The sequence below is a fragment of the Lepus europaeus genome, chromosome 2, assembly GCF_033115175.1.
Source record: "Lepus europaeus isolate LE1 chromosome 2, mLepTim1.pri, whole genome shotgun sequence".
NCBI lineage: Eukaryota > Metazoa > Chordata > Mammalia > Lagomorpha > Leporidae > Lepus > Lepus europaeus.
In genome coordinates this window covers 120,171,959-120,282,491 of record NC_084828.1, presented here as the reverse complement: position 1 = coordinate 120,282,491, position 110,533 = coordinate 120,171,959, and the positions used below count along the sequence as shown (strand labels likewise).

At 39.9% G+C, this 110,533-nt stretch overlaps 1 protein-coding gene and 1 non-coding gene across 3 annotated transcripts; both read right to left on the bottom strand.

Annotated features, from left to right (window-relative positions):
* Positions 1–24,775: 24,775 nt before the first annotated feature.
* On the bottom strand, positions 24,776–88,033 carry KPNA4 (karyopherin subunit alpha 4). 2 transcript variants are annotated; one of them, XM_062212353.1, is made up of 17 exons: positions 78,153–78,303; positions 60,915–60,959; positions 59,287–59,376; positions 59,158–59,187; positions 59,019–59,071; positions 55,052–55,147; positions 54,567–54,652; positions 51,718–51,804; positions 49,085–49,254; positions 48,610–48,654; positions 46,046–46,177; positions 42,123–42,251; positions 40,646–40,750; positions 34,019–34,090; positions 32,759–32,921; positions 29,906–30,000; positions 24,776–27,154 (listed from the first exon to the last, which is right to left on the bottom strand). In XM_062212353.1, the coding sequence occupies exons 1-17, from the start codon at positions 78,165–78,167 to the stop codon at positions 27,056–27,058; spliced, it is 1,512 nt and encodes a 503-aa protein (XP_062068337.1). In that variant the 5' UTR covers positions 78,168–78,303; the 3' UTR covers positions 24,776–27,055. The 2 variants fall into 2 exon arrangements, with proteins under 2 accessions (XP_062068337.1, XP_062068327.1); XM_062212343.1 differs by lacking the exon at positions 78,153–78,303 and adding an exon at positions 87,825–88,033 and having other exon boundaries at positions 24,777–27,154.
* On the bottom strand, positions 41,567–41,902 carry LOC133753048 (small Cajal body-specific RNA 7). Its single transcript, XR_009865022.1, has one exon. It is a non-coding gene; the product is annotated as a small Cajal body-specific RNA 7 (non-coding RNA).
* Positions 88,034–110,533: the final 22,500 nt, after the last annotated feature.

The window sequence follows — 110,533 nt, the reverse complement described above, 5'->3', positions numbered from 1 at the left end:
AGGTAGAGGATTACCCTGTTGAGCCACGGCGCCAGCCAGAAAATAAAACTATTTTTTAAAAAGTAAAGGTAATAAAATTTGGAGATGGAAGAGGGACAGATAGATGAAGAAAAGAAGTGAAGTGTTATTACTCTTGTCAGGGAGTTAAGAAAAAATATTGAAGACTAATAGAACAAGAAATGGTGGTTTCACTGCATAATCTAAGGTATAAATGTAAACAATAGAAAAATTATAAAATAGTTTATCTATGAAATGGGCGGGAAGAATAGAAGTGGGAGGAAACAGTAGTGAGCTAAATCCTTGTCTTTTGTATCATAGATAGTATATACTATGCAAAATTCAAAAATCAAAGTGAGAAAACAATTTATGTGATTTAAAATTTTAGCTATAACCCCATTATCAGTAAAAAATAGTTGTCTCTGGGGAATATACATGGGAAAGAGAAGAAGAATGTGATGTTTCATTAAAAATCCTTTTGTAGGGGCTGGAGTTGTGGTTCAGTAGGTTGTTGCCACCTGTGATGCTGAAATCCCATACGGGAGCGCCCGTTAACATCCATGCAGCTCCACTTTGTATTCAGCTCCCTGCTAATGTGCCTGGGAAAGCGGAGGAGGATAATCCAAATGCTTTGACCCCTCCCAACCATGTGGTTGACCTGGATGGTGTTCCTGGCTCCTGGTTTTTGTGTGGCCCAGACCTGGCTGTTGATGTAGGGAGTGAACCAGCAAATGGAAGATCTCTCTCCCTCTCCATCTGTCCCTCTCCCTCTCCCTTTCCTTCCCCCTTCTCCCCCCCACCCCCCGCCTCTCGCCCCCGTTACTCAGACTTCCAAAGATCAAATAAATCTTTTTTAAAATCCTTTTTTACAGGCCGGCGCCGTGGCTCAATAGGCTAATCCTCCGCCTTGCGGCGCCGGCACACCGGGTTCTAGTCCCGGTGGGGGCACCGATCCTGTCCCGGTTGCCCCTCTTCCAGGCCAGCTCTCTGCTGTGGCCAGGGAGTGCAGTGGAGGATGGCCCAAGTGCTTGGGCCCTGCACCCCATGGGAGACCAGGAGAAGCACCTGGCTCCCGCCATCGGAACAGCGCGGTGCACCCGCTGCAGCGCGCCTACCGCGGCTGCCATTGGAGAGTGAACCAACGGCAAAAGGAAGACCTTTCTCTCTGTCTCCCTCTACTGTCCACTCTGCCTGTCAAAAAAAAAATCCTTTTTTACTAATTTTTTGGAAAAATTAACAGGCTAAATACAAAAACGTCTATCATGTGACACATTTCAAAATACTGTTCTGTAAAGCCTTTAATACTGCCACCTTGTGGCAGCACAACCAAAACTTCATGTAAAAATCATGTATTTCATGAGGCTCAAAAAATTTTTTTTATATGCAAACGTGTTTTGATTTGTTATTAGTTCCAACAGATGGGAAGAGTTGTGTGAAAACACATATCATTGTGTAATTCCAAAACAATATTTTTGTAAACATTGGTACTGGAAGTATTTGAAATTTATAACAAATTAAAATCTATACCAATCATCTACAAAATTGGCAAAGGAAAACGGTTGAAGTCATGAGTGGGTTTTTTATAAGTGGTAGATATAGAGTATATTTTCACATTGTGTTGAACTGAAAGCTTTTTTTTTTTTTTTAGATTTAAAAGTATTTATTAGAATCAAGGACCTCCAGCCAGAGTGGCATGGAGGGGGGGTTCCACCCCAAAGGGGACTGGTGGCAGTCCTTTTTAAATACAATTTAAGTACAACTTTGAAGGAAAAAAAAAAAAACTTGCCAATCGGATTGGAATTCAGTTACCAGGAGGGCACAAAAGCGTCAAAAGACCTCACTTACAATTCTCCGACCTGTCTAGCCTCCTAAGGGTGCAAGCTCAGGAAGAGCTCCCTTGCTATTCTCATGGTAAATTTGGAGAGGCCAAAGGAAGGATGGCAGCCTATTTGTTCTTGCTAAAGATAAAGTTTTGGGGAAGGAAGCAAATATTTTACACCCCAAATTCCATTGGAATTCCCTGACTATCTATTAACCCATCTGACTTCTCACATTGCCTCCTCCCGGATGGAAGCCCTAACATCTGTTAGGGGGAACTGGGCGATGATCACTCTCGCTGCTTCATGCAGAAAAGGGGTGTCTTTGGGAAGTGTCTAAACCATTAGCAAGTTTTTTTCATGGAGAGGCAAATACAAACTGACAAAAAGGGCTTGCAAATAATCAGGTGGGTTTAAGGCCTTGTCAGTTATGAGGCTCAGACCTATCTATATCTCTTTACATGTGGCACATCATAAGGGAGGCACCCTGTTGACTTCCATTACCTAGCAGGCCTGGGAGGAGAGCTGGCTTGAAAAGAAGGTAGGTGGCATTTCTAAAAGGAAGACATTTATTAGTTAATATACAGTTCTGCCTGCAATGGACAACTGAAAGTTTTAATTGAAAATTTTTAAAGTTGCCTTATTTTTCTCATAATAAAATTAATTTCCAAAACCAATGAAAATGGCTACATCTCAAAGAATATTTCAGCAGCTAAATTATTTTAGCCTTAAGCTATCATTTAATGCTTTTGCAGAATACATTTTAAAGGGTATTTTTTCTGACTTATTTTCAGCTATACACTAACTGTGTAATTTTTCCCTGATTCTTCAAGCATGCCTAATCCAATCGGAGGTATCATACAGAAAATATTATTTCTGGGTTGCTGTTGATGAAAACATAGATTGAAAAATGTAACCATAATTGCAGGATGGAATGGGGACTTTTAAAGTAAGAAGTTGGAAACCACCCTATCATTATAGTTTACATAAATTTCCAGGCAGCATTAAGAGAAAGAGGTAGTGTAGGAGGAATGTAGGAGAATGAAGGACTTGTTGGGGATGAGACAGGAAGGAAGACTGGAGAATTTCTAGGCTATCTCAATTTAATTTCAGTAAATTTATTCTGCTCCCACATAAAAGTTGTACTCCACTCCCTAACCTACTGCCTTGCATTATTTCTTTTTGACTGTTCCTAAGCACCCCAAAAAAGCATGAGGCTTTTTTGTTATATATTAACGTAAGCCATCGCAAAACACACCGAACACTGGAGTAAGGGAAAGGGTTTATTGGGGAACACCCTACAGACCGGAGTGAAGGGGCGGTGAAGGGAAAAGAGAAGGAGACTATAAGAGAGAGAGACAGAGAGGAGGGAGAAGAGAGACGAGAGGAGGAGAGAAGCCAAGAGAGGCCAAGAGATCGCAGGGGAGAAGGACCAAGAGAGCACAACAGGCCCTTTTAAAACTTTGCCTGAGGGTGGGCAGGGAAGCAGGAGCAGCGAATCCCATTAGGATGGGGGTGGAGCCTGGCTCAGGTAGCTGGGCAATGCCGCCACCTGGCTAAAACTGTGAGGCTCAAAATTTAACAGTATTTTCTTAAACATCATCTGAGGAAAGTCTCCCTCCAGCCCAGTTTTTCAGAAACAAGTTTCCATAGATAATCCAATATAATTTATTTTATTCTTCTAGAAATATCTTAAGCACACTCAAGCAAATGTGTGTAATGTATATTCTTTTTAAAATGCATACATTAGGGATCAGCATTATGGCATAGTGGGTAAAGCCGCCACCTGCGATGCTGACATCCCACGTGGACACTGGTTCAAGTCCTGGCTGCTCCACTTCTCATGCAGATCCCTGCTGATGGGTAAAGCAGTGGAGGATGGCCCCTTCTCCCTCTCTCTCTCTGTAACTCTGACTTTCAAATCAATCAGTCTTTTTTTTTAAAGTATGTTAAAATACCACATACATTTATATATTTTATTTTTCATTTTTTAAAACAAGATTTATTTTATTTTCAAAATCAAAGTTACAGACAGAAGGGGAGAGACAGAGAAAGAGACATCTTCCATTTGCTGGTTTACTCCCCAGATAGCTGCAATGGCCAGTGATAGGCCAGGCTAAAGCCAGAAGCCTGGAGCTTCATCTGTGTCTCCTATGTGGCAGGCACACAAGTACTTCGGCTGTCTTCTGCTACTTTCCCAGGCACATTAGCAGGGAGCTGTATCAGAAGTGGAACAGCAGGGTCTGGAACTGGCACCCATATGGGATGCTGGCATGGTAGGCAGAGGCTTACCCTGCCACAGCACAACATTGGTCCCCTTTTTTTGAAAGGCAAAGTTACAGGGCAGGGGAGAGAGAGAGAGAAAGAGAATGATTATTTTTAAGCACAGATGAAGGAACAGTCTTTTTGAAAGTCAGAGTTACACAGAGATAGAGAGATAGAGGAGAGGCAGAGAGAGAGATCGTCCATCTGCTGGTTCACTCCCCAAATGGTCCCAACAGCTAGAGCTAGGCCAATCCGAAGCCAGGAGCCAGGAGCTTCTTCCAGGTCTCCTACGTGGGTTCAGGGGCTCAAGCACTTGGGCCGTCTTCCACTTCCTTTGCAGGTGCATTAGCAAGGAACTAGATTGGAAATTGAGCAGGGAGGTTTTGAATTGGTGTCCATATGGAATGCTGGCATCAACAGGTGGTGGTTTTACCTGCTACACCACAATACTAGTCCCCATATGTTTCAGTTTTTTAAAGAACATTCTGAAGGGCTTTTTTTCAATCAAAAATCATCTTTATCTTTAAAGTTGGTGTAAAATAAGCCACTATATAGATGTTGATTGATTTAACCAGCTCCTTATTGATGTTTAGTTGGTCTTTTGAGTTTCCAATGATACTGCAATGAATAATTGTTTAAAGATTTATTTATTTATTTGAAAGTCAAAGTTACACAGAGAAAGGAGAGGCAGAAAGAGAGAGAGAGGTCTTCCATCTGATGGTTCACTCCCCAATTGGCCGCAACAGCTGGAGCTGCACCAATCTGAAGCCAGGAGCCAGGAGCTTCTTCCTGGTCTCCCATGTGGGTGCAGGAGCCCAAGGACTTGGGCCATATTCCACTGCTTTCCCAGGCCATAGCAGAGAGCTGGATCGGAATTGGAGCAGCTGGGTCTCAAACCTGCGCCCATATGGGATGCCGGCGCTTCAGGCCAGGGCGTTAATCCGCTGCGCCACAGTGCCAGCCCCTATAATGAATAATTTTTTGTGTGTGCTATTTCAAACATTTTACTAAAGGCAAATGTATAATTTGCATAGATTTTTGTCAAATGCACCTCCACTGAGTTTGTACCAATCTGCACTGCAAACAGCATAATATGAGAGTTCTGTGTTCCCACACCAATGACAAACATTTTGATATCCAGATTCTTTTGATCTTTAGCCATCGAAGAGACCACAAATGAGTTCCTACAGTTTTGAGTTTCACTTGTTACCGGGCTGGGGAGAAGGTTGAGTATTACTTGTATATGTTTGAGAGCTTGTGTTAGTTTGCCAGTGCTGCTGTAACTAAGTGCCACAAACTAGGTAGCTTGAATAACCGAAAGTTATTGTTCTAATTCTGGAATCTAGAAGGTGTGAGATCAAGGTATTGGCAGGGCTTGCTCCTTGTGCACTTGTAAGGAAGGGCCTGCTTCATGCCTCTCCCTGGCTTGTGATGGGCAGTCAGCAATGCCCAGCATTCCTTGACTTGTTAAGCATTACTCTGATTACTGCTCTCATCTTCACATGGCAGTCTCTCTCAATCTCTCTCGCTCTCCGTGTGTGTGTGTGTGTGTGTTCAAACTGCCCCTTTTAAAAAAGTCCCTATTGGCTGGCGCCATGGCTCACTTGGCTAATCCTCCACCTGTGGTGCCAGCACCCCAGGTTCTAGTCCCGGTTGGGGCGCCAGATTCTGTCCCGGTTGCTCCTCTTCCAGTCCAGCTCTCTGCTGTGGCCCGGGAAGGCAGCAGAGGATGGCCCAGGTGCTTGGGTCCCTGCACCCGCATGGTAGACTGGGAGGAAGTACCCGGCTCCTGGCTTCAGATTGGCACAGCATGGGCCGTAGTGGCCATTAGGGGAGTGAACCAACGGAAGGAAGACCTTTAGCTCTCTCTTTCACTGTCCATAACTCTACCTGTCCAAAAAAAAAAAAAGTCCCTATTGGCTAGTGCTATGGTGTAGTAGGCTAAGCTTCTGCCTGTGGTGCTGGCTTCCCAAATGGGCACCGGTTTTAGTACCGGCTGCTCCTCTTAGGATCCAGCTCTCTGCTATGGCCTGGGAAAGCAGTGGAGGATGGTCCAACTGCTTGGGATTCTGCACCCATGTGGTAGACCTGGAGAAAGCTCCTGGCTCCTGGCTTCAGATTGACCCAGCTCTGGCCATTGAGGTCATTTGGGGGTGAAATCAGTGGAAGGAGGATCTCTCTCTCTCTCAGTCTCTCCCTCTCTGTAACTCTACCTCTTAAATAAATAAATTTTAAAAAATCTTTAAATAAAAAGTCCATACTGATCTTTGATTACCTCTCTAAATACACTATCTCCAAGAACGACCATGAAGTACATGAAGTGGGTAGGACTACAACATATCAATTTTAAGGGAACACAATTCAATCCATAAGAAAGCTACTCATATTTTCTTAAACTGCCTATTCACATAATTTTCCATTTAGCCTTTTAAAATTGATTTATAGAAATGTCTCAGATATTAAAAGAACTGGACATTTGTCTATAATGATTAGAAATATTCTTGGGCCTGGCACTATGGCATAGTTGGTAAAGCTGCCACCCACAATGCTAGCATCCCATATGGGTGCCAGTTCATATGGAGAGTGAACCAGTGGGTGGAAGATCTCTCTCTCTCTCCCTCTCTCTCTCTCTGGCTCTGCCTTTCAAATAAGTAAGATAAATCTTTTTAAAAAAGTCTTCTTTTCCCTTTGCTTAAGATGTCCCCACACAGATTTTAAAAGATCTATTTATTTATTTGAAAGGCAGAGTCACAGAGAGGTGCTCCATCCACTAGTTCATTCCCTAAATACTCAAATACCCAAACAGCTGGGGCTGGGCAGGGAGGCAAGAAATCCATCTGTATCTCCCATGTGGGTGGCAGGAGCCCAAGTACTTGGATCATCAGCTGCTGCTTGCCAAGCACATTAGCAGGAAGCTAGATCAGAAATGGAGTATCCAGGACTCAAAACCAGCACTTTGTATAGGATTTAGCCTTCACAGGTGGCAGCTTAATCCACTGCACCACAATGTTTGCCGCACCTGCAGTGATAATCTTCTTATTGATGGCTTGTGAATTTTTCTACATACCCCAAAAGATCATCTACACTTTGCCCTTATAATTCTTCCATGGCTTTACACTAGTACTTTTATATATTAGTTTTTAAAAAACATATTTATTTATATCACACACATGTGCCACACACACACACACATACACACGTACCGATCTCCCACCCACTGTTTCACTCAAGTAATTGCAACAGCAAGAGGTGAGCCAGGTTGAAGCCAGGAGTTGGGAACTCAGTTTGGGTCTCCCACATAGGTGGCAGGAACACCTGAGCCACCACCTGCTGCCTGCTGTGACGCACATTAGCAGGAAGCTGGAATCAGAAGCAGAGCTGGGACTTGAACTCAAGTACTCCAATATGGGATTCAGGCATCCCAAGTGGTATCTTCACTGCCGCACTAACCAGCTACCCACTTCCTTTTTGTTTTTTCTGAAGTGTCACATTTATATTTTTATTAAATATTTTAAAAATTTCTATTTATTTACCTAAGAGGAAGAGAGGGAGAGAGTGAGATGAGAAAACAGTGAGGGGACAGAGATAGAGATGATAGATAACACACCCCAATTTTCTGATCCAGTCCCCAAATGACCACTAATGGCCAAGAGTGAGCTGTGCCAAAGCTGACACTGGAAACACAATCCAGGCCTCCCACATAGTGGCAGAAACACAATTACTTGTGCCATGCTGGCTGTCTCCAAGTACTACCCTGATAAGACACTAGAGTTGGGAGCCAGAGACAGGAATCAAATGGAGGCTTTCTGATGTGGGATGCGGGTGTCTTAACCTGCAACTTTTTAAAAAAAATTTTTTATTTATTTGAGAGGTAGAGTAATAGACAAAGAGAAAGGTCTTCCATCCGCTAGTTCACTCCCCAAATGGCTGCAATGGCCAGAGCTGGGCCAACTTGAAGCCAGGAGCCAGGAGCTTCCTCCGGGTCTCCCACAAAGGTGCAATGGCCCAAGCAGTTGGGCCATCTTCCAATGCTTTTCCAGGCCATAAGCAGAGAGCTGGATTGAAAGAGGAGCAGCTGGGACTACAATCAGCTGGTTCTGCAGGTGTAGGCTTAACCTGCTACTCCACAGTGCCAGCCCCTTACCCTCATCTGAATCACTAGGCAATCGCCCACTCTTATTTCATTTTTCTTTCTTTTTTTTTTTTAAGTCAGAGAGAGAGAGAGAGAGAGTCATTCATTTGCTGGTTCACCTCACAAATGCCTGTAATAGCCAGAGTTAGTACAGGGTTAAGCTTATGACTATAAAATAAACAAAATATGTCATTCTAAAAATTAAAAGAAAAATAAGAAAGGAAGGAGTAGGGAGGGTGGGAATATGAACAGGAAGGAAGGTAGAGTGGGAAGAATCACTATGCTCCTAAATCTGTATCTATAAAATACATTAAATTTGTCCATCTTATATAACTATTTTTAAAAAAGATTTATTTGAAAGCCAGTGGACAGTGGCAGAGAGAGTGAAATCCATTTGCTGGCTCACTTCCCAAATGCCCAGAGTAGCCAAAGCTAGGTCAGGGCAAAGTCAGGAGTCCAGAATTCCACTTGGGTCTCCCATGTGGGTGACAGGGTCCTCATCTACTGCCTCCCTGGCACATTAGTAGGAAGTTGGACTGGAGTGCAGAATAGTTGGGACTCTAACCTGGCACTCTGACATGGAATGGGGGCATCCCAAGAGGCAGCTTAATTCCCTATGTCACATCTTCCCCCTTTGTAGTTTTATTCATTTGGATTTTCCCTGCTATGAGGTGTGAAGTGTGACGCCAACTTTCTTTCCAGATACATACTCAGTTTTCCATGATTAATTATTGAGTATTTCATCTTTCCTTAGTTATTTGAGATGCCATCTTTATGATATACTATGTTCCTATTTGGATTTGGGTCTATTTATTCTTGGATTTTAAAAAAAGATTTATTTATTTATTTTAAAGTCAGAGTTAGAGAGAGAGAGAACTTCATCCCCTGGTTCACTCCCCAAACAACACTAATGGCTGGAGCTGGGCCAGGGAGCCTTCTTCTGGGTCCCCTCAGGTTTGCAGGGGCCCAAACACTTGGGCCATCTTGTACTGATTTCCCAGGCCGTAGCAGAGAGCTGGATCAGAAGTGGATCAGATGGGACTTGAACTGGCACCCATATGGGTTGCCAGCACTGCAGGTAGCAGCTTTACCTGCTATGCCAGAGCCGGCCCCTATTCATGGATTTAAAAAAAGTTGTTTTAGTGAACTATTTTACTAATGAATGAATTCTAGACTATTCTAACTATTAGTAACTTACATCATTAAACGTAACAAAACTTTTCCTTTTCGGAATTTTTACAAATATTCCTATTTACATATTTTTTCATATATTTATTTTGGGGCGGAGGGAGGGAGGGAGAGAGAGAGAGAGAGAAAGAGAGAGAAACATCCCCTCATCCATTGGCCTATTCTCCCAAATGACCACAACTGGGGCTGAGGCTAGGAACTCAATCCAGGTCTCTTCAAGGGGTGACAGGAACCCAACTACCTGAGTCACCACTGCTGCCTCCCAGTCTGCTTTAGTATGGAGCTGCGATCTGGGACATGAACCCAGGCCCCAGGCATTCCAATGTGGCATGCAGTCATTTTGTTTGTTTGTTTTTGTTTTTTATGTTTATTTTCATCTACTTGAAAAGCAAAGAGAAAGAGAGAGAGAAAAGGGGGAGGGAGGGAGGAAGGGATATATATATATATATAGAGAGAGAGAGAAAACATGATCTTCCATTTGCTTGTTCACCTCTCAAATGTCCACAACAGCCAGGCTGGGATAGGTTGAAGGCAAGAGTTAAGAACTTCATCCAGGTCTCCCACATGGGTGACAAGGGCCCAAACACTAACAGGATGCATTAGAAATGGAGTATCTGGGACTTGAACTGGCACTCTGATATCAGATGCAGGCTTCCCAAGTGTTGGCTTAACCCACTACGCCAAATACCTGCCTCAATATTTTTTCTTCAGAGAGATAAACTCTGAGGGCAGGCATAGCAGGTCAAATTGCTTCCTGCAACATCAGCATCCCATATGGGTGCTGGTTCAAGTCCCGGCTGCTCCACTTCTGATCCAGCTCCCTACAAATGGCCTGAGAAAAGCAGCAGAAATGGTCCAAGTGCTTGGGTCTCTGCCACCCATGTGGGAAGCATGGAAGAAGCTCCTGGTTCCTGGCTTCTGCTTGGCTTAGCGTTGGCCATTGCAGTCATCTGAGGAGTGAACCAGCAGATGGAAGATTTCTCTGTCTCTTCTCTGTGACTCTGCCTTAAAAAAAATAAAAGATAAACTTTAGGGGTGGCATTTGGTACAGGGGTTAAGATTCTGCTTGGGATGCCTGCATCTCCTATTATGGTGCCCATGTTTGAATCTGAGCCCCACTTCTGATTCCAGCTTCCTACTAATGCCCACTTTGGGAGGCAATAACAGATGATGGCTCACGTACTTTGGTCTCTGCCACCCACGTGTGAGGGCTGGATATAAGGTCCTGGCTCCTGGTTTAGCCTGGTCTGGACCTGGCTGTTTTGGGCATTTGGGAAGTGAACCATCAGATTGAAGATCTCTTTCTGCCTTTCAAAGAGTGAGGGAAAAAAGGTCAAGCTGGAGAGAACTGTCTTCTTAAAAAAATCTGTATAACTTTTAATTCCAATCTCTATTTGTGTTCAAAAGGATTTAAGAAAAAAATCAGGTTACAATGTACTTACAGTGAACATTACCCCTTTAAAAATATAGTTCTATGTATTTTGACAGATAAATACCATTCTGTAATTACAGCAATCAAAATATAGCACTTTTCCAACATCTCACCCTCAAATTTTCCTTGGGCTCCTTTATTGTAAGTTTCTTCTTTCCCTAGTACGTGGTAACCACTAATCAGTTTGCTTTATACTTTTGCCTAGATTGTCAAATAAAATTATGGAGTGTGAAGTCTTTTAATCTGGCTCCTTTAACAACAAATTCACCCATGTTGTTTCTTTTTATTGGTAAGTAATAATCCATTATCTAGATTTTCCAGTCTATCTGCCAACTGAAGGATTTCTGTTTCTAGTTTGGAGTGATTATGAATTATGCAGCTATAAACATTCACAAACAGGTTTTCACTTATTTGAGTGAATATGTAGGATGGGATTGCTGGTTGTAGGGTAAATTACATGCTTAACTTTGTAAGAAACTGCAAAACTGTTTTGCACAATGGACCATTTTGCAACCTGCCAAGAATGAGAATTCCAATTGCTATGCTGTGCAGCTTTATCAGCACTTGGTGTTGTTAAAAAAACAAAAAACAAACAAACAAAAAAACCCCAGAAAAGCAAAAAAGCCTTTCTAAAACAGGTGTGGTATTATCTCATAGCTTTTATTTTTGTCTCAGGATTAATGATGAATCTTTTCATGTTTACCATCCACTTACCTGTCATAAAGTGCCTGTGCCAATGTTTGCTCATTTTAAAAATGTTTCTTAATAGGCTGGCGCTGCGGCTCACTTGGCTAATCCTCTGCCTGTGACGCCGGCACCCAGGGTTCTAGTCCTGGGGCACTGGATTCTGCCTTTTCTTCCAGTTCAACTCTCTGCTGTGGCCCAGGAAGGCAGTGGAGGATGGCCCAAGTGCTTGGGCCCTGCACCCACATGGGAGACCAGGAGGAAGCACTTGGCTACTGGCTTCGGATTGGCACAGCGCACTGGCCATAGCAACCATTTGGGAGGTGAACCAACAGAAAAGGAAGACCTTTCTCTCTCTCTCTCTCTTTCACTAACTCTGCCTGTCCAAAAAAAAAAAAAAGTTTCTTAATAATTGATTTTTCCCCCTTTGAACATTTAAAGTTTTCTTCGCCCTAATCTGGTACATTATAAGTTTCATTCCTTGGATAAATTTCTACTGTAAATACATTTTCATATCTTCTATGGGATACACATATTGCTGTGGAAGTGGCTTTTTGGTGCTGCTCTGAAGCAGCTGCCATGTCAAGAGAGTATGGACTGAAAGCACAGTAGTGGTGCTGATTTCTGAGGGTCACTGGACAACTGGAACCCAGAATTGCCTTCCTGCCATAATAGTCTTGTGGTCTCATTCCAGTGCTATTGATAAAAGGCAATACTGTGCCAGCTGGGAAAGGAAAAATGTTTACTTGGTTGAGCTCTTGCATAATTCCTGCTACAGTCTAGTAATGTATGAATCTTAATTGTGATGTTCAGTGTGCTCTAAAAAATGCATGGAATTCTATGAGTGCTTTCAATAAAGAAATTTTATGAAGTTACAAAGCCAGTGCAGTTGCAACAGACAAGAGTGGTGTAAGTGTGAGAAATGGCTAGAGCAGGAAGAGGCCAGATAATGGAAGGCTTTGGCACTTTTATCTTAAATTTAAGATTCTGTCTTAAAATGAAATACTTCTGAATACTAATTAAATATCTGCATTAAGGATTTGTTAATTTTTGAAGATGGTAATAGTACTATAGTTAGGCTAAAAAACCCAGTATTTTTAGATACATAATGAAATGTCTAGGATTTGCTTGAAAATAATCCAAGTGAGATACAAAAGATGGACGGTCAATGGGTGAGTCAAGTTTGATGATGCATGAATGACTGAAATTGGGTGATGTGTACAAGAGGTCTTAACTTTGTACATCCTTAAAATTTTCAATGATTTAACTAAAAGAAAAAAAAGTTTGTTTTTTTTTTCTTATAGTAGTGAGAAGATATGAGGAGTAAAATCAAGGATGTTGGAGGGCTGCATTGTGGCACGTGCATCCCATTTCGGTGCTGGTTCGTGTCCTGGCTGCTCCACTTCTGATCCAGCTTTTTGCTAATGTACATGGGAAAAGCAGCAGAAGACGGCCCAAGTTTTTAGGTCCCTGCCACCCATGTAAGAGACCCAAATGAAGCTCCTGGTTCCTATCTTTTTTTTTTTTTTTGACAGGCAGAGTGGACAGTGAGAAAGAGACAGAGAGAAAGGTCTTCCTTGTCCATTGGGTCACCCCTCAATGGCCGCTGCGGCCAGCGCGCTGTGGCTGGCGCACTGCACTGATGTGAAGCCAGGAGCCAGGTGCTTCTTCTGGTCTCCCATGCAGGTGCAGGGCCCAAGCACTTGGGCCATCCTCCACTGCACTCCTGGGACAGAATCCGATGCCCCGACCAGGACTAGAACTCGGGGTGCCGGTGCCGCAGGCAGAGGATTAGCCTATTGAGCCACAGCGCCAGCCCTAGTTCCTATCTTTAAGCCTGGCTCAGACCTGGCCATTGGGAACCATTTAGTGAAGTGAACCAGTGGATGGGAGGCCTCTCTGTCTCTTCTCCCTAAGTCTGGCTTAAAAATGAGTAAAGCTTAAAAATGTTATTACAACTGGATTTGAGTTTATAAAGATCAATCTGGTTTCAATACAGAGATCAGATTAAAAGATCAGGATGATGATGGGAGATCATTTTTACAGGCTTTTGAAAGGAAGATGGTCAGGCTAAAAAGATAGAAATGAAAGTAAACGGATGAAAGAGCTATCCTGGAGAACTTTGCTGAGGGGGAGGTGACAGTGAGATAGAAACAGGAAAGAGGAACATGTCTGAGGATAGAAGAAGACCACATGCTTAGTCTTGGACAAGTTTAGTCGTTGCCTTTGAGACGAGTGGAAATTTCAAGGAAGCAGTATGATTTCAGTGAAAGCCAATACTCAACTGGCAATCGGTGGCATGTCATAGATGATCATTCAATTGTGGCCATTTTATTTATGCATAGAATATAGGAAGTTTAGTGTGACAAGAAAATCTTGGGCTGAGAATTTAAAAAGAGATGCTGGTGAGGATGTGGGGAAAAAGGGACACTAACCCACTGTTGGTGGGAATGTAAACTGGTAAAGCCACTATGGAAGTCAGTTTGGAGATTCCTCAGAAACCTGAATATAACCCTACCATACAACACAGCCATCCCACTCCTTGGAATTTACCCAAAGGAAATTAAATTGGAAATAAAAGAGCTGTCTGCTCCTCAATGTTTATTGCAGCTCAATTCACAATAGTTAATACATGGAATCAACCTAAATGCCCATCAACAGAAGACTGGATAAAGAAATTATGGGATATGTACTCTATAGAATACTATACAGCAGCCAAAAACAATGAAATCCAGTCATGTGCAACAAAATGGAGGAATCTGGAAAACATCATGCTGAGTGAAATAAGTCCCAAAGGGACAAATATCATATGTTCTCCCTGATCGGTGACAACTAACTGAGCACCAAATAGGACACCTGTTGAAGTGAAATGGACACGATGAGAAACAATGACTTGATCAGCCCTTGTCCTGTCGAGGAACAACTTACTACTTTATTCCTTTTAGTATTTTTTTTGTTCTACTTAACACCATTGAACTCTTTAATTAACACACAATTATTCTTAGGTGTTTAAATTTAGCTGAAAAGTGATCCCTGATAAATATAAGAGTGGGAATAAGAGAGGGAGGAGATGTACAGTTTGGCACATGCTCAATTGGACTTGCCCCAAACGGTAGAGTTAGAAACGTGCCAGGGGATTCCAATTCAATCCCATCAAGGTGGCATGTACCAATGCCATCTCACTAGTCAAAGTGATCAGTTTCAGTTCACAATTGATCATAATGATAGGATTAAGAGTCAAAGGGATCACATAAACAAGACTAGTGTCTGCTAATATTAACTGATAGAATTAAAAAGGAGAGAACAATCCAACATGGGAAGCGTGATACACAGCAGACTCATAGAATGGCAGGTGTCCTAAACAGCACTCTGGCCTCAGAATCAGCCCTTAAGGCATTCAGATCTGGCTAAAAAGCCCATGAGAGTATTTCAGGTATGGAAAGCCAAGACACTGTGGCAAAAGAAAAAAAAAATGACCTAAATGAAAGATCTCTGAGTGAGATCCCAGCGGAAAGAACGGGCCATCAAAGAAGGAGGTAACTTTTTCTGAAGGGAGTTTGACAATGGCCTTGTCTAAATAAGATCAGAGTTGGAGAATTCAAAAGGCTTCATTGGCTTGGCAGCTCATGACAAGAGCCTAGGGTGATTACTGATGTCATAAATAAGAGTGTCAATTGTTAACTCAACAACAGGAGCCACTGTGCACTTACTCCCCATGTAGGACCTCTGTCCTTAATGTGTTGTACTATGTGAATTAACAGCATAACTAGTACTCAAACAGTACTTTACACTTTGTGTTTCTGTGTGGGTGCAAACTGTTGAAATCTTAGTATATACGAAATTGATCTTCTGTATATAGATAATTAAAAATGAATCTTGATGTGAATGGGATGGGAGAGGGAGCGGGAGATGGGATGGTTGCAGGTGGGAGGGAGGTTATGAGGGGAAAAGCCGCTTTAATCCAAAAGTTGTACTTTGGAAATTTATATTTATTAAATAAAAGTTAAAAAAAAAACTGAGGGCATGCTAGAAAAGAGACAAATTGCTTGATACGGATCTGGAGAGGGACAAAGGGAGGTGGTAGTGGTCAGAGGAAAGATGAAGTGGTATGAAAAACTAGCAGCTGTAAAATGTCTAATGTTTCTAAGTGTCAAAAGCTGCCCACCCAATTTTGTAACATACAAGTACCGGTGACTTAAACAGCTCTATGATGTTATGGGGCAGATGAGATTGGAATAGGTTGAGTTCTTGGGATTTGAGCAACTGGAGCAAGTAAACTTACTGTAAGAAAGTTGACTGTTTCAACAGGGGAGTTTTAAGCTTTCAGAACACGGGAAAAATTTTTGAGCATGTTTAAATGTTAACAGGTAGGATCACACTGAAGGAGAATAGTTAACTCATAACTTGAGATTGGATTTCCGAACAATGGGAATGCTTTAGTTATAGAGAAAGATATCTCCTCTAGAACAGAAAGGAATGGATAAGTGACTCCTTAAATGGGTTCCTAAGCTGAAATGAGCTGACCAAATTTCATATAACTAATTTCTCTTTGCCACTCCCACCAACGAAATCAGAAAGTTCATCTGCTAAAGCTAGTGTTAAATTTTATTTGGCTTTGTAACCGTGTCTTGTTTACTGTTTAGCCCAATGAGGGTTCTTGAAATCTTTAGCCCTTGTCTAGACTGTTGAGGAACAACTTACTATTTTATTCCTTTTTTAAAAAAAAATGTAGAAATAAATAAAGCTTCTGTTGTTATTTGCAGCAAACTTTAAAGGAATTTCCATATATGCTATAAATATTTATCATCTACCTAGGATTATTCTATTGTGCTTTACTTAAAATTAACTCATTGAATAACAGTACAATAACCCAGAGAGAGGTACTTTTATCAGTTTCCATTTTTAAATGAAGAAATAAAGCACAAGGAAATAAAATAACTTCATAATGTCCCAAGGAGTTAAGCAGTGAAACTAAGATCTGAAGGTAGATAATCTATCAAAAGGGCCACTTTATGAATTCATACCTAAGGCCTCTAAACAACCAATAGTCAAAGAATGGATAAACACCATGATATAAAAACTGGTTAGAATGGGACTGGCTAAAACAGAGGACAGTGTTCCTTGTGTTTGCTTGTAGTTATTTCCAGCAAGGAAAAACTGTGAACTGCTATTCTGGAAGAAGCAAACTCATGTAATTATTTGGTTATTTTAACCAACACTGTAACATCAATAAACCAAAGCACTCTGATTTTTTTTTTTCTCACTATTGTTGCCTTACCAATTCAGCAATCACTTAATCTTCATGGTTTGGAAATTTCCTTTGTAAAAACACTTATTATAATTGAAAGTTATTTCAATAAATGGCATTTTTTTGTACATAGTTTTTTTTTTTTTTTTCAAATGATTTATTAGAGACAGAGATAGAGGCCTTCCATTCGCTGCCTCACTCCCCAAATGGCTGCAATGATCGAGGTTGGGCCAGGCTGAAGCCAGGAGCCAGGAGCTTCTTTTGGGTCTCCCATGTGGATGCAGGGGCCCAAGTACCTGGGCCATCTTCCACTGTTTTTGCAGGCCACAGCAGTGAATTAGAAGTGGAGCATCTGGGTATTGAACAGGTGCCCATATGGGATGCCAGCATCATAAGCAGAGGCTTAGCCCACTATGCCACAGCACCAGTCCCTCTAGTTTTATTTTGTTTGTAACATGTGACACGAGCTCCTTCCGCAGTCTTTTTGATCTTTGTTAAATGAAGTAGCAGATTCTCAAGAATACGCACAGGACTGTTCCCAGTGTCCCTGTTCCCAAGCTCCTGGGCCATCCTCTGCTGTTTTCTTAGGCACAACAGCAAGGAGCTGAATCTGAAGTGCAGCAGCTGGGACTCAAACTGGTGTCCAGATAGGATGCTGGTGCTGCAGGCGGGGGCTTTAACCTGCTGAGCCACAGTGCCAGCCCCAAATGGCATATTAAAAAAAAAAAAAAGTTGTCATTGTCAATAGTATTAGATGCTATTAGCTTACTTTTGCTTGGATGAAGGGTTTTAAAAAAATACAAGCAAAATGTGTATCATGAAAAAGCTTCATGGATTTCAATTTTTTCCACTAAAGTATATTTGTCTTACTTACACTTTCTATGAAATTTATGAAATACCATTACATGTAAAACTGTCACCTGAAACACACGACGGTAGGCATTGTGGCACAGCAGGTTGAGGTGCTGCCTGAGATGCCGGCATCTCATATGAACACCAATTTGAGTCCCAGCTGTCCCTCTTATGATCTGGCTCCTTGCTAACGCACCAGGTAAAGTAGTGGAATATGGCCAAATGTCTGGGCCCTCACCATCCATGTGGGAGACTTGGATGGAGTTCTATTCTCCTGGCTTTGGCCTGGCCCAGTCCTGGCTGTTGCAGGCCTTTGGGAGTGAACCAACAGATCTTTTTTCCCTCTCTGTAACTCTGCCTTTCAAGTAAATAAATAAGCCTTAAAGACACACACACACACACACACACCCACGAGGATCTGCTGCATCTGTCACTGCATCCCCATCTGTCACTGAGTAAAATATATAAAGTGAGGAAAAGAAAATGAACACTCATCTGGAAAAGGACAAATTCTCTTCTTTTCCTGTAGAAAATCTCAGATGCAATGAGCCAAATTAAAAAATTCCAAAGTGAAATAAGATTTTTAGGGGTAGTCACTATAATCAATAATCTAATCTGAGAAGTTGCATTATTATCACATTTATTGAGTGCTCACAGAACTCAAGGCACCTTCATGGTGTTTACAGAGCTTTGCTGATATGCTGATCTTGCCCTGAAGGAGCTTACAGTCTAGTGTTAGATGAGATGAGTGCGCAAACATTAAAGATAAAAAAAATTACCATACATGTGAATCACATACCACAAAACCAGGGTTAATCGTGATGCAAACATACTAAGAGCGCTCTGGATGTATTCCTTTCCAAAGATAGTTATTTTACTTAAGAGATGTGGAGGCGTTGGCACTACGGCATAGTGCACAAAGCCACCACTTGCAGTGCGTGGCATCCCATATGGGCGCTGGTTTGAGACCCAGCTGCTCCAGCTCTCTGCTATGGCCTGGGAAGGCAGAAGATGGCCCAAGTCCTTGGGCCCCTGCAGCCATGCAGGAGATTGGAAAGAAACTCCCGGCTCCTGCCTTCAGTTCAGGATAGCTCCAGCTGTTGCAGCCATCTGAGGAGTGAACCAGTGGATGGAAGACCTCTCTCTGTAACTCTGCCTTTCAAATAATTTTTTTCAAAAAAAGAGAGGTATGGAATACTTCCTATCACTGCCTCTTTACTTACTTGCTGCAGTTGGGTAGAACTGCAAAGCGAATGTGTGTGGATAACAGAGACTTTCTAATACTTTTTCAAAGCATCTCTGATCGTATGTTTACTTATACTGAAGTTATTTAGGTAATTTAACAGCTTAGGCAGTCCTGATACAAAGGAAAAATAACCCAAACCAAAGTTCTCCCTATTGGGTTCTATGCAAAGCTTAAAGTGAGAATTGCCACTATGCTACACACCAACGCACTGGATATTAACACAGACACGGTAGACCTGTGAGCTACACAAGTGGGTGCATCTCCAACATTCTGCTGGGACCCACCAGATCTGTGGCAGAATACACCTGTTTCTGGAGGTAATACATTGGCAAGTACAAAAGGAAATGCTTGGAGGTAGAAAACACCTGCAACTGATGTTTTACACTCGAGTTGGACAGGTGGATAATCCCACAGGAGACAGAGTTAAGGGCACCTTCTCAACCTTTACCCTATTGAGTCAAAATACATGTGCAGCTGGTCATCTGCAAACACATTTAACTTGGCTGTTTTCCAACTTTTATGCCCATTCTTTCTTCTCCCTAATTGCTCTTGCTAAAACTTTCAGCACTATACTGAGTGGTAAAAGTGGACATACTTGTTTCAGATTTGAAGGGAAGTGCTTTTTGTTTTTCCCCACTCAGTGTGATACTGGTTGCTGGTTTTCTTCTATAGCTTTCTTTCCATAGAAGAGATGATCATACGGTTGTCCTTCATACTACTGATGTGATTTGTTGCTGATTTGTATATGGTGAATCCTTGCATTTCTGGGATAAATCTCACTTGATCATGATGTATGACCTATGATCTTTTGATGTGATTCTGAATTAACTTGCTAGTATTTTTTGAGAATCGGTAGGTTTGTGGTTTTCATACTGTGCCTTTGGTTTTACCATTAAAGTAATGCTGGCCCGAGTTTGTCAGCATTCCATCCTGTTCAATATTTTGTAATAGTTTGAGTACAGATTTCCTCTTCACAAGTTTTATAAAATTCAGTAGGAAAGCCGTCAGTTTCTACTTTTCCTTGATGGAAAACTTACTGCTTCTATCTCAGTGCCAAGTCCAGACTGTCTGCATCATCTTGAATGGTGGTGATAGAGGAAGAAAAAGCCTTAGATCCACGTTGACCTCACAGTAAATACAGCAAGTAGGTCCCCCCGCCCCCGCCCGCCCAACATAGACCCACCCTGCCTTGTTAGCCACATGATTTGGAAGAGACCAGTTCATCAGCCCAAGCACTCTCCCCACTATCTCAACAGCTCAGCCTTAGCCCCAATCCCTCCCAGGATTTTTAGCACTACCCCAAGCTCCCCCACTATCTTGGCAGTTCAGCTTTAGCTCAGACCCCAATTCCCTTCCCACCATTATGTACTATATAAGCACTTGTCTCAAAGTGAAGATGTTCTCTTTGCTGTGTGTTCATGGGCAACTTCACCCTGGAGCGAGACCCCCTCAGGCTTATCTTCAAGTAAACTTGGTCTGGCCATGGTTTCATGCTTTGCATCCTCTTACAATATGAGTCCAGGTTATTCATCCCTCTGAGGCTTTGCAGTTCAGCAGTACATGATTCTTCAGTTTCTTATGATTCTTTTTATTTCAATAGTGTCGATTGTAGCTGGCGCCGCGGCTCACTAGGCTAATCCTCCGCCTTGCGGCGCCGGCACACCGGGTTCTAGTCCCGGTCCAGGCACCGATCCTGTCCCGGTTGCCCCTCTTCCAGGCCAGCTCTCTGTTGTGGCCAGGGAGTGCAGTGGAGGATGGCCCAAGTCCTTGGGCCCTGCACTCCATGGGAGACCAGAAGCACCTGGCTCCTGCCATCGGATCAGTGCGGTGCGCCGGCTGCAGCACGCCTACCGCAGCGGCCATTGGAGGGTGAACCAACGGCAAAAGGAAGACCTTTCTCTGTCTCTCTCACTGTCCACTCTGTCAAAAAAAAAAAAAAAAAGTGTCGATTGTAATGTCTCCTTTTTATCTCTAATAATTTTGAGTTTTGTTAGTCTGGCTAATTTACCCATTTTATCTTCTCAAACTTTGTTTCATTGGTTTTTAGTTTTAATTTCATGTTTCTGCTCTGATCCTTATTACTTTTTGCTTTTTTTTCTGACTTTGGATTTGGTTTGCTACTTTTTTTTTTAAAAGATTTATTTGAAAGTTACACAGAGGAGAGGAGAGGCAGAGGGAGAGAGGTCTTCCATCTGATGGTTCACTCCCTAATTGGCCACAACAGCTGGAGCTGTGCCAATTGGAAGCCAGGAACCAGGAGCCTCTTCCTGGTCTCCCACGTGGGTGCAGGGTCCCAGGCCACAACAGAGAGCTGGATTGGAAGTGGAGTAGCTGGGTCTCAAACCAGTGCCCATTGGGATGCCGGCACTTGAGGCCAGGACATTAACCCACTGCATCACAGCACCAGCCCCCGTTACTGTTTTTCTAAGTCTTTAAGATGCATCATTAGATCTTTGAGTTTTTCTTTTTAACGGAAGCACATAATGCTATAAACTTCCTTCTTAATACTGCTTTTGCTGTACCCCATTGCTGCAAATAGTTTTCTGAACTTTAAACTTTTGTCAAACCAATGGCAATGGTTAAGCATGTTGTACTACCATAGTTTTCATGATCTGTGATTACTTTAAAACTTATTATATATAGGTGAAATGGTCATTTTTCTATTCAATTATTATTTATAGCTGTTGTCTATACTCTGGGGTCTTTTTACTTGTTAAACTTATTTGCTGAGGCCGGCGCCGTGGCTCAACAGGCTAATCCTCCACCTTGCAGCACCGGCACACCGGGTTCTAGTCCCGGTCGGGACGCCGGATTCTGTCCTGGTCGCCCCTCTTCCAGGCCAGCTCTCTGCTATGGCCCGGGAGGTGCAGTGGAGGATGGCCCAAGTGCTTGGGCCCTGCACTCCATGGGAGACCAGCATAAGCACCTGGCTCCTGCCTTCAGATCAGCGTGGTGCGCCGGACGCAGCACGCCGGCCGTGGCAGCCATTGGAGGGTGAACCAACAGCAAAAGGAAGACCTTTCTTTCTGTCTCTCTATCTCACTGTCCATTCTGCCTGTCAAAATAAATAAATAAATAAATAAATAAATTAAATTAAAAAAAACTTATTCGCTGATATATTAAGCCTTTTTTTTTTAACAAAAAACTGTAATGTAAATTTAAAATATTATCTCAAAAGCTAAAAAAAAGACAGAAAAGGAAGGAGGGTGGAAAAGAGGGAGAGGGAGGGAATATCATTATGTTAGAACTGCACCAACAAATTGCAGATTACAAAGGATAAGATAGGACAGAGAATTACCTAAAAGGTAAGTAACTGGATTGAGAGCGCTACCAAAGCACGTAGATTTACGCAGATCAGACATTTCTATAAGTTGTTTCAAATTAGGAGTTAAAACAGGCTACAAGGAATCTTGGGTAAAATCAGAGGAGTAACCATTGTCAAGGAATCCATTAACTACAGATAGGAGGTAAAAATGGTCATGAGAGGTAGGATTCATGCTTCAAGTGCACAGAAAAGCTAAGTGGAAACATTACAAAATTTCTTCATAAATAAAACTGAAGAACTGATAGTCTAGACAAGCTAAATAATCTCGAGTAGGTAGCATATTTAGAGCTACAGAAGTCACAAATTTTGCCAAGGAAAGAGAGATATTGAGGCAAAGAGAATGTAAGTGATAAGAAAGCACTGTAGTCTAATGGTGGGAGGCAGATCACAAAGTGTTTGTAGGAACATTCACCCTTCTTAACATTCAGTGGCTTAGGAGGAACGAGAGGGGTGGAATGGCTAAAAATTCAGTGGCTCCTATACACAAAGCAGTAGCTGTTAAGTCAATTTCTCAAACAAACTGAAGAAAGCATCCTGGAAGAGGCTTTTTGAGCCAACCAAAGAACCTGGATTTACAATGAACAGTCAAAACTGATGGGATTGCTAGATTGTTAGGGGAGTAAATGTAAGTTTTACCTTCCTTGTACATGACTGATGTGCTAGTTAATATGAAATATGATGCTACTGTCCAGAGTTGCTTCTGATCATACTGAAATACGGGTTCTACAAATCATTTTTCTCACCTGTATTTGTAGGATTTTTTTTTTTCTTTAGATGTTCAGAGTACTAAGTTGTGAGGCATAGATTTGCTGTTTGGGATAATACTGGATCAGACAAATTTTGGACCAAATTTGGGAAATTTCCCCCCTCCTGTCATATTACTGGCTGACATTGAATTTTGGCAATATGAATAAAGTAATCAATAAATTTTAAAAAAAGGTACAATAGAACTGCTTTTGATTAAACTTAAGAATAAGCTTGCACCACACTGAGATGATCACTTCCAAATTGCTACAGTTTAAAGTAGTGATACCTCTTGTGGTAGGCAAACTCTTAAAGATGATTCCTAAGATTCTCTGGTATATACACCCAGCATAGTAAATATGACACAGAAAAACCCTGTGACTGGACTAAAACACAGGGAGGAGAAGGGAATCCACAGGTTTATCCACTGGTTCACTCTCCACCTGCCTGCACAGTTAGTTATGGGATAGGCTGAAACCAGCAGCTCAGAACTCAGTCCTCATCTCCCACTTGGGTGGCAGGAAGTCAAGTCCTTAGGTCCTCACCTGTTGCCTCCAGGGTACACATTCTAGGAAACTGCAATTGGAAGCAGAGCAGCTAACACTCAAACCCAGACACTCTAAGATGCAGGCTTCCTAAGTGGCTTGAGTCAAATACTTATCCAAATAAACTTATTCCTAAATTCCATTTACTTTTTGAATTACCCATGTATTACTATGTAGAACTGTACTAATCAGTTACTGAATAATGATTTTAATGTTAGCAAGTAATTAAACTTTATGTGTAATTTTCTCTTTGCAATTGTAGCGGATCTCTTTATGAAGAATATAGTGAAATAAAAAAGGCAACAGTAAATCTAGTTCTTAAAAAAATATAAATATATGCACTTCTCATTCTCATCATCACTACAGTATCCTCTACCCTTTCCCCAAATAAGAAATTTGAAATGTACAATTAGGATTCCAAAAGGAAGATCCCAACAGATGTGATTCATATGCATATTTTTCATAATATGCATTTTCTACGAACCTGCCCATCCTTTCTATGAATAATTTCAAAATTTTCTTGCTCCAAAATAAACTTACCTTTTAATTCCATTTTCCATTAATTTTCTCAAGTAGCCTCATGCAGCAATTAGTGTTTAAAGGCAAAACTTAGCTTAATTTCTACAGCTTTTTTTCTTGAGAACTGAATGGAGAGTAGAAAAAGAATACCTCCTAAGTTACAATAAAGTCATTTTATCATGTAGTTGTACATTTTAAGAAATGAACAAAGCCTCTCAACCTATGAATTGAAGCCAAGGCAAGCCTAAACTAAACCATCCTCCAGAGCTCCCAAATTCTTTCAGATACTAAGCCTTCTGACACACTTCTAATACAACATTCTTATTTTAAAGCATGTGAGAAGGGCACCATACTCAACAAAAGTCCTAAGATGAAAAAAAAAATCAAGGACACAGGCTTATTATTCCATTCCCACCCCAACACCTACCCCTACCATCAGAGTAATGATTTGTTAAAAATAAATCCATTACCTAGACGGAGAATTTAAAAAGTTGTGTTTAAACCAGGTAATTTTGGTGAACTGTTAACTGTATTGAAACAATCTCAGACACACAAAAGCCTTTCCCAGGATTCTATTAGAAAATTTATGTCCCCATACAAGATCACAGGAAAAATATTTAGACCATCAGGTAGTCCTTATACTCAGAAATTATTATCATAATATCACCCTACCTATTTTATAAAAAAGGATATTCTATAAAAATCATTTGGCCTAGCAAAAAACTCAGTGACTGATTTTGAACCAGATTTTTCTTTACTAAAAAGAAGAATTATGTAAAGTAATGTTGCATTTATCTTCTAGGAACTAAAGTCTTCTATATAAACCACCCTTTGTATATAACCTATCATCTGGAAACATGTTGAAGTTAGGTTAATAGACAAAATACAGCTCATGTTCTTTCTCTCAGTGTATTTTTCTGGGAAAGTGAAGGAAGGTTAAAATCTTGGCTTTGACAAACAGAAAGCAGAAGCATAGACTGTGTCAACTGAACAAATTCAGTGGGCCAAAATATTAGTATGTACATACTGAAATTACAGAATGAGATTTCTTGTTTTGTTGGCCCTAGGTAAAGAGCTTAAGAAAGACAACAAGCTAATTAATTCACTGAGTTATAGTCTAATTTAAAGATTAACATTTAAAAAATCCACACACCACACACACACATCCCATGTAAAACATTGCTTTAAGTTTTAATGTTTATTTCCCCAAGACAGCCTAGCCTGCAGTCTACTTGGATAAATTTTACAAGCTAGTTTTCTGCTGCTTCTAGTTTTAAACTTTAACCATGTTTCTGATGACAAGGAATGCTGCAAAAATACTCTAGTTCAACAAAGAGTTATGATCACAAAATAATTTTTATCCATTCTACAGTGTTTCAGAATTACCAGTTGATTTTTAAACACAAAGTAGATATAGATGCTAATGGTGGCTAATCTGGTATGTTTCTTATAGCAAACTGTTGTTCATGCAACACTTGTGCTCAAAGGGGAAGGCACAGGATTTCCTACAATGAGCCACCTTATAAAGAGTTCTTTTTGTACAAATTAATTTATGTCACATTTAATTTAGTGTGCATAACCTCAAAACTGAGGCATTATTCCAATTTATAAAAACCACTTGCATAACTTTTATGCAAGTTTTAAAAATACAAAGTTTTCTCTCTAAAGTGGCTCAAAATAGATTGTTCATGGCTGCCTACATCTAAGATAAAAAGATTCTAAAACAATTGAACAGATTAGGCATATTATTAAAGGTGTTCAAACCATTACTTGATTTGTACATCTACTCAAACCTCTTCATCGGTCTTTATTCAGCAGTACATATGCACCAAATTCCATTTTAGAAGTTTCCATATCATTTTCATAGAAAACAAAGTTTGAAAACAAGTAACATTTAAACACAGCACGGTATTCTACCACAACTGAAACTTTTTTCTTCTTCTTCTTTACAGGACTCAACAAAATCTAAAAATGAACTATGCTGTAGATTTACTTCATGCAAAGATCTTTATGTTATCTCTGAAAATGAAAAGGATGGCCTTTTAAGCACATTTTACTGTTTTTTATACTATTATGGTAACTTGTGTACTGCAACACAGTCTATTTTGAGGGAAATTTATGATTTTTTTTCATGCAAAAATCTACACAAATTAGTTTTGATGATATGGAAAGCTTTTCATAGCATCAAACATTCATCTGGTGCAAATGCACAGGGAAACCTTCCTGAAGTTTTCTGACTTGAGAAGCAACTAAAAAAAAAGCCATATTAGGTAAAGTAAATTAAAAAAAAAAAAAAAAAGAGGGTGGGATGGGGAAAGGGAAAAGAGGAAACTAGAAAACACAGGCTGCAGAGTAAACCAATGTCTGCTGCTAAACCGGTCTTTGTTTTCATGTCCAGTGTACAATAACACTTATGATCTCACTCTGATGATTTACTAGGTTTGTTATCAGCCCCCCTGAAGGCGAATCAAGCTTGCATGCGTTCACATACAGCACCACAACCACACTCTCGTACACAGTCACTCCAGGACTAGGAGTCTGCTTCATGAGTGAAGAGCCCTAGATTTGAAAGATGAACCTGGCTCTTTATCACTGAGCCAGACATTCATTCAACATTGTCCACTCACACACTGCTTCATAGCAAGGCCTGGGCTCATGTTCCTTTGACTTATATGGGCATTCTTTTCTCTTTTATGCTTACAAGGCTTGAAGATGACAATACTGCACTTTCCCCTCAATTGATATAGAGTTAAGTCAATGTTCCTTTCTCAGGCACTGAAGATCTGTGACCTGTAGCCCTTTTTACTTTGAACAACCTATATAAGCATCCATGTAAAGTTTTCATTACATTTGCCACTCATTCTCACTCGCACCCACTCGCCATCTAGACCTCATTTGGGCATTTTCTGTGATTCCAAATGAAATCTTCACATTTTCTTTCCCGATTTAATGCAGCAGCAGATCCCATGAGCCAAGCTTGATGGATCAAACCTTTTTATATATATGTATATATATATATATATCTCAGTGCTGCATTGTACCTAACTTCCACAATATCTTTCTAAAACTGGAACCCTTCTGTTGGTACATTGGCAGATGAATTGAAACCAAATGTTCCACCTTGGATCGCCTCTGGAACAAGGCTAGGATCTTCATCAATCTAAGGGGAAAAAGAAAAGAATGTGATTAGTTTTAATGTATGTAGTAAACTGTAGTATAGCATTATTCTCACTATCCTTAAAAAAAGTTGTAGAGAGATAACTGCCAATCTTGTCCTACCATTTTTTAGAAAGGTGATACACTTTGCAAAGGTTTTTTCTTAAGGGACACTACAATGAGAAGAAACAATAAACAGAATGGCTATCTTCTAATATAATCAAATAGTAGAAATAGATTGGGAGATGGCCCTAGGTCTCAAATCAAGACATATATATTAGTACTCACTATTATTTCCCTTATACCAAGCAAGTTAAGTTGATGACATTTAAAAAATTAACACCACTACTTTTGGGAAGTAAGCATAAACAATCTGGCCAACTTATAAATAATAATTGGAAATGAATGGTATCTGGCTTCAAGATAATAACAGTTTTGCTAATTAACCAACAATATACAACATACATGCTTTATATCTAAACACTCTTGAAATTCATGAAGTTACAAACCTACAGTGTGGTCCCTATAACCAAGAACATCATCTGAATTACTCTTCTCACAATGTAAGAAAGAACAAAAACTTCCTGGCCTTGGGGTGAGCATTTGGCACAGCAACTAAGAGACCAGTATCCTGTTAATGTGCACTGTGAAAGGCGGTAGTACACCTACTTGGGTCTGTTCTACCAATATGGGAGGAGCTGTACTGACTCTAGGCTTCCTGGCTTTGGCCTAGCCTAGCTCTGCCTATTGTGAGCATTTAGGGAGAGAATCAGCAGATGGAGATCTGTCTTCTGTCTCTGTCTTCCAAATAAATAAAAAATTTTTAAACAAAAAGAAATCATAAGGTCTTCTCATTTTGTTAAGTCACATAACTGCAAATTAGGACTTGAAAAATTTCAACTTAAAGAAATGTGATTAAAGTTTTCTTAGGAGTAGGCACTGTTAAGCAGAAGGATGCCTGTATCATATATTGCAGTGCCTGCATTAGAGTCCCAGCTCTGCTCAGACCCAGCTTCCTGCTAATATGCATTCAAGGAAGCAGCAGGCAATGGCTCAATGGTCCCTGAAACCCACATGGGAGACTTGGGTGGATTTTTGGGCTCCTGGCTCTAGCCTAATCAAGCCCCAGCTGTTGTAGATATTTAGGGAGTGAACCAGGAGAGAGGAAGATCTCTTTTTATCTGTCTGTTGCTTTGCCTTTCAAATAAATAAAAGTTTAAAAAGAAACTACTCTTAAGAGAATGTTCCTTTTCTGGATTTTATTTCTGATAACTTCCATTATATTCTAAATAGGCCTTAGCTTGGACATCTAAAAATAGTCTATAATTTTTTTAAAAATTTATTTATTTATTTTTGAAAGGCAGAGTTACAGAGAGGGAGAGATAGAAACAGATCTTCCATCTATTGGTTCATAACCCAAATAGCCTCAATGGCTGGGGCTGGCTAGGCCAAAGCCAGGAGCTTATTCCAGGTCTCTCTCTTGGGTGCAGGGGTCTAAGCACTTGAGCCATCTTCCACTGCTTTTCTGTGTGCATTAGCAGGGAACAGGATCAAAGTGCAGCAGTAGGGACATGAACTGGCACCCATATGGGATGCCAGTGTTGCAGGCTGTGGCTTTACCCACTGCAACCCAACACTGGCCCCTATAATTTTCTTTTGTGGCATTTTCCTTATAGGTTCATGTTCAAACCATTCATGCTTAACAAAATAATGATTAATAACATAATTTTACTATTTTGATATTGAGGAAGAGTATATAATATAAGAGTCATTCTTTGAAGAGGTGAGAAAATATTTCAAGAAATCCACTGTTGGCTCTATTTAGTCATTATATTTTTCTAAGAGGCAACTGTTTTTAGTTTTCCGAAGAGGTAATAATAAATTTCAACTACTATATACTGACAATCTGAAAATATTTTTATATGCTATATTTTATATTATAAAGTACCTTTCTCTTATCTGATAATCAGTAACAGTTTCATTTTATCTATCTTCTTCATATTTGTTTTTGGTTACCAAATAAAAATAAAAGTGACAACATTCAAATGTGAATTACCTAGATTTTTTCATAAAGGATTTATTAAAGACATATGCTAATATCACAGATCTACTTATAAATGTTATGCTATTACCAATAAAAATATGAGAACTATCAATACATCAAGTTTAAATAAAGTGTGACTCATCTGGTGTCAAAAAAATTATTTTGGGGCCGAGGCTGTGGCATAGTGGGTAAAGCTGCCACATGCAGTGCCAACATCCTATATGGGCACCAATTTGAATCTTGGATGTTCTATTTCCGATCCAGCTCTCTCTGTTATAGCCTGGGAATGCAGTAGAAGATGGCCCAGGTCCTTGGGCCCCTGTACCAGTGTGAGAGACCCAGAAGAAATTCCTGGTTTCTGATCAGCCCAGCTCTGGCCATTGCAGCCATTTGGGGAGTGAACCAACGGACAGACCTCTCTCTGCCTCTGTAACTCTGCCTTTCAAATAAATAAATAAATCTTTAAAAAAAAAAAGTTTCCAAAGAGTTCAAAATGTGTCTTAATAAACTTAAAAAAAATTATCATTTTGCCATTAGAGCTAATATACCCTGAAAGGACTTAAAAATCCTGATATAGGTGTTTCTTTAAGCAAGTGACATTACCTGTCATCTATCTAATTAAAACACACACACATATCTTGTAGTTTACTATCCTACGTCATCTAGAATAAGGTTTTTACATAAAAATAAAACAACAAAATTATGAAATACATCATCTGAAGAGAAGAACTGATCAATGATCTCATAGGCCAATTTGTAGATGTCTTCATTTTCATGATTTTGAAGTTGTTCAATTTTCTCCAGTCCTGCAAGAAATTTTATTAAGTTAAACAATGGTAATGTTTTAACAAATTATAATAATCTTGGAAATACACAATAGCATATTTATATCATAAAAATGAACAACTTGAGTGTCTAACTTCATGTAAATGTGTAAGTAAGCAATGGGACATCTAGACTCTGTATTAACCCATTAAGTGCTAAGTTTTCAATTCTATGAATATTTCAATGACATATTTATTTCAAAGGTACCACAATGGTTTATTCATTGCTCAATTTAAGTCTTTATAGGTGTTCTTTACATAGAATGAGACATAATGAGTTAAGTAGAATAATATATAACCAATACATATAGAAATAATATGTAAAAATTGCTTTTGTTTCTTAAAAGTGAAAAGTAAAATTTTCTTACTTCCTAGTACCTTCTAAGTTTTTCTAGAGAACAGTTATGAGGGATTCTCAAAAAGTATATTTAAATATGTACTTCTAATTCTATTTTTAATGGACTTTTTGAAGTGTTCTTATATGAAAAAAATTAGAAATACTAATATGATTAACAAATATCATGCTCAAAATACCTGTTAATTGTATGGGAAAATGATCAAGATCAGTCACAATATTTCAGGGCAAAAAGGAACCTTCCCTGTGAACAGTTTATTAAATTTTAGGCAGTGGCCGGCGCTGTGGCTCACTAGGCTAACCCTCCTCCGCCTTGCGGCGCCGGCACACCGGGTTCTAGTCCCGGTTGGGGCGCCGGATTCTGTCCAGGTTGCCCCTCTTCCAGGCCAGCTCTCTGCTGTGGCCAGGGAGTGCAGTGGAGAATGGCCCAAGTCCTTGGGCCCTGCACCCCATGGGAGACCAGCATAAGCACCTGGCTCCTGCCTTCAGATCAGCGCGGTGCGCTGGCTGCAGCGCACCAGCCACAGCGGCCATTGGAGGGTGAACCAATGACAAAGGAAGATCTTTCTCTCTCTCTCTCTTACTGTCCACTCTGCCTGTCCAAAAAAAAAAAAAAAAAAAAAAAAAAAAATCTTAGGCAGAAACACTGAAAAAAATATATAATAGTTAACTTGTTGACATGCAAAATGGATCTTGTTTTTGCTTTATAGGAGTAATATTTTAAGGCCTCTGAAATAAATTGAAATTGCCCCTTCATAAGCAAAGTTCTTCCTCTTTTTTTTTTTAAATGGAGGAAGTTATGCAGGCTCATTAATCATTCTACGTGCTTTCCTTTTGGTGATCCTTACATTAAAAAACTTAGGTTCAACATGTAGGTTGAAGATTTGCAAGTGAACAGCTTTTGTCTTTTCTGAGCTTCTCATGCAAAAAATTTTAAATGCTTGCATGATAATTCCATCAGGACATTTCACAGATATTTAGAACTAAAATTATCCCAAACATAGTTTGTTATCTTTCTCATTTAAACTGTTTGTTCTACAACTTGCTGACAACCAATATTAACCCAAATCTAAACGAAAGTCTAAATTCCCCTTTCCCTTGATGTCCCATAACATTCTCAAAATCCTCTGTGTCACCCAACCCCTCCCACTAACCTCATTAAAATGGTCTACCTGCTGGCCATACTCTATAGCAAGCAGACGCCATTGGTGTCCTTACAAAATACATATTTCTGGGTTTCACCACCAATAAGGTAGGCAATGTTCAAGAACCTATACTTTTAGTTTAACAATTAAAACATATTTATATGCCAATAAAAAAAATCAAGTAATAGAAATAATTATTCCTTTTGTTAACTTTTCTTGTACCTACTCCCTAATTCGTTCTTTATATTCCTCATCCCCTTTTCCTAATTTGATAGTAATATGTCATGTTTTGTTATTCTATTTGTCACTTTAGTAACTTTAAATACAACTATTTCTTATTAATTTTCAGGCTTCTAACTCTCACACTTGGTTGAAGATAAAGGTTTTCCTAGTACTGCACTTATTTTCCCTTCTATTCACTTCTCAAATAATGTCTTAAATACCTTTACTTTTATGATTATCTAAGTTGACAACATTCACAATCTGTTTCACAGCCACATTTGAGACTTTGTGTCCTGTCTATATGTTAATAACTTTAAGTAAGAGCTGAAGGCTAGTATGTGTTGTTTAAATCCCAGGTGGCTCTAGTACACAACCAGATTTGGGAATTTCAGCCTATAGCATAAAATATCTGCTGTTCTACAAAGCCTGTAAGACTTTGGAGGGGTCTGGTTATTGGCTGCTTCTCCAGCTAGAAGTTGGCAATTTCTACCCCATATTTTATGATTCAGCAACACTGAACTACTTATAATTTGCTGAATGCTATTTCTCACCTCAGACTGTGCTCATGGTGTTATCTCTGCCTGGAAGACCTTTCATCCCTTTTTACTTTATTAATCCTTATTCATCTCTCAAAATCCAGCTCAGGTGCCACTTCCTGCTTCTTCCAGGATGGATTAGGTATCCCATTTTGTTGTACATTTCTATTAGGGTAATTAGCACATTAAATCAGTTCATATTTATCTTCAAGACTAGACTACATGCCTTGAGGGTAAGGATTATGTCTTGTTACCACTATGTTCCCAGTACCTTAGCACAGTGCCTGTTCAATCTATAGCAGCAATTAAGTTACCTAAGCATATATATATTCAAAAGGCTGAGCAGAATTCTACACATAAGACTAATATTTACATTATTCTGTTACTTAAGATAGGAAAATACAGAAGTGTTGTATTAGCAAGAAAATAAAGGCAGCTAAAAAAAGAGCATTAGAATTTGGAATAGCTGATAACAAACTTACCTCCACATTCTTCTATAAGATTGGCTATGGTTTCTGCTTCATCTTCAGCCATTTTTAATATATTACTTAGTCCATCGAGTACTACTTGCACAACTTGTGCATCTTTTACAGTCAACAAGTTGCAAAAAGGTGGGATAACATTTTGTTGGATAAGGTAGGCCACCTGATAAATAAAAACACCATGAAATAATAAAATGTAGGTCAACTGTCTGTGTATCATATTATCTCACTGGAATCATTTTGACTTTGGAATTTTGAGCATGGAAACATAACCTCCTCTCTCACATGATAAATTAACCCGAATTAAGCTCCTTTTGACATATAGCAAGCTTATTTTTCTTGAATTTAGAAAAAAATTGAAATGAAAAGGTATTATTTTTAAAAATTACAATGGTCAATGTGATGTTATCACGGGCTGCTTTGCTGTAATACTTAGCACTCTCACATGCCTGATTACCTCTCAATTCACTATTATATTTGTAATATTTTACAATCAGTTAAATATTTTGTTATTTATGTTATTATTGCTATTCTTTGTATTCATATTTAAGTGAATTCACTGCTCCTCACCAGGCCACTGCTTTCTGGGAATCTACTGTCACCTAGCTCTGAAGTCACCCTTTTTATCTGCTCTGTGAAACAGATCTGAGCCTTTTAATAACACTACTGTTTCTTTGCCAGTTGGCACAACTTAAGTTTTGTCACTTACAAGCCTCTGAATAGCCTTTCAATTTTAGATTCCAGTCACCTCACATTTCTCACTCTACTTAACTAGTCTTAGACACCTGGTTGATGGTTAATTGCTGGTTTGACTTGCTGTTGGTGCATCTGTTTATTGCTGTTGCTGTTTTTATTTTGCTTCCGTGTTGTCATTCATTTATTAGGACAATTTATAAAGCTTTTTCTTCCTGTCATAATTAACTAACTTAAATGGTCTGTTCTTTCTTTAAAAAAAAAAAAAAAAAAAGTATGTTCTGTGAACACAGGAACACACACACACACACACACAAAACCCGTGACTATAGCAGCCTCAATCTTATCCTGGATTAGAAAATTATTATAGGTTGATGACTGGAAGAACATTTCTCTTCAACAGATATCCCTAAGAGAAGTGAAGGTGATACTTTTATATAGGGGGAAAAAAATAACATAATGCCTGCTTTCTTGCTATTTTTCTTACATTATGATTTACCTAATTCTAAATCATAGGATTATTTGGACTGTTATTTGATTAGTTTTGAGAAATAAAGCTTAACTTACTTGATCTTTCCTTCCACTAATTGTTAAATTACTTATGGCCCAAGCAGCTTCTTTCTGAGTGCCAAAATCCCCCTGTGAAAAGCAAAAGCAAAAGGCTACAAACTGCAATATAGGATTGACTGGATAATATGTTTTCTGAAATGATTTTTTAACTATTTCCCCAGTTTTCCTCCTAGACTCTCTACATATAAACATAATTTTTACTTAAGATAAGCCTTTGAGCTATATCAACTATATCCTACACATATGAGGAGACCTTTTTATGAACTTTCCTGGAAACAAACTGACTTGACATTACTATTTAATAACACTTCAAATAAAATCAATGATAAAATGAAGTAAATTAGTAAAGAACAATTCAGAAAAGTCTAAATTTTACCATATAAAGTTAAAAAAAGATATTCCTTTAAACATATAAGAATTTTTAAAAATACCACTTAATGAAATTATGATAAAGATTTTATAGACTGTCTTTCAAACATAAACTGAAAAATGGTACTTTTAAAAATCACTCAAGAAGTCACATATTTAATTTAGTAATCCACTTTTGAGAATTTACCAAGAAAATAATTGAAAATAGGGGCCGGAGTTGTGGTGTAGCAGGTTAAAGTCACTGCCTTTGATACGAGCATCCTATATGGGTACCAGTTCATGTTCTGGTTACTCTACTTCTTGTCCAGCTCCCTGATGAAAGTCTGGGAAAAAAAGAATGGGAGGTCCAATTGTTTGGGTCCCTGCACCCACATAGGAGACACAGAAGAAGCTCCTGGCTTTGCCTTGCCCCACCTCTGGCAAATGCAGCCCTCTGGGGAGTAAATCAGTGGACGGAGGAGATCTCTCTCTCCATGATTCTGACTTTCGAATATACAAATCTTAAAAAAAAATTAAAATATAAAAAAATTTAAAACAATATTATGTACTTTTTTATATATGGTCAGAAGCACCGTACCCAAGGTAAAAGCAGCTAAAATTATTAGCAGGGGCATAACCGGCTAATAACAATAAGTTTACTAAATGAAATAACCATCAATTATTAGATATTAAGATATTATTAGATATTAAGAAGACTAGCAAAAAAAGCTTATGATTACAAAAAAATAAAGAGAAATGCAAATTAAAACAGCAATGAAATATCTTTTTATATTTATCAAACTGAGAAAATGGAAGTATCTGTTAGTGAAGCTGATAGGATAGCAAAATAGTTAAAGTCTAAAGGTAATAATTCTTATATTTAATCCAACATAATTGGCATTACTGTTCATCTATAGATCCAATAATCCAAAATCTTATCTGGCAAAGACAGAGAGAAAACTTAACAAGCTATTCCTAATAAAATACTACTATTTAAAAGCAAAACGCTGGAAACATCTCAAATGGCATCAATAATATAATGCATTACCACATGGTGATAAAAGGAGTAAGGAAAAAATAAACAAGGAAGCTCTCTCTGTATATAGTGTCATAGGAGTGATCTTTAGGAACTATTAAAATAAAGCAATGTGAGAATATTTAGTATGTTATCTTCTGTGCAAGGAAGGGTAGAAATAAGCACTTAAATATGTATTTGTGGGGCCAGCACTGTGGTGTAGTGGATAAAGCCACTGCCTGCAATGCTGGCATGCCATATGGGCGCTGGTTTGAGTCCTGGCTGCTCCACTTCCTATCCAGCTCTCTGCTATGGTCTGGGAAACCAGCAGAATATGGCTCAAGTCCTTGGGCTCCACCACCTGCATTGGAGAACCAGAAGCTCCTGCTTCTGATTGGCCCAGCTATGGCTGTTGCGGTCGTTTGGTGAACCAGCAGATGGAAGACTTCTGTCTCTCTGCTTCTGCCTCTCTGTAACTCTGTCTTTCAAATAAATAAACCAATAAAAATTATTACTTGTAAAGGAAGATGGAATAGGAAGCAATGGACAAAAATGGAAATTAGAGTGGTGCTCATGTACCTTGAAAAAAAGTACATATTCTTTCACTGGGAAACCACATAAATAGTTTTATATAATGGTGCTGGCAATATGGCACAGCAGATTAAGCTGCCACTTGGGATGCCTGCCCACATCCCATATTGGGAGTGCCAGATGAGTTCTGGATCTTTTGCTTCTGATCCAGCTTCCTGATAATGGACCTAGGAAGGCAACTATTTTGGTACTTGCTACCATCATGGGATGCCAGGATGGAGTTCTGGGCTCTTGACTTTAGCCTAGTTTAGTCCTGGCTGTTGCAGCATTTGGGGAGTGAACCAGCAGATGGAAGATTGCTCTTTCCTTCTCTGTCTCACCCTCTGTCACTCTGCCCTTCAAACAGATCAATAAATCTTAAAACAAAAAAACTGTAACAGAAAAACCCCAAATTAAAACATCTAAATAATCAAAAAAATAAAGAACAAATGGAAGCAAATAACTATGTATCATGTTTAATTTCAAGTGATATTATTTTAAGCATATCACTGATGGGATGAATATACATTAAAAACAAAAAAAAAAAACCACAAAAAACAAAAACGCAAATCATCATAAAAATACATTTTGGGAGAGGGCATCTGGTGTAGCAGTTGAAACCATGCTTGGGATGCCTGCATCTCCTGTCAGAGTGCCTGCTTTGGTGCCAGCTCCATGTTAATGTGCATTCTAGGAGGCAGCAGTGATGAGTTAAGTACTTGGGTCTCTGCCATCCATGTGGGAAACCCAGAAGGAGTTCTACACTCCTGGCTTCAGCCTGGCCTAATCCTGGCTACTGGAAGAATATGGAGAGTGAATTGATGGAAAGATGATCTCTCTTTCAAATTAAAAAATTTTTTTAAAAAGGAAAAAAATGTAAAAAATTAGCAGCAATGTGGTCTCATTTTTATATAGGTTATATGTATAGACAGTCTATGTACACATATGTAATATGTATTTATGTAAAATATATTTATATTTGTGTTATTTTCTCTTATGAAACTCAGGATTTTGTCATCAATGATATACTTTAAAATAATGTATTCAGTGCTGACCATTACAGCCATCTTGGGAGTGAATAAACACATGGAAAATCTTTCTCTCTGTAACTCTTTCAAATAAATAAATTAATTTTTCTTAAAAAATTATCACTTATTTTGTTTATTCAGGCCCAGAAGTAATAACAACCTTTTAACAATGATCACTCTTATACCTGAACTATGATCCTTAAACACCATTTCCTACTAAAAGAATTAACACACAATGGAGAAACATTTAACTCCAGGTCTAGGTCAGAAAGTATATAAGAAAAGCCTGGGAATCATGTCATATAGAGCTTTCAAAAGCTATTGGGTGGTGTCAAATACACAGGTACCAACCTAAAGAAGTTCCTGTTCATCAGGGGCAACTTGAATATCAAAACCACTAAACCATTAATTGAAATAGACTAAATCTTGCCAAAAAATGATAATTCATATTTTCCTAATGATACTAAAAAATCCATTCTGGTCTCTTTTTGAGGTTGTTAGGGAACTGTCTCATTCTTAAAAAAAAAATAGATGGATAAAAAAACACAAGCACTTATCTTGCCTTTTCTAAATGAGTTACATTTTGGAGTAATTAATGGCGTTTCAGGGGCCACTGTTATGGTGCAGTGGGTTAAGGTGCCATCTGAGAGGCCAGCACCCCATATGGGCACTGCTAAGTCCTGGCTGTTCCACTCTAAATCAGTTCCCTGCTAATGTGTCTGGGAAAACAGCAGCAAATGGCCCTAATGCTTGGGCTCCTGCCACCTACATGGGAAGCCTGAATAGAGTTCTAGGCTCCTGGCTGTTGTGGCAATTTGGAGAATGAACCAGCCAGCAGATGAAAGATCTTCCTTTCTGTCTCTTGCTCTCTAACTCTACTTTTCAAATAAATACAAATAAATTTTTTTTTTTTAGCGCTTTACTGAGGAATTGTGGCAATACATAAATGACAGAATTAGAAAGTAACCGTTTCACAACTTCTAGTAAAATAAGAGATCCATGAAACATCCATCAGTTACTACCTAAAAAAGCTATCAGATGAAAGACTGATGGATAACTTCACAATTACCATGTGCAATACGGTAGTAACAAATGAAAATCACTCATCGCCGGCGCCGCGGCTCAATAGGCTAATCCTCCACTTTGTGGCACCGGCACACTGGGTTCCAGTCCCGGGCGGGGCACCGGATTGTGTCCCGGTTGCCCCTCTTCCAGGCCAGCTCTCTGCTGTGGCCCGGGAGTACAGGGGAGGATGGCCCAAGTGCTTGGGCCCTGCACCCCATGGGAGACCAGCATAAGCACCTGGCTCCTGCCTTCAGATCAGCGTGGTGCGCTGGCCGTAGCACGCCAGCCGTGGCGGCCATTGGAGGGTGAACCAATGGCAAAGGAAGACCTTTCTCTCTGTCTCTCTCTCTCACTATCCACTCTGTCAAAAAAACAAAACAAAACAAACAAAAAAAAAACACAAAAGAAAATCATCAATCCTGAAATCACTAGATGTATGACAAAATATTGGTTCCTGATTTGAATTACTGGAAACAACATAGTAGTGTATATAGCTATTGCCTAAAACATTTGATTTTATCTACCAATTTACAGGAAAAATGGAGGCATAGAAGATACACAAGATATCTTTTCTTTAATCACAGACCAGTATTCAAAAAAATTGATGCTGTCATTGTGACACTATATTTTTTGTTTTTTAAAAGTCTGTTTATTTTTATTAATTTGAAAGGCAAAGCAAGAAACAGTGAAAGAGAATTATCCATTCATTGGTTCACTTCCCAAATGGTAGCAATAGTTGGGGCTGCGTCAGGCCAAAGCCAGGAACCTGGTACTGCGTCTAGGACTCCTGTGTGGATATAAGGATTCAAGCCCTTGAGCCATCATCTGCTGCCTCCCAGGGTGTGCATTAGCAGGAAGCTGAATTAGAAGCATGGCATGATCAGGTCTCAAACCAGGCACTCCAATATGATGTGTCATATCACAAGCAGTGGCTCAAGTCACTGTGCTATAACATTTGCCCCTTTCCCAAATGTTAATACAAGCACAAGAGATGATATGGCATACAATTAATAGCATACTTACTATTTGATTTGGGGCAATTTATTTGTCCATGCATGCCATAGTTTCTTCACCAGTCAAATGAGAACAATCCTGACCCTTAGAGGCATAATATATCAAATGAGTTAACAAAGGTTAAGTAGCCTTTATCTGAAATGCCTGGGAAAGAAGTGTTTCAGATCTCGAATTTTTTTGAACTTTGGAATATTTGCATTTGAGGGGTCTTCAAAAATTTCACAAAAAAATGTGGACTGTGAAAAAACTATGCATGGACTACAACAAGTTTTCTGTACCCATAAACTTATCTTTTAATTCTATTTTCCATGACCTTTTTGAAGTACTGCTAAGATTTGGATATTAATTTGGATGTTAAATGTTCTGCCAAGGCCCACATGTTTAAAGGCTTGGGACCCAAAGTTTTACGTTAAATGTATTAAGAGGTGTTTTTTTGGGGGGAGGGTGGGGCTTTGGGAAGTGACTAGATGGCTTGGGTTGTTAAGAGTGGAGCCCTTATGATTAAATTCTGGTGGCTTTACAAAAGACCACATAGACACATACAGAGAAACATGATCTCTGTCTATTCCTATGTGATATTCTGCATCATCAGCATCACCAAACGCCAAAATAAGGGGACCTGCCTAATCTTGAACTGTGAACCTCTAAAACTGTGGGCTAAAATAAAGCTTTTCTATTTTCTAAGTTAGTTGTCTCGGGTATTTTGCTGACTCAGTACATAGTGAGATATACTGGGGATGGGACCAAAGTCTAAACATAAAATTAAATAAATAAGCTTTATGCAGTCTGGAGATAATTTTATACCCATTTTTAAAATTTATTTATAAAGATTTATTTTTCTGAAAGGCAGAGTTACAGAGAGAGATTTTCTATTTGCTGGTTCATTCCCCAAATGGCCACAACAGCTGATGCTGGGCCAGGCCAAAGCCAGAGCCTGAAAATTCATCTGGTTCTCCCACATGGGTGGCAGGGGCCCAAGCACTTGGGAATATCCTCTGCCACTTTTCCAAGGGCATAGTAAGGGGCTAGAACAAAAGTGGAGCAGCCGGACTGAAACAGTGCTCAAATGGGATGTCAGCATCATAGCTTGCAGTTTATCCCACTGTGCCACAATGCTGGCCCTGTACAACATTTTTAGTGTGCATGTATTTTGATTGAAACCTATCACATGAGGTAAAGCGTGGAATTTCCCACTTTTTATATCACATTGATGCTTAGAAACACTGATTCTGATGCATTTTGAATTTTGGATTTTCAGTTTAGTGATGCTCAATCTAAATATGTAAAGTGCTTACAATAGTATGTAGGCATTGATGCTCAGTAGTAATAGTATGGATTTTTAGTAAGTCTGAAGACATTAGCAATCTTGGTAAAAGGATGACATTGAAGAAGGGCCAAGAGTTTCCAAAAAGAAATGTTGCTTGCATATAAAAACTATTGAGCTCAAAATCTTTAATACTACTACTTTACTGTAGCATCCATTTCACTAAATAAGTTCTAATAAACAGAAAAGTATATATTCACATAGTTTTCATGTTTAAGTCCTTTCCTTTTACTCAGATATATACAAGGTGATTTTCTTACCTTATCCAAAAGGTGTATTATCATTGGTACAAGATTGGCATCAATTACTGCCTGAACCTGCTGCTGATTTCCTGCAGTGATGTTAGAGAGGAACCACACTGCTTCCTGTAAAACAAGAGCCTTTTAATATTTCTCATTAAAAAACAAAAACTGCACTTAAAGAAAAAAGCACTTGCTACTACAATGTCCAAATGGTTTTATTATGTAATGAATTCTGTAATCAAAATCTTAGGAATTTCACTTCCTTTTACCCTCCTTTTCCCATGTTTTTTTTTGGACAAATTGCTAATGGCCCTAATCCAGGTCACAATGAACCCTTGTGAAGAATTCTTGAAAGCAATGCTCCCAAAAAGTATGACTCAAAAGAAGCTTGGCTGAACAAATACTAAAGAGCTGATGAACTGTAATACAAATACAATTTCTAAAACTGTTGGAAATTAGATTCAGTGCCCTTCCTGCACGTAATGTGCTTCATCTCTATTCTATTCTGATTAAGAGTCCTAGCCAAAGTATATAAATATCAATTATCTAAAACAATAGAGACATGAAAAATTAAATACTGGGTTGTTTTAGCATACCTATTCATAATAGTCATTCAATGCACTATTTTTCTGAAGTACTAACGTGGAACCAGATGTTTGATTTCTTTACTGCTCTACCTTAGTGTTTTTTTAATATTTACCTTTATACCACAATGGTGGGTCCTAAGTGTTTTACCAGTTTTATAAATAAATCTATACTGAAGTGACAGCATGAAATAAGACAAATTATCTAATACCTTATGTAGGATTTTACTGTAATTTAACAATAAATTTATTAAACTTACCAGTTTACTAAAGGGAAGCATTTTCTCTATTTTTAAAAACCAATAAACAAGTTTTACTCCAAAAGTAGTATTAGCTACTGTATTCGTAGGCTCTTTTGGATCAGATCACAGGACCATGTTTAATGAACCTGTCAGAGATTTTAGGGTGTTAGGCTACTTAGGTGAGCTGTTTTTGGGTCATAATCATCGGCAATGTTGTAATCAACAACCCATGTTATTTCTACAACAGCCTCAGATGCACTCCAATATCAGCATCACCACTCAGTGCCCCCTTTCCATAGCCACCATAAGCACGCACATGCTCACACACACACACACACACTCTAGTAAGTATCCATAAAACATTAAACTTATAATTTCTTAACATTAATACTAACAATTTCCAGTCATACAACATTCAACACCCAATTATCTCTATTTCATCATTTCCAAGAGAGCCAAAGAGCACTATACAACTGGTTTGTTTTATATATGGGAAAAACCATACATTAATCCATGTTACAAACAGTGGACTATTTTATTTTCTCTCAATGTCTAAATGACAGTTTATATTAATAATCAATATTACAGATACCTCTTATATCCTAATTTTATAAATGAAAACTTAGCATTTTATGTGCCATTTACTAAATAGTATTTTAAAATACTTACTTTATTAATTTTCTCTTTGGGATGTGTCAGGAGTGCCGGGAAGTGTGAAAGAGCATCACAGTTCAAAACTACTTGTGTTTGCTCATCAGTTCCAGTAACAATGTTGCCCACAGCTCTAAGTGCAGCTGTCTGAAATGTAGAAAGATTTAATGAAACCATGCTATATGTGAAATACTCCTTACAGGTTACAAAAGATAGATGTGTTCTTTCACCCATTCTTTTATTCCAAATAACCAATCGTTTCAGAGCACTTTCTGTCATGTGCTTATCTATCAACAGAGGTGTATGTAAATAGAAAAGATAGAAGTTTCAGCTCTTATGAAGCTTACATTATTTTAAGAAAATACCAAACAAAGAAATCAGAAGGATCATTTTAGATAGTAAATGCTTCTATGAAAAATTTGTATACAAGTTTCTTTCTCTTATACAAAATTCTTTTGGGTATATACCTAAATGAGGAACTATTTATTCATATCGTAACTGTAACTTTTTAGGTACAGTATCCAAATCAGCTGTGCCATTTTACATTTCCAGTAGCAGTATATAAGGGATTCAATCTCTTTACAATCTTGCTAACCTCTACTATTATATTATTACAGCCACCATAGTGGACACGTAGTAGTACTAACTATGGTTTTGATGTGTTATTTTTCTCTCTTAATGATTAATGAATGATGTTGAACACCTTTGCATGTGCTTATTGGCCATTTACATGTCTCTTATGGAGAATAAATCAAATCTGCTGATTTTTAAATCTGATTGCCTTTTTAATTTTGAGTTGTTAAAGACTTATTTGTATATTTTGGATATAAGTTCCTTTTCAGATATATGATTATTTATTTATTTTTATTTGACAGGAAGTTATGAACAGTGAGAGAGAGACAGAAAGGTCTTCCTTCCGTTGGTTCACTCCCCAAATGGCCACCATGGCTGGCGCTGCGCCAATCCGAAGCCAGGAGCCAGGTGCTTCTTCCTGGTCTCCCATGCAGGTGTATGGGCCAAAGCACCTGTGCCATCCTTGCCCTCCTGAGACACAGCAGAGAGCTAGACTGGAAGAGGAGAGACCAGGACTAGAACCCAGTGCCCATATGGGATGCCGGTGTGGCAGGCGAAGGAATAACCAAGTGAGCCATGGCACCAGCCCCTCACATATATGATTTATAAATATTTTCTCCCATTCTGCAGACTTATACACTTTCTTGAAAATGATTTTTTTTATTTGAAAGGCAGAATAACAGGAATGGGGAGAGAAAAACAAAGAAAGAGAGGGAGCTCTTCAATGCGTTGCTTCACTCCCCAAGCACGGTTTTTAATTTTGGTGAAGTCCAACTGATGAATTTTTTTTCTTTAGCTGCTTGTGCTTATGGTGTCATATCTTGGAAACCACTGCCTAGTTTGAAGTAATGAAGATTTATGCTTACATTTTCATTTAAGAGGTTTACAATTTTGTCTCTTGATCCATTTTGAGTTAACTTGCATAATATAGTTTGAGGTAGGGGTCCAACTTTATTATTTTAAATGTGGATATCCATTAGTCCTGGACTACTTCTCAAAAAACAGTATTCTTTCTCCCAGTGAACTGGCTTGGCACCTTTGTTGCAAACCAATTGGCCAGAAATGTATAGCTTTATTTAGGAAATTTTTATTCTATTTCATTGATCTGTATGTTTATCCTTATGCCAGTATCACAGTTTTGTTTACATTAGCTTTGAAGTTTTGAAGGTGAAAATTCCTCAAACTTTGTTCAAGATTGTTTTGGCTATTTCTGCCTTATTGTGTTTCCACAGGGGTTTGAAGAGCAGCTTGAAAATTTCTGCAAAAGAGACACCTGGAATTTTAACATTTAATTTTCATTTAATCTGTAGATAAACTTGGGGAACAACACCATCCTAGCAATATTACGTCTTCTAATCCATGAACATGGGATGTCTTTCCATTCTTACAACAATGTTTTGAAGTGAATCAGCTTCTTTAATGAATAAATTTAAAAGGAATAAAGTAAAGGAAAGTTACTGATTAACAGAAACTTGAAAGACATAACAACTAGATGCATTGTGTGGACTCTGTATATAAATTTGATCAAATAGTGAAAACAATGAGGAAGCAGCAACTATAATTTGGACACTGACTAGATGTTCAATATTGTTTTGTTTTTTTAAAGTATGCTAAAGGTATTTTGGTTATATTTAAAAAAGCTTTAATTTTACAGATGCATGCTGGATGAAATAATATTTCATATTCAAAATAATTTGGAGAGAGTTGGGACACAGAATAAATCAATATGGGAATTCACTATACTATTTTTCTAAATTATTCCATGGAAGTTAAAAAGTTAAGGAAATCTCTGTTAGTTATAAAGTAAAATACAGAACATTAACTTTCCTTGAGTGCTGGCTAAAGGAAAATTCCAAGCCCTATATTCTCAATGAAGTCCAGTATTAAAACTGAAGATGTATTCTGAAAAAACAAAAACAAAGTACAAACCAAAAACCTATACCAAGACATAAGTACCATACTCAGTAAATGCAAACTTAATGATAAACGAAAATAAATCACAAATAGCCCTAAGAGACAAACTATTTTATTAATCAATTCTGAATTTAAATATCTAGTTTCTTTCTTTAAAGTGCTGTTATTTCTAAGGCAATGAGTCTCTATTCCAACTGCATATCAGTATTACCTGAGGAGCTATTTAAAGGCTAATCAGATTTCTAGAAAATATTTGAGTTTTACTTAAACAGAATCTTGGGAGGTGTGGAGTTTGAGGTGTTCTTCCTGGTAGTTAAGAATCTGATTAAGCACCTATGTCCCATATCAGAGTACCTGGGTTCAACATCTGGCTCTGGCTCCTAACTCCAGCTTCCTGCTAATGTAGACACTGAGAGTCAGTAGGTAATGGCTCCAAGTAATCGGGTTTTTACCACCCAAGTGAGAGACCTAGACTGAGCTCCTGGTTCTGGCCCAGTTCTAGAAATTACAGGCATTTGAGGAGTGAAATAGCAGGAAGGAGCTTTTTGTCTCTTTCTCAAATAATTCATGGAAATAAAAACAATCTCTAGGAGTTGAATTAAAAAAAAAGTCTTTTTTTTTTTTTTTTAAGTTTTACAGTTGTTCTCGTTATCCAGCCAAGGCTAAGTGATGACTTAGGTTAAAGTTTTTCTTATGCTATTACTATACTTTACAGACTCTAAGTCACTGCCACATAAAACATTCTATTTACCTCAGAAAATTAGAGAACATGCTGCATATCCCTTTACCATTGCAGTTTGACAGTTATTACTTCTATTTGTGTGAACTTCTCATTCTCTCTTTTGACTCTACATATAGGTTCTTTCAGATAAATACTGTGTAAGGGGATTTAAGAACAATTGAATAAAATAAAAAAACAAGCTTAAAAAAGTTTAAGATGGTGAAAACAATTTAGGGAGCTAAGTAGCGTTTATCTGCACAAAACCTTTTTGCACAAAGTCTTTATAAGTGCCAGTAAGGCTAAGAGTGAACCAAACTTTCCAGATCAGTAAAAAGGGACAGGGCGGAATGGGGGGTGGAGGGAATTGGACTGTGGAAGAAGAAGAAAAATAAGAAAAGGAGTAGGAATTCTAAGTATCAACACCTGTTTCAGATTGCACTCAAGCTGCTAAACTGAATTGCCTATAATACAAATCTGTATTCTACAAAGGAGTCTCTTCCTATATATGTATTTTTCAGAGAGGGTGAGGAAAGGTAGGTTCAAACTGTAGTATCCTTACCTCATTTTTTCCACCTTTAAAATGGGAATAAAATAATTTACTCTTACCATCACAGACATGCTGTCATGTGCTAAGAATATACTTTAAACTATTTAAATTGTTCAGCTCTGAATGTCATGTTTACAGCAATTATTATTAGAAAAACTTAAAATTTTTTATCAAGAACAAACTTACCTGAACTTTAACTTCCTGATGGCTGAGCAGAGGAACCAAATGAGGAACTATTCCAGAGTCTATTACCATCTGTATCTGTTCATTGCCAGCATCAGTAAGGTAAGAGAGGGCCCACACTGTATCTACCAAAATCTAATGAGTAAAATGAGAATTCAAAGAGCATTTGAATATTTTCTCATTTTAGTAATTCTTAACCATACAATTAATCTAAGATTGTTCTACCACTTGTTTTCTTCAATCACATGACGCCTTCAAAGAAACACACCAACACTCCAAAAATACAAAGTTTGTATTCTGTAAGTTTACCAATTACAACTTAATGTAATGTCGGTGCTTTAGTCATGGCTTGTAGAAGCAGTTAGCTAGTTTTATCTTTAGTTCTTTGATGGCTTGACTTAAGAACACACTGCTAAATGTTTACCCAAGATTACTCTAATAAACATCACTAGTAAATAATATTATTCATTAAATATGTAACTAAAAACAACAATGTAGACTGGCTCGAGAAATTCAAGGTACATAAAAAATAAAAGATAAATGTAATCAGAATCTCATCTAGATTGAGGTAAAGAAACATAATGGATCTCTGAATAAAGTAAATGAAGATGTCCAGTTTTTTAGTGGTAGTATAACTCTGAGATTAATCTTTTTTTATAAATATTTTAAAAGAAAAATGTTGAAACTTATACTTCAGTCAAGGAATGCGGCTATCAGGAACCAAAAACAAAAATTGCTTATATAAATATTTAAGATCTATCTGATTCAATCAGACTATCTGGCACTTAAAAAACATCTTTAGAGCAGAGAGCATGTTTAATAAATTTTGTACATTATCTCACTACTTGATGAAGCAAACTTCTGATTTTAATTTGTTCTACATACTTTTAGGGGATTCTGGCAAAAAAAAAAAAAAGTATAATCCTAAAACTGTAAAGAAATGAAATAGCTCATCAAACACTGCTATCACCACAGCAAATTGTTTTTAAAGAAACACATTACTTTCTGATTATTGCTATCTATATTTCGCACATGTATAGTCCCTTACCTATTATATTCCCTAGTTTTTCTAACAAATCAAAGGCTAGTCTGGGCTTTTATAAACAATCAGGTCAGTTTCCCACCTCATTTATTTGTTATGTTTAAAATCTTGTTTATGCTGTTTTCCTCTCTTGTTTGAGAATAGTGAGAGAGAGAGACAGAGAGAAAGGTCTTCCTTTTCCATTGGGTCACCCTCCAATGGCTGCTGTGGCCGGTGCACCGCGCTTATCTGAAGTCAGGGCATCTCCGATGCGGGTGCAGGGCCTAAGCACTTGGGCCATCCTCCACTGCACTCCCGGGCCACAGCAGAGAGCTGGCCTGGAAGAGGAGCGACTAGGACAGAATCCGGCACCCCGCCCGGGACTAGAACCCGGGGTGCCGGAGCCGCAGGCAGAGGATTAGCCTAGTGAGCTGCGGCGCCGGCCAGAATAGTAATCTTTACACTAAATAAAGTCATTATAATTGGGAGAAATGGAGTAAAAATATGAAGAGCAACTGATGTTCATAGGTTTGGTAAATGTATAGGAATACAAACTCATGCATACAGTATTTCTACTCATTTTTCAAAAAACAAAAATGTCACTAAGTGCATGTTATCTGTGCATGTTATAATTGGCCAGGTTATCAATATAAGCTTCCATTAAACATTCATGAACAAAGATAATCTCAGTAGGGGAGATTACTGACTAGCAACTTAAAAAGTTTCTATATGAGTTTTTCTAACATTGATATACATGAGAGCACTTCAAAAACTGTGGAGACATCAAATTAAAAGACAAGCTTATTTTAGTGGAAAAAAAACACGAAAAACCAAAAAACCCTGAAATCCATTCAGTTTCTTCATAATATACATCTTCCTTGAAGTTTTTGAAGACAACTTGTACATACATACATCTTTATGTATGTACATGTACATTACTACACAGACTAAAATAATAACTGGGCTGGACTTCCTCACTGAAATCATATTTTATGATACAGGTAAACATAAATATAAAAATACCAAATTTGTATTTCAACCCTTGAAATACAAAAATCTGATAGTACAATGACATTTCTTTTTTTTTTGACAGGCAGAGTGGATAGTGAGAGAGAGAGAGAGAGACAGAGAGAAAGGTCTTCCTTTTTGCCGTTGGTTCACCCTCCAATGGCCGCTGCGGCCAGCGCATCGTGCTGACCCGAAGCCAGGAGCCAGGTGCTTCTCCTGGTCTCCCATGCAGGTGCAGGGCCCAAGGACTTGGGCCATCCTCCACTGCCTTCCCAGGCCATAGCAGAGAGCTGGCCTGGAAGAGGGGCAACCAGGACAGAATCTGGTGCCCCAACTGGGACTAGAACCCGGTGTGCCGGTGCCACAAGGCGGAGGATTAGCCTGTTAAGCCACGGTGCCGGCTGACATGTCTTCATATAACATTTTCTCCCCAATGTCCAGCCCTAAACATAAATATACATAAGATATATATATATACACACACATAATAAAACATAAATGTATATACATAAACATAGGATAGGAAGCATTTACTCACATTTACGTCTGTATGATGAATTAAAACACAAAGGGCTGGAAGAATCTAAAGAGAGAATTATACAGATTGAAAAATACACATATATAACAACATACAATAATGGTATCCTCTTTAATACCTACTTTCAAAAAATTTACTTATTTTCATTTCATTTGAAATATATATATAGAGAGATCTTCCATACATTGATTTACTCTCTAAATGCCTGCAACAGCTGGGGCTGGGCCAGGACTAAGCCAGGAGCCTGTAACTTAATCTGGATCTCTGGGTAGGTATCAGAGACCCAAGAACTTGAGCCACCATCTGCTGCTTCCCAGGGTGCAAATTAGAAGGCAGATGGAATTGGAAATGGACTGGGACTCAAACCCAGGCACTATGATATGGAAAGCAGATGTCCCAGGTCGTGTCTTAACCACTGTGCCAAACATCCAACCCATCAACTTAAAAAACTAAAACTAAAAATAAAAATTTTTACCTCTTGAATGGTTTCCATTGGTGGTGGTGGGTCTTTGTGGCGACATAAGTTGACCATAACCCAAGTAACATTTCTTAAGAATGTTATAGGAATAGATGGGCTTATGAACGAAAGTAAAGGTTTCACAACTCCAAGACTTATGACATAATCTCTACACCGGGGCCCATCACCTGTAGAAATAATTTATAAATTCAATAAAATATAGTGACAAGTTTTTCAGAAAACATAAAGTACTGGGTCCAATATGTGGCTTCCCATATTTTAAAAATTTCTTATAAATATTTATTTATTTGATATGAAGAATGACAGAGAGGGGAAGAAGGAGGAGAGATCTTCCATCTACTGGTTCACTCCAAAAATAGCCTTATTGGCTGGGGGCCAGGCTGAAGCCAGGAACCTGGAACTCCAACTGGGACTCCCAAGTGGGCATCAGGGACCCAAGTACTTGAGACATCACCTGCTACCTCTCAGAATGCACACTTGCAGGAAGCTGCATGCATTGTATGTGGAGGCGGGACTTGATCCCAGACACTCTGATACAGGATGCAGGCTTCCAAAGTGGCAGCTTAACCTGCTGCACTGCAACATCCACTCCTGCTTTCTGGATTTTAACCAGATGTATTACTTAGTTTCTAGGCAGTAATAACCAAGTTCATACTCTAGGCCATAGGAGCCATAGATCTTTGGACCAAAAGAAGCAACTAAGATGTTACAGTACTCTTTTACATATTATTCATATGTATGACTTTATAAACTGCTCACTTATCAAATGTCTTCACACCAGCTAAATTTTGGAGGGCTTACGGTTTTCAAAAATACTTTGTGGGTGGATAACTGCTGCTTTTAGCTTCTCTCTCAATGTTATTTCATATAATTTTAAAAGTATAGGTGCTAGTACTATGGTGTAATAGGTTAAGCTTCTGCTTGCAGCGCTGGCATCCCATATAGGCACCAGTTCAAGTCCCAGCTTTTCCTCTTCTGATCCAGCTCTCTGCTTATGGCCTGGGAAGGCAGCAGAAGATGCCCAAGTGCTTGGGCCCATGCTCCTGCATGGGAAACCCAAAAGAAGCTCCTGGCTTCAGGATCGGCTCAGCTCTGGCCACTGTGGCCATTTAGGGAGTGAATCAGCAGATAGAAGATCTTTCTGTCTCTCCTCCTTTCTGTCTGTAACTCTACTTCTCAAAATAGATAAGTAAATAAATAAAATCTTTTAAAAAGTATAGAAATACTCTTACAGAGAAAATATGTGTTGAATTTCCATGTATGATTCAGTATCAGTGAACCAAACAGTGAATGACAAATTATTCTGTACACTTAGAAAACTATGTCAGAAAAAAAGAGAGATAGTCCTATAATAGTCCTGTAACAATGATTCCTGATGTGGTTTTTGGGCTTGTGCTCAGAGCAAAATCTCTGTGGTTATAGGAGTCCATGTTTTAATAAGGTCTCTATATGATTCTGACAGTATGCTAAAGAATGAGAACCAACGCCACAGAGAACTGTCAGATCAACTTCTGAATTGAGTGTCACTGTTATTTCTAATATGAAGGCATGCTGAAGTTACTATCCTAAGTGAAAACATTTTTTTCCTGCACTAAAATATTTGGAGATAAAAGAATTGCTCCCTTTGCACTCATGTATTCTAATTACTTACAGAATGTTACTAAAATAAAAAATTAAAGGTCAAGATATGGCATAATAGTTATAATTCTAAAATTTGGTATAAAAGTAAAGGAGTGAAGGAGACTGGAAATATAAATAGCAACATTCCTGGCTGGCGCCGCGGCTCACTAGGCTAATCCTCCGCCTTGCGGCACCAGCACACCGGGTTCTAGTCCCGGTCGGGGCACCGATCCTGTCCCGGTTGCCCCTCTTCCAGGCCAGCTCTCTGCTGTGGCCAGGGAGTGCAGTGGAGGATGGCCCAAGTGCTTGGGCCCTGCACCCCACGGGAGACCAGGAGAAGCACCTGGCTCCTGCCATCGGAACAGCGCGGTGCGCCGGCCGCAGCGCGCCTACCGCGGCGGCCACTGGAGGGTGAACCAACGGCAAAAGGAAGACCTTTCTCTCTCTCTCTCTCTCACTGTCCACTCTGCCTGTCAAAAAAAAAAATAATAAATTAAAAAATAAATAAATAAATAAATAGCAACATTCCTAACAGCACTATACCCTATGCTAAGAACAGTTTACAGAGATATCCTCCCATGAAAATTCATAACCATCTCCTGTCTTTCATGTTGTCCCTGCAAAAGGGCAATAAAGAGGAGGTACATTCAAGCAATTCTGATTATTTCTATGCGAGAAAAACAAACAATATGTGGCATTATCAATCCTTAGAATCCTTCTGGTTTACTAAGTTAGCTTTGATAGGGAAAACTGAGAAAATAAAATAGACCTCAGCAGAAAATAGAAGACCCAAATGACATACATATTTCATAGTTATTCAAATAATTAAATGGTATAACAAGTAACAAAATGTTAATTCTGCCTATCATGACTTTATACTCAGCTAAAATTCCTGTAAGCTGTTCACCACAACTAGTACTAAAGGCAAACTTTTTCCTTTTTGACAACTAGTAATTATTTTTATAACCTAGTAACAACTGTTGAACTAGGACTCTAAATGTTATACAAACCTATGATATTTCCCAAAGCCCATACTGCTTGCTCACAGACATTCTGATGGGGTGAATGAAGAAGCCTCAGGAAAAGTGGCACAGCATCTGAAAGAGGAAAATGTAAGTTAACACTTCAGGTTGAAGATTCATTCTCATATTCTCTCTCTCTCTCTCTCTCTCTCTCCTTTTTCCTTTTTAAAGAAATATGCACTTATTTGAAAGCTAGAGTCAGAGAGACAGAGAAAGCTTCCACTCCCCAAATGGCTTCAAAAGCCATGGTTGGTCCAGGCTGAAGTGAGGAGCCAGAATTCCATCTGCATCTCCCACGTGGATGGCAAGGGCCCAGAAACTTGGGCCACTATCCACTGCTTTCCAGGAGCATTAGTAGGAAGCTGGATCAGAAGTGGAGCAGCCAGAATTTGAACTGGGACTCTGTTATGGGATGCTGGTACTACAAGCAGAGGTTTAACCCACTGTACCACAATGCTAGCTTCATAAAGAAACTACTAAAAAAAAATTCATTTTTTTTTTGCTGATATCTCAAAATAAAAATAGAATCTATCAAAAATATATCCTCATTAAATAATTTTTATTAGACTGGGGCCAGATTGGGGCCAGCACTGTGGAGCAGCGGGTTAACACCCTGGACTGAAGCACCGGCATCCCAATGGGCACCGGTTTGAGACCTGGCTGCTCCACTTCCAATCCAGCTCTCTGCTATGGCCTGGGAAAGCAGTAGAAGATGGCCCAAGTCCTTATGCCCCTGCACTCGCCGGGGGCGGGGCCAGAAGAAGCTCCTAGCTCCTGGTTCCGGATCGGTGTGGCTCTGACTGTTGCGGCTGATTAGGGAGTGAACCATCAGATGGGAAGACCTTTCTCTCTCTCTGCCTGTCCTCTCTGTGTAACTCTGACTTTCAAATAAATAAATGTCTTGAAAAAATTTTTTTTAAATTAGAAACAGCACTTCTGGAAGAATTCTGACTAGCAGATAATTTAATTAGCATCAAAATGAGTTTTAAAACAAATATCAAATAAAGTTCATAAAATTTCATTTACAGTTAAACCTGGGCTTAAACCTAATTTTAATTCAGGGGCCAGCACTGTTACACAGTGGGTAAAGCCACCGCCTACAGTGCTGGCATCCCATATGGGCGCTGATTCGAGTCCTGGCTGCTCCACTTCCCATCCAGCTCTCTTCTATGGCCTGGGAAAGCAGCAGAAGATGGCCCAAGTCCTTGGGCCCCTGCACCTGTGTGGGAGACCCAGAAAAAGCTCCTAGCTCCTGGTTTTGGACAGGCCCAGCTCTGGCCATTGTGGCCATTTGGAGAGTGAAGGAGTGAACCAGCAGATGGAAGACCTCTTTTTTTCTCTCTGCCTCTCCTTCTCTGTGTATAACTCTGATTTTCAAATAAATAAATAATTCTTTTAAAAAAAGATTAATTCATCAAATCTGAGAAGAAAGTTCCAATATTGAAATAACTTTTAAGCACTTTAATTTAAGTAAACATCATGTGGCTGAATAGACAGGCCAGTGATTCCTGGACTACTTGAGACCTTCTGAATCAGGAAGTAATTGTATTGCTCAATAACGATGGCAAACACAAGACAGGCCTTTGTCTGAACAGACTAGTATTACACTGAACAAGTGACTCTTTTTCTTTCTTTCCCATATAACTTTGAAAAATGCTATTTAAATGAGGTACCTCAAAAAGCTTGTGATAAATGGATTAAATGCTAACTTTTGGTGCAAACAAGTTTTAAATATCTATTCATATTCACACATGTAGATTAATGATGATTACTTACAAAATCCTCTTTCTGATCTTTAAAGACCACATGAAACAGAAAAGGAAAAAGGTAGGGAATAAGATATTGTTTTGAAAAAATAAAATTTACCTAGGAGTCACCATATAAAACCCCAAAAAAATCACATTTAATAAAACAAAAGAAAAATCTGAATCCAAAATTTAATTTTAATAGAATGTAAGGTAATTTGTTTTTCTAATATTACAACTATCTACATAATAAGGTACTAACTTGGATATCATTTTTGTTCCCTTTCAAAATCAAGAGATTAGTACTTACGAATTTACAAGCTTAGACAAACAAGTATACCGCTTACATATTTAAGATGCATTTTTAAAGTTCCTTTTAAAAATTATTAATTTCTTTGGCAGAAAAATAATACTCATGAAAACAATATACCTGTTAGTATCATTATTATTATTTTAAAAGATTTATTTATTTGAAAGTCAGAGTTAAACAGAGGAGAGAGAGAGAGAGAGAGAGAGAGGTCTTCCATCTGATGGTTCACTGCCTAACTGGCCGCAACGGCTGGAGTTGCGCCGATCCAAAGCCAGGAGTCAGGAGCTTCTTCTGGGTATTCCCATGCAGGCGCTGCTCTCCCAGGCCACAGCAGAGAGCCGCATTGGAAGAGGAGCAGCAGGGACTAGAACCAGTGTCCATAAGAGATGCCGGCGCCGCAGGCGGAGGATCAACCTATTGCACCATAGTGCCAGCCCCAAAAACATAACTTCTTTAAGAGAAGCTGAAACACAGTATGGCAATGGGAAAAATATTTTTATTTCTTCTGATGTCCTATAAATAAAGTATAACTATACTAATATAATCTGCTATTACAATTAGGAAATTACCCAGATTTTGAAAGGAATCAAATGAAGTTTTAGAAACAGAGTGTGTTGGTCAACTGAATAAGATTGCTAGGCTGGTCTAGTTCAACAACTCTACATGTTATTGAGTAGCTATAACTTTACAACATAAATAGCTATATTCTTTTAGGAGAATCAGCAGGTTCTGTTGACTTTTTTAAAAAAAAATACAGTGTTATTTGTTAATAAGCAACTTACTGGATTGAACTACTGCTTGAGTTTGTTCAGAGGTTCCAGATGCAATGTTCGTCAAAGCCCATGCAGCTTCAAACTGTAAAGAAGGACTACAAAACAAATAAACAAAAACAAATAACTTCAAATAGTAGTTATTTTCACATTGGTACAAATTTCTATCAACATTGCTGTTCACAAGTATTTTAAATATATTAAATATTTTGCCTCTAAACATTCAGCATTTCTGAAACCTCCAAGGCCTTGTTTTCTTAAGTACCTACATGCTCAACCTAGTTCCTGTTAATTCTCAAAACTTAAACAAGTCCTTCTTTGGCTTTTACCTTCATCTGTTGGCATAAATATAACTTACATCATTTTTCCCATTCCTTTTGACTTTTCAATTCTATCCCATAGCTCCTGTCTTTTTTCTTTAAAGATAAACTATCTACTAGAAAATCTTTCCTTCTCAAAGGGTACATACTAATTAAAAACAAAGAACTTGTACTTACTTGTCATCTCTTTCAAGACAATGGACTAAAATAGGTAATATTCCAGATTTTATTAAGTCATCAATTGGTGGATTTCGATCACTGGACAAAAGCTTTCTGTAAGACATAATATATAAGTATATATATATAAGCTCCTTATGAAACTTGATGAGATACAATATTAAAATGATCCAAATTCATATTTGACACTGTCATAAATTTGAATATTTGGTACAATTACCAACTCGGAAATTTCAAGTGGATTTGAAAGGCAGAATTACAGAAAAAGAGGGGAAAAGACAGAGATCTCCCATCTTCTGGTTCACTCCCTAAATGAATACAACAGCTGAGGATGGGCCAAGCTGAAGCCAGGAGCTTCATCCCGGTTTTTCACAAGGGTATAGGGACCCAAGCAATCAGGCCATCCTCCACTGCTTTCTGGGGCACATTAGTAGGGAGCTGGATTGGAACTGGAGCAGCCAGGACTCGAACCAGCACCCATATGGAATGCCAGTGTTACAGGTGGCAGCTTTACCCACTATGCCAAACATGGGTCCCCGAAAATATTTTATAACTTATTTAATGCAATCTTTTTGCTAATTATAAAAAGATTAATTTATGACAAATTTAGAGATGAATAAAAATTACAAAAATATCATTTATGAACCACTATTAGTACAATGTTATTCCTTAATGAGTGCTGAAGTTAACTTATAAAAAGAAATTAAATATTTTATATAAATTATTTATTTGAGAGGCAGAGAGACACAGAGAGAGACCTTCTATTAGCTGATTCATTTCCCCAAATGTCCTGAACAGCTGAAGCTAGGCCAGACTGAAGCCGGGAGCCTGGAACTCAATCTGGGTATTCCACATGGGTGGTAATGCCCCGTGTACTTGAGCAATCACATGCTATCTCCCAGGGGGCACATTAGCAAGAATCTGGAATTGGAAGTGGAGGTAGGACTTGAATCTCCAGGCATTCTGATGGATGATTCAGGTGCCAAATGCCCACATCTACATGTTTTATATGTGTTAGTATTGGACTTAATTTTGAGCTCAGAGAAGGAACTAGACAAACTCTATATAGCACCTACCTTGCTAAGAAAGGAATTAAGGGATCACCAAAATATACAAAATTATTCACACTAGGTCACAACAGTCAAAAGACAAAAGACTTAATAAAGTTGCTACTGTATTTTATTGCTGATGTTTGTGTTCAATTCTTCATCCTACTCTACACTTAAAATTAAAGAGCATAAAAGCTCAACAACATTTTCATTTCAGCAACTAAAGAGAAATGGAGTAAGTACACCATTGCACAGGGAAATACCTAAAGAGATGCTGGATATACTAAAGTAAATAAAACACGTAGATTCCTGTCCTCATTGGAAAAAAAAAAAATCCAGTGTCTATTTTCAGATGTAGAAGATTGAAGGTTTAGCTGGTAATCCCCAGTGTGGCCTAACATAAATCTTTACCCAACTGGAATCCTCTGCACTACTATATAAAAGGAATGTTTTAGAAAGCTTAACCTGATCATCCCCCTATATAAACTAAGAGATAGTTGCTTATTTTCACTTTATCAAGGTAAATTCTTTGACCTAGCTTTAAACTGCTCCACAAAAAGGCTGTCTTAACCTAACAAATCTTACTCTCTAAAACTCAATAATGTGTGGGTTGTACCATTTCAATTTCATTTGCAGGCCCTTCATATCTTACACCTCTTACTTTCCAGTTCAAGTTGCATGTTTTACACAACATCATCAATGAATTTCAAGAGTACTTACAGAGCCATAGTCCTACATTTGAATTGAATACCTTACCTACAGAGAATGAATTGTAACAAATGCTATGAAAAGTGTTTTTCCATACCACATGCTTATAAAGAATCTTAACCTAGTCTCTTTCAACTGAAGCTCCATGAGATTAAGGGTCAAGATTTAACAAAAGATTTTTTTTTTACTGCTTCATTGAGGACATTTTGAAAGAGAAGTGGTTTTTATTCTTTGAGGGTATAATGTTGAATACAACATTATTTTATAAAGTCTGTTTGGTGCCACTGTCTTAAACTATACTAAGGTACCAGAAGTTTTAAATCTGTAAGTGTAACATAAAGGTTAGTACCATAAAAAAGGGCAAGTCAAGTCTCAGAATTATTGTGAAAACCAGACTATTCTTTCAGACTCTTGAAACTGTCTCAGGATCTCCTAAGGTTCCACAGATAGTACTTTGAGAATCTCTGTTTTAGGGGCACTGGGCTTTAATTGTCATGCAGAACTCATGTCGGAAAGAATAGTCCATTAACTCGGACAACTGTGAGCATCAACTGATTTTTTATTTTTAAGACAACTTAAGTTTTTTTTTTTTCTTAATATTTATTTATTTATTTGAAAGGCAGGGTTACAAAAAGAGAGAGAGATCTTCTACCACTAGTTCACTCCCCAAATGGCCGCAACGGACTGAAATGGTCAGATCTGAAACCAGGAGCAAGGATCTTCCAGATCTCCCATAATGGGTGCAGGGGCCCAATTATTTGGGCTGTCTTGCCCTGCTTTCCCAGATACATTAGTAGGGAGCTAGACTGGATATGGAGCAGCCGAAACTAGTGTGTATCCATATGGGATGCCAGCCTATGGCACAGTGTGGGTCCCCAAGCATAACCGATTCTTTATCATTCTTCCTATAATCATTAATTGCCATTTTGAGATGCAAATAGTTCTATAATTTTTTCCTGCATAAAAGTCTTTAGAAGTTATTTTTATCTGTGGTATGTCTAACACTGTAATTCTATAATGTCCCTATCTGTTCTAGATTAAGGAAAATACACAAGGTAGGAAAAGTCAAATAATTATAAAAGGGATTCATTTACTAGACAAGACACTGAATGGGCCTATGTAATCTTTTTCTACTTCAAAATTAAAATTTTTTTTTTTACTTATTTGAAAGGCAGTGGGAAAGAGTGGGAGAATGAAGGAGGGGGTGGACAGTAATCTTCTATCTAATGGTTTACTCCCTAAATGGCCACAATGATTGGGGCTGGGCAGGGCTGAACCCAGGAGCCTGGAACTCCATCCAGAGCTCTCACATGGATAGCAAGGGCCCAAATACTTGAGCCACCTTCTGATACCTTCACAGGCACATCAGCATGGAGCTGGATCAGATGCAGAGAAGCTGGGATGTGAATGGCACTCTGAAAAAGGGATGCTTGCATTGCCAGAGTTGGTTTACCTGGCTGTACCACAATCAGCCCCTATTATGAAACTCTGCAACTAGGATCAATTTCCTGTATAAGGTCTCTTTCCCACTGATAATCACAACATAAGGTATTATTCTTATATTCATAAATATACAAAGCAACCACTATGTTGTATTATGATACAACTATATCTTTCCCAACCTATCTGTTTATGCAAAGATCTCAGTAGTTAACTTTTTCTGGCTCTTCCCTTAAAATATGAAACTTAAGTTTTGTAACAGAAACGTGCAAGATAATTTGGTATTTCCAGCCGAGTTAGACACTGGGAGCATACGCACCTCTAAATCTTAATGTCTATTTGTCCATACACTGATGCAGTGAGTTCATAATTCTTGATGTACTGCTTGATTAATATAAACATTGTGAGAAGAATTAGCTACTTGGTTAACTGTTAGCAAAAGAAGCTTTGCAAATGATGTTTTTCTACTACTCTGTGGCACTGATCTGTCAAGTGAACTTTTTCCTATCATAATACCTATATATTACGCAGAATAAAGCTTCAGTGTATTTAAAGTACACCTTTCAGCTCAGAAAATGCGTTAAAAGTACACAGTTCATTGCTAACAGTTTTAATACTCTGAATCAGAGAACATTTTTTAGGATAAATGATCTATGACTGTTTTCTATTATCTGCCATCAAAGCTAACACATAGTTACACATAGTTAACAACTCAAAATAAAACCTCTGTTTAAGTTTTAACTGAAACATGTCCTCAAAATTTAACTTACCTAGCAGCCTGAACTGCACTTAATTGAATTCCTTGGTTATCACTTGAAGCATTCTATAAAAAATAAAATAATTTTATGTTGTAAATGCACAGTAATTAGTATGAAGTCTAACAAACAGAGAAAATAAATCCCAACTTACTTGAACAATAGCTTCTAGAGAGGTATTTTGCTGGGAAAAAAGTTAAAAAGAAAATTAATTAAAAGCCATCTTAAAATTCCATTATTTATGTAAAACTTTCATTGAATCAGCACAATATTAACAACTTACCACTCTATAATCACCATCTATATCAGAGTCTTCACAGATGTCTTCATGTGGTACATTCCTTCTCTTTAAGAGATGTTCATCTCTTTTATTCTTAAAAAAAAAAAAAAAAATCAAAGAATCTCATTTAAAAAAAAGCTACATACATTTGTAAGTTAGGCAATCCTGTGCCTACAAACTGAATGACGTGCCTTTTGAAAGTAAAATTCAAATGCAGAATAGTAAACCAAACTGTGAATTAAACCCTTAAGCAACAATGAGTCCCAGACCCCAAATATTACATTTTTAATGAACCGTGAACCACATAAAAACAAACAAAACAAGAAGTATAACTAAAAAGACAATGTACCGTTTAAGTGAGAACCAAACATATGTGCATTTAAGAATGTATTTTACACATCATCTGGGAGCTTCTCTTTATCACCTAAAAGTAGAGTCAAAGCAAAAGTTGGGAAGTTCAAAATCAGGCAAAAACCAACCATGCTTTACGAAAATCAAGGGTTATTTGGATTTCACTTAAAATGTCTGGGCAAATTAAAAATACATTTAACTGTAACCTATTTTCATTCTTTAAAAATAGATGAAATTTGGGGTTGGTGCTGTGGTACAGCAGGTAAAGCTGCCGCCTGCAGCACCAGTATCCTTTATGGGTGCTGGTTCAAGTCCCAGCTGATACACTTCTGATCCAGCTCCCTGCCAATGTGCCTGGGAAAGCAGTGGAAGATGGCCCAAGTCTTTGGGTCCCTGCACTGGGAGATGCCAGGACCTTTATTTGGCTCCGGCCTGGCCAAGCCCTGATCTTTGCAGCCACCTGGGGAGTGAACCAAGCTATTCTCTCTGCCTCTGCTTCTCCTTCTCCATAACTCTTTCAAGTAAGTAATCGTTTAAAAAAAAAAAAAATTGATAAAATCTGTAACTGACAAGTTCTCTACTTTTTTTTTTTTTTTTTTTTTTTTGACAGGCAGAGTAGACAGTGAGAGAGAGAGACAGAGAGAAAGGTCTTCCTTTTGCTGTTGTTTCACCCTACAATGGCCACCGCACAGCGCTGATCCGAAGCCAGGAGCCAGGTGCTTCTCCTGATCTCCCATGGGGTGCAGGGCCCAAACACTTGGGCCATCCTCCACTGCACTCCCGGGCCACAGCAGAGAGCTGGCCTGGAAGAGGGGCAACCGGGACAGAATCCGACGCCCCGACCGGGACTAGAACCCGGTGTGCCAGCACCACAAGGCGGAGGGTTAGCCTATTGAGCCGCGGTGCCGGCCCAAGTTCTCTACTATCTTTTAATAGCAAAATTATTTAGCATAACTGTATCTCTATGATTTACATGTTATATAAATCATTAAAAATGACAAAACAAAAAACATGTTAAGTTGCTGTTTATAGCCATTTTTGGACAGTAGGCAAGTTCTGCCTTGTTATCCTCAATACCTTGTTCAATTTAGTGAAAATCTTTTACTTCAAAAGAAAAATAAATGCTAAGCACCTAACAGTCACAAAAATCTTAACCATACTCAGCAAATAAAATGTAGTTATACAACAGGTTACATATTTTACATAAAAATATAATTTACATTATATATATATATGTATGTTTTGTTAAAATTATACCTGGAGGTATTAATCCGACTTACCTTCCTTAATTCAACTACAACTTCATTTCGTTGTCTTCTCATAGTCTGCAAAAAATTTAAGGGAAAATGTTTTTAAATCACCCCAAATTCCATCACCAGAATAAATCATCATTTACATTTTACTGTAAATTCCTAATCTTTACTTTTAGTCATTTATGTACAGTCTTATTTTTCCACTAATAAAGATGTTATCATACTATATAAATTTTCTATCTTCATTTCACAGTTATATTCCAAACTATTTAAAATCTCTAATATCATTCAATTTATAACAGTGGACAAATAAAAATTCTAAAAAAAGATATAAGGTTTATTAAAATATAGAGGTACAAAAAAGAGCTCATAATCTCACCCCTACATGAACTAATGACATTTTTAAAAACAATACATGTACAAGGTTAGTAAATTCAATTGCTTTCAAAGAAAAAGGGTTAGGGGAGCCTTCCTGAATACACAGTCTCTTTCTCTAAAAGTAAACTTTGTACAATTCTGACACATTCATCTATTCTATTCTTCATCTTATTTTGGTTCACTTTATAGATCTTAAAATTCTTCCATGTGGGGCTGGTGCTGTGGCGTAGGGGACAAGGCTTACAGTGTCGACATCCCATATGGGCGCTGGTTCGAGATCCAGCTGCTCCACTTCCAATCCAGCTCTCTGCTATGGCCTGGGAAAGCAGCAGAGGCTGGTCCAGGTACTTGGGCCCCACACCTGCATGGGAGACCAGGAGGAAGCTCCTGGCTCCTGGCTTTGGATCGGCCCAGCTCCAGCTGTTGCGGCTTTTTGGGGAGTGAACCAGTGACAGAAGGTTTCTCTCTCTCTCTCTGCCTCTCTGTAACTCTGCCTTCCAAATAAATAAATAAGTAAATATTCAAAACAAAACTCTTCCGTGTTTGCAATATATGGATTAGCTTTTTCTAATATTCCCATAACTATTCTATGACAAGTAACCAATCTCTTATTTTCTAACATTTTTCTCATTTTTAAAATACATGGATACATGCTCACTGTAAAATACTCCAACGTTCAGAAAGGACACCATTTCCACAAGTTCAAGCTATTTCTAAATATCTTCTTCCCCAGTCTATTCTTATAGCAATCAGAGTAATTCTTATAGGCAGTCTAAATTTTTGTATGCTACAGAGTCCTTTGGCAGCCTGGTGACATCAATGGGTACTTTTCAGGTAATGTTTTTAAATACACAAAAGAAATACATAAGATTCCAAAGAAAACCAATTATGTTAACATGTAAATATAAAAATAATCCACATATTTAGGTAAAATGTCATTAGAATGTATTTATTGTTACATTAAATGGGACCTAGCAGGACTATAACAACAATATTTCAAACTAATGATATGATTTTTGATAGTAACAAAATCACAGGTAACTTTAACAATACTACTGTGATTCACTGGCTACACCCTAAATGAAGGAAATACTGTTTCAATTAGAAGTCTAAATAGGGGCTGCCATTGTGATATATCAGGTGAGGCCACTACCTGAGATGCAGCATCCCAAGTGGGCACTTTATACAATTCTGACACATATGTCCCAGCTACTCCACTTCTGCCCAGCTCCCTACTGGTAGCCTAGGAGAAGCAGCAGAAGATGGCCATGTATTTGGGCCCCTGTCACCCATGTGGGAGACCAGGATGAGGCTCCCAGCTCCTGGCTTCAGTCTGGCCAGACCTAGCTGCTATAGTCATCTGGGAAGTAAACCAGCAGATAGAGGATCTTTCGGTCTGTACAGACTCTCTCTCTCTGGTCCTGACTTTCAAATAAATAAATAAATAAATTGGAAGAAGAAGGAAGAGGGAGAATGAATGAAAGGAGGAAGAGGAGGGAGAATGAAAGGAGGAGGAGGAGGAAGGGGAAAGGGAAGAGGAAGAAGAGGATGAAGAGGGAGAAGAAGAGGAGGAAGAGGGAAGGAGAGAAGGGGGAAGGAGAAGAGGAGGAAAGAAAGGAACAGGAAGGGGAGGAAAAGGAGGAGTCCTCTTGAGCTCTACTCACAGACTGGGAGGAAGGGCCCAAGAACTCACTAGAGAACTACTTTTGAGAAAGATATCACTTCCCTGTTACAAAAACTTCTGATGTCTCTTTATAAAAGTTCAGTCTCTACAATGGCTTAGGTTCTGACCACATCACCTTCCCAGTTCCCACCACTTGAAATCTTAGCTCCTACCATTCTATTTATTTTTGCTCTATTCACACCAAGCTAGCAATTCCTCTAACACAGCCTAGCTATTTCTCTACATTCTCTTGCCTTAACTAATATACTATATAGTAACTCCTAAGAAGATGGACTGAGTGCCAACTGCTTAGTTTCCATTTTTTAGCCACTTTAAGGACTAAATTAATTAATATATGTAAAGTACTTATACAGTTCTTAGCACACAGCAGTACATGTGTCAGCTTATTGTTACTGCTACTGCTATTTCCTTAAGCTGGAATATCTTTTCTTCATTTCTTTAAGGCTCAGCCACTCAACTCTATAATGAGGTCTTCTTCTGATCATCTACCAACTCTCTATCTGGTTACTCTTTCTCTCCTCCCTGCTTCATTTTTCTCCCCCTTCATTGGTTTACACCTCAAAAGTGTGGAACAGCCAGGGCTGGGTCAGGCCCAAGCCAAGAGCCCAGAACTCCTCCAAGTCTCCTACATGGGAGGCAGAGACACAAGGACTTGGGTTATCTTCTGCTGCATCTCCAGGCAAATTAGCAGGAAGCTGGATCAAAAGCCAAGCAACATCCTAATATGTGGTGTGGGTGTTGCAAGCAGCCAGCCTACCTAGTTGCACAACACCTGCTGCTACAATCAGAGTGTTAACATCCACCATCTCATTATTACAGCATTAAGAAGTAAAAAAAACAAAAAACCCTTTTATTTAGTTTAATAAATAACGAAACTGAGGCTTAGAGAAGTTCATTACTTGCCAACAAAGCAATCCTAGTCAGGATTAGAACCCTAAGCGGCAGACATTTGGTGAAGTCAATGTTTGGGAAACCTGCATCTCATTATGAGTGCCCATCTTGACTACATGCTACTCCCTTCTGAGTAAGTGTCCTGCTAATGTGCACCATGGGAGGCAGCAGGTGATGCCTCCCGTACTTGGGTTCCTGCCACCTACATGGGAGATCTTGATGAATTCCAGGTTCTAGTTTTGGCCTGGCCCAGTCCCAGCTTTAAATGGGCATTTGAGGAATAAACTATCAAATGCAAGATCTCTGGCTCTCTGCCTTTCAAATAAAAATGAAAATAAGCAAGAATTAAAAATAAGACAACTTAAGAGAAATCTCCTTCAAAGTCACTTAATCACTAGGCTGTATTATTTCCCACAATTTAAGTCAAATAAAGTTTCCGCCAATGTGAGAGCCTATGGTTCACACTAAAACAAAATCATTAATGACAACCGACTTTGCATAGTATCACAATACAAAATCAATAAATGACTTTAACAACAAAACACACAGAAAATAGTATCTGCAAAATGTACTTAAAAGAATAACTTCAGAAGGACACAGATATTTCTAAAGTATCAGGATTAAAGACTAACAGGTTTTAACTTTTCATTACATCATTAAATAAAACTGCAGTCACATGAATGTTTTGTTCATACTTAAATTTTCTCCACATAGCACTTTTTTTTTTTTTTAAGATTTATTTATTTATTTGAAAGTCAGAGTTACACAGGGAGAGGAGAGGGAGAGAGAGGTCTTTCATCCAGTGGTTCACTCCCCAGTTGGCCACAACAGCTGGAGCTGTGCCAATCCAAAGCCAGGAACCAGAAGTTTCTTCTGGGTCTCCCACATGGGTGCAAGGGCCCAAGGACTTAGGCCACCTTCTACTGCTTTCCCAGGCCATAACTGTGTTGGGTGTGAGGGGTTACACACTTAGTAAGCTCTAATGGGATGTAGGCTCTATCACTTATTTTCCCAACTAATAGCTACTTAATTTCCAATTACAGGCTACTTAATTTCTGCTAATTCTCAAGTTGTCAATGCATAGCTTTTTCTTTAAAACTCTAAAAATCATTAATTTAAGATATGATCACAGGGCCAGTGCTGTGGCATAGCAAGAAAAACTGCCTCCTGGAGTGCTGGCATCCCATATGGGCGCCAGTTCAAGACCAGGCCGCTCTACTTCGGATGCAGCTCTCTGCCATGGCCTGGGAAAGCAACAGAAGATGGCCCATGTCCTTGGGCCCCTGCATCCGTGTGGGAGACCCGGAAGAGGCTCCTGGCTTCGGATCGGCGCAGCTCCGGCCGCTGCGTCCAATTGAGGAGTGAACCAGCGGATGGAAGACCTCTCCCTCCCTCCCTCCCTCTCTCTCTCTGCCTTTCAAATAAATAAATAAATCTTAAAAAAAAAAAAATATATGATCGTATAATACTCTATATAAAATTTGGCTATTTTAAATTTTCTTCGGCAAAAAGCTAGAATTTAAATTAGGACTCAATCTTACTAAAAAATAAAGGTTTAATGAAGAATTCTTTCTCAAGATAATCACACAGAGGATAAAGTAACAGTACTTTGATTTTATTTCATCCAGCCTGGATGTCATTCATACCCTGGGAAAGTTAAAACTTAGGCAACAGCAATAGCACTACAAACAAAATAAAATCAATCAGGCATGAAAAATCTTTTGTGTGCTAATGAGATATATTCAAAACTGGATTGTGCTAACAGATACACAGCTCCAGAAATTTACAAAAGTTGACTGAACAGTACATTTAAAAATGGTAAATTTTCTGACAGGTAAACTGTATCTCAATGAAGCTGTTTTTAAAAGGCTTATATACATAACACATATACAAATGCTGCTTCTCCTCCAACAATGGTTAATATTATCTTATTATTTAGAGCCTGCTGGAATGTAGTCAATCCTCAAGCATTTATTAATCACCTATTTGTCGAGGACTAGAAATACAAAGATGGATCAGTCATGCCCTTAAGTAGGTAGTACTCTTTATGACACAAATATATAATGCCATATAAACAGAACCTTCAAGACTGAATGGAAACTAGTGAAAGGCATTCCAGGTAGAAAACAGCACATACAATAAGAGAGGACTATAAAGAGATTATATGTAGAATCTGTTTAAAAACATCAGAAGCCAGGAATGGAAAGGCAGGCAAGGAGCCAATTAAATCATGTCATGGAAAGCTAAGCTGGGGCTGGCACAGTGGCATGGTGGGTAAAGCCACCACCTGCAGTGCCAGCATTCCACATGGGTGCTAGTTCCAGTCCCAGCTGCTCCACTTCTGATCCAGCTCCCTGCTAATGCTAATGGGAAAGCATCAGAGGATGGCCCAAGTGCTTGGGGCCTGCATCCACGTGGTAGAGAAGGAAAGAAACTCCTGGCTCCTGGGTTCATAACAGCCCAGCTCCAGCCTTTGTGGCCATTTGGGGAGTGGATCAGCAGATGGAAGATTTGTCTCTCTCTCTTTCGCTCTCTCTTTATAATTCTGCCTTACAAAAAAAATAAATAAATGTAAAAAAAAAAAAAAAAGCTAAGCTACACTTTTTGGAGAAAAAGGAATCACTGGTGTTTTTCAACCCCAACTAATACGGCAGCCTAAATACTTGGTAGGTACAACAATTGTTTAACCTAGTATGGGTAAATAAAAAGCTAGAAATAGCAAACCACCAAAGTTTTGCTATCTCTTTGACAGGAAGCAGCATGCCCTTGCCAAATAGAATATGCTGGCAAACTGCAAATAAATTCTAAGTTTTACATCTATGGTAATAAATGTGAAATTTAAATGCCTAATAGTGTTAAATACTTACTCAGGTGAGTTAATAATATCTACTAAAGGTAAAGACGCCTGTTTGAATCCTTCATTTAGTCATGTGTATATAAGATTGCTTCTCAGCCTTTTGGCTAAGATCAAGTGCAGAAATGTGTATGTAAGAAATACAAGGCCAGTGCTATTGCACAATAGGTTAAGCTTCTGCCTGCGGCACTGGTATCCCATATGGGTTACAGTTCAAGTCCCCCGATGCTTCTCTTCTGATCTAGCTCTCTGCTAATGCACCTGGGAAAGCAATGGAAGACAGCCCAAGTGCTTGGGTCACCGTACTCATGTGGGACACCTGGAAGAAGCTCTTGGCTCCTGGCTTCAGATCAGCCCAGCTGCAGCTGTTGTGGCCATCTGGGGAGTGAACCAGAGGATGGAAGACCTCTCTCTGTTTCTCCCTGTCTGCAACTCTGCCTCTCAAATAAATAAATAAATATTACAAAAAAAGTAAGAAATTTTTTCTAATTTTCAGACTGCAGATTTCTTTTCTTAGAGATAGTACTCATTAACAGTATAGCACCAGAGAAAAGTCAATTAGCACTATGAGTGCTGGGTAAAGGTTCTCAAGTCTGACAAGTGAAAAGATAAATGGGGATTAAGTACAAGTGAAAAGGAGCTTTGAGAGTAGGTTAGATTTAACCTAGGCAAGCTATGAGAGTAGTTTTAAAGAAACAATTTATTCAATTATCTTGTACAAAAGGTTACATAGGGTGGAGCAAATAAAAATATACATCAGGAAATGGTTTACTAGTAGATATGATTTTACAACCCTATTAGTGTGTGTGTATGTGTATATACATATGTATATATATTTATACATGTTGAAAATATGGTATTTGGTAGGAAAAGAAAAAAGAAATAACCAAAGGCTTGGTGAGACACATAATCTCTCTCAGGGAAGAGAAACACTGTAAAATAAACTTTAAAAAATTTTTTTTGAAGATTATTTATTTGAAAGTCAGAGTTACACACAGAGAAAAAGAGTCAAGAGAGAGGGAGAGGCAGAGAGAGAGAGAGAGAAAGAAAGAGAGAGAGGGAGGGAGGGAGACAGAGGGAGAGAGGGTTTTCCATCCACTGGTTCACTCCCCAGCTGGCTGTGAGGGCCTGGAGCCAGGAGCCAGGAGCTTCTTCCAGGTCTCCTATGTGGGTGCAGGGGCCCAAAGACTTGGGCCATCTTCCACTGCTTTCCCAGGCCACAGCAGAGAGCTGGATCGGAAGTGGAGCAGCCAGGACTCAAACCAGTGCCCACATGGGATGCCGGTACTGCAGGCAGCAGCTTTACCTGCTATGCCACAGTGCTAGCCCCGTAAAACAAACTTTCAAAAATCACTTGTAAGAAGTTATGGAGGACAGTAATATATAAAGTTATCTATTATATTAAACAAATATATTTAAACTTTGTCTTAGGGAATGTACTCTAGAATGAATGGAATACAAAGGCATTGATCAAATGCTAGCAAGAGCAGTAATTTCTCTTCAAACTTTTTGAGACCTTAATAGAAAAAACAAATTTCAGGAATTGTTTGAATGGTTGAAGAAACTCTAACATATGGAAGAATTACTGAGGAAGAATAAAAGATGAAATGAGATATACTCATATTAAGGAAGTTGACAGAATCCAAGCTTTCACATCACTGCTGAAAGATCTGATTTCTCTACTGATCTGTTATAGTCTCCTAAGAGAACTCATAAGGTTTAGACACCCTGGTCCCAATGCAAAGTTCTTTATGCAATATACTACATTACTTTTCACCCTAGGCTGACTTCCATTATATAGTTATTCAAATAAGTCTCTTTTCTCCATCAATATGGTATTCGCTTTCAAAATAGTCTTTTTCTTTGTGAACTTATGTTTAAAGACTTCAACTTTAGCAATGCAAGAAAATCTTCACTGAAAGGCAAGTTATTGAATGACTTTGCTAAAGCACTACTTAAGGGGCTGGTGCAGTGGGTCGACTTGCTGCTTGCTGTACCAGCGTCCCAAACGAGTGCTGGTTCCAGTCCCAGCTACTCCACTTCTGATCCAGCTCCCTGCTAATGCACCTGGGGAAGCAGTGCGAGACAGTCCAAGTGCCTGGGCCCCTGCCACCCATATGGGAGACCCAGAAGAAGCTCCTGGTTTCATCCTGCAAAAACTGAAACCCCATACCTATTAAACAACCTCTGATTTTTCTCCTTCCACCAGCCCCTGGAAATCGTCATTCTCTTTTGTTTCAATGCACTCGACTAATTCTAGGTAGCTTGTATAAGTAGAATCATAGAGTATTTGTCTTTTTCTGTTTTGCTTATTTCATTTCACTTAAGGTTCATCCACATCTTATCATGAATCAGAATTTTCTTCCTTTGTAAGTGTATTTAACATCCCATTGTATGCATAACACATAACACATTTTGTTTCTCCATTCATCCTTGTAAGGATACCTGAAATGCTTCCACCATTTGGATGTGTAAATAATACTGCTATCAACATGAGTGTACAAACATGTCTTTTTTTTTTTTTCCAAAGATTTATTTATTTGAAAGCCAGAGTTACACAGAGAGGGGGGAGAGAGAGAGAGAGAGAGAGAGAGAGAGAGAGAGAACGTCTTCCATTCGATGGTTCACTCCCTCATTGGCTGCAATGGCCAGAGCTGCGCTGATTCAAAGCTGGGCGCCAGGAGCTTCTTCTGGATCTTCTATATGGGTGCAGGGGCCTAAGGACTTGGACCACCCTGTACTGCTTTCCCAGGCCACAGAAGAGAGCTGGATGGGAAGTGGAGCAACTGGCACCCGGGTGCTGGCGCTTCAGGCCAGGGCATTAATCCACTGTGCCACAGCGCCGGCCCCTCAAACATATCTTTAAAAGTTCTTATTTTCAGGGCCGGCGCTGTGGCATAGTGGGTAAAGGCACCGCCTGCAGTGCAGGCATTCCATGTGGGCGCCAGTTCGAGTCCAGGCTGCTTCACTTCCAATCCAGCTCTCTGCTATGGCCTGGGAAAGCAGTAGAGGGTGGCCCAAGTGCTTGGGCCTCTGTTCCTGTATGGGAGACCTGGAAGAAGTTCCTGGCTCCTGGCTTCGGATCAGCCCAGCTCCAGCTGCTGCGGCCATCTGGAGAGTGAACCAGAGGATGGGAGACCTCTTTCTGCCTCTTCTTCTTTTTCTGTGTAATTCTTTCAGATGGATAAATATTTGGGTATACTGTGAACAGGACTTGCTGGATCATGATTCTATTTTTACATTCTCACCAACAGTGGCTTAATGCTTTCAATTTCTTTCCATCTTCACCAGCACTTGCTAGTTTCCATTTTTGTTGTTTTTACAGTAGTTGTCCTAATGGTTCTGATCTGCATTTTCCTAACAATTACTGATATCAAGCATCTTTTCATGTGTTTGTTTGGCTATCTGTGTTATCTTTCTTGGAGAAACGTCTACTCAAATCTTTTACCCATTTAAAAACTGGATTGTGTTTTTCTGCTGTTGCTGAGTTTACCTTTTGTTAGGAAAAAAACAACGAAATTTTGGATATTGACTCCTTAACAGATAAACCCTTAAAATTCAATAAAACATTTCTGGCGCTGGGTGTTTGCCTTAGCAGTTAAGATAGCAATGCTCCGGCCGGCGCCGTGGCTCAACAGGCTAATCCTCCGCCTTGCGGCGCCGGCACACCGGGTTCTAGTCCCGGTCGGGGCACCGATCCTGTCCTGGTTGCCCCTCTTCCGGGCCAGCTCTCTGCTGTGGCCAGGGAGTGCAGTGGAGGATGGCCCAAGTGTTTGGGCTCTGCACCCCATGGGAGACCAGGATAAGCACCTGGCTCCTGCCATCGGAACAGCGCGGTGCGCCGGCAGCAGCGCGCTACCGCGGCGGCCATTAGAGGGTGAACCAACAGCAAAGGAAGACCTTTCTCTCTGTCTCTCTCTCTCTCTCACTGTCCACTCTGCCTGTCAAAAATAAAAAAAATAAATAAATAATAATAATAAAAAAAAAAGATAGCAATGCTCCATATCACAGTACTTGAGTTCCGAGACAGGCCTTGGTTCCCAACTCCAGTTTACTACTAATACAGAACCTGCAAAGGCAGCAGATGACAGCTCAAGTAGTTGGGTCCTTGCCACCATGTAGGAGACCTGGACTGACTTCTCAGCTCCAGGCTTTGGCCAGGACAGTCCCAACCACTGCGGGTATTTGGGGAAAGGGCAGTGGGGGATTTGAACAAGAGGATGGAAGCTGTCTCAAAAATATATTCTGGATACTAACCCCTTACTACATTTATCATTTGCAAATATTTCCAAAGGGTGCCTTTTTCTTTTATTATTTTGCCACACAGACGCTTTCTGAGTTTAATGTAGCCTCACATGTCTACTTTTACTTTTATAGACTCTCTTCTGATGTCAAATCCAAGAACTCACTGCTAAGAATAATGCTATGAAACTATATAGTTTCAGGTCTTTTAAGTCTTTTATCCATTTTTGAGTACACTGTAAGACAAGGGTCCAATTTCACTCTTTGCATATGGACATCAAATTTTCCCTGAATTATTTGCTGAAGAGACTTTCTTTACTCAATGTGTAGTTTGTTATTTTTGTTGGGCTGTGGTGTAGTAGACTGGGCTGTGGTGCTGGCATCCCATATAGGCGCAGATACGAGTACTGGCTGCTGCACTTCCAATCAAGCTCCCTGCTGATATGCCTGGGAAAGTAGCATTAGATGTCTCAAGTGCTGGGATCCTGCAAGCATATGGGAGACCTGGAAAAAGCTCCTGCCTGGCTCCAGGCTTTGGTCTGGCCCAGATCTGGCCTTTGAGGCCATCTGAGGAGTGAACCAGTGGATGGAAGGCTTCTCTTTGCCTCTGCCTCTTCCTCTCAGTAACTCCACCTTTCAAAAAATAAATACATCTTTTTTTGTTTTTTAAAGATTTACTTACTTGAAAGTCAGAGTTACAGAGAGAGAGGAGAGGTAGAGAGAGAGAGAGGTCTTCCATCCGCTGATTCACTCCCCAACTGGCCGCAACGGCTGGAACTGCGCTGATTTGAAGCTAGGAGCCAGGAGCTTCTTCTGGTTCTCCCTTTGGGGATGCTCCCCAAAGCCAGGAGTCAGGATATTCCTCCAAGTGTCCCACATGGGTGGCAGGGCCCAAGCACTTGGTCCTCCACTGCTTTTCCCAGGCACATTAGCAGGAAGCTGGTATGTAAGAGCAGCCAGAACTGGAACTGGCACCCATATTGGGATGCCTGCATCACAAGGCAGTGGCCCAACTTGTTATACCATGATGCTGGCTCCAGCTTCATACTTTTTGACTACAAAAGGTAGTACAGAATTATAGTAATCAAATAGTTTGATACTGGCATAAAGATTGGCATGTAGAAACGGAATGAAACAGAAACTCAGAAATAAAACCTTGTATGTTCAAATGATTTTTTAAAGATATATTTATTTGGGGCCAGTGCTGTGGCACATCAGGTAAAGCTGCCACCTGCAGTGTTGGAATCCCATATCGGTGCTGGTTCGAGACTCATATCTACTTCTGATCCAGCTCTCTGCTATGGTCTGGGAAAGCAGTAGAAGATGTCCCAAGTCCTTGGGCCCCTGCACCCACGTGGGAGACCCAGAAGCAGCTCCTGGCTCCTGGCTTCGGATTGGCGCAGTTCTGGCCATGTGGTCAACTGGGGAGTGAATCATAGGATGGAAGACGTCTCTCTCTCTCTCTAATTATTTCAAATAAATAAGTAAATCTTTAAAAAAAAAAAAAAAGAATCCAGTTTAAGAATATCTGAAACAGTGTTCACAAAATAAAAGAAACATGCCAAAAAATTAGTAGTAGTGAGAATGCAGATGATTATTTTTCCAAAAAAAGTATAATTACCTCTCACTACTCCTAATGAGAGAAAAAACAAACTTCAAAACTGATTTAATCATTATTTCTAATCAGAGTACATTTCTGAGTTCTTTCATTTTAAAAATATACACTTATCTCAGGCCGGCGCCACAGCTCAATAGGCTAATCCTCTGCCTGCGGCACCGGCGCCCCGGGTTCTAGTCCCGGGCGGGGCGCCAGATTCTGTCCAGAGTTGCCCCTCTTCCAGGCCAGCTCTCTGCTGTGGCCCGGGAGTGCAGTAGAGGATGGCCCAGGTTCTTGGGCCCTGCACCCGCATGGGAGACCAGGAGAAGCACCTGGCTCCTGGCTTCGGATCAGTGCAGTGCACCAGCCGCGGCGGCCATTGGAGGGTGAACCAGCAGCAAAAGGAAGACCTTTCTCTCTCTCTCTCTCTCTCACTGTCCACTCTGCCTGTCAAAAAAAAAAAAAAAAATATATATATATATATATACACACTTATCTCAAATATTTATTTTAGTAGCAACTGTATGCCAGGCCCTGTGATGAGAATTAGAATTGTGTACAGAACAGACAAGTACATAATCTAGAGGGAGTATATAATCTAGAGGGAGTTTACACTCTGATGGGAGAAAATAAACACTGAGTAATTTATACAAATTATCATCCATATTTTTAAGGAAAATGACAACAGGGAGGCTTAATTTCAATTAGCTTGGTTTTCAGGAATGGCCTGTTAAAAAATGACACTGGGGGCCAGCATTATGGCAGAGCAGGTTAAGCTGTTGCTTGCAGAGTCTGCATCCCCTATGGGTGCTGTTTGTGTCCTGGCTGATCCATTTCCGATCCAACCTCCTATTAATGCTCCTGGGAAAGCAACGGAGGACAGCCTAAGTGCTTGGACCCCTGCATCCACAGGGACACCCAGAAGCAGCTCCTGGCTCCTGCCTTTGGTCTGGCCAAACCCCAGCTGTTACAGTCTTTTAGGGAGTCAACAGACAATGGACGATCTCCTGTCACTTTCTCTAATTCTGCCTTTTAAATAAATATATCTTTAAAAAATGACATTGAGGGGCCAGTTCCGTGGCACAGTAGGTTAACCCTTTGCCTGCAGTACCAGCATCCAATATGGGCACAGGTTCTAGTCCCGGCTGCTCCTCTTCCGGTCCAGCTTTCTGCTATGGCCTGGAGAAGCAATGGGAGATGGCCTGGGTGCTTGGGCCCCTGCACCTGCCTGGGAGACCAGAAGAAGCACCTGGCTCCTGGCTTCGGATCGGCGCAGCTCCGGCCATTGTGGCCATTTGGGGAGAGTGAACCAACGGAAGGAAGACCTTTCTCTGTCTCTCCCTCTCATTGTCTGTAACTCTACCTCTCAAATAAAATCTTTTAAAAAAAATGACATTGAAGCTCAGATTCAAAGAATGAGAAATAATCATGCAGGTAAAGGAAAAGCGATGCAGATGATGAGTGGTTAGGGAAGGCACTGACAGAGTAGCATGTGTAATGGAATCAGAATATAAATGAAAGTATAGAACAGTGAAATGAGAGAGATAAGAGTAGACAAGTATCAAATATGTCAAGGTCATAAAGGTCTTATAAGGAGTTTACAAGTTAAATGCATAGGAAACCACTAAAACAAGAGGGCAGTGACTTGATTTGATCTACTTTATTTTTAAAAGAACCACATTGATTATTTTATGAATCAGAGAGGGGCAATAGCAGCTAACTACTTTGGAGATGAAACAATGAGGTAACCATCACTTGCCCTAGATTATAACAATAAGAAAGTTAATAGAAAACAAAAAAATGCGAGTGATATGAAATAAATAATGTCACTCACAACACTGTTTAAAAGAAACTGCTCTTTCCATGGATGCTCCTCAAGAAGTAGACAAAGGCTATTCCTTACCATGTGACATCCTCTCTTCCCCCACACTACAGATAACTAGGGATGGGAAATAAGGAAGGAACCTACTCAGGAAAAGCCAATCCATAAGCAGGCCAGCAGTTTAAAAAAACAAATCTGTTTCAGTTTGGGCAGTGCTTATTAGCTCAGATTCTTAGTAATTTAATACAGAATCACATTCAAAATTAAAGAGTCACTAGCTAGCAAAAATCAAACTTAGTAGCTGACTTAATGGCTGGTGGAGCAATAGGTGAAGATTCATGAATTCCTACAACTGAAACAATCCTACCTCAAGTATGTTGGGTAATGTGAGGACCAGTCCCTCAACTTTCCTAAGAATAAGGGTAGGTTCTTTGTTGTCTGAAAAGCCAAATTCAAAACAAGTACCTATTAAGATGGGATTTTAATTTTTACAGAAGTAGAAATTGTGGCTGAAAAAATTATTAAACTTTCCTAATGGCAAATAGCTAATAAGATACAATCCTAGCTCTTTCCATTCTAAAAATCAAGGTTTTCCACAAATCTCAAGAAATAATTATCAGATACAAAACATTTTGGATTTCCTTTCTCTTCAATTGTATACAGGGTCAGCTTAAGGCCAGGTACCTGAGAGATCCTGACAAGCTGGAAAGTCAGTATCATGAGAATAGGAACTTTGCCTGTGTTATTCATATTCTCTATCCTCACAGCTTACAACAGAGCCTCCAGAATCAGATGATGAATAACTATCTGTTGAATAAATGAATTCACATGAGGAAACGGTAGAAGGGAAAGTCAGCAAAAAAGACCTCTTGAAAGTTCAACTGTAACTCAGATAGCAGAAAGTTGTGTCATGTCCCACCCATAACAAATCATTTCTTGTACATAAGTTTTCTTTGCTGTTGTTTTCAACCTAACAACTTATTGAGATGCAAAAAGTTTACAGAAAATAGAACTAAAAGTATATTTTAGTGCAAAAATTTTAGAAATCCAGTTTTGTTTTTTGTTTCTTTTTTTAAAGATTTTGTATCTGAAAGGTAGAGTTACAAAGAAAGAAGAGAAAAAGATGTTCTATCCACTGGGTCACTCCCCAAATGGCTGCAAAGTCTGAGGCTGAGCCAGGCCGAAGCCAGGAGTTTCACTTGGATCTCCCATATAGGAACAGGGGCCCAAAAACTTGGGCCATTCTCCATTGCTTCCCCAGGAGCTCCAACCGGTACACCCATATGGGATGCTGGCATCACAGACAATGCCTTAATGCATTATGCCACAATGCTGGCCCTGAAATCCAATTTTTCTTACTACACATTTTCCATGAACTCAGCATCCCATATGGGTGCCATTTCGAGTCTTGGCTGCTCCACTTCCTATCTAGCTCTCTGTTATGCTCTGAGAAAGCAACAGAAGATGGTCCAAGCTCTTGGGTCCTGCACCCACATGGGAGTCTGAAGAAACTCCTGGCTCCTGCCTTCGGATCAGCCCAGCTCCGGCCACTGCAGCCATTTGAGGAGTGAACCAGTGGATGGAAGACCTCCCTCTGTCTTTGCCTCTGCCTTTCTGTAACTCTGCCTTTTAAATAAATAAGTCTTTTTTAAAAAGTATATAATTTGCAGTGTTTAGTAAATTCATAAAGTTGTGCATTGATCACTACTAAGTCCAGATGACTTTCATCTTCACAAAGAGCAGTTTCATGCCCTGCTAATGCATCTGAGAAAGCAGTAGTAGATGGGTTAAATGCTTGGGCTTCTGCCACCAACATGGGAGCTCTGGCTCCTGGCCTGGCCATTTTGACCACTTGGGGAGTAAATCAACATTTAGAGATCTCTATATCTAACACTGTGCCATTCAAACACAATTTTTTTTTTTAAGTATTGTATTGAGTATATCAGAGTAGACAGTAGGAAACAGTTTTTTCTTTTGTGGTATCCTTTTATTTATAAATGCAATTACAGAATTCGTGATCTTCTATAACTGGCTTCTTTCAGGCAACGTAATGTTTTTAGTTTAATCTATATAGTTGCATATATCAGTACTTCTTTTTTTTTTTTTAATAGCAAAATAGTCCACTGGATGTATATACCATATTTTGTTTATCCATGTTACTTCATAGATATTTGAGTTGCTTGTTTTGGCTATTATGGATAATGCTGCTACAAACATTTTCATATTTTTTTTTGTACAGATACATGTTTTCAATCCTCCTGGGTTGATATCTAGGAGTAAACTAGTGGGTCACATGTTAACTGTTATACTGTTTGAATGTCAAACAGCATTCCAAAGTGGCTGCAGTATCCTTACCAACATTTGTCACTGTCTTTTTGTTTATTGCCATCCTAGTGGATGTGAAATGGTATCCTGTGGCTTTGATCTATATTACCCTAATGACTAATGACATTTATCATATTTTAAATTTATTGGTCTTAAATGTGAACAAATATTTTAAGTCAAAATTATTTATCAACCATGAACCCAATTCTACAGATACGCTTATAATACAACGTGCATCTTATTCAAAGGAGAAATAATGACCCAACCATCTATATTTACACTGGATATTGGTACTCTGTAATAGGCCTTTTCTTCCCTTTTTTATTCTAACATCCCTTACTCTCGTGGCAAACCTGCAGTTTAAAGGGAATGTGTCAATATCCCTCCTCAACTACAACACACACAAAACTAGACACGTGCCACATAACCTTTTACTGGCCAATCACAGAAACATATTTCCCTACCCACAGATGTTAGTTCAGGTATAAATATGCAATCAAAGTCTGGCCAATCAAACCTATCCCTAGATTTTTTTTTAAATTTATTTGACAGATAGAGTTAGACAGTAAGAGAGAGAGAGGGAGAGAGAGACCGACAGAGAGAAAGGTCTTCCTTCCGTTGGTTCACCCCCCAAATGGCCGCGAAAGCGGGAGCTACGCTGATCTGAAGTCAGGAGCCACGCTGATCTGAAGTCAGGAGCCAGGGGCTTCCTCCTGGTATCCCATGAGGGTGCAGGGGCCCAAGGACTTGGGCCATCCTCCACTGCCTTCCCAGGCCACAGCAGAGAGCTGGACTGGAAGAGGAGCAACCAGGACTAGAAGCTGGCCCCCATATGGGATGCTGGCGCCACAGGTGGAGGATTAACCAAGTGACCCATGGCGCCGGCCCCTATCCCTAGACTTTTGACTAGCACTCTTATCATAAATAATGGCAACTGTACTCTAGACTTACCTGGTTAAGATACCTAGATTTTCCTATTATGTTTAAACTAATTTGAGCTAGGTTTCTATTCCCTACAACGTAACTACATATAAATTAGCTCTTTCTGCCTAAAACTATCAGAACGTTCAATATCAATCTTACTGAAAAAGTATCCTTGTAGTCATTACTGTAAAGAGAGCCAGAAAATAAAGTTGGATTTCTACCAAAGACCAAGAATAATATAACAATTATTTGAAAAATCTTGAAGACTATTATTTTGCTTGTTTTTCTGGGCCAGTAACAGTTGAGAGTGGCTGAAGAGAATCAGGGTGAAGGAGGCTGTATGGGAAGCAGACAGGATTTGGCCATTTAATACAGTTCAAGTACAGACACTATTTAATGTACGGCTTTTGGCACACAGCTATTAAACCAAATGAATTTATGTAATGCCTTCTTCAAAGAACCACAAAGATATAACATAAAAATTAAAATATATATTAAGAGTAGATACTGAGGGGCTGGCATGGTGGCGCAGCAGATTAAAACCTGACCTGCAGCACCAGCATTCCGTATGGGTGCTGGTTCGAGTCCCAGCTGCTCCACTTCTGATCCAGCTCCCTGCTAATGTGCTTGGGGAAGCAGCAGAGGATGGTCAAAGTCTTGGGCCCCTCACTTGTGTGGAAGACCTGGAAGAAGTTCCTGGCTCTGGCTTCAGATCGGCTTAGCTCCAGCTGTTGTGGCCATCTAGGGAGTGAATCAAGAGAATCTCTCTCCCTCTCTGTAATGCTTTCAAATAAATAAAATAAAATCTTAAAAAAAAAAAAGTAGATACTGGGCAACTTAAAGTTTTATTAAAGATCAGGACATTGAGATAGATAGAATGTAATTTTTACTTTCTAATATTAGAAAATATGCTCACCACCAAATAAGGAAATACCATATCATCATAGTATTTTGACTATTGTTAATAAAAATTTAATGAAATTTCAGGTTTGCCAAAATACAACTAAAATGTAACTTACATTAGTTTCAATGTAAATTAAATTAAGGATAAAAGGGGCAGGCCACCAAATTTTGTGGTTACAGTGCATAAACAGTAAAACGTTTAGCATTTTTAATAATCAAGTTAATCTTGGGGCTGGCACTGTGGTGCAGTGGGTTAACGCCCTAGCTTGAAGCGCCGGCATCTCATATGGGCGCCGATTCTAGTCCTGGCTGCTCCACTTCCTGTCCAGCTCTCTGCTAAGGTCTGGGAAAGCAGTAGAAGATGGTCCAAGTCCTTGGGCCCCTGCACCCATGTGGGAGACCAGGAAGAAACTCCTGGCTCCCGATCGGCACAGCTCCGGCCGTCGTGGCCAACTGGGGAGTGAACCATCGGATGGAAGACCTCTCTCTCTCTCTCTCTGCCTCTCTTCTCAATGTATAACTCTGACTTTCAAATAAATAAATAAATCTTTCAAAAAAAAGTTAATCTTGTATTACCAGTAAATGTGACCTTCCATCATTTTTATTATGGGTACCAAACAGTACAAATTAGAGCTGCTTTCTGATTGCAAAACCTACATAAAACATTTACTAACCAATTCACAACACAGGATTAGAGAAATGAAAGTCAGAAACTAGTAATTTTGTGACAATATGGTCAAAGCAAGTAGGAGAAAGTAGGCTTGCATTTGTGTGTTAAAGAAGGAAAAAGGAAGCCCCATCCAGCTCATGGTGATTTGGATTACAGCACATAGTGGCACAAGAAATCACAAGCAAAAGGTTATCCCGACATGGAACATAGGGATTTATTTGGATATAATGCATGATGAAGTCAGTTGGTAGAAATAGTACGAGCCTCCATTTATTTATTCTGCATGTACTACATGCTAGGCATTAAGCATGTTAATAGCTTATACAGATCAAGTTAATTTCCATTACTATTAAGTAGAAAAAGGTTCAAAACCCAGATCTAACTGACTTCATAATCCATGTTCTTTTAACCCTTATTCTCTTAAGATTTTTAATAGCCTGTATTAGCTCAAAGTGACAGTCATCTGTAGCAATAATAAGATAGCAGTTCTCAAAGTGTGTTCCACAGATGCCTGTGCGGGCCTTGAGACCTTTTCAATAGTCCACAGGCATAGTATTAACCTAAATGCCTGTCAAGTGAAGACTGGATAAAGAAAATTATGGGGGCCGGCGCAGCGGCTCAATAGGCTAATCCTCTGCCTTGCAGCGCCGGCACACCGGGTTCTAGTCCCGGTCGGGGAGCCCAATTCTGTCCCGGTTGCCCCTCTTCCAGGCCAGCTCTCTGCTGTGGCCAGGGAGTGCAGTGGAGGATGGGCCCTGCACCCCATGGGAGACCAGGAGAAGCACCTGGTTCCTGCCTTCGGATCAGCGCGGTGCGCCGGATGCAGAGCGCCGGCCACGGTGGCCATTGGAGGGTGAACCAATGGCAAAGGAAGACCTTTCTCTCTGTCTCTCTCTCACTGTCCACTCTGCCTGTCAGAAAAAAAAAAAAAAAAAAAAGAAAATTATGGGATAAGTACTCTACAGAATACTACACAGCAGTTAAAAAAAAAAAAGAAATCCAGTCATTTGCAACAAAATGAATGAATCTAGAAAACATCATACTTAGTGAAATAAGCCAGTCCCAAAGGAACAAATACCATATGTTCTCCCTGACCTATGGTAACTAATAGAGCACCTAAAAGGAAATCTGTATTAGTAAAATTGACACTTTGAGAAACAATGACTTGAAAAGCCCTTGTCTTGACCGTCAAGAAAGTTTTTTGTTTTTTTTTTCTTGATGTGACTTGAAAAGCCCTTGTCTTGACCGTCAAGAAAGTTTTTTTTTTTTTTCTTGATGGAGAATGGGACTAGGAATGGGAGGGAGAGGGGAAGGTTGGGGGGTACGAGGGTGGGAGGGCTGGTCCATCGGGAAGAGCTGCTGAATTCCTAAAGTTAAATAAATGGTTTCTTTGGGGAAAAAAAAAAGAGACCACAAGATTGGAGCTATTTTCCCAATACTACTACAGATATTTTTCTTATTGTGTCAACAACTGCACTGATATAATATGGTTTGTAAAACTGCTGGCACTTTAGAATGAATTAATAAGGTACAAGAATCAAGCTGAGAGAGTAGTCATAGTATTTGTTATTTAAAAAAAAAAAGCCAGCTCACTTAAAAATATCTTTAGTGGGAGCCAGTGTTGTGTGGCATGGCAGGTTAAGCCTCTTGCTTGCAATAACAGATATCAGCAATCCATATCGGAATGCCACTTCTAGCCTTGGCTGCGCCATTTCCAATCCAGCTTCCTGCTAATACACCTGAGAAGGCAGTGGAATACGTGTGGCCCAAGTACATGGGCCCCTGCTGATCACCAGGAAAGTGTTCCCAGCTCCAGGCTTCAGCCTGGCCCAGACCTGGCTGTTGTGGTCATTTGAGGAATGAACCAACAGATGGAAAATCACTCTCTCTCTACCTTTCAAATAAATAAACCTTTTAAAAAAATACAAGAAAGAAACAAGAAATTAAAAAACCAATTTAATGCAATAAAAATGGTTACTTTTATTAAATATGGCCTTTTCTAATTGTGTGATGAATTGCGAATTACACATAAAACCCTTCTGTAGCATTCCAACTATAGTCCTATAGTACGATGAATGTCTCAAGGAAAAAGTACTTGTGAAACTGAGTTGTGAACTGACTCAGCCACCATTTTCACAAACATCATTTTTACTTGAAAGAATGACTGACAAATTATGGCTATACAGACTCAGTGTCTAGCAGATATTTTCACAAGAATGAGCTTAGTGAGCCCATGGCTTCAGAGAAAACAATTTACACTATCCACTGCTAATGATAAAATTTGAGCTCTTAAGTATAAATTAGAATATTGGAAAACTTGTATGTACCACTGTAAGCTTGACAGATTCTCAATAGTTAAGATTTTTCTGAACTGTAGTGACAATAATTTGGAATTATCTTCCACCATATAATAAAATGTGTCAGCATCTGGAAATCTCATAATACAGTGACAAAATGTTTTCAAATGATCCAATACATGGCGTTACAAAATTAGACATACGAAAAAGACATTATTTGAAGTATAAGACAGACTAATGGATTTTAATCTAGGGTAAGAAAAGTTCACCCATGTGGCTTCATATTCTCATTGCAACTAATCTTTTAAAAAGATTTATGGAGTTATGGTGTAGTATCAGAGAATAATCTACATAATTATCCTAAAAAAGCAACTAAAATATACCTCTATTTTTCATTGCCTATCTGGTGAAGGTGAATATTCTTCATATTCTTCAATCAAAACAGCATATCATCAAAGAACTAAATTCAGAAACAGGTAAGAGAATTTAGCTGTATTCTTAAATCAAACATTTAAAAAAACCTGAAAAAAATGTTAAACATAGTGATTCTCACTAAAAATTTTTGGTTTTGGAAAATAAATTCAGTTTCATTAAAATTTTTGTTTAAATAAAATGTATTATATGTTAATAAACTTTAAAATTTCTTAATTTCTATTTCTAAAATGGTAAATACCAATAAAAACCCAGAAACAAAAATTCTGTTGAGGGTCCTTAATCTTCAACACTGTAAATAGGTACTATGTACCCTAAACCTTTGAAAACATCTGAACTATGATCATTATAAAGATGTTCTCACAGTATCTACAGAAAAAAGGGAGTTTCTCCAACTCTTTTACCTAATCTAAATGGAAAGCACAGAAAATGGATTGTGTTCTCTAGTGCTTAAAGTCCAGAAATGATACACAGTATCAAAAAATTTCTCTAGGAGAAAAAAGAAAACATTTACTGAATACCTATTATAGCCCACAGACTCTGCTAAGAGTTTCCACGTAAAACTTGTTAATCAAATTTAAGACCTGGATTAAGGCTGAGTGAAGGTAAAAGGAAGCAGAAAAAAATGACTTTGACACACTTGAGTTATACTCATTCCCTTGAATATTATGCTATTAAGTGAAAAGCATACAAATTTCTTCTTCAAAATGAACTCACTAATTCCTATTTATAACATTGAGAGAAATGAGAATTAAGTAAAAAGCACGTACATAGGTGCTCACAAAGTTCCAAAACTAAACCAGAGAGTTCCAAAATCAGCAATCAAGGTTAAATTTGATCACATGCTCTCATTTCATCCTTACAGGCCTCAAGTAGATGAACACTATTCTAGAAAATATTTTAAAATATTTAAGGACCCATGGCCACTATTAGGTATTAGGGACCAATGTTTAGAAACTACTTACATATTTTTTTCTAAAGTGGTTCTATTCTTTTACATCTAAATCACTCTTAAAATTCTTTCCAATCTTATGTATTCATTTGACACATTAGTGACTATAAAAACAATTTCTTCTAAGAAAATTATCAAGAAGCAGTTCTAAAATTGGTTGCCCTGTAAACTAGAAAAGCTGGCAGGAAGCATTAAAACAATCATTTAATTTCTAACTTTATTTCTATCAGGCATTTCATAACGTCACACACTTGGACTATTATATGAAAAATTAGACAGTGGTTATTTTAAGTACAGTAAATATGTTCCAAGATGTGTGATGAGAGAGGTCAGTGTCTAAAAGCTAACTAGACTTAATAGCTTAACAATGCTTTTCACTCTGTATGTTTTAACAAATCACCAAGGCTATTTCCAAACAATAAAACAGCTGATCAATTTATTAAATTCTTGCCGACCAAACAACTTTTTTTTACGTTCAAGCTGATTTCACATTTTATGCTGAATGGACAATCATAAAATTATAATTATGTAAAATTTTAAAATTCTTTTATATACAGGTAAATTGTTTTAAAGTTGTGACTGACTTATTAAGACCTAATTATTTTCTAACATATCACAATTCTATCTGAACCTGGATACGCTTAGAACTTCTTTAAAAACTATGTGGGTTTATTATAAAATCTATAGAACTCCTCTGTACTTCAGAAGTACAAATTAGATATACTTATCTTGCTTTATCCTGACAAATTTTTCTATTTGAAGTTTGGGCACTACTCATTTCCTATGTTGCACTGTTTACCTTCTCTATGGTTACCATCCTCAAACTAACAATGGTGATCCACTACCACATTGTAAGGAAGAAGTCAAGTCTTGGTGGATATCATCCGACAGTTCTTGAAAATAATTTTAAATATATGCTCACATATGCCTTTTTTGATACTTTTCTTTCAAGAAAGCATGACTGCATTTTGGAGGAGCCAGAATGTTAGACTGAAAAGTAGGCACAAGTATCAGATTTGAAAGTTATGAATTAGTTTCAACTCTAACACTTAGAAGTTACAATTTCACAAAGGTCACTAATTTCCTGTGGCCATACATTCCTTCAATGAGCAATTACATGTCTCTGTATTTAAAACTTTCCCTGGTACAGGCATTTGGTACAGCCATTAAGTTGCTGCTTGGGATGCCTGCATCCCATACTGGAAAACCTGGTTCCAGTCCCCGCTCTTCTGCTTCCATTCCTGCTTCCTGCTAATGTGCCTGGGAAAGCAGCAGTTGATGGCCCAAATGGTTGGGTACTTTCCAGCCATGTGGAGAAGATCAGATGGAGTTCTGAGATCGTGGCTTTGGTCTGGCCCAGTCCTAGCTGTTGTGGGTAGGTGAGGAGTAAACCAGTGGATAGAAGATCTCTTTCAACAAAATGAAAAATAAAATAATGAAAACTTTCCCCATTAACTGTGCAGTGTAACTTAAAGTTCAATGCAGCATAAGTTATACACACACAAAAATAGAGCTAACTGTAACTAAAGGAGAGAATGAACTACACTGAATTTTACTAAATCCTCTCCCTCCTCCCAAAAGGAAACAATGAAGGTAATAACATGCTCAGAGAATTGCCAGGCATCTTTTTTAACATTAACCTATTAATCTGCACAACACTGATGAAACAGATGTCAACTACTTCTAGTTTTACAGACAAAGAACTGTTAAGACTACATGCTTTCCCCAAGGTCACAAGAAAGTTAGAGACTAGGTTAAACCAAACTGTAGAACTTTGTACTATTCATCATTTCCAATCAAACTAAAAATGGCTACAACTATCTCACTCCATATGCCATCCAATGAAGTAGCCAATAGCCACATGTGGTTATCAGCACTTGAAATTCAGCTACTACTAACACAGAAATGCCATTTACTTGTAAAATACAAACTACATTTCAATATCTCAATTTTTTTTTCCATATTGCAATGGTATTTTTGACGTACCAGATTAAAGATTCACTGATTTATTTGAAAGTCAGAGTTAGAGAAGAAGAGGCAGAGAGACAGATCTTCCATTTGCTGATTCAATGCCCACAGGTGGCTGCAACCCCCAGGGCTGGGGCCAGGCAGAACCCAGGAACCAGGAGCTCCTTGCAGGGTATCCTATGGTAGCAGGGGCCTAAGCCCTTGGGCCATTTTCCACTGCTTTTTCCAGGCCAATAGCAGGGAGCTGGATAGGAAGTGGAGCAGCTGGAATTTGAACCAGGGCTCATATGGGATGTGAGCACTGGCTTTACCTATTATGCCACAACACCAGTCTCTGATACACTGAAGTAAATAAAATTCAATGGACAGCATTGGCCCATACTTCTTTTAGAAGATTTCCCAATGAAACAGATGTCATCATAAGGCCTAAACCAAATAGCTATATTTTCTTGGAGTTTGTTGTATTCTACATACATTACATATGCAGCGTAATATCCACATTTGGAGGAAAATGGGCCTATGTGTTCTGAGAGATTCAGACATACAGATAATTAACACATAAAACAGCCCATCATTAATGTTCTTTAAGGATGAAAAAGACATTTCTAGATCTCATTATGAGTTACTCTGAGTAAGTCACACTGAGGAAAAAGTATGGCCTCTATTATATATTTCATTTTGTTAAGTGTGAAATGAAAGTATTTCTATTTCTAATGACATACAGGGGTATCAAAGTCAGCTGAGGATGCCAGCAAGACACATCAAACTTCTCAAAACAGAAACAAAAAGTCCTGTCTGATGTGTAGATACTTAGTGGCAAGTAGCAAGGGGAAATAGCAATCTTTAAAATGAGGATAACTTTAGAAAATAATCTGGCAATGCCCAATTTTTTTTAAGTTTTCCATATGACCTAGTAAATTCCACCCGTAGGTATATGACCAAGAGATAAGAAATGACACCCATACAAATGTACATGAATGTTCACAGAATTACATATTCATATATAGCTAAAAAGTGGAAACAACACAAATGTCCATCAACTTATGAATGGATAAACAAAATGCGGTACATCCATATGCTGGAATATCATTCAGCCATAAGAAGGACAAGAAACACTGATACATTATTGTCACAATATATATGAACCTTGAAAATATATTACCTGAAAGAAGCCAGTCACAAAAGCTCACAAATTGTGTAACTCCATTTAAATGAAATGCCCAGAACAGGCAAATCTAAAGAGACAAAGTGGTTGCCTGGGGCTGGGGTAGTTGAAAAACGAAGAGTGACTGCTAATGAGCACTAGTTTCTTTTTTGAGTTAAGTGAAAATATTCTAAGAGTGATCCCGGTAATGGTTGCACAACTATGTGAATATGCTCAAAAGCCACTTTTAATGGGTAGATTATATGGTATGTGATTTATAACTCAACACAGGCAGAAATGTAGAGAAGAAAGGGCTATTTTTTTCTGGACTTTGTTACTGGTATTCATCAGTTTTTAAATTTTGTAATTTGCAATTTTCTTCATTCTGAATAGATATTAGTTAAAAAAAACTTACTTTATTGGCACAAATTAAATTTACTGAAAATAATACTGTACATTTAGAAGGTTGATTTTTACGGCATGTGAATTATCTCAATAAAGATGTTAAATTTTTCATTAGAAAAAGGGATCATAAGGATTATAGCTCATGTTAACCAAAAAGCAATCATAGAATTAATGGCCACAACTCCAATACATAGTCTCTCAAACTATGCAACCCACTAAAACAGCACAAACTACCTCAGAGATCTGAATGGCTTTGTGAAAAGCCCCCAAAATAAGTTAATAGTCAAGCAAATGCTCCAGTTCAGAAAAAGGCCAGGGGAATTTGAACATCTCACTATAAATATGTAGAGAGGGATAACATAAAAAAATACTTGACCACTTTTTCCCTTAAAAGCTGAACTCTTGATTCAGATGTAGAAGATTTAAAAACAACAAAAACCTATTTACTTGAACTCTTAAAAGCTGAAGGGAAGACAGTCTTGTATCAGAAATCTGTGTGTATACACACACCTTACACAGACTGAGAACCTCGGGAGCAGCTGTATCTAAGACAATGAAGCTTTTTTCCCCCTTTTAAATAATAAAATGTGATGGTGCCATTCCATAGCCCACCCCATCCCCCACCACCACCACCAGCAGGTGGAGGGAAAGGATACTGTAGACTAGAGGATGACAGCTTTGTATAACCCTTTGGACTTTCTATGTAAGAATGCAGCTGGTGGTCTCCTCTCAGGAGGGGATAAAGAGATTTGTGGACAAGCTGAAATAAGGGGTATCCTCTGCCTGGAAGAGGGCACATCGTGAGCCACATCTTGAAACAGCTATATCCAGAGTAAAAACACAGGCCGCTGGAAGGCACTGTTAGCATCACCAGGATGGCCTCTCACGCCGGGGGTGTTTTTTTTCAACGGAGAAGTTGACTCCTGTAGTTTGGACATCGGGGGGGAGGCAGGGGTAAAGCGGGAGTCGGGAAGACCAGAGAAAACGCCTTTAAGTGGAGACGCCTCGGGCCCCGCCGAGGAAGTTCCGAGCCCCGCTCGGTCGCCGCACGCTCGCCCCCGCCCCCCGCCGCCCTCCTTTCCCGCGGCGCCAGACGTCGGTGCCGGTGCCGGGGCGAGAGCGGGCATCGCCGCCGCGGCCGGGCAGCGCCGGCCGCACACACACGCGCCGCGCGGCCCAGCCCTCGCGCCCGCGCCGGCCCGGCTCTGCGGGGCAGGCCTAGGCCGCGCCGGCCGGGGCCCGGCACCTCGCGCCCCGGCGGAGGTGGAGCAGGCCCGACACAAACTTCCCGGCGCGTTCGCAGAGGCGTCACGGGCGGGCCGGCCCCCAGCGCCATTCCCCGGCGGCCCCGCGGCGGCGGCGACTCCCGCCCCTGCTCCCCACTCTGAGTGCCGGCGGCCACCGACCGCAGGCCCACGGCGCCCACCCCTCCGGCGCCTCCGAGTTTACCTCCAAGTCGCGGCCTTTGTTCTTGAAATTCTTGAGCCGCTGGTTGTCCAGTTTCTCGTTGTCCGCCATGGCCGGGCCGGTGACTCCTTCCCCCGCCCGGGCCCCGCGGGATCCGCCCCAACCACCGCGCCGCACCGACACTCCCAGGAACCGGGCCGCCGCCTGCGCCGCTCTGCCCGCCCGGCCGCCGCTTCCTTCCTCCTCTCACCTGCCTCGGCCGCGGCCTTCTCCTCCTCTCCCCGCCCGCCCCCCCGCCCTAACCCCAGCGCGACGGCAGCTCCGGCGAAGACAACTGCGGGGCCGGGCGGCGGCAACGGCGGCGGAATGTGCTGCCGGCTGAGAGGGGGAGGCAGCCTCGATCTGAGGGCCCCGGCGCCGCAGCCACGCCCATCGCCGCCAACCCTGCTCGCCGATTGGCCGACCGGGCTCCGGCGCGCTCGACCAATCGGAAGGGCGGATGGGGAGCGGGGGCGGAAAGAGCAAACGGAAAGGGGAAGCGAGGAACGCAGGGAGGAAAGGGCCGGGGGCTGGGAGGGTTCGGAGGGGAGGGGTGAGGAGGGGCGCGGCGGGGGCAGGGCAGGGAGGGACCACGTGCAGCTGGAGAGCGGGGGGAGGAAGCGCAAGAGAAGCAGGTTTGCGGGGAGGCGGGGAAGAGGAACCCGGGACCGCCGCCGAGACGAATTGGTTTGCTCCGGTTGTCAGGGCAGCTCCGGACCGCTGGCGTCCAGGGAGGAAGCCGAGTTAAAGTGGCGTTCTGTCCACGTCCCGCGCACCCTGTCTTCCAGGGCATTCCTTGCGCGCTCCGCTCGCCTTAGCAGGAGCAGAGCCACGACTCTGTTCCATCGCGGCTCGTGCGTCAGCCCTGACTACTTCTCCGGCGAGGGGTTGCGGGCGTCCGAGGGTCGCGCCTTGGGGCCAGGACTGGCTGGGGTTCTCCAGGCCGAGAGGGGCAGTGGGTGGAAAAGGAGAAGGGCCCATTAGACCAATCTAGTTCGTCCTCTCCGACCAAGGGCCCGCAACAGGTAGGAAGTTGGGAAGAGCAGATCCACTGACGATACCACTTCCTAGGTGTTTCGCGTTGACAAAGTTAAAGTATCTACTTGGCGGCCGAGCATTAGTTCTGGAGGGCGGGAACCGTGGCACCTGCCGCAGTACTGTAATATTGTAACTCGTTTGAAGGGAGTAAACTCCCAGGATACCTTATGTACTGGGAACATCGTTACCAGAGGCAGAATAACGCAAGATACAGAAGAACGTATTCAAAAATTTCAGAATAAGAAGACGAAGAATTGGTTTTTAAATGTAGTTAAATACCAACTAGTAGCCCCTCAAAGGTGGAGGGGTGAGAAACAGCAACAACCCGGATGGAAAGCAAGGGATAAAGGCATTGGCTTTGTTTAAAATCTGGTGAGATAGGGGAAGAAACCCAGCTACCGACTCCTTTGGGAACTTTGACTCTTGGTCCTTTCTAATATATTTTTTGAGTAGAACAGCATGCAGAAATAAACGTTAAAATGCAAATGTTCCTTAAGTAAACACTTTATAAAGTCAAAGGAGGAAAATTTTAAAGGCGGGAGCTGGGGTGCTGAGGGAAATCTGTGGATTTAACGAGTACCAAACGACCGAGTTCCCTTTGAGAGAGGGGGAAATGAGGAGAGCTAGAATACTGTAGGAGCTGCTTGAAGATGTTGTAAGGTGGAGGAGGGGGTAAATTCTTAGAAGCAGAGCAATACCTTTAAAAACCTTAGAAGTCTATACTTTGAGCTGGGCTGTGGCTATGGCAAACAAGCTGTGTCTCGAAATCACATTGTATGTAAATTAAATGCAGATCTTAAAATACAAATGATGAGGTTCATTATAAATTGTAAGTCCCCAAAGACAAAGTAATTGAAGTAACATTGTATTTGCATGCTGGAGCACTGACACATTTGGAAAGGAGTTTAGTATAAAAACATTCAGTTGAAAAGCTGAAGTGTGTGCATGTGTGTGTACATGTGCGTGTGTGCATGTGCATGTGTGTGCATGTGCATGTGTGTATGTGCGTGTGTGCATGTGTGTGTATGTGCGTGTGTGCATGTGCGTGTGTGTGTGTTTAAAGATGTATTTATTTATTTGAGAGGTAGAGTTACACACAGAAAGACGGAGAGACAGACAAAAAGGTCTTCCATCTGCTGATTCACTCCCCAAATGGCGCAATGGCCAGAGCTGTGCCAATCCAAAGCCAGGAGCCAGGAGCTGCTTCTGGGTCTCCCACGCAGGTGCAGGGGCTCAAGCACTTGGGCCATCTTTTACTGCCTTTGCAGGCCATCAGTGGGGAATTTGGATCCAAAGTAGAGCAGTAGGGACTCAATCTGGCTCTGCAGGCAGAGGATTCACCTACTATGCCACAGCGCCAGCCCCATATGTGTATATTTTCTACCACCACGGTTTTTTTAAGGAGGGTTCAAGAAAAAACAAAATTATTGGTGAATTACTACCCTATGATTAGAAGTTATCCTGTTAACATGCATGCATAGATGAACGTTTTTCTAAAGAAAGCTTGGTTATTTGAAAAGCAGAGTGACAGGGAGAATTAGAGAGAGAACCTCCATCTATTGGTTCACTCTCCAAATGGCTGCAGGGTTTGGCCATGCTGAAGCCAGGAGACAGGGGCCAGGAACACCATTCAGGTCTCCCATGTGGGTAGCAGGTACCCAGGTACTTGCAGCATCCTCTGCTGTCTTGCCAGGTGCATCAGTGGGGATATAGATGGAAAACAGTACTGGGACTCAAAGCGGCACTCAGGTATTGCATGTAGGCGTTGAAGACAGCGGCTTAACCTGTCTATGCCACAATGCTGGCCTTCTAGATGAATAATTATTTTACTTAAAAAAAAATTCACGGTAGTTTTCATGATGGATTTTATGGAATTGTCTACTGTTGCAGATTTATAAGCCTTCTTGTCTTCTAGCTACAGCTAGTTGTAGCTGATCATTTAACATCATCCCTAACTTCTCTCTGCAGAGTGCACCAGTAAAAGGGGTGTGATCGTGGCTACCAACTGAGAGACGCCTTACAAGAGAAGTAAAACTTTAATTTTATTTAACATCTACTTTTTGTCTTCCTCTCTGGACAGTAAGCTCTTTGAAGTCAAGGGCCATGTCTGTTTTGTTTACTACTATATAATACGTGGCTGTATTATACAGTATATACTGTATAACACAGTAGGCAGTGAGTGACTATCAGATGTAAGACCTGAATCTGAGGTTTTTCAAGTGCATGTCCCTGAAGTTGAAAAATAAGCTACACTTCTTGATAGACATGTGGACTGAGCAGTTATTGCTTCTAATTTACACTGAGTTCCTTCTAAGAATTCTTGGTTTGGTGTCATGCTCATACCAGGGTTAAACATTAGGAAATAAATTAGACTTCATGTTTCAGGGCAAAACTACAATATTTAAAAATAATTGTGACACACTTTGTTAAAATAATTATCCTTAATTATAATTTTTTTCAAACACTTATTTTATTTGAAAGGCAGAGTAATAGAGAGAAGGAGAGAGTGAAAGAGAAATCTTCCATTCTCTGGTTAATTCTCCAAATGGCTTCTACGGCTGGGGCTGAATTGGGCTGTGCCAGGCAGGAGCCAGGAGTATAGAACTCCATCTATGTGTGGCAGGGACCCAAGTGCTGAAGCCATCTTCCACTGCTTTCCCAAGTGTATTAGAAGGGAGCTGGGATTAGAACCAGAGCTGCCAAGACTGGAAAGTTTGCTCACACATTGCAGCTGATGGCTTAACCTGCTGCACCTTGACTTGAGCACCTTATGACTCTTAGGTAGTCTGTTTGCTGACTTAAATTTTTTTGAGATTGTCACTACTCATTTGCCAACAAATTTACATGTTTGGTGTCTGTACTTTCTGGTTCTTCTCAGAGAGACATAATTTATCAAGGGATGAAGAGGTTCTTCAGGGGCTTAGTAATGGTTCTAATGCAAGTAGGCAACCTAATTGGCAAGATACATTAGAACTAATTCTGGTCGGGTTTCAGAAAAATTTTTAATTTCATTTTTTACTTACATTTCTTTGTTTCCCTGACTATAGCATCAGTACAATGTTATTTATTTATTTATTTATTTATTTGACAGGTAGAGTTATAGACAGTGAGAGGGAGAGACAGAGAGAAAGGTCTTTCTTCTGTTGGTTTACTCCCCAAATGGCTGCTACGGCCAGCGCTGTGCTCATCTGAAGCCAGGAGCCAAGTGCTTCTCTCTGGTCTCCCATGCAGGTTCAGGGGCCCAAGCACCTGGGCCATCCTTTATTGCCCTCCTGGGCCACAGCAGAGAGCTGGACTGGAAGAGGAGCTAGAACCGGGACTAGAACCGGTGCCCATATGGGATGCCGGCACTGCAGGCAGAGGATTAACCTAGTGAGCCATGGTGCCGGCCTCATTTTTTTTAATATTTACTTATTTATTTGAAAGAGTTACAGAGAGAAGGAGAGGCAGGGGCAGAGAGAGAGAGAGATCTTCCATCCACTGGTTCACTCCCCAGTTGGCCACAACGGCTGGAGCTGTGCCAATCTGAAACCAGGAGCCAGGAGCTTCCTCCAGGTCTTCCCACGTGGGTGCAGGGGTCCAAGCACTTGGGCCATCTTCTACTGCTTTCCTAGATCATTGCAGAGAGCTGGATGGGAAGTGGAGCAGCCAAGACTTGAACCGGTGCCCACGTGGGATGCCAGCACTGTAGGCGGCAGCTTTACCTGTTACTCCACAGCGCTGGTCCCAGGTTTCAGAAATTTAGTTTGCTGAACTAAGAAAGCAGTAAAATGCAGAACATTAATACCATTTCAGCATCATCTTAGTTGTAGCTTAAAAAACAAACATTGATTTTTCACACTTCTGGAGCATGTAAAGTCCAATATCAAGAGCTGGCAGGTCTGGCATCTCTGAGGGCTGGTTTGTAGAAGATTGTCTTCTCATTTTTGTATCTGGTGGTGGAGAACAAGCAGACAGCAAGCTCTCACATTTCTTTTTCTTCTTTTTTTAAAAAGATTTTATTTGTTTACTTGAAAGTCAGAGTTACAGAGAGGTAGAGGCAAAGAGAGCAAGAATCAGCCAGTGGAAGTTCTGTCTTTCCCTGCCATTCTCTCTGTAATTCTGCCTTTCAAATAAATTCAAACAAATTCCAAATAATTTCTTTCTTTATTTATTTGAAAAGGCAGAGTTATAGAGAGAGAAGAAGAAACAGGTCTTCCTTTCCCTGGTTTACTCCTCAGATTGCCACACCTTACAGGGCTGGGCCAGGCTGAAGCCAGAAGCCTGGAATCCCATCCAGGTCTCCCACGTGGGTGCAGGGGCACAAGTATTTGGGCCATGTTCTGCAGCTTTCCCAAGCACATTAGCAGGGAGCTGGCTTGGAAGTGGAGCAGTCTGGATGTGAACCAGCACGTATATGGGATGCTGGTGTCACAGGTGCCCGCTTAACCCCTGCACTCAAGGCTGGCCACAACTTAGTTTAGTTTTTTTTTTTAAAAAAACTTAGTTTTGACTAGTTAATTGGAGAGAAACATAGAATTGTAAGCCCAACCTCTGCCCCCAAATACTTCTTACCACAGGTAAATTCTTTACCCCTTTTAAAAATTATTTTTAAAAAAATATAGATTCGCAGAGTTGCAAAAAAATGTGCAGAGAGATTCCATATATAATTTCTTGATCTCCCTCAAAGGTAACATCTTATGTAACTATAGTATACTATCAGAACAAGGAAATTGATACTGATATAATCCATAGTAGTAATTCAGTGGGGCAGGAAGACATGAGAATGTGGATAATGTGTGAAAATATTAGGGGATGCCCACATTTACTGGAACCTCTAGTAACTGTACTTTAAGGGAAAATATTCCAAGACAGTAATAATCGTCACTAAATATTTAACACCTACCATGTTAACATCTATATTTTTATCTACATAGTTTATTATTGTTTTCTGTATTCACATTATTATAAACAATGGTTATTGAACACTTATGTGGCAGACATCTTCTAAGCAATTTGCATATATTTATCTTCTCATTCCCTGTAACAACCCTATCAGGTAAGTGTTTTCACTTCACAAATGAGAAGATTGAAGCATAGAGTGGTTTAGTTATTTGCCCAAGGTCACAAGACCCTACACAGCTAACTGATCTTCAGGCCCTAACTTGATTCCAGGTTTGCATAGCTGCAAAACCCTGTTTCTCATTTTCTTCCCTACCTCTCTTTCCTATCACACAGATCCTAGCTAAACTTCTAAAGAAGTCTAATTTGAAATGTCCAAACAGTGGTTGTCAAACTTCAGAGTGTGATAGAACTCCCTGGAAGGCTTAAAACCCAGATTGGTGTACTCTGGATAGGTTTGGGCTAACCCCTGAAGCTTGGAATTTCTCTTTTTTTTTATTTTTTATTTTATTTTATTTTTGACAGGCAGAGTGGACAGTGAGAGAGAGACAGAGAGAAAGGTCTTCCTTTTGCCGTTGGTTCACTCTTCAATGGCCGCCGCGGTAGGCGTGCTGCAGCCAGCGCACCGCGCTGATCCGAAGCCAGGAGCCAGGTGCTTCTCCTGGTCTCCCATGGGGTGCAGAGCCCAAGCACTTGGGCCATCCTCCACTGCACTCCCTGGCCACAGCAGAGAGCTGGCCTGGAAGAGGGGCAACCGGGACAGGATTGGTGCCCCGACCGGGACTAGAACCCGGTGTGCCGGCGCCGCAAGGCGGAGGATTAGCCTATTGAGCCACAGCGCCAGCTGAAGCTTGGAATTTCTAACAAGAAATGTTTGCTTCCCAAAACATACTTTGAGAACTAATAGATCAGGACTAGCAGCTCTTTGTAAAATGATTGCAACATTAAGGCAAGGGCAGAGTTAAAATAAGGATAATTAGGCTTCACAGAAATAGATCATATGCCATGTAACATTTCAAAGTCATTTTATATATAAAATCATGGTTATGTATGTCTTCCTTGAAAAATGTACCAAATAATTAGTGTTTTAAGAACAGAATTTTTATAAGCCAATAATGTCCAGTGCCGTATTACTTTCTGAATAAATTTATTCAGTATTTTCGTGGATCCCTCTCTGTCTCTAGTTTTCTCTTGAGTTTTCTCAAATACCATTTTGCTTATGGCATTCTTCACAATGACCCGTTCCTTTGAGCCTATGAATTCTATTCTGAGTTCCTTAGTGTTCACTTTAAATCTCAAATACGCTGCCACTGCTTTCCCTAGCTCCTTGAAAGCTCAGGCCTGTCCCAGTGCTTTATTTTTCAAAAATTTTGAATTTATTTTCATTTTATTTGAAAGGCAGAGAGACAAAGATTTTCCATCTGCTGGTTCATTCCCCAAATGCCCACAACAGCCAGGGCTGGGCCAGGTTGAAGCCAGGAGTCTGGACATCTTCAGAGTCTCTCACGTTTGCTGCTTATCCATTCCCAATGCTAGATTTTTCTGCCATATTCTAGAGCCGTAAGAATTATTTCATATTGATGACGTCTCAGAGTTGGAGGGGAGTGTCAGTGTTACCTAGTTCAACCACATTTTGTATGATTTCTTGTTTTAACAGCTTAATCAAGTAGGTTTTTTTTTTTTCATTGTATTTTATTTTGAAAGGCATAGTTGTAAAGAAAGAGAGGAAGAGACATTTTCCATCCACTGGTTCACTCAACAAATGGCCACAATGGTCAGGATTGATCCAGACCGAAGTGAGGAACTTCTGGGTCTCCCACATAGGTGCAGGGACCAGCGCTTGGGCCACCCTCCGCTGCTTTCCCAGGCACATTAGCAGGGAGCTGGATCACAGTTGGGACTTGAACCTGGGCCCATATGGTATGCTGGCATTACAGCTGGTGACTTTACCCACTAGGCCACGAATTTGACCCTTTCATAGTGTAGTTTTCAAACTCAGTACTTTTCAATTTCATAGCCCATTCAGACTTTAGAGGGTATCATTAGAGATTTCTTCTTGTCAAATATAATCATTTCATTGTAATACATATTTAAAATAAAAGCAGTTAAGTGGGGCCGTTGCTGTGGTGTAGCGGGTAAAAGCTCCAGCCTGAAGTACCAGCATCTCATATGGGCGCCGGATCTAGTCTCAGCTGTTCCTCGTCCAATCCAGTTCTCTGCTATGGCCTGGGAAAGCAGTAGAAGATGGCCCAAGTCCTTGGGCCCCTGCACCCACATGGGAGACCCAGAAGAAGCTTCTGGCTCCTGGCTTTGGATCAGCTCAGCTCCGACTGTTGTGGCCATTTGTGTAGTGAACCAGCAGATGGAAGACCTCTCTCTGTCTGTGTCTCTGCCTCTCTCTGTAACTCCTTCAAATAAATATTAAAAAAAAAAAAAAAGCGGTTAAGCAGAGAGATAGCAAAGAGTAAATACACTAACTAGAGCTCTGGTTTTTTATTTGTGCAAAATGATAGATTCCTACCTTTGCTAATATATGTGGATTATAGGTACTGTTTAAGAATTTCAGAATATCAGTGCTGATCATATTGGTGAAAATATTCATAAATATGAATGGCTTTAGTAACTTTCATGAACACAGACTGATGCCCTAAAGCAGGTGAATGCCTTGGATAATAATCACATATAAGTAGGACTCTGATGGATTTATTAGTTTTTTTCTGTACTCCTGAGCATAGTTTATAGTAGCATATGGTATCATATATACACATATAATTCTGGAACATGAATTTAAAAATAGTATAAGATTGAACAATTATATGACACAGATATTAGTGTTTTTTTTAAAGATTTATTTATTTGAAAGAGTTACAGAGAGAGGTAGACACAGAGAGAAAGAGAGAGAGAGAGGTTTTCCATCTGCTGGTTCACTTCCCAGATAGCTGCAACACTTGAGATGAGTCAATCTGAATCCAGGTGCCAGGAGCTTCTTCCGGGTCTCCCATGTGGGTGCAGGGGCCCAAGCACTTGGGCCCTCTCCACTGCTTTCCCAGGCACATTATTAGGGAGATGAATCAGAAGAGAAACAGCTAGCACTCAAATGGGCACCCATATGGGATGCTGGCAATGTTGGGGCTTTAACCCGCTGCACCACAGTGCTGGCGCCAGATATTAGTCTTCAAGTACCTCATAAGGTTTATCAGCTTTCTATGTATAGTCTGCCCCCATGTTACACAAAACCATAAAGTTTTTGGAGAACCTCTTAAAAAAGAATTTCAACAGATTCTCCAAATGCCTACCAAGTCAAACGTGTATAGCACTCAATTGTCATTTATTTTTATTTTTCTTTTTTTTAAAAGATTTATTTTATTTATTTGAAAGACAGAGTTATAGAGGTAGAGCCAGAGAGAGAGAGAGGTATTCCATTCAATTGGTTCACTCCCCAAATGACTGCAATGGCCAGAGCTGAGCCAATATGAAGCCAGGAGCTGGGAGCCTCTTCCGGTTCTCCCAGGCAGGGGCCCAAGAACTTGGGCCATCATCTACTGCTTTCCCAGGCCATAGCAGAGAACTGGATCAGAAGTGGAGCAGCCAGTACTAGAACCAGAGCCCATATGGGATACCAGTGGTGCAGGCTGGAGCTTTAACTCACTGCGCCACAGCGCCAGCCCAAAATTTTGTCATTTAAACTCATTGATTACCTTACTATAGACTTTAGAAAGATCCACAACAACAAATATTTTCATGTTTTTCTTGCTCTTTTCTCACTCTGCTAAATCCTGGAGACCCTTGCCATTTCATCTACGTGTTTATTTCAACACTCTTATTAGGGCCTGTTAAAGGTGGCTGTCTATATATCTGATCAAGATCAGAGCCTGGTAAATGGTAGACCATCTTATTTAGTGCCCATTAACTATTAGAATGTCTTGTACTCTTGCCTTTTGGCTACCACCCTAAAATCTGCCTAATCAAACCTTAATGTTCTACATGGCAGAACATAAGCTACCATTCTGATCCCAAATTAGACTTCCTAGGTTTTTAGTTCTACTTATAAATAGAACATTCAGAGGAAATATTTAACTTGTAGATAGATCAAGTCAACTAATGACTGGCAATTCTGTGATTTGGTTAGCTCCAGAATATCATAGAACCACTTAGAACAATAGAAAAGTATAAGTATCCCTATATATTAGAAGAGATATTTAATTTCTGGAGATAGGGAATTCTTTTAAATGGGAATTACATATTTTTAAAGATTTATTTATTTATGTATTAAAAAAGCATAGTGACAGGGACACACACGCACACACACACATACACACACTCTCGGAGAGAGAAAAAGAGGGAAGGAGAGTGAGCTTTACCATCAGTTGGTTCATTCTCCAATTGGCTGCAACAACCAGGTCTGGGTCAGATCAAAGCCAGGAGCTGGAAGCTTCATCCTGGTCTCCCATAGGTGGCAGCGTCTCAAGCCCTTGGGCTATCATGCACTGCCTTCTCAGGCTCATTAGCAGGAAACTGGATTGGAAACAACAATTAGGACTGAAACTCTTCTCCAACAAATGATGAGAGTTTTGCAGGTGGCAACTTAACTTGATGTGCCACAAATGGCCATATATTTTTAAAAATATTTTTGTTCATATCTTTTATTTCCTTTTTAAAGAGATTTATTTATTTATTTAAAGGCAGAGTTACAGAGAAAGAGAGCAAGAGAGCGAGAGTGCTTCTATCTGCTGGTTCACTCCCAGAATGGCTGTAACGGCCAGAGTTGGGCTGATCCGAAGCCAGGAACCAGGAATGTCTTCTGGGTCTCCCATGTGGATGCAGGGGCCCAAGGACTTGAGCCATCTTCTGCTGCTTTCCCAGGCACATTAGCAGAGATTTGGATTGGAGTGGAGCAGCCAGGACTCTAACCAGCGCTTGCTACGCTGCGGTGCCAGCTCCTTGTATTTCTACTTGCCACATGAAAAAAGAAAAAAATCACCCTGCATTTTTCTGTCCCAATAGCCATTAGCCTGAGAAACTCTTGAGGGGCAGGTGTTTAGCTTTATAGTTAAGATACCCATATCCCACATCAGAGTACCTGGGTTTGATACTTCGCTCTGGCTCCTCATTCCACCTTCCTGCTAATGCAGACTCTGGGAGGCAGTAGTGATGGCTCAAATAATTGGGTCCTTGCCACTCACATAGGGAAGACTTAGACTGAGCTCCTGGACTCAACTCTCCCCACCCCATAGGCATTTAGGGATTAAGCCTGTGAAAGGGAACTCTTATCTATCTCTGCCTCTCAAATAAAAATAAACAAAAAACTTCTCAAGAGAGTAATTCAAATTTGCCATAAAAATCTCTTCTAAAAGTCACAGTCTGTCTCTTCTTTGGGTCCCTATCAAGCCTCTTGGAGGCACTCTTGTGGCGTGGGAAATGATCCATGGTACACTGGCAAATGGCTAATTTCAGCACCCTTAATGTGCTAGAACATTTTAGGAATAATTTAAACACACTTAATAATGCTTTGATCACAAAGTATACTGCTCTTATCACAGTATCTAAAATAACAGAAAGAAGGTAAAGAGAAAGATCACATATATATGAGGACACTTTAAAAATTTGATGGAAAATGAAAGATAAAATTACTTTGGCACAAACTTTTAAGAAGATTTATTTATTTGAAAGGCTCCAGGGTGGGGGGAGTGGTGAAGAGAGAGATATCTTCCATCCACTGGTTTACTCCTTAAATGGCTACAACAGCTGGAGCTGGTTCAGGTCAAAGCCAGGAGCCAGGAACTCTTATCTGGATCTCCCCCATGTGTGGCAGGTGCCCAATACTTAGGCCATCTGCTGCTGCCTTTCCAGCTGCATTTGCAAGCAGCTGGACTAGAAGCAGAGCAGCCAGTACTCTAACTTGTGCTCATAAGGGATACCAGCATTGCAAGCCACAGCTTAGCCCACTATGCCACAACACCAGCCTTGGTGCAAAAAATTTTTGAAGTCCTTGCAAAATTATTTATTTGAGAGGTAGGCACACACACACACATACACACACAAACACACACACACACAGAATTCATCACTGGTTCACTCCTCAAATTACCTCAATGGCTGGGACTGGCCTGTGCACAGTGCTGGAACTGGGGATCAGGAACTCAATCCAGGTCTCCCATATAGGCAGCAGGAACCCAACTATTTGAGCCAACACCACTGTCTCCTTGGGTCTGCATTAGCAGGAAGCTGGACTTGGAGGCCAGAGCTTGAATCTAGGCACTCTGACACAGACACAGGTGTCTGACCCATCAGAACAAACACCTGCTTTGTTGCATATAATTGATGTTTTACATGAACTATTTGAAGAAGCCCTCATATGCATGGAATTCAGAAATTTGGGGCGCCAAAATAAACCTATTGCTTCCATTTTCCATGAAATTTTGGGCTCCTCTCGTATTTCCACCCATTGTCCTTACACATCCACTTAGGGCAGTATATATCTTAGTATAAACTTTGTAGGAATACGTAGTATAGTGTAGCATACATCTCAGCATATGGTCAAGACTGGCTTTATGGGCATACAACCCAGACAAGCACATAGGACCCCACACTTGGCTTAATATTCGTCAGGGCTGGTGCTGTGGTATAACAGGTAAAGCCACCACAGTACCAGTATCCTATATGGGTGGGCACCAGTTCAAGTCCTAGCTGCTCCACTTGCAATCCAGCTCCCTGCTAATATGCCTGGGAAAGCAGCGGAGGATGGCTCAAGTGCTTGGGCTCCTGCACCCACATGGGAGACCTGGAAGAAGCTCTAGGCTCTTGGCTTTGCCCTGGCCCAGCTCTAGCCATTGCAGCCATTTGGGGAGTGAACCAGTCGTTGAAAGATCTTTCTCTCTCTCTGTCTCTTCCTCTCTCTCTGTCACTCTGCCTTTCAAATAAATAAATAAATAAATAAATAAGTATTTTTAAAAATACTCTTTTGTCACACTCCTGAATTTTTTAGTTTTTAAAAACAAGGGACTCCACATTTTTATTTTCTACCAGTCTTAGCAAATTATGTAGTCTACCATGTATAGTGTAGTGCATATTTTTTTTAAGATTTATTTATTATTTTACAGGCAGAGTTACACAGAGGCAGAGGCAGATAGAGAGAGAGAGAGAGGTCTTCCATCTGCTGGTTTACTCTCCAAATGACTGCAATGGCCAGAACTGGGCCGATTTGAAGCCAGGAGCCAGGAGCTTTCTCCAGGTCTCCCACATGTGTGCAGGGGCCCAAAGACTTGGGCCATCTTCCACTGCTTTCCTAGGCCATAGCAGAGAGCTGAATAGGAAGTGGAGCAGCCAGAACTTGAACTGGCACCCATATGGAATGCCGACACTTCAGGCAGCGGCTTTACCCATTATGCCACAGCGCTGGCCCCAGAGTATATCCTCATAACTCCTTACCTATCATTCTTTTCTGGCTTGCCTTCTTTCAATCTTTCTTTTAGAATGTCTATATAATATTTCTGTTTTAAATATAAGTAATATAAATGCAAAGAGGCTCATATTACATGTGTCTGCAACCTGTTTTTTCTTTCTATATATTAATTTATGTTATACTTTGTGGTGATTGAAGGATGTCATATTCTCTTGTATGGATAAATCATAATTTATTTAATTGATCTCCTACTGAGGGATACGTATTCTTTTCTTTGCCATGATAAAAATTGAACATCCTCAAACATGGTAAATGCCACTCTTAGGATCATTGGTTACTATCCTCACTCTGTCTTTTATGACCTTGTCTAAATATGATCAGAGTCGGCAAACTTGGAAGGCTTCCATAGCCTTGGCAACTCATGACGACAGCCTAGGGTGGTTACTGGCGCCATAAACTAGAGTGTCAATTTGTTGGGTCAACAACAGGAGCCACTGTGCACTTGCTCCTCATGTGGGATCTCTGTCCTTAATGTGCTGTACATTTTGATTTAATGCTATAACTAGTACTCGAACAGCATGTTTCACTTTGTGTTTCTATGTGGGTGCAAACTGTTGAAATCTTTATACTAAATTGATCTTCTGTATATAAAGAGAATTGAAAATGAATCTTGATGCAAATGGAAGGGGAGAGGGAGCGGGAGAGGGGAGGGTTGCGGGTGGGAGGGAAGTTATGGGAGGGGGAAGCCATTGTAATCCATAAGCTGTACACTGGAAATTTATATTCATTAAATAAAAGTTAAAATAATAATAATAAAAAAATTGAACATCCTTAAATACATGTTTTTGCATTTGCCCTACTACTTCCTTAGTATAAATTTCTAAAAATGGAAATGCTGAATCAAAGAGTATGAACATTTAAAAATATGGTAACTCTACCTGCTTGCCCCTCAGAAAGATTATGCTAGATTGTACCAATCTAAAGCCCACCAACAGTGTGTGCAAGCACAATTGTTGCCCCGCATGCTAACTGAGCATAATAACTTGACTTCATCTCTGTCAATCTGGTAGCGCCTGCTATTTCAAATGGCTTTCTCCCACATTATTAGCTCACTAGGATATCATTGAGTTTGCTAATATGGAATGGCAGTTTATTGAATGAAACATCAGTGTACCCATCAAAGTGAGTACCTTTCAGGTGGTGATTTTTGTGTTGGTCTTCCTGGCCGGCTGTGTGGAGAATCTAAGCCCTCAACTTTAAAGTCATGAGGTGTTTCCTTTTCCTGTGTGACAGTCAAGGATCCTGAGAGCACACAAGACCCTCAGGGAGTCCTGATCTTACTCTTCCTGTTCTGAACCCCAAATGATTAAAAGTGTTAATTCTGAGACAATTTCAGCTTTTCACTGAAGCTGTAAGAGAAGTCAAATAATTCCACATACCCTTCACCAGTTTCCTGAAAGTCAATATTTTACCCAATTGGTTATTGCAGCTCCTCTTCATTGTTTTTTTTTTTTTAAGATTTATTTTATTTATTTGAAAGACAGAGTTGCAGAGAGAGGTAGAGACAGAATGAGAGGTCTTCCATCTGCTGGCTCACTCCCCAGATGGCTGCAATGGCTGGAGCTGCACCGATCCAGTGCCAAGAGCCAGAAGCTTCTTCCAGGTCTCCCACGTGGGTGCAGGGGCCCAATGACTTGCACCATCTTCTACTGCTATCCCAGGCCATAGCAGAGAGCTGGATTGGAAGAGGAACAGCTGGGACTAGAACCAGTGCCCATATTGGATGTCAGCGCTTCAGGCCAGGGCTTTAACCTGCTACAGCGCCGGCCCCTGCAGCTCCTCTTTGAACTGAGAGTAAGTTGCAAACATGATGTTTCTGTACTCCAGAGGTTCCAAGTTCCTTCTCTTCCATAATAGCAGTATAATTACTTAAATCAGGAAAATTGATCCAAAGTTATTATCTACAGACATTATTTAAATTTTATCAATTTTCCCAATAATACCTTTTATAGAAAAAAAATTTCTGTTCCAGAATTCAAATTAAGGAAACACTTTACTTTCAATTGTCATTTATTCCCTCTACTGTTTTGGTCATATTTTTTAGATAAGTCCTAAAATAGTATAGAGAAATACTTCTTAACAACATGAATTGTAAAGAATGAGTGGCTATATATATATATATAAAACCATATATAATATAAACATAAAATACATATATATATATAGTGTGTTCCACAGCATAGAAAAACTGCTTGAGCCGGCGCCGCGGCTCACTAGGCTAATCCTCCGCCTTGCGGCGCGGCACACCGGGTTCTAGTCCCGGTCGGGGCACCGATCCTGTCCCGGTTGCCCCTCTTCCAGGCCAGCTCTCTGCTGTGGCCAGGGAGTGCAGTGGAGGATGGCCCAAGTCCTTGGGCCCTGCACCCCATGGGAGACCAGGAGAAGCACCTGGCTCCTGCCATTGGATCAGTGCGGTGCGCCGGCCGCAGCGCGCTACCGCGGCGGCCATTGGAGGGTGAACCAACGGCAAAAGGAAGACCTTTCTCTCTGTCTCTCTCTCACTGTCCACTCTGCATGTCAAAAATAAAAAAAAAAAAAAAAAAAGAAAGAAAAACTGCTTGTAAAAAATAGGATCCAGCAGGTTAAAGTGGTGGCATATTTGACCAGAGATAATAGAAAATTAACAACAAATTTAGATAACATTCTAGGTTTTTTTTTTTTTTAATGTGAAAAGGAGACTGGCAGAGAAAGAATCAGAGAGAGAGAAAGAGAGAGAGAGAGAGAGAGAGAGAGGTCATCCATTGGTTTATTCCCCAAATGCCTGCAACAATTGGAGCTGCACCAGCAGGAAATCAGGAGCCAGAAATTCTGTCCAGGTCTCTCAGGTGAGTAGCATGAGCTGAAGTACTTGAGCCATTTGCTGCCTTCCAGGTATTAGCAGCAGGAAGTTGGTTTGGAAGCAGAGCCAGGACTCAATCCCAGGAACTCCATGATGGGAGGTGTGTGTCCCTAATGGTGGCTTAATCTGTTGTACCACAAGGCCTACCCCAGATCATAGGCATTTGCAGCAGTAGATTACGGACTGTAAAAAGTGAAAAATCAGGAACCTTTACAGCTTGCAGAAAAGTTTGGCAAAACTTTTTGAAAAAGATTGTTTGCTGTCCTTGCTAATGGTACCACGTGTTGAGAAGCCCTGTGTGATTATATGCAAATAATCTCTAAGTCCCAAGAGGTCCTAGGAAAAGGGAAAAATGAAACAGATATAACGAGAAATACCCTTACTTGATTCTACACTGGAAATGAAGGGCATTTTTTTTTTGTGCTCTTAGTAGGACAACACTGAGTAGTTTTCCTTTCTTTTTTATTAAAGCCAAAATAGTATAAGGTATGTTGGCAGAGTAAATTAAAGCTGTAACTGTGGTTAGCACAGAAATGGAGTCCCTGAGGCACGAAGGGGCTAAATTGAGATCAGCTGACCCAAGGGCTTCTACAGCTTCAAGGTGAGTTAATAATACAGAGCAGTTAGATATTTTAGTGACAATATTAGACAGTCAAAGAGTGCTCACTTAGTGTCAAGTAATGTAAGCACCCTGGATGAAAATCCACTGTCCTAATCCTTGATCTCTATTTTATAAATAAGGAAATGAAGGCATAGAGAGATAGAACAATTTGTCTAAAGTCACACAGCTAGGAGGGGCCAGAGCTAGGAATCAGGGAGGATCTCCAGGGAAAGCCTACAGGGCCTCCTTAGTATAATCTCATGAACTTTTGAAATTGACCCAGCAGTTCCACTTCCAGGCCGGGGCCTCACATTAGGCGAATGGGTGAGAGCGCATCAGAAGTTCAGTGGACGGGGGCTATGGAGAAGGAAAGAGAAAGTCCAGACAACAGTGGGAAAGGGGAACAGAGCCAGGAAACCTCTGAAAACTGCTGTATTTAACAAGTTAGGAAAGTTATGTGTATCAAACTTCCTTCTTAAAGTTCAGGACAACTAACGTCATCTAAAAATGAACAGCAGAAAAATATTGAGGTCATTTGCCACACAAAGCTATTATAAAGAAAAAAGACGAAAGAATAAAGTAACATCCATACAGATGATAGAAGTGTGCCTGAAACACACATAGTCTAAAAGCAGTTCTGGGGGAGGCTTTTAACCTAGTGGTTAAGCTACTGGTTGGGACACCCACATCCCGAATTGGAGTCTCTGGGTTTGATTCCTGGCTCTCCTCCTAATTCCAGTTACCTGCTAATGTGCTCCCTCCAGGGTGGCAGTAGTGGTGGCCCAAGTAATTGGGTCCCTGCCACCCATTGGGTTTCTGGTTACCAACTTTGGCCTGGCCTGGCCTTGGTTATTGTGGACATTTGGGAAGTGAATCAGAAAATGGGAACTCTCTGTGTCTGTGTGTCTCTGCCTTTCAAATTTAAAAAAAAAAAAAATTTTCCAAAGCACTATGTTATTTCAAAATGAAGTGAAATATATTAAGAAGGTTATATAAGAATGGAAGGTAAAATAGGACTTAAAAATGAAGTAACGTAGATCAAGAAAGAATTAAAAATTGCCTTCCCAACTCTATAGGTAAATGCCACAGTTCATGCTTGGTGAGGCCCCACTGTTCGTTCTTATGGCAACTACCTCTGCAGTTGTTAACCAATGAACTGAATTGCTTTATTTCTTATTTTTGAAACCATTTAATTCATAATGTTTTTATTTTTAAGAATGGCTTTAAAATATTTTAATAATAAATGTCGAGACTATTTTCTCACAGGCATGGAAAGCCAAGACATGGTGGCAAAAACAACCTAAATCAAAGATCCTGGTGAACAAGACCCCAGCAGAAGGAACAGGCCATCAAGGAGGGAGGCGCCTTTCTCTGAAGGGAGGAAGGAACCTCCATTGTGATATGGCCTTGACTAAACAAGTTCAGAGTTGGTGAACTCAGGGGGCTTCCATAGCCTAGACAGCTCATGGCAGGAGCCTCGGGTGATTGCTGACGTCATAAATAAGAGTGCCAATTGTTAATCAACAACGGGAGTCACTGGGCACATGCTCCCCATGTAGGATCTCTGTCCTTAATGTGTTTTAAGTTAAAGATAATACTACTAGTCGAACAATACCCTATACCTTGTGTGGTTGTGTGAGTGCAGTCTGTTGAAGTCTTTGCTTAGTATATACTAAGTTGATCTTCTGTGTATAAAGATAATTGAAAATGAAACTTGATAAAGGGTGGGATGGGAGAGGGAGGGGGGAGGGGAGGGCTGCAGGAGGGAGGGAGGTTGGGGGGGAAAGCCACAACAACGCAAAAGTTGCACTATGTAAATTCACATTTATTTAATAAAAAAATATGCACACCAAAAAACCCAAATATTGAAGTCTCATATTTTAATAATCTATCACCTTAGTTTTGCAGATGTCATCAGAATAAAATGCTTGTTTCTAACTGGAATTTTAGAAACTTTTTCCAAAAAGGTATAATTATAAACTCTAACAAATAGGTATTCATTGTGGAAAAGTTTAACCATAAGAAATACACATGTATGTATATGTATAAATAGGTAAGAGTTGATTGTTCCCCTTTATCACTTCTCAATTACACTCCCCTCTACACTAAACAATTTAATATATATATATATTTAAAGTGTAAAAAAATAAATGTCGAGGCTATTTCAAATAAAATATCAGAAATTTGTTTTAGAATGCTGTGGCTGCTTCAAAGAATTAAAATTGAAATCTCAAGCCTTCTACTTTCAATCCAAAGACTGTTGTACCTTACTACATTAAACGTGATTCTATAGAAAGTTAGTGAAATTTTTTGGAAGGGAAAACTATAAAAGTGAATTTAATAAGTGGCAGCAAATATCACCAGGTATTTTAGAGCATTACACTTAGTAGCAACTCATGCTTCAGGTCTCAGCTGGAATGTAAATGTCACTGTTCTTTAGTGATCCAGGCTGGATTGGCTTCCCCACTGTTATGTTTTACTCAAAGCCCTCTATTCTTATCTTTTATAAAGTTGCCCATTAATAAGAACATCATTGTTTATAGAATTATTCATTCCATATCCATTTTTCCTGCTATTAAAAGCTCTATGAGAGCAGAGGCTTTACCTCTTTTTGCTCACATTGTATCATAAGCTTCTAGCACAATAACTGCTCAGTAAATATTTGTTGAAACATGGGGGCAGATACTAAAATATAGTATGGCTCAGCTTAGTATATGGTGTTAGGTATTAAAGCGATGTTAGGTATTAACTGAGAGTCTATAAGAAATCAATCTGTTCTCTTTTTTGAGCATTGACAGCATAGACTACGATTTAGCCAGTTTCCCTCTTTTTCTCTCTTTTAAAACAGCCAGAGTCTATATATCCTCTGTGGTTTTTACTGGCAGATTTTTTTTTTTTGGATCTCTGTCAGAAGGGAGCCTTCACTTGTTTGCTGTGGGACTGGGAACATGTTTGCCTGTGCTGTGGCTAACTCTCTGGGAAGCACGATCTTAATGGCCCAACTCCCTTGATGTCCTGAAGGGAAGCATCATGTCTTGTCCCTAAACTCCACCAAGGTTGCCATGCAATTGTAATTATTTCTTCTGTATCTTAGTTTTCAGGTGTAAGTCTATGTGATACTTGCCAATGATGTTGCAGTTGTTGCTGGTCATTATCTATTGACCAGTCTTCGCTTATTCCTATTTTTCATGCTATTTCATTATTGAGAACATTATTTATATTGGAAAAGTGGGAAATTTTATTTTTCCTCTCTTCCAGATTATTTGAAAAATACAAGGGTACTTCAAAAAAGTTGTGAAAAATGGACTTAAAAGTTAGCTTTATTTTGTTGGGAAAAGGAAAACACCTTGAAATCCATGAAAAGTTTTTCATAACAGGCATTTTCTATCAATGTTTTGACTATCTTTCATGTTAACTAAAATAGCTCTAATACGGATAATTTGGGTGCCATTGTGAGAACTTTTCTTAATTTTTATCATTAAGCCAGTTCCCATCGTATAGGGCAGACTCCAAAGTGGCTTCATGATCTCTACCTTCTCTATTCACACCTTTGGGTAATCCTATCCCTTGAATGTGTGTGGGACTTATGATTCTAACCAACAGCACACAGCAGAGGTGAAAGAAGGCTCTTGGTTGCATGTATGTGATTATATTAACTAAGACTAATGTCCATCTTGTTGATTTTAAAGAAGCAGGCTTCTGTATTGTTCCCTTCCCTGTGGAGAGGGTCATGTTGAGGAGTTGAGGGCAGCCACCAACCCATAGCTGGCAAGAAACTGAGGGCCTCAGTCCATCATCCTGAAAGAACTGAATGCTGCCAACAAGTGTGTGAGCATGGAAGTGGGTCATTTCCCAGTGACACCTCAGTTGAGAATGTAGCCTTCAGAAGCACCTTGATTTCACTCTTGCATAGGACCAGCCAAGCTGCACCTGAAGGCTTGACTCACAAAATGGGGGTCATACATGTATTAATTCAAGCATTATTGTCATACAGCACAGGTGAACAATATACCTATCCTTGGCTGAAGTGCTCTTCTGACACTCTTTTCCCACCCACTAGTGGATGGGAAAACTTTCAGCATGGAGCTTGGTCAAAGCTTTCTGACAAAATACATATAATAACTTTTTCCTCTTACATATGATTGTTTACTTATGAAAAACAGTCCAGTCAAGGATGACTTTTGCTTTATGAATCGCTATGATTATTTCATTTGCTCCCAGGGATCACATATTTGTACATATTCAGAAGTGATGCTTTCTGTAACTAATCTCAGCAGTTCCTTTCTAAGGAAATAGGGCTGCAGCTACTCCTTTGATAAAATCTCTCTCGTGAATAGGATGTCTTCCGTTCTGTCACAGTGTAAGGTAACACAATGTCATTTGTCACAAATGTATACTCTGAAGATATTTCTTTAGGAAAATGGTGTGTGAATATTCAGTTCCACACCATTTACATCTTATCAAAGATATGTTTAAACTGGAATGAATCTCAGCCTAAAAATGGCTAGATATGAGGGTAATCTCTAGATTAGCACTGCACTATAGATGTATAAGACAAATTACATGTTTAGTTTTAGATTTTCTAGAAGTTACATCTAAAAAGTGAAAACAGATGAGTGAATTTGGTATTATATTTCATTTGCTTGAAGATGTCTAAAACACTATAATTTCAATATGTAACAAAATCAATGAGAGAATAGATGTTTAGTGGTTAAGAATCAGAGTACTGGCCGGCGCCGTGGCTTAACAGGTTAATCCTCCACCTTGCGGCACCGGCACACCGGGTTCTAGTCCCGGTTCTATCCCGGTTGCCCCTCTTCCAGGCCAGCTCTCTGCTATGGCCCTGGAAGGCAGTGGAGGATGGCCCAAGTCCTTGGCCCCTGCACCCGCATGGGAGACCAGGAGAAGCACCTGGCTCCTGGCTTCGGATCAGCGTGATGAGCCGGCCGCAGCGGCCATTGGAGAGTGAACCAATGGCAAAAAGGAAGACTTTCCTCTTTGTCTCTCTCTCTCACTATCCACTCTGCCTGTCAAAAAAAAACAAAAACAAAACAAAAAAAAAACCCTCATAAAAAAAAAAAAAGAATCAGAGTACTTGATTCCTACCTCTAGCTCCTGCTCCTGATTCTAGCTTCCTGCCAATGCAGACCCTGGGTGGCTATGGTTAGGGTTAAGTGATTGGGTTCCCATGTAAATGGGAGACCTGGATTGAGTTCCTAGCTCCTGACTTTTGTTCTGGCCCAGTTCAAGCCATTGAGAACATTTAAGAAGTAAAGCAGAAAATGAGGATTCTCTCTTTCTTGGTTTCTCTCTCTCTCTCTCTCTCTCTCTCTCTCTCTCTCTCTCTGTGTGTGTGTGTATGTGTGTCTGTGTGTCTCTGCTTTGGAAAAAAAGTTAATAGAATATTTTCCCCTAAGCCTTCAAAATCCTGTGTTTTTTTTTTTTAACACTCACAGCATATGACAGTTTAGAATAGATATGCATGATGTACTCAGTAACAACATTGATAAGTGTATTGAACAGTGCAGTTTTAGATACTTACATGAGCATGTTAAACCACAGACATAAAATACTCCACATAAAATTCTTCTTAAGTCAACTGGATCCTTATGAATTGAAAATACATACCATGTATTCATCTGAGTGGGTGGGTAGGCATGGATCTTAGAAAGGAGCTATATTACTCAGGAGTCTCCAGAGAAACAGAACTAAAATGAAAACATATGTGAGGGTGGATCTTCTTTAATCAGTCTCTTGATTCAAATGTAGATCTCTTCCAGGAATACCTTCACAGGTACACTCAGAAACAATGTTTTACCAGATAATCTGGGATCCCTTAGCCCAGTCAAGTTGACACATAAAGCTAACGTCATAGGAGCTATGTTCTATGT

Bases quoted from the DNA above. Each gene is read 5' to 3' on its own strand.
- KPNA4 (XM_062212343.1), bottom strand. From the start codon at position 87,893: ATGGCGGACAACGAGAAACTGGACAACCAGCGGCTCAAGAATTTCAAG. The intron at 60,960-87,824 runs GTAAACTCGGAG...AATTTTTTGCAG, and splicing joins ACAAAGGCCGCGACTTGGAG to ACTATGAGAAGACAACGAAA. The intron at 42,252-46,045 runs GTAAGTTTGTTC...TCTACATTTCAG, and splicing joins ATCAGGAAGTTAAAGTTCAG to ACAGCTGCACTTAGAGCTGT.